The sequence below is a fragment of the Glycine max genome, chromosome 5 (assembly GCF_000004515.6).
Source record: "Glycine max cultivar Williams 82 chromosome 5, Glycine_max_v4.0, whole genome shotgun sequence".
Taxonomy (NCBI): domain Eukaryota; kingdom Viridiplantae; phylum Streptophyta; class Magnoliopsida; order Fabales; family Fabaceae; genus Glycine; species Glycine max.
In genome coordinates this window covers 30920238-31034940 of record NC_038241.2, presented here as the reverse complement: position 1 = coordinate 31034940, position 114703 = coordinate 30920238, and the positions used below count along the sequence as shown (strand labels likewise).

The following is a 114703-nucleotide window of genomic DNA, read 5'->3' as shown; positions in this document are numbered from 1 at the left end:
ATTAGAAGAGAACTCTATCAAAAACAGAAAATTCAACACACGACACATTCCGATCTTCAAAGCAAACTCACTCATTTGATATTGTGATTCTCTTGTTTTATTGTGCCCGCCAAAGATGCAACACACTTGTTGGAAACAACAACCGTGCCTATTTATTTACGAAAACAGAATTAAAATATCAAAATAACAAAAGCAGAAAATGGATGAAAGTTGGAGAAAAAAAAGATTAACGAAAAGAAAGAGTAATAAGGAAGAAAAGGACATAAATGGAAGAAGAGAAGATTCAGGATTTTGAAATTAAATGAAAAGTTAAAATCCATCAATTGGAGAATGACACACCAGGAACCTCAAAGAAAAATATCTCAATGTTCACTCCGGGCATTACAACATAAAAGAGCCTTCAGTTGGAATATACATAATAATAATAATAATAATAATAATAATAATAATAATAATAATAATAATAATAATAATAATAATAGTAATAGTAATAATAATAATAAATCATTTCAGGTATGGGCACAATAGGTACATCTCTTTTGTTAGATAGTTTGTTGCAAGAAGTTGGATTAGGATTCTATTTAATTTTATTGTTGTTGTTGTTATTATTATTATTATTATAATTATTATTATAATAATTTTTATTATAATGATAATGATAATAATAATAATTATTATTATTATTTTAATTTTCATTTTATATGATGTACATGTTGTGCATGAACATTTTTGTTTTTGGTAATTAGTATTATTATTATTATATAAAGGTTTTTTTTAACTGAGCTTGTTATCTTCTTGTCTTTTTCTCTCTCTAGAAATTGCCGCTACCTATTTTTCAAAATCAAAGAATTGAACAAATAATAAAAATAATTTTAACATTTATAACATAAATGTTTACAACTAACAGAAATTAGGCAATTGCAAATTAATGCACAGCGAGTGTAACAAAGCATGGAAATTTTATTTTAAAAAATTCAAGTTAAAAATGAGAGAAACACTAACATCTTCAAATCCCGTGGTTGTCGTGACTTAGTGATGATGGAGAGAAAAAATCACAAAAGCGAATGACGAACGAAAAAAATGAGAATAACATGACTGCAATTGTAAAGAAAAAAATGAAACACGAATTAATAAGAAACATGCATAAAACAAAGCACAAAGAAAGAAACTTGGCGACGGGATGTTTTTTCGTGGATCACCTTGCGAGTGGGAAAATCAGAAAGGAAAAAAAAACAGGAAATATCAGTAATAAAGGAAAAACATGAAACAAACTAAATAATAATAATAATAATAATAATAATAATAATAATAATACCTACAGTAAAATGTAACTTCATCTCCATGGCTAAAATCGTTGTCCGCGAGAAACTGATACGAAGGTTGAACCATATATTTGTCACCAATGCCAGTGTTTAGTGTAGTTAATCACATCTACTTAGAAAAAGAAGATAATAAATCTAAAATTGTCCCGCAAAAGCATACATCATATTTTATTCTATAATGATTAATATGCAAATTAGAAATTACCTACTAACACATCAGATGAAGCTTATCCACTCAATATTTCTTCAAATATAGTAAGTCATATACATGTTCAGGAATTTCAAGAAGCTCATGTTTTTTAGTTGTACATCCACTCAATAAAGCATTAATTTATTTTCTTTCCTAATTCTTTTTTTTATTTTTTTATTAGAAAACAAACTAAAAAATTATAGGAAAACAGAGCTTACATAATAATAATAATAATAATAATAAAACAAAGCACACAAAAAGAAACTTGATTGTTGAATGTAATCAAATGTAATAATGACAAAAATATGATACAATGATTCAACAATTAATTACGTGTATATTAATATTTAATGAATTGTTATATATAGTAATAAATTATTATATGTTAATAAATGTAATGAAAGCCATGATTTTTTTATGCTGAATCATCGTATGTTACGATGATTTGATTGGATAACAATTAAAGTAATTAAAAAAAATCAATTGGAATAATATGTTTATTATTACTATTAGTATCAACATTGAATAAATTAAATAAATATTAATTGATTACATGTTAATAATTTAATAAATAAATTAATAATAACAGTTAAAATATTATATATTAACCTTAATGATACGATAATTCAAATTTTAATTAGAAATTTTAAAATCTTGCATGATTTCAGTTTCAATTTTATAAACACAATAAGGAAAAACATGAAACAAATTATTATAACTAAATAATAATAATAGCCAATCCATCTAAAAAATTTGTCATTCTACGGGAATATTTTATAGTCACTACTAATGGCACATGTTGCCCTATCATATTGTTCCCATCTTTCTTTGTACTCTTTCTTAATTTTTGTTATTTTTTTTGTTTTGATTAATTATTGTTATCATTATTATTAATCTCCAATCCTTTCTCAGGGCCACACTCTTCCATTCCACCCTTCCCCTACAACGTAAACGCCACAAATATTGAGATTCCGTTAGTTTCTCTCAATTCCCTCCACTTTATCTTTTTGTCATTTGATTCAACAATTTCTCTTGATTTATATCAATTTTTGTCTCTTTTAATTATGGGTCTACATTATACAACTCACTCATTTCACCAATCAATAATATAATCTGCTATTACTATAAGTGAAGAATAGGTTGTTTATTTTACAAAAGTGAGAATAAAAAAATGCATAATCTCGAGCAACAAAAATTAAGTAAGAATCAATGACTTATTTGTCATATAAGAATAACAAAAAACAAATAGTTCCCAATCATTGGTTGATGGAAGAGCCACAATAACTTCAATTTTGTGAATATTGAAGCGAGAATCCTATCCTTGTCGGAATGTGAAAGCCTAAAAATTGATATACCCAAAGTGAGAATAAAAAAATGCAGAATCTTAGAAAAATAAACATTAAAACACAAAAAAAAAGAATGTTGTTTTAATTAATATAATTTTCTGTTTTCATCAAGCAAGAGCTATGAACAGATTGCTACTTGAGAAATTCTTCTTCCACCATCTTAGTAACTATGCATGCAGCTCATCAATAACACTTGATCAAGACACAGGATTTCACATCTCTGACTCTAAAATGCTAACAAAAACTTCAAAATTTTTTTTTTAACTTTTTTCTTAAATGTTTTAAAAATAATTGATGCAACATAATTTGAGAATTATTTTTCTAATTATGTAACTACTTTTTTTTAGTACGTGCAAAGGATCACACATGAAGTGTTGTAAGGTTTGCTATAGTGGTGTTTCGCGGGTTCGAGTTTGTGTTTTTGTTTCAGGTTTTCATTTTTCATTCCAAAAACAGAGATGTACAATTAAAACATTATTAAAGAAACTGAATACCTTTCTGCAGATGCTATTGTGAGTCCATTTGAATCACACCTCAGAGTCTGAAAAACTTTCTCAAGTGGCATGATTTCCTGCAAAGAGATTAAAAGGAAAAAAGAAAAAAAAAAACAAAATAAAAAATAAAACCATAATCCACACAAAAATTGAGGAAATTTGGTAAAAAAACAAAACAGAACTTAAAACTTCCAACACCAGGAACATAAAAACAAAACCCAAAAACACTCATCAATTCCATGCTTGCTACTCCTATTTTTCAACTGCAAAAAAAAGGTAGACATGAATGATATGGTGGCAAGAAACACATCACCGACCAATGAAGCAGAACGTAGTAATGTCTTGGAACATAATACCTGCTGCAGCAAAAAATAAAGTAAAAAATATTAGTTACCAAGCTGCAGTGAAAATGTTCATATCCTTTTTTTATTGTTATGCTAGAAATAAAACAGCAACTACAACGTTTTTTTCCTTATTGTTTTTTTTTACCTGCAACAACAGAAAGCAATAGAGTAGTAATGTCTTGGAACATAATACCTGTTGCAGCAAAAAATAAAATAAAAAACATTAGAAAAGCAAACATGCATGAGAACGAAAACCAAACATTCATGAGAACATAAAAAACACTAAACAAACAACCATGAATTACCAGGAAAACATCAATAACAGGAAGCAAAAGTCAAAACTTCTCCACTCAACAAAAAATGGACAACAACAAAGGGACCAAAAACACAGAAAAATTAAAAGTTAACATGCATGAGAACAAAAATAGCAAAGGGACCAAAAACACAGAAAAATGAAAAGTTAACATGCATGAGAACAAAAATAAAACATGCATGAGAATATCAGGGAAAGAAAAAAAACTCATATTGTCAACAAATCATTTCCTTACACCTTCAATGCAAAAGGAAAACCATCTTGGCCCTTTAACAAATGGGAATGGAGGCTCCTAAAATTACCCTTAGAACCTGATCAAGCAAAAAAAAAAACTCGTACTGTCAACAAATCTAAAAAAACCTGAAGAAGCAGAAAAATAAAAAAAATCCAAAGAAGGAGAATGCTAGAAATACCTTGGCAGCTCTGGTTGTAGCTCTAGACCAACGGGAAATGGCAATTGAGGGAAATAAAAAACAAAAAACAAATATGAAAGCGAGTTGTTTATTTCAAAGTATAGATTGGATCCAACCAAACTGCACTTTTTAGTTATAACTAATAATTTTAAAAGTGCCACAAATTTAAAATTAAAATAAGAAATAAGAAAACATACCCAAAAATATCATATTGACATTTGATCAAACACATAACCTGCAGCCAATAAATGTCCTAATGAACATGATCAGAAAATGCATAACTGTGAGCACTAAAAATACCACTGAGCCACATACACCATGATCCAAATAAAAATTGCAAAAATAAAAACCGCAAAAAGATACTGTGAGGTGTAAAGCTTGCATGCAAATCCAAATAATTAAGCACTGAGGAAAATACATAAAAATTATAGCTTACCTCGTAGATTATCCCGTAAAACTCTGAACAATATCAGAAATATGAGTTTAAGGAAAAAATAGCAACGAAGCATCCAATAAAACCACAAAAAATCATACAAAAAAAACATAAACACCGTTTTAATAAAATCAAAATAAAAGAACCTCTATCTTCCTCTTAATTTCTTCGACAACTTCTTTGTCAAAGCTGCTGTTGTTACTGTAGCCTGTTCCAAAAATAAAACCTGTTAATTTTTTGCTTTTTCTTTTTCTGGGGTGCATTTTCTAAGCAAAACGTGAAGAAGTGAAAAAAACACAAAAGGAATAGAAAGAAGAGTGAAAGGAAACAACACGAGTTGGTGAGAATGTTCCAAGTGGTTCTGTGAGATCCTCGTGCAGAGACCAAAGCGAGCAGCAAATGAAGAAGAAGAAGAACAAAGAATGCATTGCGAAAAGCGGGTGGCTTCAGCATTTCGGGGAAAGTTCAGTTTCCGAACAAAAAAGAGAAAGAGATAAACAGAGAAAAGAGAAAGATTTAAGATTTGAGGAATAGAGAGTAACGTGGAGAAGATTGAGGAAGAGAAAAGGAAGATTGAGGAAGGGAGAGTAATGTGGAGAAGATTCAGGAAGAGAGAGGAAAGTTTCGATTATTAAGTGAAATTAAATGGAGAGTTGAAATCCGCCAATCAGGGAGTGACATATGTTCGAAACTGCACATGCAACACGACACGTGGCAGGAACAATAGAAAAAAAAGTGCAAAAAAATAAAGGGGCAAAATGACAAAAAAATTAAGGAAATGGATAGGTGTCACAATCTTAGGAGGGACACAATAGGCTTTTCGAGGGACTTCTCTTTTATAGATAGTATATAGATATTACAAGATTTAGGGTTGAAAAGAACATAAATAACCTTGTCAATATTAGGTGTTAAATAAAAATAAATTTATTCTTACTTATTTTATATATTATAAGATTTTGTGTTGGATAAGAACACAACTAAATAAAGATAGTTCCATTATAATATGTTATGTATAGTATTTAAACCGAGTTAATTTGAACTTGTATTATATTGAATTGAATTAATTTTAAATTCACATAAATAATCTTATCAATATTTCATATTAGTTTTGGATTCAAATAAATAAACTTTTGAGGATTTTGTATCATAAAAGAATATAAATAATCTTATCAATCCTGTGTGCATGCCAAAAGTAAATTCGTTCTAACATGTTATATTATAAGATTGTCAAATATAAATTTATTCTAACATGTTATATATGATATATTACGAGATTTTGTATTTGTTAAGAATACAAATAACATTGTCAATATTACGTGTCAGTTTGAGACAAAATAAATTTATTTTAACCTATTAACATGTATGTAGTAAATTATATTACAAAATTTGGTGTTAGATAAAAACATAAATAATATTGTCAATATTGCGTGTTGGACAGGGATAAAGATAAATCCGTTATAATCCTTATATATATATATATATATATATATATATATATATATATATATATATATATATATATATATATATATATATATATATATATATTATTTGATGAATTTTGATAAAAAAAAACGGAAATATAGGTGGTGCTGTCCCGCCTATTCGGGTTATTCCCTTGGTCACGTCACTGTGTGAAAAGAAGCTGACTGGAAAGAGCGAAAAGCGAAGAAAGTAAGAACGAACGAAAGCAAAAAATTGTGTGCTGATTGAGATACTGATAACTCCTTCAACGTTTCCGCGTGGATCTCTCTCTCTGATTCTTCAGTCTTCGCCATGGCGGAGCGTTCGTGTTTCGGATTGGGACCTCGATTAGGTCACTTTTTTTTATTATTGATTCAGTCGCTGATTTTCTGCTTCTTATTGTCGGAATAAAGTTTAATATTTGATTAAGAGTTTTAGAATGTCTGATCATGTAGTTTGATTTTTGTTGGAACGACTTCGCGTAACCTAACTTCGTGAAATTTTTATTTTGAATGTTGGTTCTAGGATTATGAAAACGAGTTAATCGATTGGGGGTTTCATTTTTTTGTGTGAAAATTCGGTTTAGGTTTTTTTTTTTTTTTGCAAATGACTTGATTAGTTCAATTAGTTTTTTTTTTTTTTGGTGAAAATGAAGAAGCGTCTTTGATGGCATTTACGTGACTTTCTGTTAGGTGTGAATGGCTTGAACTTCGGATTGGTATTGGTTTGCATTGAATAGAATATTTGTTTCTCTGATGAAGAACTGTAGTTAGAAGCTATTATTGTAGTAAATATGTATGGTACCCTGTGCTAATTGGCTGAAAAACTAATATGTGTCTGCTGCAAAATGGGTTTGTAGCCCAGTAGCCGTTTGCATCCGTATTCCGAATGCTAAAACAAACTATAGTCTGCTCTGCTTTCTCTATAGTAACAAATTTACGTGGTTCAAAGAAATTTTTCTATGGCTATGTCCTCATTGGATTTTCACTTTGTGATGAGAGATATGCCCGGCAGGAGATTAGACACCTTTCCCTTTCAATTTACCTTTAACAATTTCAGAGAAGAATAAGATGCTTAATTGCTTTTTACCCATTTCCTCTAGGAAAAGTTTTACTGCTAGATAATCTCTCTGCTTGCCTTATCTTTACTGACAGCAACTTACTCTGCTTCTGTGATTGGAAGAGCCAGCAATATTTGTAGTTGAGATGCTCAACTTAAAGCCCTTCCAGCCAAGGTGTCAGCATAGCCAATAGTGTTTCTTCTGTTATCAAAATCTCCACATAAGTATACTTTTTGCTGAGTGTCACTGTTAAAACAACTTGACTATGTTGTATTAGCTGTTACCTCTCAATTGCCAAAGGATCCATTTAAGTCTCTTGATGTTGCTTCCCTAATTAACTATGAACCTGCTCATAACTCCACATGCCCATGCTATAGTGGCTCAGATAGAATCAGTTGCATGCTTTAGAGTCTTAGACTACCAACTGCTCAATCTTTGGGTAATTGAAATTATTCTTTTTTTCTATATTGGGTAATTGATCTGTAGCCTGAAGTGACATGCCACCGAAGTGCTAACAACTTTTGAATCTTACATTGTTAATTTTCTCAACACCTTTTCAATATTACCAGCTTGTAAAAGCTTCAAACTCAAACTACTTGTCACTTTCTTCCAAACAGTTATCATCCTTGAATTTTCTTTGTAGCTGCCAATTTTTTAATAGCAAAATCTTTTAGTAGTTGTTGTTTTAGCATGCTGATACTGTGGTTGCTACATCCTCCATTTACAATTGCATCATTGTAAATTAATAGGATAATATGGCAATCATCAATGTTTTAAACGACCAGCAGCAGCAGCCGTAATCTGTATCACATATCCTAAAGTGAATTAGTTATAGTTACACATGAATAAATCAAATTTCTTATGCATTTGAGATTGTAAGAATTAAAGTTATTATTGATATGATTACTTGATTAGTGTATTGATATGATTACTTGATTAGTGTGGCTGTAGTTTGATTCTTAAAGTTTGCTTCAATAATTGTATTGTGCATGTGATAATATAGCAGTCTAATATTTTAGTGAATGCCATCTTCTATTATTTATCAATCTGCAGATCTTCAGCAATTACAACTTGAAGCCCAGCATAGGTGGTTGCGCCCTGCAGAAATATGTGAAATTCTTCGCAATTATCAGATGTTTCAAATCACATCAGAACCACCTAACGGGCCACCAAGTATGGTTTCTGCATATGCTACTGATCGATTTATTAATGCCACCTATGTCAGTCTTGTCCACATATGGATATGGGTAGATTGAATTGCTCATAATGCTTAAAATTGCTAATCCTCCTTGAATTGTTTCTTGCAATTTTCATCTCTGTATTTCTAAGGTTGCCTGGCAACCTTATAGATGCCAATTATGGAGGTTGTACATATCTGTCTTTCTTTTGCAGCAAAAGACTTAAATATTTTTGTCTTTCTTAAGTTGTCTGACAACCTTATACATGCCAACCTTTTAGATCCCAAAAGATCTTTGTTTCACTGCAAAGGGCACCTGATACATTGTAATCATGTCTGTATTTTCTAGGGTACTATTAATAGTTTTGTTGTTCATGCTAAAATCTGGCTTCATTGTTAACTTTAATTCATCTTTTCATGCATTCAATGCTTGCAGGTGGTTCCCTTTTTCTATTTGATCGGAAGGTTTTAAGGTACTTTAGAAAAGATGGACATAATTGGAGAAAGAAAAAAGATGGAAAGACTGTGAAGGAAGCTCATGAAAAGTTGAAGGCAAGCATGGAATTTTCTTATGTTGAGTTTGTGATTGATGAAATCTTTATAAGAGCATACATATATATATATATTATAACTTATTATTTCAGTTTTATTTTTCTCTAATTGGAAAACAAGTCTTTATACCCTAAAAAATTACTTGCTGAGGTTGTAACATCCTTTGAGCAATTAGGTGGGAAGTGTTGACGTGTTACACTGCTACTATGCCCATGGAGAAGAAAATGAAAATTTTCAGAGGCGAAGCTATTGGATGCTTGAACCGTGAGTGTGATGAACTAGTTTACATTTCATTTTTGTTTAGTAATTGTCTTTAAACTTGAAATACTACTACTTTATTTTCCATGACAATTGCTGTCTATATTTCTTACTAAGTACTGGCATTACTACTTAGTATAGCATAAGTGTATTTATACTTGCATTTGGAGTCAGTTAATAGTTAATTATAACAAGTATATAACTATATATTACTGAACTGGACTGTTTTTGTGTTTCTCAGCAAATTTTTAAGTTCCCAATATTCTACTGAAATAATTTATTTTTATTAAAATTAATTAGAATAAGAATTTGTTTTGTTGCAGGGATATGATGCATATAGTATTTGTTCACTACTTGGATGTTAAGGTATTTTGCTTGTTTTCTTTATTTCACACTTTTTTATTAAGATATTTTGCTTCCTTACTAGAGCAAGAAATGTATCATTGCTTGGTTTTGTTGCCGGTGCAGTTTTGACCTGAGTGTGTATGACATCTAGTAGCTCAAACCTAGTTTGTTCTGAGTTTTTTTTGTCCTCAAGACTTCCCTCTAGAATTGAAGGAAGAAATAGAGTACTAGTGTACTACTGTACAAGTACTATTTTCATTCCCTTAAACATTGACTATATGTGAACAAATAATCTATCTTCCATCTGACTTCCTTCTAAGTTTCTTACCATCATGGATTGGAGAATGTGCTTTTTTAATTGTAAGCCTGGATAGCTATGTTTAAGCATTATAACATCCACCAAATGCTAACATACTAACATTCAAATTTGCTCTTCTGCTACTAAATTTATGTTTTTCACTTTTTACCATGAAAAGACATCCTTGGTTTTTAATCTTCAGAAATCCCATTTGATGATATTGAGTAAGTTGCATAATCCTTTTGAAAAGATCCTGAACTCTGTTTCTATAATATTCTAGAAATCAGGCAGAAAACTTTTGAATTCAATATTGACTCACTTGTTTGATCATTGATGACTTAGTATTAATAGGTGTTTTGTGGGTTCTTCACCTTTCAGGTTAACAAAACCAATGTTGGTGGAAAAACATATTCTGACGAGGTTACATCAGATTCCCAGAAGAGCAGTTCTTTGTCATCTGGCTTTCCCAGAAATTATGGTAGTGTGCCTTCTGGAAGTACAGATTCCATGAGCCCAACAAGCACTTTGACATCTTTATGTGAAGATGCTGATTCAGGTAATTCTGATATATATTTAATGGTTGTCACACTTAATTCTTTTGATCTGAATTAACATGCCAAGGCTTTAAATATCTTGGTTTACTGTTATGCCATGCTCACATGTTTGGTGCATTTGGTCTAACTGGTTTAATCAAACTTCTTCCTAGAGGATATTCATCAAGCAAGTTCAGGATTACACTCCTATCGTGAATCACAAAATCTGGGGAATGATCGTCCGATGGATAAGATTGATGCTCGTTCAAATAGTTCATATCCTATGCATCCGTTTTCAGGTTACCTCATCTTTTTATTCTTATTTGTCTTAGTCTCTAAGATGATTATTTTGTAACTTCTATTTTGTTTAAATTATATAGTTTTATGTATAGAGGGAGGATAAGGAGACTGGGAGACTGAATACATTGATACTGATATCAACTTTATTTGATATGATGTTTTACCTGTGTTCAGAAATGATACAAAACACAAAATACTAATCCCTATTTAAATAAGAAAGCAAATAACAAGAAAATAAGGAAATATGGAAACTAGTCTTAAGATGCTCTAAATTAATATACAATCAAGATATTGGATATTTTTTTGTATATTCTCACATATCTAATGTCTTAAATAACATCTGCATTAATAAGCCTTTTCTGGGATTTGACATTTGAATTTTTTTGTATGTTTTGAAACGTTTTCAGGTGATCATGGGCAGTTACCAGTTTCTGGAGCAGAATATATCCCACATGTTCTGGGGGATAAGTCTAGAGCTAGTGATACTACTTACATTGAGGGTCAGAGAGCACAGGGCATTGCATCTTGGGACAATACCATGGAACAGTCTGCAGGAGAGTATGCTGATCCTTCTCTTGTATCATCTACAACCATTCCATCAAGTGCAGTGGGAAACATCCTTGAAGAAAACCATACTGTTCCTGGCAAACTTTTAGGGCGTAAAAATGCCCTAACTGAAGAGGAAAGGGGCTCTCAGCCTGTCCAATCAAATTGGCAGGTACTTACTGTTAAATTTCTCGCTATATCTTCCCGTAGTGTACTCTTGCTTGCATGCATACATCTGATTTCTCAGCATAAAGATGAGTATTATTTGAGGTTCTATTAGGAACAGTTGTGCTATCTTGTTGTATGGGACAATATCTGGAATTTTCTGTCCCAGAAACCATAGTTTCTGCAATTGCGGTGGAGTGGCACCCTGCTCCTCCTCCAAGGGCAGTCACGTCGTGGTGTGGTGCATTCCATGGCAAATAGCGGGCGCTTTTCAGAGGCATCAAATCTTCATGCTTCTTAGCAATCTATTCATTTGTTCTAGAGCACCTGCGCCTTCTTCTTGCTTCTGTTTTGCACTTCTGCAACATCTTCCTGTCATCAACCTCTGTTCTGCAACTTCCAGCAATGCAAAAAATAGAGCAACGATCATGCTATCCATTATCCTGCTATAGCATTTTTTCCCTGGGGGGCTTTCATCTTTGAAAAAGAAATAATTGCTTGAGGATGGGGAAGATGAAAATTTGTGGGAGTTGTTGCTTGATATTAAAAGAAATTAAGAGATTCTAGAAGGTGGATTTATGGAAAAAGTGGCCTGGGAATACAGTTACTTTTTTTTTCCAGGAATTAGTCATTTAGCCATGTATTTTAATAAGTTGCAATACAATATAATGATGTATTGGGATGGAGCCTATTCATAACTTTGTGTTACTGGTGTACATGTGTAGCACTGAATGTTTTGAATTGTTTCTGAACTTGTAGAAATTCTAAAGAACATAGTAGCGTTTATCTTAAATTTTTATTACAGACTTTCTTTTTTACTTTATGTTTGTCCTAATGTATCCTTATTTAATCTGCTGAGATGAGAATTAAGTAGTTTGATGGGGGGAGTGGCCTTGCATTGGTTTGATGTCAATTTTATATTTGATCTGTAACCCTGATGTTTTAACTTGTAGTGGTATCTCATCAAAATCTTTTATCTGCACTAGTTTGTGAGATTTAGCATTGATATATAACTATTTTTATTTTGTTATTTTAATTGTTGATTCAGATTCCTTTTGAAGACAATACAGGAGAATTGCCTAATTGGGGCTTCACCCAATCATTGGGTTTGGAATTTGGATCTGATTATGGTGCTAGTTTACTGGGGGATGTAACTAATAATGCAGGCCCAGAAATTGTTCCTGAGCTGTTCACTTTTAATGGTGAGTTAAAAGAGCAGTCTGTGCACCAAAACTTCTCAAAGCTGTATACACATGGGCAATCTCAACCTACACTGAAATCCAATTCTGAATATGAAGTTCCTGGTGAAGCAAGTATCAATTATGCCTTGACCATGAGGCGTGGATTATTGGATGGAGAGGAGAGCCTCAAGAAGGTTGATAGTTTCTCTAGGTGGATGACTAAAGAATTTGCAGGTGTGGATGATCTGCATATGCAGTCTTCCCCTGGTATTTCATGGAGCACAGATGAGTGTGGGGATGTGATAGATGATACCTCATTGAATCTGTCCCTGTCTCAAGACCAGCTGTTTAGCATAAATGATTTTTCTCCTAAATGGGCTTATGCTGAATCAGAAATTGAGGTACTTTGTTTGAGATTCACACAATTATAATATATATTACTTATGGTTGTGCTGTTTGTTTTTCTTTTCTTGTATGTCGTGAGCGTATGTATGGCACTTGGAATCTACTTTAGATTAATATCTTTTGCCTCGGATATTGACGGCTTTTTTTTGAGGTCAGATGCATATAGTTTTGTTCTTTATTTATTTGGATATTCCCAATGTGTGTCTGTTCTCTTTGTTAATGAATATTTCTTGTATTTCATGATATATCCTGTTTATATTCTTTATTTGCTTTGGAGTTTTATACTTATGGTTTACTCATTTTTCTATGGTTTTCTACCACAACATGAAATGAAGAGAAGTCAGCTGTAATTTGACTGATATCTTATCCTATTCAAAATTATACAGGTGTTGATTGTTGGAACATTTTTGAAGAGTCAACCTGTGGTGGCAAAATGTAACTGGTCCTGTATGTTTGGGGAAGTGGAGGTTCCTGCTGAGGTTTTAGCTGATGGAATTCTGTGCTGTCAAGCTCCACCTCATAAGATTGGACGGGTTCCCTTCTATGTAACATGTTCCAATAGGTTTGCTTGTAGTGAAGTTCGGGAATTTGAGTACAGAGAGGGCTTTGATAGAAATATACAATTTGCAGATTGTTTTAACAATTCAACTGAAATGGTGCTTCATTTGCGACTGGTGGGGTTACTTTCTTTAAACTCAGTACGCACTTCAAATCAAGTGTTTGAGGGTGATATGGATAAAAGAAGCTTAATATTCAAGCTTATTTCACTGAAAGAGGAAGAGGAATATTCAAGTAAGGAAGAGACAACTGCAGAGATGGATATATCAAAACACAAGTTGAAGGAGCTTATGTTTCACAAGCAGGTTAAGGAGAAGTTGTACTCATGGCTTCTTCACAAAGTTACTGAAACTGGTAAAGGGCCTCTTGTATTAGATGAAGAAGGGCAAGGCGTGTTACACTTAATTGCTGCTCTTGGTTATGATTGGGCCATAAATCCAATCATAACTGCTGGAGTCAATATCAACTTCCGTGATGTGAATGGATGGACAGCTCTACACTGGGCTGCATTCTGTGGCCGGTAAAGACCTAATTTCTTTTATTTGTTTTGAGTTGATTTGGTGTATGTTGGAACTACTTATCTTGTTGAAACCTCTTTGGCTACCCTGATTATTTCATTTTTCCAGAGTTTTGGAATTTTGGATTTGATTAAATATGAAACCATTAGGTGGTATGAAAATTCTGGCCCCTTTCCTGTAGGAAATGTCTTTCTTTCTTTTTTCATTGTTAATATTTATTCTATTTTGATGCCAAGGTCGGTGGATTTTTTATACATGTGAATTTGTTGAAAATTAATTTTAAAGCAATTGCTTTGGTCAGTTAAAGACAAATTTAAAGCTATATTCTGTGATGCTTTCAGCATTAGAGTATTCCTTTTCAAAAATGTCCTCAGATATATTATTTTCGTTCAGCATAACATGAATTGGTTCCTTATATTATTATTTGTCCTCTGCTCAGAGAGCGAACAGTTGCTGTCCTTGTCTCCATGGGTGCAGCAGCTGGAGCATGGACAGATCCATGTCCAGAATTTCCTTCGGGTAGATCACCTGCAGATCTTGCTTCTAGCAAAGGCCATAAAGGAATCTCTGGTTTTCTTGCTGAGTCATTATTAACTGGCCACCTTGAATCACTCACAATGGATGAAAATAAAGATGGTAGGAAAGAAACTTCAGGAACGAAAGTAGTGCAAACAGCTTCAGAGCGAACTGCGACACCTGTGCTTTATGGTGATATACCAGATGCTATCTGCCTTAAGGATTCTCTTAATGCTGTCCGTAATGCTACACAAGCTGCTGATCGTATATATCAAGTATTCAGAATGCAGTCATTTCAGAGGAAGCAGTTTGCTCAGTATGAAGATGATGAATTTGGATTGTCAGATCAACAAGCTCTTTCTCTCCTAGCTTCTAAGACGTGCAAATCTGGTCAAGGAGAGGGTTTAGCCAATGCTGCTGCAATACAAATACAGAAAAAGTTTCGTGGTTGGACGAAGAGAAAAGAATTCTTGATCATTCGCCAAAGAATTGTTAAAATCCAGGTTCATTGTTCTGCTCTCTTTAGTTTCCTGTCTGTCTATATTTTAATTAGGTAAATTATAAATTTAGTCGCAAAGGACGAGCCCTGGTGCAGCGGTAAAGTTGTGCCTTGGTGACTTGTTGGTCATGGGTTCGAATCCGGAAACAGTCTCTTTGCATATGCAAGGTTAAGGCTGCGTACAACATCCCTCCCCCATAAATGGGGTACGAAGTTTTTTATAAATTTAGTCGCAATATTTTTGTTTGGTCCCTACATGAAAAATTGCTTACAAATTAGTCCTTACTGTTTAAGTCTTAATGGTGTTAGTTTTTAGTTTTTTTCATATAAAACTAAAAATGATCTGTCGGGTGTAGGGAAGTGTAAAATTTTCGCTTTATAACTAAAATGAAAAACGATGTTATTTTGTAAAATAGAGAGGGGCCGAATCTAATACCGTTGTAATGTTTCCAAACAGCAGGGATCAAATCATAAATGTTTGTTCATGTAGGAACTAAAATGCAGAATTTATGTAAGGTGTAGAAACTAATTTTTTAATTTTACCTTCTTAATATTATGGTGGTTCATTTTACTTTGACGTTGATTTCTCATTGAACATCCTATCAACTATTCTGCTATTTAGTTTCACCTGATAACATTGCATTGGAGGGTTCAATTGATGAAAACTTAGGGTTCAAATACTTCGCCATTTCTGTTTGCCCTTTATATAACTTGCATGCACGTAGAGATCACGTTGGGTGTCAATATTGGTAAAGAAATCAGAGGTTAATAGAAATCATGTTTCGCTATGGTGTTCAAGGCCCATGTAAGAGGTCACCAGGTCAGAAAGCAGTATAAACCAATCATTTGGTCCGTGGGAATCCTGGAAAAGGTCATATTACGCTGGAGACGCAAAGGCAGTGGCTTACGTGGATTTCGACCGGCTGCCCTGAACAAGGTCCCTGAACAACCAAGCGAATCTCCGAAAGAGGATGACTATGATTATCTCAAGGAAGGAAGGAAGCAGAGTGAAGTAAAGTTCAAAAAGGCCCTTTCACGGGTGAAGTCCATGGTTCAGTATCCAGAGGCACGGGCTCAATACCGGCGGGTGCTAAATGTAGTTGAGGACTTCCGTCAAACCAAGGTATTTTGATTTGATTGTCTAACTTATGTCTTGTCCTACTTATAAACTCATGATGGATACTTGGTTTAATGATATGTTCTTTTGATGTCCTACCAGGGAGGTAATTTGAATTTGATAAATTCGGAAGAGACAGTTGATGGTGTGGAGGATTTGATTGATATTGACATGCTTTTAGATGATGAAAATTTCTTACCTATAGCATTCGATTGATTCTCTGCTGTTGCTCCACCCACCCCCGGTAAATAGATGGCCAGTTGGTTTTATTTGGCATTGGAGAGATCCTAACATGGTGTGCTGCTGTATATATATTTATATTTATATATAATATACAATCAGAACTACTTGGATCATAGGTCTTCCTGTTTTCAAGCAAAAAACTAATTAGATCCAAGGGTGGGTTTATAAATAGATTATGAAACCTAGAATGCGTTAAGGTTTGATAGTTCAAATACATGATAGACATGGTTTAATTTTATATATGATGATTTGTATATGACATGATTATTTTTATTTAGATCGAAATATGCTTTTAATTCTTAAATTTGTATCATTTTTTAAAATTTAGTCTTGTTATAATTTCTGTTTTGCTTTTGGTGTATTTATTCCATTTTAAATAGTGTTTTAAATTCATTTAATTTACGTATCATTAGAAGGTTGTTAAATATACAGTGGGGGCTATTTTTCAGGTGATGGTTTGGGTTTCATTCTAGAAAATGTGTTTGGTATGAAAATTATTTTCTTAAACTATTCTAAAGTGAAATTTCTCTTTTCTCAAATTATTATTGGGCAAAAATTGATACTTTTTTTAAAAAAAAATATTATCATCCATGTCAAATAATATTGCTGCATTTAGAAGAAAATAGAGGAAATAAAGATTAACTAAACAAGATGATAACGCCATAACAAATAATAGCATACTATGTATAGACAAGAGTGTTATACTGTTATACATTCACTTTCTTTTTTTCTTTTCTTTCTTTATACTGTATCACTTATCACTGTTACTTATTAAATTTTGAATAATTATCAAAATATTAACTTTCAGAATTTAAAATCCAAACTCAAACTGAAATTTAAATTCAAAATATACTTAGTTTTACATAATTTGATAAAAAAATTAATCCAAGCTAAAACCACCTAATAATTTCTATCATAACATAGATAGATTCTTTATTATTAACATTGATTCTCACTTTTTTATTAAATGTGAGTTAGTCTAGAGTGATAAAAAAAAGTGAGTTAGTCGTAATTTTGCAAATTTTAATTTTAACTAATAGTAGAAAATATTATGTTCAAAAGAGGGCCATTTTTTCTTAATAAATTAAGTGTCGTTAGAAGAGGTGCAAAATTTGTTTTTTTAATACTACTTTTCACTTTTAAAAAAATAAAAAAATAATCATTGTCGAAAAAAGGAAGAGAAAGTTTATGTATTTTAGAGAATAAACGGCACTAATTGAATAAATGAAATTATGGATATACAGAACAGTTATGCACCAACTCAGACTGATGAAGAAGATCTATTGAAAAGGAAAAAAAAAGGAACAGAATGTTGGCTTCTGAGAGGATTTAAAATGCACAACTCATCTAATGGGGTGGTACTGATCAGAAACTCGTCTCGGGGGCAGCTTTCGCAATATGAAGAGCACCAACGTTGATGGAACAATCTCTACCAACTGCACCCTCAAGAAAGAAAGAATCATTCAGGAAGGCTTAGAATAGAAGGTACTTATAAGGAAGAAATATGATAAATATTGATCTTTATATTAAGCATGTGAAGTCTAGCATATTGAGAGTGCCAAAAAGTATATTCCTAGGTGAAGTCACCTAATGCTAGCGGTGTTCAGATTTGAATTTAAGGGTATTTTTGAAATAATAACATTAAATAGGATTGAACTAGTTGAAATTTGATTATATTCAAATCCACCAAACTTGAACTTTTTTTTCTTATATTTGAATAAGAAGGTAATATGATTTAATTTCATTAAGTATAAAAAAAATCAAGACAGATTAATTTGCATACTTATACTTTTTCTTATTTTTATTTGAAAAAATTCAGTAATATCTCCCGATTTGTTCTCTAAAAAAAACTAAAATAATCGGAAGAAAGATTGCCTATTAATTTTTTTTTACTAGAGGTTAGTGAAAAGAAAGATTTTCTTTTTTCTATTTGATTTTAGAATATTTTTTTTGTAAAATATTTAAAATTATATGATAAATTATATAGTTATGGTAAAAATTAGTAAACTTACTAGATATAATAATTGTAATTGAATAACAGTATAACTTGTCTTGTCTTTGAACACTAGTAATATTTGCTTCTTTATTTTTTAGTAAATCAAATGATATTTTAATACACCAAATAAGGCAGTCATTATTTTAGGAGAGCAATTTAATTTAATGTGCAGTCACATGATATAACTAAACACGATTTCCTATTCCTCCCTGGCTGACTAAAAAATACAAGATGCTGACTTACCAAATAGTACACTAGGTTAAGAATGGGATGGTCCAAGACATCAAGATCTGCATTCTCATCAAATGCAGAAAATGCAAGCTACATTAAAGATGAAAAGAATGATCTTGTCAGAAACCAGTAATTTCAAATACTTGCAGTAGTTTTAAATGGGAAGGAACTCACCAAAGCACATCTTATCAGGAAACAAGTGCAACAAATACTTGTAACAGACCCAACCTGCCAAGGTGGAAAGTTAGGCACCAACTGCTTTTGCCAGAGTTTTTAAGTCATTAAACAATTTTTCCCTCACTTGGAACATGGTCTCAATTTGATATTTAAGGATATACTTCCTCTGTAAGGTTGAAAAACATAAAGCAACTCATACTTTAGATTCAAACCTCGTAAAGTTTCTTTTGACGGCCTCTGGATTCAATGGGAAAGCGTCTCAACAAGAAAAACAACCTACAACATTCTGAACAGGTTAGTGTTCATTTGTTCAATGACCTAACAAGGGTTGTACCATCTGAAAGACAACAGCTTACCTTCCACCATACAATAAAAATCCAAGAGCAGCAAAGAATGATATAACTGCAAAAGAACATTAAAGCAAAGGTCACAATACCAAACAACTATACACGAGAAGTTTCTTGGTAATAATTCATTATATATACTCACTCTAGTTTTAATTGTAAGATCATTGTATGAGGGCAAGATGAAAAATAAATTTTGACACAAAAAAGTCATCAAGTAAATGATGTTGATAGAAATAACCTGCAAGGAAGAGTTTTGCAGCTCCCAAACCAGCTGCAGTTCTGCTTACACTCATGTAAATCCAGAGGCAGACCTATTATATCAGGGTGATAAGATTAAAATAAAATCATTGAATAAACTAGTAAGAATTCTTATTTGAACGACTAGAATGGTGGACAAGGAAAACAAGATTGTGCACTTGCCTGTATCAAGTAAATAAAACCATTGATGATAAAATAAGATGGCCTAAGTTTCTGTGCCGGTTCACTTCTGGCCTGAAACACATTTGAGGCACATAAATGGAATATAATTTACCACAAATCAATTAAAAAAAATGAGTGTTAATGTAGTTCTCTCAAAAGAAAGTAAACATACCTGGTGATATATCTCAGCCCAGAACAAGACAAGTAATGCATAAGTAGAAAAAAACAGAAGACCGGGAACCTCCATTAGCACCTGCTCTAGTGCCTATAACATGATATGATAATAGGTCAGAACATGAATAGAAACAAATAAGGTAGATATAAGTTGAATTGTCAACGGGAAAAAAGAAAAGGTTGAAAAAAAAGACAGAAAAATGAAGGTTAAGCAAATGGGCAGAAATTACATATTTCCTTATGCAACTGCTTGTTTTTTATTCTTTTTGGGAGGGAGAAATTATTGCATGGTCTTGGATCATCAAGTTTTTAAGGTCATAGCCAATCTCTAGGTAACTAGTAGATGAGTTTTTCAATTTATGAGAAAGAGTTAACAAAAACTCGGCCATGTATCTTGTCAAAATTGCTCGAGACCCTAGACATGTAGGGACATTGGACTGCAATACACTTGATTTTATAAATCATAGTGGAAAACTGTAAATGTGTAATGGACCTCATAAACTCTGGTAATAAAATACAATGGACTGAAAACTCTAAAGTCATGCTCTTTGTTCTTTACCAACCCAAAAAATAAAAATGTTGATGAAACTACAGTATTTTCATAATCCATATTCGATTCCAAATTTAGACACCCAATATCCAACCCTAGCCTAAGACATGATATGCTCTATTTTTATCCTACTTCCCTAACCTACCAAGTACCAACGCAATAAATGAAGTGGGATTAATGCATAAATTCCAGTAGGTGAGATTTAAGAATAGAAAAAATACCTTTGGTCTAATTGCAAAAACATTTCTGTATAAACCGAAAAGGACAGCCCTCACTGCAAATGTAATATGGATTCGTCAAGCATAAAATCAAAACAAATAAGCTAACAGAGCTGTTTAAGGACTATTCACTACTCTTACATCCATTGACAACAAAATTCATCAAGTGGAAAACCTTCTGCGTCGTCCACCCATATTCAGGTACCCTCATTTGAATTCGCACCAGTTGCACCTGATAATAAACAAATTATGATTATTGATTCATTTGAGAAAATCTGGCTTGGAAACAAACACCCATAAGCACATATTTCTACCAAATTCCTCACAAAATTCATATCTCTAGCTGCAAAAGACAACACTTCACATTTTGCAAGAAAAGCCCATGTTTTCCAAGCTACACTGATTCATAGGGGCTGCTAAGGAATAACCCTGATAGAGAAACATCAGTGTTGGATCATCAAAATCTGGTCAGTGGTTAAAGTTCAAACCTTATTGGGATTTGATGTGATGGGGTGGTGTCAATTGTGTAGTATATATAAGTTCAGAACAAAACCAAAACAGATAAAGTGATTCAAAAACAAACAATGCATATCTAAGGCCATAATGGAAAAACTTCTTCATTTTTCTCAAGACTCATGATTTTCCATGAAAATGAAAGAAAAAACACCAACCAGGGCAACGAAGGAGACCAACGTATAAGCGGCACAAAGGGCATAGTAAGTGCCTCTCTGCCATTGATCTGAGTCATCAATCTGGTTCCACCATTGAAGTGCACCCACAAACTCACCCTCTCCTTCTATGAACCCAAAGCTCTTAGTCCTGAGTCCAAATGCCATAATTGGATTTGGAATAATCACAAAGGAATTATTATTTAATTTAATTAATAACAATGAAGAATGTCTAGGAAGAAAAAGAAGAAAGAAGCAAAAGGCGAAGTTCTTTTCGGCATGGGAAGAAGTTAATGGAATGTCTCGTGGCTATGTACCAAATCGTACACGTAGGTGTCTAGTCTTACACGTGTGACGTCGTGGCATATTCGTTTATTATGCAGAGAGGACATGCCATGCTTTGCTTTGTTTGAAGGGATTACTTGGATGATGATTGATGCCAAGTTACCAACAACAACTTTTGGTTTGTGTCATCAAAAGGGTTTTATGTTTTGACTTGACTATATCATATTCCTCCGATCAAACAGTGCACAGATACATGCCTCGGGGTTGACCCTTTCGTCCACCAAAGCTTTAATTTTAATATTATTCCTAATGCGGGTTGATTATTATAATACTTAGGCCTTGGTGGCTTTTTTGTTCTATAAAAACTCATCTTTGATATACTTTTCGTGAAAATTAAATGTTTAAATAAGTATCTATTAATATGTAATTACATAGTTAAAAAAATGTTTTCTTTGCTGAATTAAGAAAAGGTTACTTCTACGGTAAATTATCTTGTGAGTAGTTTGCCGTATATCATTAGATATAAACATATTTTAATAAAGGTCCAAATATTTCAGTTGCAACCTCTTGAAAAAGTTTACATGAAATTGCAATTTGGTCCTTCTTTTACCCTAGTCTCCCTACTCGTACCCTCTTCTCGCCTCCTTCCTCCTCCCAAAGATTCGATTTTCCGCTTGAATAACCGCAACTTGAGGTCCTGCGTTGGAACCAAGCTGTTCGTGCTCCTTCTTCAGGAGTGTTAATATCGTCAAAGGCACGTTTCTTATGAGTGTTGAATGATGAAAATTTAAATCTTAAACTGTCACGCTGGTTGGAGAAGATCGCGCGTATTGAGATTGGGGATATTCTCGTGGAGGAACTTCAATTATGAAAAATTTGATGAAAATTTTCTGTTTTTCTAATAGTAGATCTAAATTGTAATTTGTTTGATACTTAATTATTTATTAATCAATCACTACTAATGGAAGAACACAAACGTGGATCTGAGTTTGATTTTGTGATAATGAGTGAGAGTTTTTGAATATGTTAGAGACCAAATAATAATATCAAAAAGAAAATTTAAAGAATCAGGGATAAAATAATAAATACAAAAAATTTGAATAACAGGTCAAAATTATCTACTATTACAGGTATTTTAAGTTGTTCGACATATATCTCCCACAGGTTAATTTATCCTAGCCAGAATCTTAAAAAAATGTGTATGATTATAGAATTTAAATTAGATTTACTTATCTCTACGCTATCTTCTAATTATAAATGCTAAAGCTTATAAAACATATAGGAAATATATATTCGGATTCCAAGCTTATAAAACATGTAGGAAATATATATTCTTATTCGCAACAAACTAACAAAAAAATCTTAATTAAGGACTATCTTCTAATTATAAATGCTGAACTTATAAAACATATAGGAAATATATATTTGTATTCGCGACAAACTCACGCAAAAATCTTAAGGTTTATAACTTAATGTTTAACGTTGGTAATAGGAGTTGTTTTTGTAATTAAGTCGAGTCTAGGAAAATCACTTAGTTCAAGAACATTTAAGTGTCAAGTGAGATCCGCCCTCTTGGTCAAACGCTAAGGCTTTTATAAGGATCTATTCTAATTGACCTATCCGATATTTTACGCTAAGGTTCATCATATATGATCTCATTTGTTGCCCCAAATTCCCAAGCGCGTATTTCAGGTAGTTACAACCACTTAGTGAATGAGGATTAAGTAGTGTATACAATGGGATGCCTTATAAAAGTAACATTGGTGGATGTCCGAGGTCAATAGTCATCAAAAGATCGATTAGAGACACCACCCAATGCCGATCGAGAGTATTGGGGGTACACAACTTTGTTGTCTCGAGTGCGTAGACACAAAGAGACTTAAGACAATAAAAAACCTATCAGTGTGCACCTTAGATTCGGGTTAACGAAACACATTGATCTAATAACTTTGACCAAGAGTGTCTCAAGGGATATACAATCCTGCAATCTAGAGTATGTAAGTAAAAAAAGACTTAGAATGGTAAGAAACCTATCGGTGTGCGATTGATTCTGTCGAGGAAGCACATAGATCTCTATATGCCGACTAATAATGCCTGGAGGCATACACAATCTAACAATCTTAAATACATAAACACAAGAGATTAACCACAGAAAATAGGCGTTCGCCAAACGAATGAGCAGACCGAAATGGACATTGTACCGCAACTGACCCAAAGCCTACGAAAAGACATTTAAAAGAACAACGCTGACGACCTCTAGGCTTATGATGACGTCATTTGATGTGCCTGCCACGTGGCAAAATACGAATGGTGAGGATTTTAATAAAATTGAAACAGCAGAGTGAAACGCTGCATATGGGAGAATGATAGCAACAAGAGCCCACCACAACATAAACCACAAACCACAGCATACACCAGACTAACCCGCACCCATACCAAACCAACATACCTGAATGATTACGTGTGAAGGGACCCAACAGTAATGCCTAATTCCGTTAGCATTGTTGCTTGTTAGGGGACAACTCCAAATCACAATCCAATTCTGTTACAACAAAATTGATATCATTATCAATATTAGACATTGAAAACACTATAAAAAAGAATGCAATGAATGAAATAAATAAGGAAGAATTATGAATTACCTTTTATTGTAGTTAGCATAACATAGTGCAGTCCTCTGTTCCTAACAAATTGGTTCGACCTGCCATCCATGGTTGCCTCCTATGGCTGCCTCTACCTGCCGGAACCCCTACCTTCAATCATACCCACTCACTACAGCCACCAAGCCACCCTAGACCGCCTTGAAGAGGCTGTATACCACCTCACCTTGAACCTATCCTCCATGACCACCCAAACTTTGGAGATGACCACCAAGACTCTAGAGATGATTGTCAAGCTTGACGTCATCCTTGACCGGCTATCCGCTCTCATACTCACTCCCTTTCCTCCCAACTCATCCCCAACAGATGCACCACCACCTGTGGAGACCTTAACAACACCCACCACATCTCCATCTTTTCCCAAACCACAACCAACAACAACACCCACGTTAGCTCCGCCTCCCTTGGCTGTTTCCCACCATCCCGAACTCAAAACAGTCGCACCAATGGCTCTGCTGTCGCTTTTGCGCTTTCATTCGACCAACCACCACATCCAGCTTAGTCGTCCGTTGCCTCCATCACTCCGCACCGCCCACTGTCATTACCGCCATGGCCATTGCCACGAAATCCCTTACGACAATGACACCATCCTACTCGGCGACGCTGTCGTCAAGCATCAGATTCATCCGCGCTTGATTTGGATTCTTTTTTCCGCCAAGACTTGGTTTTGCTCTATCTGTCATCAACGACGACGTTCGCCGCCACACCTGCCACCACATCCACCACCACCACCGAAGCCACCGCCTCCACCATCATCTCCGCCACCCGTCTTTAACGCCTTCCTTGATTGCTCCACGGTGTGGGTCACAAACCCAATCCTCTCCTTGGAAGTTCAGTTCTGTGGCACGAGTCACACACACTACTTATTCATTCAGACATTATTATTGTTAGGCCCAAACTAGCCCACAAACAGTAATTTCACTAACGTATCTTTTGTTTTCTAAACTCACCCTTGTTTCAGCTTGTTTTTATTGTCCAACCTTAAGGAGAAGGTTGGTTTTCCAGCGGCGGGTATTGATAGCAACAACAGCCCACCACAGCATACACCAGACCAACCCGCACCCATACCAAACCAACATACCTAAATGATTACGTGTGAAAGGACCCAGCAGTAGTGCCTAATTCTGTTAACATTGTTGCTTGTTAGGGGACAACTCCAAATCACAATCTAATTATGTTACAACAAAAATGATATCATTATTAGTATTAGACATTGTAAACACTATAAAAAAGAATGCAATGAATGAAATAAACAAGGATGAATTATGAATTACCTTTTATTGTAGTTAGCATAACATAGTGCAATCCTCTGTTCCTAACAGAGAACGTGTAGCCTCCCCACGCGCTCTCAGATGTGTCTATAAATACTCCAAAATTTAGGAAGTTCTTCACTCCTTCCAAACATTCAACAAATCTTGTGCCCTTCTTGAGATATCTTCTTCCTGTTGCGATGTGCAAGGCAATTTTCAGCTAGAGATTGCGGTGGTTACAACAGTGGTGGTGGAAAGCTTCTTTGTTACTACGGTGGTGTATTTAAATACTGAAATGATACTGGAAATTCTCCACTCTCTATATGTTATTTATGTGCAAGTATTAGAGTCTCATACAGTAGTCATACTTCTAAGTAGCAAACTAACAATTAAAACTTAATATTACGTATTATAAGATTTTATATCAAAGTATAAATATGTAGGGTATATCTGTAAAAAAAATGTAGGGTATGCGGAAATCAAATCTATACTAAGAGTTTAGTAATCAATGATTGTCAAGTGAAGAGAAAAATAGTAAAAAAAAACACAATCTAATTGAGTTGTCATTTTTTACGTAGTCTGAACTATAATTTGAAATTCATCCATGAATATTTATGGAGAAAATTTGTTACAAATTAAAGTTGATTAGTTTTTTTTAATTTTTTATTATCAAAAGGAGCTTACAGCCCCCAGAACATAAAAGTTAATAGTTTAATGAATATTTGTTACGTAAAATAAATATTGTTTTTCTCTATTTGCCTATTATTGGGAACAGGACATATAATAATTTAAATTCTCTTAATTATATATTTATAAAATAAGTTATTTTGATTTATTTTTAGCATATAAATATATTTTAAAATCAATTATTTTTAATTTAATTTACTTTTTTTAACAAATTTGATATATATTGATAAATAAAACATTTTCATAAAACTTGTATAAATACCATTTATCTAATTTACGAGCAAATAGCAAGTAACTACAAAGAAAAAGGATTATAAGTTTGACTTGATGGCGAAAGGAGATGAGAGAGAGGAGATGTCTTGGTTTTGAATCCAAGTTTTAAAAATTAGATCAGTTATTGATTGGGTTGGATATTAGGCTGAAGTGTCACTGATTGAACTGGTGAGTGAGTAGGTAAAAAGCAATAACTAATGTAATTAAATAACATAAAACATATATATATATATATATATATATATATATATATATATATATATATATATATATTAATTGTGTCATAAGTTTAATAATTAGTTATGATAATTTGGTAGTAAGTTAATTTATTAAATAATTTTTAGATTCTTGGTTTAATTATTGGGTGTACCGTATATTTTTGTGTTTATAAGAAAAAATAATTAACACCAGTTCAATCAAACCATTTCAGTGGTTAAATTGAATTGATTTAAGAATTGATCACGTCAAACTGTGTCAATGACATGACTGATCTAATAAGAGACTCAAACTGACTAGATCACCAATTTCTAATTTGACTAGTCAGACTAATTAGTTGAGTCAGATTTTTAAAACTATGGTTTCAATCTCCCACTAATAAAAAAATTAACAAAGTATAACATTTGTCAATAAAAATATTAAAAAATAAATTTCAACTAAAGTAACCAAAGTTATTACACTTGTCGCGTTGGAGGCGCTAAGGGGCCAAATGTGTGTTCTTCATCAAATAGTTCTAATACAATGTAATTTTGATCATTTTGTGTTTCTACGATGGTGATTTTGTAGGGTATCTACTATAAAATGGATAAATAGTCATTTAAATTTCTAAAAGTGTAAATCACTATAATTTTAGTTTCTAAAAGTATCAAAATTTTATAAAAGGTCTTTAAAAGTCTAATTAAGAAAATCAACAAAATACTACAATAATTTTTGTTGAGTTTCTTAAACCAATTAAACTATCTTTACACATGAATGACATGTTATATTCCAATTAATGTCATTTTAGTCTTTGATTGGATTGTCAGGTGACAAATCACTTTTTAAGTGATATTTTGTGAGTTTTTATGTCATTTATATGCATTTTCTTGGCAAAACTCACATTTGAACATTAGTTTTGTATTGCAAAAGTATAGTCACTTAATTGAGTGAAAGAGTTAGAAATTGCATGATTTTATAAAAATCTGAAGACTCTACACTTGATAATGATCGTGATACATTTATCACAGTTGTGGTAAATAACACAACCTTGGCAAAAGGATAACTACCCTCTAGAGCAGTGCCAACCATTTGACCACGACCGTGGTAAATTTTACTACGGTCAAGGTCAACCCATGAAGGCCATAGTCAATTCATGTCACTCTAGAGTTTTAGCATTTCAACTTTTCAACCACAGTCATGGTGGATTTCACCACAATCATGATGTGCCTTTTCAATCTGATATCTTTTATGAGGTTATAAATAAGTGTTGTATCTTGTATCTTAAGTACTTTTGATCATATTTACAAATTTTGAGAGAACCTTGAGGATTTTTGAAAGTTATGAAGCGTGGATAACACCGTGAGGACGGATCGTGATCATCATTCCTACCTTATTGGTATGTCTAAGCTAATTTCTTATAGACTTTCTAGTTTTGCTTTGATCATGAGTTGCTAGTCACCCTAGTTCGGGGGTTATGATGTAACTGCCCAATTGTATCCTTTTTCTTATTCTTAATGAAATTTCTCAGTGTTTTATGTTAATTAATTATCTTTTTTTTTATTTTTATTGTTTAATTCAGAACTGATCAATCCTATGCTTAATCGAATGTACTGTGGTGATCATCTGCGTATGTTGGATAGACCTAAGTAATTACACCAAATTACATGATCAAATTGTTTGCATAATCTTCGATAAATTAATTAATCTTTAATTGATCACCACTTGTTTTGATTATAATCCTTGATTTGGAACAATATCTCTATGATCATTGGAGTATTAGTTCAAGACAAGAGCATCATTAGACCTTGATATCATATGCTTTTGATTGATTTTGAGAATCAGTAATTAACCGTGGTAGGAATTTCATAGGAACTTTGATTGGGGGAAAATCAGTACTAGTGAATCATAATCTTCGATCGATTTTAATATCATTCAAATATCTCTTTTGCGTATTTTACTTGTTTTCTTTTAAAACCAAAACTATAAAAATACTTCAATTCCTTTTTTGATTAATTCAACTGTTTAGTTTAATAATTTTGACTAATTGGAAACACAATTGGTCCTTAGGGTTCGATATTTAGACTTTTGATTCACTATTATGACTGCGTAGGATACATTTATCCTTGTGTGAATATTATTTTTACGCATTATACCACGTATACACTTTCTCTTGTTAAGTATGCATTGAATTGCACATGTGTATCATTAACTATCACATAAATATCATGTCGGGTAGGCACAAACTTAAAATTAAATACAATGAAAGTATTTTAATGATAAGACTAAAATGAAGGATCTTTTTGAAATTTTTATACTTTGAAGTACTTAGGTAGTGTTTGGTTCAAAAGGTTGGATATTTGCCGCATATGAAATGCAGCTGCAAGATTTGCAAGATTTGAAAAAAAAACATAGGAACCACATAGATGCTTTAACTTTCATCTCAAATTGTGAAGAAAGGAAGTGAAGGTGAGAAGTTGAAGACATCACACTACATTGTTTGCTGTATTGCCAAAATTGTCCCTCTCACTCGTGTGGTCTTGTGGCCCCCATTATTTACATTTTTATAATTTTATCATTTGTATCTTTTAGTTCCTATAGTTTTAAAATGATTTTTTAGTCTTTATAGTTTATATTTTAATTTTTTTTTAGTTTTTATAATTTAAAAATTATTTTTTTAATCCTTATAATTTACATTTTAATTCTCTTTTAGTCTTTATATTTAAAATTGATTCCCTATACTTTTCATTCTTTTCTATCAAATACACTTAAATAAGAAGAAATTACACTTTCCGAATTTGAAAAAAAAAATTGTAAAGGAGAGGTTAAACCGAAGTTTCTCTCAGAAACTGATAGCATTGCCTATTATTTATAGGAATGAATCTACCATGTCACCACCTTTTAACCGCATCTAAAATTAACCCTCTCGGGGGTTTAAAAACCCAAACCCACGAGACTTGACATTTATTTGTCGTCAATTGCAGATTTGTACATTGAGTATTTAGACTTCAGAGGTGGCAGGGATGGCAGGAGAATTAATGACCTGTTCGAAAAATCTAACTTGCAACTTTGACCAGATCTAATCTTTTCTAAATATCATATGGAAAGATACACTATCATACAAGAGCCAAAAAAAATTCATTTTTAAGTGTATTTTATTTTAAGAATCATGTTCTCATAAATATTATACTTGGAAATGCTATTTTTATAAACATGTTTGACTGATAGTATTTAGTAAGTTAAAAAATAAAATAAATTTAATTAAAAATTAAAATATAAAGGTGAAAGTAGAAACATAAAATAAAGAAGAGAAAATATGTAGTTACCAATTAGGTTTTTTTTTCCAAACTATATCTTCTCTCTCTTATCTTTTCTCAAAATATACTATTTTTTCAAAAAATTCTCAAACTACATCACTTTGATGCAAATATAAGGAATCAATTTTTTTCAAAATTATTAAAATAATATAAATATTATTATATAAATATATTTTTAATTGGTTTTAAAAATAATTTTTTATTAAAATAATTTTTATAATTTTTTCTTTCTTATACAATAGACATAAAATTTAAAAGTGTGGTAACTGAGATGATAGTCAGTATAAATATTATATTATATAAATACATTTTTAGTTGGTTTTAAAAATAATTTTTATAAATTTTTTAAGAGATATATACAGATAAAGAAAAATATAAAAATTAGAGAAAATTATAGTATAGTTTGTTAGTTACGATGTATGTATTTTTTTTTTTTGTTAAATTTATGTGTGGTTGATGTTTTTGTTTTGTTATGTTCGTTAATTAAAAAAAATGAGAAAATTAGTTAGTAGTATTAAAATAAATTAAAAAATATAATGAAAAAATAATTGATATATCTTTTTTAAGACATAAAATTTAAGAGCGTGGTAACTAAGATGATAGTAGATATTATACAAAAATTAAAAATTATTTTAATAATATAATTAAAAATTATAAAAAAGTATTTTAATAAAAGTATTTTTAAAACCAATTAAAAAATATTTATATAATATAATATTTATATTATTTTAATAATTTTTAAAAAATAATGTACGATTCATTAGATTTGTATCAAAGTAATGCAATTTGAGAATTTTTTGAAAAAATAGTATATTTTGTAAAAAGATAGGAGAGAGAAGGTGTAGTTTGAAAAAAAAAAACTTACCAATTACCATGAAAATAGGAAGACAAATATGAATAACTTAGTCGATACTGGTTGTTTGAAGGTTTATTTTTTTCTTATTTTTTTTATTTTTTTTCTGAAATTATTTTTTTTAAATTTCTAAGATTTAAAAAATATATTATTAGGAAGAAAGTATTTTAAGATGATATCGTATTTTTAGTTTTCTTAAAAAATAAAACTAAAAATCTTAATTTGTTATTTTCAGTTTTGAGCTTGTTTTTGAAATTATTTTAAAAAAAAAATATTTTTTAAATTTTAAACAGATATATATATATATATATATATATATATATATATATATATATATTATTTTCTATTTGTTAAAAAAAATTAAAAACACTCAAATCAAAGCTCCTATATTCCTGAAAATTAAACAAAGGAGTATTTGTCTGCATTATTGTAATTTGCTTTGTATTTCTTTTTAACCCTTTTGGGGACAAGACAAGATGGAGGGCAGTGAGAAAATTGTGTATTTGTGTGTGCGGCAAGAAAGAGAATATATGAAGGTTGAAAATTTGGCCGACCTTGGAGTGGACCCCACACCCTCTCCCCACGGCCAGGGGTAAGAAACTCAATAACCATTAACCAATGCCAATACAAAACAATACTAGAATACAATTAGGATCGTTCGTTGTTGGGTTTATAGGAAGGAAGGAACTAACTATGTTATGTTATGAAGTGAATCCTCGAAACAAAAACAGCTGTAATAATCAAACAAACAAACAAACAGTGTCAGCAATAAAACAAAGGAGACTCAGAAACGGCAAAAGTCAATAAGGGCAACCTATGCCTTTTGGCCCCCATTCATTCATTCATTCCAAGTTTCCAACACAACACAAAGACTTTCTCAAACAAAACCAGACGGTTATCTAGTCTTCCAATCTTCCCCCTATTCCCTGTTCCTATTCCTATTTTATCAATCAATAACATAAATAACACTTCTTCTTGCCTTTTAATATATTTTTCTCTCTTCCCCTCTTGTTTCACCTTTCAACACTTAATTAGAGACGACCCACTTTCCTTGCAGATCTTTTTCCAGGGAAAAGTTTGGATGGTAAGAGAATTTTTGGATTACCATATTGGGAATCCCCCCCCCTGTCTTTTTTTTTTTTCAGGGGTGATTGAATTGCTTGTTTTTTCTTTTTTTTTGATCGGCCTTTTTTGGAATTTATTTTTTTTGGGAAGTTTTGGACTTTCTCTCACGCTGATTTTTATTTTTATTTTTTTGCAGTTTTGTGGTAAGAGTTAGATGTTGAGTGATAGACGGAAAGGTTGAGGTGGAGCTGGATTATATGGATAGTCTTTGTTGCTTCAGCTCTGTCAGTCAGGTGAGGAATTCTTTCCCTTTGTAATATTTTTTCTTCTTCCTTTTTGCTCCTCTTTTTGTATTGGAAATAATCAATCTCCATGTAATGATGTCATGTGCTGAATGGCTGTTTGAGATTTGAAAATTAAGTTCTGGTGCTGTGCTAGTGAATTGACTTGGTTTGGGACTTTTCCAAATTTTATTTTCCTAATCTTACTTGATGAAAAATGTTATGTATATTGATTATTTCTATGTATTAACAGTTGTCAACTACCAACTCTCCTATAAGCTTAAGCTTTTGAGTAGAGGCATAACAATGGTTTTGTGCACGTGCCTTCTTTTTCTCATACTGCCATTTAATTATAAAGAACAGTGGGGTCATGAAGGATTTTCCTACAATACGAGGATCTTCTTACCTTGTTTTTGGATGTACTTAACAAGTATATCTAGGAGCTGGTGACTCAATGATTGCTTTCTGAATATGATATAGTCCTAGTGAGAGAGTCAAGAGAGAAAATAAAAATTGTGGAGAGAAGCTCTCAAATCACATGATTTTCGATTGAGCAAAAGAATGATTGTATGGAATGCAAATTCAGCAGGACGTGTGCGAGCATTGGCTTGGATGTGGAAATTGGCAATCATACTTTACTAAAAGGTTATGTGGTTTTGGTATCTATTATTTAACATGCAACTTAACTGAGAAATTGGAGATGTAAATCATGGAATTTAGATAGAGTGGATGAAATGGATAAATGCCTTTCTTATTTGTGATCAAAAGGTGCTCATCAGGTTTAAAGGGAGATTTTGCTAAATAGCTATAAGACCAACTATGTTTTATGTTATGGAATGTTGGGTGGTGAAGTGCCAACCAGAACATAAGTATTGCAGAAATGAGAATTGGAGGATGGATGTACTTGCTAGATAAGATAGGAATAATATGGATATTATAGAAGAAAGCAGGAATACCACTTATTGAGGAAAATACGACACAATCTTGCCTGACATGATTTGCCCATGTGTGGAGGAAAACAATTGAAGCCCCTGTAAGAGGTATTGATTAGATGGAGGATAAACGAATAATGAGGGTAGTGAAAGACCAAGGAAAACTCCAAGAGAAAACATTGAAAAAATCTATATCTAACTATAGGTCTTTCTCATAATTTGGTTTTAAACAGAATACATTGGTATTGATTGCTTCAGGTAATCGACTTCTTCCAGTGGAAAAAAGACCTTTTGTTGTTGTTGGATATATAATAGAGGTTGCACAGATTATACTCTTGACCACTACTTATTCTGAGGGAGATCATCTTCTGTTTCTCTCAAAAGATTGAACCAGTGGATGGTTGATCCTTCCATATAATTTAGCCAATATGATCTTCACTTCTTTTGAAGTATTTTTCCCTTCAGAGTATGTTTCTGGCTTTCTGCCTTGGTGATCCATTCCTCAGGATCTTCCCCATTAAAGGTGTGCAGTTCCACTTTCTTAACTGCCATACAATACTTATCCAAACCTTGGAAATTTGAATCCGACCCCTGGTTAGAAGAATTCCTTCTTTTATGATTGGAATTCTCATTTTACTCCATTGTTCTCTTCCCAAACAGCCTTGCAGAGGTACTGCAAAATGATGGCTGGAATAATGTTTTGTCAGAAGAGCAGTAGATGGTTGGCATGATGATAGAATCATCTGGAAGAGGACATGATTAATGACGTAAGAATAGAGCTAGTAAATTGAGACAAACTGCTAAAGAAGTACCAACCAATTTAGGAATAAGAACCAAGTAGCTATAATATAGCCTAATGGACAGAAATAAGCCAAAGAAGGCAAAAGCGGATAAACCTAAATGCAGGAAAAAGAGAGAGAAATAAAGCTAAACACAGGAAAAAAAACAACACCAAATGCAGGAATAAGACCCAAACAAGTCCATTACAAGGGGGAGAAGTGCAACCCATTGGATAATACAAATGTTATCAAACAATAGGAGTGCCAGATACTTTAGACTCAGCAGCAGATATAGTGATGGAATCAGATTATCAGAGATGATGCCATGTCAATCTCCTAAAAGCTTAAGCTATTAAGTGAAGGCCTAAAAATGAATTTTTATTTTTATTTTTATTTTTTAACAATGGTTATCAGTTAACCTGAAAACAAGTTGGTTCAAGTCAACCTAGTGAGTATGAAATCATTGATTTTGTTTCTGACTTTGTCTTAGTGATATCTTCCAACTTATATTCTCTTTTGGTAGTCACAGATGTAAAGTTTTTCTTTTCTTTAATATATATTACTGAAATATGTTAAACTAGGCAAGACCAATATATTCTCTGTTATTGTATTTTAAATTCTCTATCTTTAGGTGGTCGGAGGGCGTTCTTCATGTAACTCTGGCAAAGGCAAGAGCAGTCAGTCCTCAGTCAAGTATGGCTATAGCCTAGTTAAAGGGAAAGCAAACCATCCGATGGAGGACTACCACGTAGCAAAATTTGTGCAGTTCAAAGGGCGAGAGCTTGGGCTTTTTGCTATATATGATGGACACCTGGGTGACAGTGTACCAGCCTATTTACAAAAGCATCTGTTTTCTAACATCTTGAAGGACGTGAGTTGTTGAATGAAACTAAAGATATGCATTTATTACCTTGATCTCATCTGATTTATCTGGAAAAGGGTTTTTCTTCCGTTCTATCTTATATTGCATATAGCATGACAATTTTGTTTCCATACTTTTTTGGCAATATCAACCATATAAAAGTACAAGTCATTTTAGTTTTAATATCTTGAAGAGGTTGGTAAGATCTCTGTCCTTGCAAAAGAACTTTGAAAGGATGTGTAATGGTAAATTTGGCTTATTATACTTGTTATGATGCCTTTCGCTGTAATTATGTTTATGATTGTGAAGTTGTCATTCATTACATAGGAGGACTTCTGGAATGATCCATTCATGTCCATTTCTAATGCGTATGAGACAACAGATCAGGCAATTCTTTCTCACAGTCCTGATTTGGGGCGAGGAGGATCAACTGCAGTGACTGCAATTCTCATAAATAATCAGAAATTATGGGTAGCCAATGTTGGAGATTCACGAGCTGTTGTGTCGAGGGGAGGGGTGGCTGGACAGATGACAACTGATCATGAACCCAATACTGAGCGGGGAAGCATTGAGACCAGAGGTGGCTTTGTCTCAAACATGCCAGGTTCTTCAATTAATCCTGTTGCTTTAGATGTTACAATGCTGATTTATCTTTTCATACTATGGGATTTCATTCATATCGTGTGATGGGGAATAGTATGCATGGTTTTATGCGTCTCATAATCTAATTTGCATTTTTAAATTACAACATGTGACTTGATCCATCATGCTTTATATAGTACCACCATTCCAATTAAAAAGATGATTGGATCATATGTGATAGCTGAAAAATTGACTTCTCATCAGATGGTTATGGGTAATTGATGCTAAGTTGTTAACTTCACAACACTCAGAATAAATTCTAGATAGATTTCTGTTATTTATTCAGCATACTGATATTTATATAAGGACTAGTTTTTGAGATCGTAATTTTACCTTAAATTTCCATTATTTCCAAAGCTACAATAACTACTGTTATCATTTCCAGCACTTCCCCTCAAGCTAGGGCTTACAAATCATATTCACCAAGCTTGTTACAATTACAAACATGGTGAATTTGAGTGTCCCAAAGAGACTATTTGAATATATTTGCCAGTTGATCATTGGAGCCAACAAATGTGTTGGATCAAGTGGCCTCGGAATAATTAAGAAAGGGGGGTTGAATTAATTATTAATGTGTCTTGACTAATTAAAAATTATCCTTCTTAATATTACTAGATTCAATTAGACTTTACTACTAAGTTATAAGAAAGTAAAGAATAGAAACAATAACTTAGACAAAAGTAAAGTGTAAATAAAAAGTACACAGCGGAAAAGTAAAGAGTGTAGGGAAGAAGAAAATAAACACAAGTTTTTATACTGGTTCGGCAACAACCTGTGCCTACATCCAATCCCCAAGCAACCACCTGTTCTTGAGATTTTCAATAACCTTGTAAAATCCTTTACAAGCAAAGATCCACTAGGGATGTACCCTCCCTTGTTCTCTTTGAACAACCAAGTGGATGTACCCTCCACTTGAACTGATCCACAAGAAATGTACCCTCTCTTGTTCTCAGTATTACTACCCAAGTAGATGTACACTCTACTTGTACCACAAAGGATGTATCCTCCAATGTGTTAAGACAAAGAATTCTTAGGCGGTTAGTCCCTTGAATCTTTGTAAGGGAAAACAAAAGATATCTCAGGCGGTTAGTCCTTTGAAATCTTTTGTTTAAAGGGAATGAGAAGAATCAAAAGAATTCTCAGACGGTTAGTCCTTTGAATCTTTTGGCAAGAGGGAGAAGGAAAAAACAAAAGAATTCTCAAGCGGTTAGTTCTTTGAATTCTTCTGGCAAGAGAGAGAAAGAATGAAGAAGAAGAATAGCACAAGTTTTTGGCCAATGAACTTTTCTTGAATAAAGAAAGTATTGAACAAAAACTCTTAGAAGAATGCTTTGAATGAATGAAAGAAATCTGAAAGTTCTTTTTGTAAAATTTATGCCATGGTCACATATTTATAGCCATTTGATGGCTCTTGAAAAAACAAGTTAAAAGTTGTGACTCTTCGCAATTTCTTCAAAACTAGTCACTTTTTAAAAGTTGTGACTCTTTTGAAAATTAGTCACTTAAAGGTTTTGACTTTTGAAAAAATCTTCAAAAATAAGTCACTTTAAGAATTGTGGCTTTTGATAATTTCTTTTTCAAAATAAGTCACTTGTAATCGATTACACATCAACAGATGTGACTCTTCATGTTTAAATTTGAAAATCAAAATGTTTAGAAATACTAGTAATCGATTACACAAGTTTGAAATGATTTGAAAATGTTTTATCATAAGTTGTAACTCTTGAAATTTGAAATCTAACGTTTTAAAACATTGGTAATCGATTACATGATTATGGTAATCGATTACTGCTTTGTAAATCAGTTTGAAAAGAATGTTGACTATTGATAATTGATTACTGCCTTACCAGAGAGTAAAACTCTTTGGTAAAAGATTTTTCATTTTGAAAAATTCTCTTAATCAAAATTGTGCTATTCAATATTTTGAAAAAATCTTTTTATACTTATCTTAATGGTTCTTGCATATCTTGAGTCTTCTCTTAAAACTTCACTTGAATCTTGATTCTTGATTGAACGACTCTTTAATTCTTGAAACTTGTTTGACTCTTGATTCTTGACTTGAGTCTTTGACATCATCAAAATAAACTTGGAAAGCTTTGCTTCCACAAAATGCGGTGATAATTTTTTTGCGGAAGAAGTTTTTCTCACACTAAATGACAATTTATTTCCACATGCTCATGCTTAGTCTCTTCATGGAAAAATGGATTAGATGCTATGTGCGAAGCTGCTTGGTTATTACATTACAACACAACTTCATTTGTTGAATGTTCCCTGAATTTTAATTTTTGAAGTAATTGTGTTATCCAAAGAAGCTCACTGGTAGCTATGGCCATAGCTTACCTTAAACACTTGATCAAATAGTATTAATGTGTCAAATTACATTGATTAGTGTTAATGTGTCAAATTTTACACCAAGTACATAGCTTACCTTAAACACAAGAATCATTTGATCACATAAGAATTACATCCTATAAGATATTATTGATTAGTATTAATGTGCCAAATTTTACACCAAGGTCAATTGATCACACAATTCAATATATAAATGTGAAAAGTACTGTGATTCCTTTTTTCTTTTAATGCTTTCTATTATGTACTAATTTTTTCATTTGTGGGTTATATCAGGAGATGTTGCAAGAGTGAATGGGCAGCTTGCAGTTTCTCGTGCCTTCGGAGACAGAAACCTCAAAACACACTTACGATCTGATCCTGACATTCAGTATACTGACATTACCCCAGATGTTGAGCTTTTGATACTTGCTAGTGATGGTCTATGGAAGGTTTTGATTATTCTCTTTTTGTCTATTTTTTCTTGAAGGCAAAACTGCACTTTTCATTCCTTAACTTTACTGTAGATTTTTTTATGTCCTACAACTAATCTTATTTCATATTTATTCCAAAATTTTTCTCTGATCCAAAAGTTTGTCCCCAGTCTCAACTAACTTCATTCCAAAGTGCTAATAGTGGCATCCTATATACGGACAAGTGCACCATTGGCACTACATCATCTAGTATTTCATTTCATTATCATCCTAAATGTTTTCTCCAGGAGAAGGGCTAATGATATAATTTTCCAAATACACTATTATTGGTTAAAATTTATTAAAAGCCACTAAATTATGTGGGTCTGGCTCCTAGTTTAATGAGCCTTATACAGGATTTTGTAGTTTCTAATAATTTCTGTCAATAATTGAAAATGTGTGAAAAAGAGTGTTGGAGTTTGTGCTACTAACACGTCTGTTTTCCCCAAATACTAATCTAAAAGGGGTGCGCTGTGAATTGTGCACTTGTGCTCGTATTTGATGCCATACTTGCAAGTTCCATTAGCATTTCCAGCGGGGTTAATGATTGGAATGGGCGTCAAAAAGATTAAGGCCTTGTTTGGATAAACTTTTTCACAAACACTTGTTTGAGAAGAAAATAAGAGAAAAATGAAATAAACTTCTCTTGTAAGGTAAAATTAACTTATGCATAAGTTAAAATAAGCTTTTTTGAAAAAGCTAACTAAGAGAGCTTTTACAAATTAGCTTATGCAGAAGCTAATTTTAGCTTAAGGGAGAAACTTGCTTATTTCATCTTACCTTATTTTTTTTCTCATATAATTGTCAATGGAGAAGTTTATCCGATCACAACCTAAGACCAAGAATGAAAAAAAATGATAATGTCAATTTGAATCAGTTATTTTAGGTGCTGTATGTGTTCTCCAATCAGAATTACAGTTCAACTTCGGCGATCCACAAAAAGTTTGCATTAAATAGCACAAGCATGCGTTAAACAACACCTAAGGAACTGTATCTAAGTTTCGTCCATCAGGGAATTGGGCCAGTAAAACAGCATTCTTTATGTAAATAACTATTTCATGCGCTCACAAATTTTCATTTATTCCAGGTAATGGCAAACCAAGAAGCTGTTGATATTGCAAGAAAGATAAAGGATCCACAAAAGGCAGCGAAACAACTAGCCACTGAGGCATTGAACAGAGACAGTAAGGATGATATTTCCTGCATTGTAGTTCGTTTCAAGGGTTGAAAAAAGGGAACACACATACTCTCTAAATTCAGGGTATATATATTCTACATATCAAGATGCAATTCCATGCTCATGAAATCCATTATCAATTTGGAATTTCCTGCAAAAATAGGTTTTGCCCCATCCCTTCATATGTAAAAATATAAAATTTAAGTTCTCGAATTTAGGTCGTGCTGTTTAGCTGTTTAGTATTTCTTGATTCTTCGTTGTGTAGAATCACACCATAATTTTTCTTTGTAATATGCATTGTTATGTTGTGGAGCAGTGTGAAGAAGATGGCAGCAGTTTATACATTGAACATGGAATTTGTGCATTTGTTTTAAACTGAGTGTATGGTATAGTTGAAATGACCCTAGCTTGAGTTGCTTGATCTCTGGCTACAATTCAATCGAGTATAGCAATTGATTGAGACATGAAACTGTTTAATGTTTCCAGTTTCCATTTTTTTCCTCCTCTTTTTTGAGGGGTATATTTGAAAGCTCAATCAATTCAATTGTTCAAGTATTCAGCTACTTGAATTAAATCTAGATGATATGAACGTTACTTCTTGAGGTGTTTGCTGGGAAAAATCGTGGCTGGTACGTTTTATTTCTTATATTTACAAATGGAAGACGAACTATTGATTATTTTTTAAGTGAAAATAGCGCTTCTTGTATACTAATGATGCGTGAGTGTCGATTTCATTTTATAATTTAGAAATTGGTATATTTTTTTTAACTAATTAGAGATCTTCGTTGGTATGATTTTTTGAAGGAAGTGAAGTTAACAAACTTATGATCAGAATCGACAAGGGGAGATGAATGAAGAGATTTTGATTTTACATTGTTTGATTAAGAAAAGTGAGAGGAATGAAAATAACCCTTTACTTGTTTAGTTCATAAAAGGAAGAAGGGATTTTAAAATTAATTTATTTTTGTACTTAGAAATATTTTAATTAACATTTATAAGACTATTTATTACTTGATGTGTATTTTTTTGTTTTTGATGTTATTCTAACTTCCCTAGTTAGTAGTTAGTTATAATTAGTTGTTTATTTGGTTGGTGTTGACAACTTTGTGATAGGTAGTTATTGTTAGTTGCTTGATCTATTAGTATAGATAGCTTTGTGACAGCTATATCAACTAATTCTAGTTAATGGATAGTTATGATAGTTGGTTGCTATCCAGATATATAATCACCTTGGATTGAATAATAATATTTTCTCAATCTGGATTTTCCTTTTTTCTCTCTCATTCTAATATGGTATGCAGAGCTTAGGTTGAACCCTAGCTTTCTTTCATGGCTTTTGCATCTGTTCAAAATTCTCCTCCATTGTTGTCTTTGCCAGCAAGTGCTTTGAAATCATTTGTGCACTCAATTTCTCAAAAATGGCATGGGAAAAACTATCTTCTTTGGCTCCAACAAGTGGAACCTGTGATCAAGAGTCATCTTCTTCATCATTATCTTGTTAATCCGATCATTCCATAGAAATATGTGTCACTTGAAGATCACGATACTGACACTGTCATTGATGTGTTTCGTGCTTGGAAAGAACAAGATCACTTCCTTCTTGCGTGGCTTCAGTCTACTATTTTTAGTGACATATTGGTTACAAATCCTCATGGCAGCTATGGGACAGGATTCAATCACACTTTCAATTGCTTACTCGAGCTCGTGTTTGACAACTTAACAATGAGTTTTGATCTCTTTCTCTCTTGATAATTGGTCCATTACGAATTATCTCCTTTATGTTCAGAATCTTGTTAACGAGCTCACCTTTATTGGTGAATCGATGCCGACATTTGAACATCTAAATCCGATTCTTGATGGCTTTCCTAATGAGTATGATTCTTCTATTTTTGTTATCAATACTGGATTTGATCCCCTTTCGATTAATGAAGTTGGGACAATTCTGTTAGAGCATGAAGCACACATCAAATGATCAAGAAAAAGAGCCTTAGGTTCAATTAATCTCACTGAAGGTCTCTCTGGCAGTTCCTCTTAGTAGAATGCTTTTGATCCCAATTTTGCACCTGTTATGAACCCTAATTCTCAGGGTCAAGTCAATCTGACTACTCAATCCTCCTCTAGTGAAAATTCCTCTAATGATTATGGTGGAACCCATTTTTTTAATGGTTGTGGTGGTCGAAACTCCGGTCGTGGAGGGGTTGGTCGAGGTAGATTTGCCGATGTGCAATGTCAAATCTGTTATAAGTTTGGTCATGTTACATCATTCTGTTATCATAGATTAAAAGAGAATTATGTTCCTACTCTTCCTCCAACAACTTCACTTGCTCCTGCTTTTGCTCAAACTGCTTCCACACAATTTGTTCAGTGGACCTCTATTATACCTGCACAACAAGTTCAATATGCACAACCTGTTCAATACATCATTCCATCTTTACATGGAAATGCTCAACCATATATTGTTGTTGTTCAACATCAGTTAGCTGATATTCAACCACCTCTACAGACCAATCACCAAGTTTCTCAACAACAAGCTAATCCTCAAGTTTATCTCACGAGTTCTTCTGTTCCTTCTCAAAATTGGTATCCTGATTCTAGTGCTTCTCACCATGTGACTAATATGTCATAAATATTCATCAAGTGACTCCTTTTTAGGGGCCTGATCAGATTAGTATTGGAAGTTGTCAGTGCCTAAACATCAATTCCTCATGTTTTTCAACCTTTTCTTCACCTATTACTCCTAAACTTTCCTTTGTCCTAAATAACTTATTATTTGTTCCTTCCATTACTAAAAATCTTATACGTGTTAGTCAGTTATGCAAAGTTAATGATGTTTTTTTTTTAATTTCACTCATCTTTTTGTCTTGTTAAATCATAGGATTCTAAACAAGTTCTACTCAAGGGAGTTATGGGAAAAAATGGTCTCTATCAGTTCCCTCAATTGCTTGCTTTTGTGTCTCGATCCAAGAGTTTTTCAAATGTTTTTGATTTTGTTTCTTCCAATAAAAATGTTCTAAATAGCCCAATTGTTAATACAATCACTTGTAATTATGTTTCTTTTGCTACTTGGCATTCTAGGCTTGGTCACTTTAGTGCTAATGCTATGAAAATTGTTTTTTTGGCTTTGTAATATTCCAAATATCAATAAAAATCCTATAGGTTTTTTTAGTTGTCGTTTTATTGGCAAGTCTCCTCACCTTCCTTTCGTTTCTTCTAACACTGTCTATGCTAAACCTTTTTATCTTGTTTTTATTGATTTTGATTTGTGGGGCCCTGCACCATTTCCTTCACCATCTGGTTACAAGTATCATGTTACTTTTGTTAATACCAGATTTACTTGATTTTATTTGCTTAAGAACAAATCTGACACCTTGGAAACTTTTAAACTCTTTAAATCTATGGCTTTAAACAAGTTTAATTATTCTATTAAGGCTATTCAGTATGATTGGGGAAGGGAGTTTAGACCTTTTACCAAGTTCTTAAGTGATCATGGAATTCAACACAAACTTATTTATCCCCATACTACTGAGCGCAAGCACATGGATATTATTGTACTGGGTCTCACATTGCTTTCTCGAGCTAAGCTACCTCTCCACTATTGGGATCATGCCTTTGTTTCCAACATCTATTTAATCAATAGACTTCCTTCCTCAGCCATTAATCATGAAGTTCCATATCAAAAGCTGTCCCTCATTCTTAAGAGCATTTGGTTTTTCTTGTTTCCCTCTTCTCAGACCTTAAAATAAGCACAAACTTCAATTTAGGTCACAAGAATGTGTCTTTTTGGGCTATTCTCCTTCTCACAAAGGCTACAAGTGCCTTGTTATTGATGGAAGACTACACATATCCAAAAATGTCATTTTTAATGAGCTAAGTTTCCCTTACCCAACTTTATTTCCTAAACCGTCCTTAATCACCTTTGATGTTCCTGATAGTACACCTACCCTTACTATTTTGTCCAATAATCAACCTTCTCTTGCATCCAATCCTACAACACAACCTTCCATCCCAAATCACACCTCTGTTTCATCTAGTTCATCTCAACATTTGCTATCCTCCTTAATTGTTCCTTCTGAACAAAATGATTCTTTATCTATCCAACCTAATACCATCCTAAATACCGATAAGGATTCTCCTGTTATACCTTCTTCCATTGACCTTGCTTTAGAAAGACCTCTCAATACTTACCCAATATGCATTCTTGCTAAATTTGGGATTGTTAAACCTAGAATAAATCTTACCCTTCTCAGTGCTCATCTTGAGCCAAAACTATCAAAGCTGCCTTGACAGATCCTTCTTGGCAAACAACTATGTAAGCAGAATATGACGCTCTTATTAAAAATGGAACATGGACTTTAGTTGATCTTCCATCATCTAGAACTGCTATTGGTTGCAAGTGGGTTTTTAGGGTGAAAGAAAATCCATATGGCTCTATCAATAAGTACAAAGCTAGGCTGGTTGCAAAATGGTTTCATCAGCAGTTAGGATTTGATTACAAAGAGACCGTTTCTCCTATAATCAAACCTGTAACTATTAGACTCATTCTCTCTCTTGCCATTTCTCACAAATGGCCTCTTCAACAATTAGATGTCAACAATGCCTTTCTCAATGGTATCCTTGAAGAATAAGTGTATATGTCTCAACCTCTTGACTTTGTTTCCTCAAACAAACATCATGTGTGCAGATTACACAAAGCAATCTATGGCCTAAAGTAGGCACCCAAAGCCTGGTTTGATAAACTCAAGGCTACTCTTCTTAGCCTTAAATTTTCTTCATGCAAATGTGGTCCATCACTCTTTGTATATTCTGAAAAAGGGTTTGTTATCCTCATCTTGCTCTATGTAGATGACATTATTGTTACTGGTAACAACATCAAGTTAATTCACTCCCTTATATCTTAATTGAATTTTGTGTTTTCTCTCCAAGACCTGGGTGACTTAGATTATTTGTTTGGAATTGAAGTTCAAAAACAAAAAGATAGATCACTCATTCTCAATCAGTCTAAGTACATTAAAGATCTCTTGGCTAAGACTTTCTTCCAACCCCTCTTGAGCTTGCGGGGGAGTATAAGAGTATTCATTATTCGATGTGTATTTTTTTTGTTTGGCCATTATTCTAACTTCTCTAGTTAGTAGTTCGTTAGTTATAGTTAGTTGTTTAATCTGTTAGTGTTGACAATTTTGTGATAGTTAGTTAGTTATTGTTAGTTGTTTAGTCTGTTTGTGCCGATAGCTATAGCAACTAACTCTAGTTAGTTGATAGTTATGGTAGTTAGTTGTTATCCAACTATATAATTACCTTTGTAATATGTTGTTAGTTGGATTGAATAATATCATTCTCTCAATCTTAATTTTCCTCTCTCTTCTCTCATTCTAATAACATTGACATGCTTTAAATTCGTCTTGGCCTTCAAACCTATTCATTATTGGAGTGTAGCAAAAATTGAATGAGGAGGGATTTTGTTCTCCTCCAATTTTCTCCTTTCCCTTCTTAAAAATTGAATTAGACAACAAAATTTGATAAGATCTCCCTCTTTTCATTTTCCTCCAACAAAATCTTATGCGAGTCTACTTTTTTGAAATGAGTTTAGTTTTCATGTTCAATATTTTTTATACTATTAGTGAATTATACAATATCTTAAATATACTTTTTAAAGTTTGGGTAATAAGAAAATAAAAAAATGAATGATATTTATACTATATTTGTACGAGTAAAGTATATTCTTATTTCTTATATTTTGGTTGAATCTTGTTTTTAGTTTCTTAATTTTCATATAATGTAATTTAGTTCCTAAACTTTATAAAAAAAATATGTTTTTAATCCATGAACTTACTCTTTACTTTCTTCATTTGTTAACTTCACTTTGGAAAAAAGGACTAAAAACACATTTTTTATAAGATAAAATACGTTTTTCCCTCCTAAATATGAAAATGTTTGCAATTCGTTATTGTAAAATTTTTAGTATGCTTTTTATTCTCAAAAAAATTGAAATTGTCATTTTTTAGCCTGAAACAAGGTCCAGACATCCGAATCTACATGCATTGCTTTTTTATGTTGGTTATATGCACAATTGATGTAAAAAATATCATATTTTACATCGATTATATGCATAAACAATGCAAAAAATATTACATTTACGCTAATTATATACATTATCAATGTAAAAGTCATCATTGTCATGACAAAAAATGACACATTTTAATTTTGTAAGAAAAGAAAATATATTTTAACTTTTTTTTTTTATAAAATTCAAAGACTAAATTGTATGATATAAAAGTTTGGAGAACTAAAAATAAAATTTAACGAAAATATGAATACTAAAATTATATTTTTATATATATTTATAAATGATGATTCAAACAAATATAATTAAATCCATAAATTCATATAATAATATAAGATTTTGTTGGGTTCACTGATTTTTTTTAATGGAAAAACATGTTGGATTCTCTTCATGTTTAAAATTCTCATGAGATAGATTCCGCTTATTATGATCCATTGGATTGGAAACATCCCCAAAGAAAAATAAATATAACTAAAAAGGGCCCAGATAAATTGTACATTAGAACAATCTGGGGATCCCACTTCTTCTTGAGAGTTCTGTATTCTGTTCTTCTTTTCTCAGCTATGCACCCACCACCACCTATTCTAACAGTAAAACCCTCCCAAAACCCACACTGTTCTAAACCCCTTTTAGCACTCTGTTTCTCTGCTTAACCATGTCCCAATCACTGAAGCTAATCAAGGAACACGCCTCCAACCCCAAACTCTGGTTGGTCATTGGAATAGGAGTTGCCGGAATCGTGGTTCTGGTGGAGACACGGCGGAGAACACGGCGGGGAAAGACACACAAACAAGACTTTGGTGCTTTTGTTGAGCGTTTTGAGCTACTTCCCTTCCCTCAGCCTCCTCCTCCTGCTGCCAAGCAATCGCTCTCTGCTCTAACCTTTGCCATAAACGACACGTTCGTTTCAACATCCCTCCAAAAATTTTAAGCTTTGCTTCAGTTTGAGTATTAAAGTTGACCTTTTTATTAATTGTTTGTGCTTTTCTTTCATGGGGGTGGGAGAAAATTTGCTGATATTATGTTATGTCTTTGAATATTATGACATTTGATTTGCAAAATAAAGGATCACCATCATCATTATTATTAAGCTCTGGTTCTGTTTTCGTATTCTTTTGAGCAGAACTATTTACCTTTTATTTCCTGGGGCTAAAGAGAAAATTTGCTGAGGTTTGGTTTATGATATTTGGTAAACATACTCTCTAAAATTTATTGAAAATTGCAGAATTATGAGTTTGACTCATTAAATAAGAAGTGAGACCTACAAAATTTTGTGATTTCCGATAAATTTCAACCAATACTAGGGAACGTGTTTGAAAGAATGTGTCAGAGAGTGTGATGCTTGCATTTCTCATGATATTGTTGAGGTTTCTGATTTAAATGATTTTTTGGGTTGTGTTGTTGGGGTTTGCAGATTTGATGTGAAAGACTACGTGACAGGGTTTGGAAATTCTACCTGGAAGAGTACACACAAGGCAGCGGAGAAGACTGCAGTTGTGGTGACTGCTCTGCTCATGAGTGGGGCTACTTGTGTTGGCAAGACTGTTGTGGATGAATTCTCTTTTGGGTGATGAGTCCTTTTGAAGTTCTTTAACTTTGTGTAGTCAACTGAAACAATTTGATATACTTAAGGCATTGTTATTTCAGGATTTCTGGTGAGAACAAGTATTATGGAACTCCAACTCATCCTCAGATGCCATCATGTAAACTGGGAGGGTCTTCTTGTGGTTCAGCAGTGGCAGTTGCTGCGGGGCTTGTTGACTTTGCCGTTGGTAAGTTTATGTGGTTACCCCTACTTGCTTGAAATGCTATTATTACCTTTTTAATATTTTGGTCATTTGTGGATCCATCATTTTCAATCTAGCAATCTTCCCTTTATCTTGCTTGTGGATTCTGATGCAATTATTTTATGACCGTTGGAGGAAATTGTCAAGTGAGATCTCAGGCTAAATAATATCCCTGAAACTTTGGTTTTTAACCATGCCTAATGATGTCATGTGATCCATGTAGCCAAGCTCTCTTGGTGGGATAAGACTTTGTTGTTGTTGTTGTATTCTATTAACAACAACAACAACAACAACGCCTTATCCCACTAGGTGGGGTCGACTACATGGATCAACTTCCGCCATAATGTTCTATCAAGTACCATACTTCTATCCAAATCATTAAGTTCGAGATCCTTTTTGATAACCTCTCTTATAGTCTTTTTGGGTCTTCCTCTGCCTCGAATTGTTTGTCTTCTCTCCATTTGGTCTACTCTCCTCACTACAGAGTCTACCGGTCTTCTCTCTACATGCCCAAACCACCTAAGTCTATTTTCCACCATCTTCTCTACAATAGGTGCTACTCCAACCCTCTCTCTAATAGCTTCGTTTCTAATTTTATCCTGTCGAGTCTTACCACACATCCACCGCAACATCCTCATCTCCGCTACACCTACTTTATTCTCATGTTGGCTCTTGACCGCCCAACATTCTGTTCCGTACAAAATCGCCGGTCTTACCGCAGTCCGATAAAACTTTCCCTTTAGCTTGATCGGTACCTTAGCATCACATAACACCCCCGATGTTTTTCTCCATTTCATCCATCCTGCTTGAATGCGATGATTCACATCCCCTTCAATTTCCCCATCATCCTGTATTACAGACCCAAGATATTTAAACCGTGTGACTTGAGGGATAATATGGTCTCCTATTTTCACCTCTGAGTTAGAAACCCTCCTTCTTTTGTTGAACTTACATTCCATATACTCCGATTTGCTTCTGCTTAGGTGAAAGCCATGTGTTTCTAGAGCTCGTCTCCAAATTTCCAACCTCTCATTCAACTCCTCCCTCGACTCTCCAAGGAGGACTATGTCATATGCAAAAAACATGCATCTCGGCGCTATCTCTTGGATTTGTTCCGTGAGGACATCCAGAATTAAGGTAAAAAGGTAGGGGCTAAGGGTTGACCCTTGATGTAAACCAATTGTGATGGGAAAATCGTCTGACTCTCCACCCTGTGTCCTAACACTAGTTGATACCCTATCATACATATCTTGGATAGCTCGAATATATGCAACCCTAACCCCTTTCTTCTCTAGAGCTTTCCACAAAATCTCTCTAGGCACTCTATCATACGCTTTCTCCAAGTCAATAAAAATCAAGTGCAAGTCTTGTTGGGCCATGCGATATTGCTCCATCACCCGCCGTAATAAATAAATCGCTTCCATGGTCGACCTTCCCGGCATGAAACCAAATTGATTCTCAGTAACTTGAGTCTGCTTTCTTAATCTCCGTTCGATCACTCTTTCCCATAATTTCATGGTATGACTCATGAGCTTGATTCCCCTATAATTTGCACAATTTTGTATATCCCCCTTGTTCTTATAGATTGGCACTAACGTGCTTCTCCTCCATTCCTCCGGCATGCGTTTTGACCTCATAATTTCGTTAAAGAGTTCGGTGAGCCACTCAAGACCTCTATCTCCAAGAGTTTTCCACACTTCAATAGGTATGTTGTCTGGCCCCACCGCCTTACCATTACTCATTCTTTTAAATTATAAGAAAAACAACCAAGCCTTTAGCCATTAGATGTATAAAGTATAAACAACACCACAATGTTCTATCATAAATCATGTCAATAGACAAACTATGACCTCTAAATTTTTCTTAATAGTTTTGCCTATAGCTTTACCTGAATTGTCTCTATCTCTAGCGATTAGGCTACCTGCAATCTGATTTACTTTCCTCAATGGGGCTTCTACAGCTTCTCCACATGTGTCCAAACTCCAAATCCCACCCAAGGTGAGCTTCTATCATCTTTTCAATGTTAGGTGCCACCCTGACATTTTTTCCTAATGCATTCATTCCTAATCTTATCTTGTCTGGTGGTATGTCCACTCATCCAAAGCAACATTCCCATCTTTGCTATGTTGAATTTATTCTCTTGACTCTTTACCTTCCAACATTTTATTCCTTACAACATCTCCAGTCTTGCAGCTGTGTGGTAAAATTTTCCTTTAAGATGTTTTTTCTATTCACGAATAACATACGGAGCACTTCTCCATTTTACCTATCCTGCTTGAATCCTATAATTCATCTTCCTCTACTTCTACGTTGTTCTATACAATGGACCTCAAATACTTAAACTAAAAGACCTGGAAAAATGTCTTTGGGGTGTATTTCTCTGAATTTTAAATTATTCTGTTAACTTGTTCTATCAAATAAAATTAGTTTATTCCCTCAATATTTCTATTGAACTATGCGTCAAGTTAGTAAAAGATAAAGTTATGTCTAACAATATTTCTAATGTCTAGAACTCTGGGGGATGATTCAAAGTATGTATTCACTCTTTCTTCATCAATCCTGGTTTATTCAATTATTATAGTAATATGTCTTTTTTGTATGTTTTAAATTCTCTTTTAAAAACAATGTTAATCATCTACATATTTTGAGGAGTTTCCTTGTAGTTTTGTTTCTTAAACAGTTAAACCTATTATAATTCTTATTGTAGTAGTAAGGTGAGTAGTGGCTTGCTGACGCTATTAAAATAAAGTTAAATATGTGTCAATGTGTGATCTACGTAACATAATAGCTGCATAAATTTCATAATTCCAAGTCTTAGTTTGTTTTTGTGATCTCTTCATTGTGTTATTGCTGCATGGCTTGCCAAGCATAATCTGTTTTTTTCTGATCCAGGATAGACTTAGTTTGCACATGCCATTATATCGCGGCCCTGAAAACTGGTTGCTTGACTTTGCATAACTATATTTGTAAACATGGTAGATTTTTGTGTCTTGGTAGGTACTGATACTACAGGATGTGTGAGAATTCCAGCATCATTCTGTGGTATTTTTGGTTTTCGTCCATCCCATGGGGCTGTATCTACCATTGGAGTTCTTCCAAATGCACAAAGCTTAGACACTATTGGTAAGATTCATTATTTTGTGCTGTTGCTATGATTTTAATTGATCATAAGTTATATGTATCAACTCTTGAGATTCTGCATCATTTTTACTTGTGGCTAGCTTTGTGGAAAGAACATAAATCAATTATATGCTTGGGTTAAAGAATTGACATGAGTCCTATCTCATGATATTCTAATATTTTATTAAAAGATTCTATTCTATTTTCTTTAGATTTTGATTACTTTATTTTTTAATTGCTTTTCAGGATGGTTTGCTCGCGATCCATCTATCCTGCATCGTGTTGGACATGTTTTACTTCAATTGAATTCAGTGGAGACCAAAAGGTCCAGACATTTCATATTTGCAGACGATCTCTTTCAGTTATCTAAAATTCCTACACAGAATACAATATATGTTATTGGTAAAGCTATTGAGAATATGTCCGGGTGTAAGTTTCTGGATCTTTGAAGACCGATTGGTCCTCCTTTCAGATTTAGTAGATACTAGTTTTCCATAAGAAAAAGTTGATCTCTCGACTGAATCACCAAAAGAGGAGAAAATTTGGGTAAATTATGAAGTGTTTTAGTCATTTTGGTTTTGCAGATCAGGCTCCAAAGCATTTGAATCTTTGTCAGTATATTGATTCTAGGGTGCCCAGTCTAAGGCTTCATCAGCAATCAACCCACCAACAAAATGAAACATCTATATTGAAAACTCTTTCTTCAGTTATGCTTTCATTACAAGGGTATTCTTTTAAAACTTTTATCATTTCATTTATTATAATATATTACCTTGCTCTGCATGCTTTTCTATTAAAAATTTATTATGAAAGAGAATGAAGTCGTATGAGTAAGGATTGGCAGTTCTCTAAATGGATTAAAAATAAAAAAAGAAAACATAATAATACCAATCTGGGTATCAATAACTGGAGTACTCCAAAAAAAGTTATAAACTAAACACATGGAAATTTATGTTGGATAAGCATAAACCAAATGTGTGTTTAATAACCGTGGCTACTAGCTGTGAAAAATCTGCAACTGATGGTAACTACAAAGCAAAAGCTAATTTTCAATTCTATAAAATGCTCAAGAGTTTCATGCATTTGTATTGGATGGCTGAGGTTCATAAATATCCTTAGATTTCGTCATCCAATAATGAGAAAGCAATTGTTCAGGTGCCATAAGGTGGTGTTACATTTATATTGTAATAACGTGTGTCCTTTGCTTAAAATAGACTCCCCTACATAATGAGCAATATACTTGTTTTGAATTTATCTTTTTTGCATGGTCCGTAACTGTATAATTTCAAAATTTCCTTTTTTTTAGTTTATTACAATTGAAAATATATCTAAAATGCTCATTCTTATCCAACTTGTTCTGTGCTATCCATTAAAAAGAGGTTATGTAAATTGTGTATAATTCTTCATTCATTGTCAATGGTGCTTTTGTTAGCAACTTAAAAGAAATTTCAATTACTCTGTTGTTTTCAAGAGTCCTGAATTTCCATTCTTTCGCTAATTTGAGTATCAATAAGCATATTCGGCGCTATCTCTTGGATTTGTTCCGTGAGGACATCCAGAATTAAGGTAAAAAGGTAGGGGCTAAGGGTTGACCCTTGATGTAAACCAATTGTGATGGGAAAATCGTCTGACTCTCCACCCTGTGTCCTAACACTAGTTGATACCCTATCATACATATCTTGGATAGCTCGAATATATGCAACCCTAACCCCTTTCTTCTCTAGAGCTTTCCACAAAATCTCTCTAGGCACTCTATCATACGCTTTCTCCAAGTCAATAAAAATCAAGTGCAAGTCTTGTTGGGCCATGCGATATTGCTCCATCACCCGCCGTAATAAATAAATCGCTTCCATGGTCGACCTTCCCGGCATGAAACCAAATTGATTCTCAGTAACTTGAGTCTGCTTTCTTAATCTCCGTTCGATCACTCTTTCCCATAATTTCATGGTATGATCATACTATGCCCCTATAATTTGCCATTTGTATATCCCCCTTGTTCTTATAGATTGGCACTAACGTGCTTCTCCTCCATTCCTCCGGCATGCGTTTTGACCTCATAATTTCGTTAAAGAGTTCGGTGAGCCACTCAAGACCTCTATCTCCAAGAGTTTTCCACACTTCAATAGGTATGTTGTCTGGCCCCACCGCCTTACCATTACTCATTCTTTTAAATTATAAGAAAAACAACCAAGCCTTTAGCCATTAGATGTATAAAGTATAAACAACACCACAATGTTCTATCATAAATCATGTCAATAGACAAACTATGACCTCTAAATTTTTCTTAATAGTTTTGCCTATAGCTTTACCTGAATTGTCTCTATCTCTAGCGATTAGGCTACCTGCAATCTGATTTACTTTCCTCAATGGGGCTTCTACAGCTTCTCCACATGTGTCCAAACTCCAAATCCCACCCAAGGTGAGCTTCTATCATCTTTTCAATGTTAGGTGCCACCCTGACATTTTTTCCTAATGCATTCATTCCTAATCTTATCTTGTCTGGTGGTATGTCCACTCATCCAAAGCAACATTCCCATCTTTGCTATGTTGAATTTATTCTCTTGACTCTTTACCTTCCAACATTTTATTCCTTACAACATCTCCAGTCTTGCAGCTGTGTGGTAAAATTTTCCTTTAAGATGTTTTTTCTATTCACGAATAACATACGGAGCACTTCTCCATTTTACCTATCCTGCTTGAATCCTATAATTCATCTTCCTCTACTTCTACGTTGTTCTATACAATGGACCTCAAATACTTAAACTAAAAGACCTGGAAAAATGTCTTTGGGGTGTATTTCTCTGAATTTTAAATTATTCTGTTAACTTGTTCTATCAAATAAAATTAGTTTATTCCCTCAATATTTCTATTGAACTATGCGTCAAGTTAGTAAAAGATAAAGTTATGTCTAACAATATTTCTAATGTCTAGAACTCTGGGGGATGATTCAAAGTATGTATTCACTCTTTCTTCATCAATCCTGGTTTATTCAATTATTATAGTAATATGTCTTTTTTGTATGTTTTAAATTCTCTTTTAAAAACAATGTTAATCATCTACATATTTTGAGGAGTTTCCTTGTAGTTTTGTTTCTTAAACAGTTAAACCTATTATAATTCTTATTGTAGTAGTAAGGTGAGTAGTGGCTTGCTGACGCTATTAAAATAAAGTTAAATATGTGTCAATGTGTGATCTACGTAACATAATAGCTGCATAAATTTCATAATTCCAAGTCTTAGTTTGTTTTTGTGATCTCTTCATTGTGTTATTGCTGCATGGCTTGCCAAGCATAATCTGTTTTTTTCTGATCCAGGATAGACTTAGTTTGCACATGCCATTATATCGCGGCCCTGAAAACTGGTTGCTTGACTTTGCATAACTATATTTGTAAACATGGTAGATTTTTGTGTCTTGGTAGGTACTGATACTACAGGATGTGTGAGAATTCCAGCATCATTCTGTGGTATTTTTGGTTTTCGTCCATCCCATGGGGCTGTATCTACCATTGGAGTTCTTCCAAATGCACAAAGCTTAGACACTATTGGTAAGATTCATTATTTTGTGCTGTTGCTATGATTTTAATTGATCATAAGTTATATGTATCAACTCTTGAGATTCTGCATCATTTTTACTTGTGGCTAGCTTTGTGGAAAGAACATAAATCAATTATATGCTTGGGTTAAAGAATTGACATGAGTCCTATCTCATGATATTCTAATATTTTATTAAAAGATTCTATTCTATTTTCTTTAGATTTTGATTACTTTATTTTTTAATTGCTTTTCAGGATGGTTTGCTCGCGATCCATCTATCCTGCATCGTGTTGGACATGTTTTACTTCAATTGAATTCAGTGGAGACCAAAAGGTCCAGACATTTCATATTTGCAGACGATCTCTTTCAGTTATCTAAAATTCCTACACAGAATACAATATATGTTATTGGTAAAGCTATTGAGAATATGTCCGGGTGTAAGTTTCTGGATCTTTGAAGACCGATTGGTCCTCCTTTCAGATTTAGTAGATACTAGTTTTCCATAAGAAAAAGTTGATCTCTCGACTGAATCACCAAAAGAGGAGAAAATTTGGGTAAATTATGAAGTGTTTTAGTCATTTTGGTTTTGCAGATCAGGCTCCAAAGCATTTGAATCTTTGTCAGTATATTGATTCTAGGGTGCCCAGTCTAAGGCTTCATCAGCAATCAACCCACCAACAAAATGAAACATCTATATTGAAAACTCTTTCTTCAGTTATGCTTTCATTACAAGGGTATTCTTTTAAAACTTTTATCATTTCATTTATTATAATATATTACCTTGCTCTGCATGCTTTTCTATTAAAAATTTATTATGAAAGAGAATGAAGTCGTATGAGTAAGGATTGGCAGTTCTCTAAATGGATTAAAAATAAAAAAAGAAAACATAATAATACCAATCTGGGTATCAATAACTGGAGTACTCCAAAAAAAGTTATAAACTAAACACATGGAAATTTATGTTGGATAAGCATAAACCAAATGTGTGTTTAATAACCGTGGCTACTAGCTGTGAAAAATCTGCAACTGATGGTAACTACAAAGCAAAAGCTAATTTTCAATTCTATAAAATGCTCAAGAGTTTCATGCATTTGTATTGGATGGCTGAGGTTCATAAATATCCTTAGATTTCGTCATCCAATAATGAGAAAGCAATTGTTCAGGTGCCATAAGGTGGTGTTACATTTATATTGTAATAACGTGTGTCCTTTGCTTAAAATAGACTCCCCTACATAATGAGCAATATACTTGTTTTGAATTTATCTTTTTTGCATGGTCCGTAACTGTATAATTTCAAAATTTCCTTTTTTTTAGTTTATTACAATTGAAAATATATCTAAAATGCTCATTCTTATCCAACTTGTTCTGTGCTATCCATTAAAAAGAGGTTATGTAAATTGTGTATAATTCTTCATTCATTGTCAATGGTGCTTTTGTTAGCAACTTAAAAGAAATTTCAATTACTCTGTTGTTTTCAAGAGTCCTGAATTTCCATTCTTTCGCTAATTTGAGTATCAATAAGCATATCTGAGTACTGGACATTTGATATTTGTTTCTTAGTACTTACTACATTTAACAACGTATTATGGATATGCCTTGCCTAGAATATTTTTTTAAACAATTTATAAGGTTTCCTACTAAAGGAAATGTCCGTCACAATTGACATTTAATTCTTTCTACACTACATGATGACATGTGTGTAATCATGCCTTCTTTTTTATTTACTTTTGATAGAATATTTTGCATCATGCTTTTTTGTCAATGGCCTTATATTTATTTGACAGACATGTTTTTATCTGCTTTTCAGGTATGAATTTAAAACCAATCATGAAGAATGGGTTAAATCACTCAAATATAAGTTAGGTTGTGGTGTGTCTGATCATGTTATTGCAGCCATTAATACTACATATGATAATATAAAAGCTTTGTATAAAGTCAGGACTGAGATGCGAGGTGCTTTTCAAAGTCTATTAAAGGTATTAGTCTGTTCTTACTCTTGTTTCATATATAGGTTATTTTAAGTCAATGAACTTTGTTAGAAATTAGATTAGATTATTGGAAGACTGGAAAATAGATAAGCAATTAGTCTGGTGTAACAATGTACACTGATTCTTATAATGAAAGTGGCTAAAATAATTTATTTTGGCAAGTCCACTGTATGCTTCAATACCACCCTATTATCTCCTGGTTTTAATTGTCCCACAGGATGATGGAATACTTGTTATTCCTACTGTAGCAGGCAGTCAACTAAAGCTTAATACAAAGAAAGGTTTTTCCTCTGAGTTCCATGACAGAACATTTGCATTATCGAGCATTGCTAGTGTATCTGGATGTTGTCAGGTAATTTGATATCTTTTAGGTTCAGAGGTAAATATTTTTCTTCTCTAAATATTTATTAATTGTTCTGATACTTTGACTTACATATATAGGCTTTTAAATTATTTGCAGGTTACAATTCCATTAGGATATCATGATGATTGTTCTCTTTCTGTCTCATTCATCTCATTTCATGGAGCTGATAAATTTCTTCTAGACACGATCTTGGATATTTATTCAACTCTTCAAGAGCAAGTTAGTGTTGGTTCCTATTCTTTGCCATTACCTAATATCAATGGCAACAGGGAAACTTCTGAACTTTTAAAAGAGAAGGTTAGATTTCTCTGAGCATTTCTTCAGTAAGACATCATTTCTTAAAAGTTTTTCAGTTTAGTTATCTGGTAAATTCTGTGATGTGACACTGGATGTCGCCAAATTATGGTGTGAGTTTCTGATTTAAATGTTTTAGAGTCTTTTATAAGATGTGAACTGAAATTATTGTTTTTTTTTTCTATTTGTAGTAGTTAGCAAATATGTGTCTGCAGTATCAACTTATATTTTATTATCTGAAGTAGCAAGCAAGAAGGGTTGGGAAACAATACCATTGACAATATGGGTTTGCTTGCCTTAGTGAAAACTCACTAACTTAGCTTGGCTTAATTCAAAGATCAATTCTATTGAATTTGAACTTGAATGTTTGGCTGGCAAAGTTGAATTTGAGCATACTCATACTCTGATCATGGACTCTTGAACTGGCTCAACTAAATTATTTAACTTTTTTCTTTTATGTTTCTTCAAAGTTAATTAAAATTAATTTTGTATCATTTGGTGTAATGTAAAATGATACCTAACTCTTTGTTTAGGACTTTAGGTTAATAAGAAGCATCAATGTACTTTTAAGGAGCATTTGGGAACAAAGTTGTTACTTATGGTATATATGTTGTCATATGCCTGGTAGAAAGACCAAATAACATGGTGTAAGATGAAGTGTTATTAATAGATATCTAACTGAAAAGAAAAACATTCCAGAAGTTTAGATTCACCTAAACACAGAAAAATGCCCAAAGCTTTTGGCTCCACAGCCGAATTTTACAGCCAAAATTCTAGCAAAAAGCATACCCACTGACTCTAGCAAAAAACATAACAAAATCATGCTTGAATTCATGTGCTTCATTAGCAGATTGTGGTATAAAATCTAGGATGGATAATTTGATATAAGCTACTAAAAGCCATACTTTTCAGGGAAATGCAGCATTCAAAGAAAGGCAGTGGAGTAAGGCACTCAGTTACTACTCCGAGGCTATCAAATTGAATGGAACGAATACAACTTATTACTGCAACCGAGCAGCTGCTCACTTAAAGTTAGGATGGTATGATGTTTCTCATGTTTGTCAACTGGTACTGTGATATTTGCACCATTGTCTGATTTGTATTTACCCTGTGAAATTATGTAGCTTTCAGCAAGCTGCAGAAGACTGCGGTAAGGCAATATTGCTTGATAAGAAGGTAAGAAAATGGGCACGCAATAGTGGCTATGGGAAATTTATTTTCTGTTATCTTATTTCTAGTTATTATAATTTTTAAACTCCAATAATCTTCAATCCTAGGAATGGGATCTTCCTAATGTTGTACAAATATGTGTTATATCCTATAATTTTTTTTGTTTGAAGTTCTGGTCACACCATCTTACCTTACAGATATCTGTCTTTTGCAAAGAAGCTCATTATAGGAGCTGATTATTGTTTGTGTACCTTGATAATGATTGATTTGATAATGTTTAATTATTTGATTCCCACATTTGATAATTTTGATAATTATTTGATTGATAATTTTGTCTTTTCTAGGATTCCTTTACATTATGAATCTATACAAATATTTGCAACGTGAATCTGTTTTGTTAAGAATAGTGCATAATTATTTCCATGCAGAATGTGAAGGCATATCTGAGACGTGGAACTGCTAGAGAATCACTACTATGTTATGAAGAGGCACTTGAAGGCAAGTCTTGATTGTTTTATAAATGTATTTGGGTTCTACCTATTTTATTTCTATTATATCTTGCATTCATTTCTGTGACGCTGCACATGTCTAGCATTGATGCATGGTTCATTGTTGTGTACAGTGGTTGCTATATTTGCATCACTTACTCATTCATGGTTCATTGTCTTGCCGTTATTTTTGGACTTTGTACTATATATATATATATATATATATATATATATATATATATATATATATATATATATATAAGTATTTAACGTTGTTCCTTATGCCATCTAATTTTTTTGCTATGCAGATTTCAAGCATGCTCTTGTTCTAGAGCCACAGAACAAGGATGCTAGTCTAGCTGAGAAAAGACTCAGAAAATTGATGAGTTAACACTTGGTGTGCCTTTTCTCCCTTGTCGTCCCTCCTTCAAGATAATGTCAATAGCTGTGGAAATATATATGTGATTCTGGTTCCGTTCTTGCACTGACCACCTTCGGGTTAAAGGAAAATTGAAAGATGAGCCTATGTTGATGAGGTGCTTCATTGTTCTCATTTTGTGCATATCTTGTCAGAAATCTTATTCAACCCTGTTTGATGATGCCTACAATTATTTGATCCGCATTCACGAGAATGGCCTAGTATCTCTTGTACATTTTTAGTGAATGGTGCAGCTTATTTACTTTGATTTAGGTGTTGCATTTTTTTATGAAAGAAAAGAAAGAGTAGTGCTACACATTCTCAGTAATTTTTAGAACAAGGAGTGATAAGAAGAGAAAAGTACGAGATAATATGAGTAATGTGATAGACATAAAGAGAAAAATGTAGCATCAACCAAATGTGAGAAGGTGAAGTGGAAATAAAATAAGATTATTCAAAGAAAAATAAGTATAAGGATGCAGATCTTCTAAAAAGTAAAATGGTTGAAACAAAAGAATGCCTACTTGGGGTGCCGGGTGTTATTTTTCTTGGAGTAAATAAATTACTCCTGTTTGTCATCCATTTTGTTGTAACATGACTTTTTTCTTAATTTTTAAATTTTACTCTAAACTTCTCATATTTAATAAATGTTACACTTAAGTTTAACTTCTCATCCATTTTTTTGTTGTAACATGGTGAATAACCAAGTGAAATCTTTTGGATAAATCATTGTAACTAGGAGGATTCAATGAAAAGACATGAATTCAATTCTTGGATTTTTGAATTGAGAGAAATAAAAAATTCTCACTATTTTTTTAGATTTATGAATCCAATTCAATTTAGTGGGATATATATATATATATATATATATATATATATATATATATATATATATATATATATATATATATATATATATATATATATGAAATTGATGAAATATCTTGTTGCATGTTTTGGATTGTATAGGATACTCCATCTATTTTTAAAATTTACAAAAACCCTCTTTTATAAATGCATTATGGTTAAAATACTTTATAGTAGTATATAAAATTGTTATACCTATATCAAATCCATTACGTGGTGAATGTGTTTTATGTTTTGTTCACACTTGTATGGTTAGGAGTTCAAGCTTGAGAATTAACTTTTTTATTTTTATTTTTTATCAATGCCTAAATAGTTGATACTTAAAAAATAGGGGATTAAAATTGCATGATATGAAATATATTGGTATTAAAATGACAATTTGAAAAATATGGAAATTAAAATCGAGCAAGTAAAAATTGGTCAACATTAATACTTTGTTTGGATTAAGAGTGAAATAGAAAAGAAAAAAAAGAGAGAATAGAAATAGGAATGATAGAAATAAAAAAAAGAGTAAAAGACATGTTTGAATGGATAGAAATAAAAATGAAAAAGGGATAATTTCTCTTCACTTATTTAGATGAGTGAAAAAGAAAATGGAGAGAAATTTCTGTACACTTGTTTCAAATTATATTCTTTTATATTAATTAAAAAATTTGATTCCTACTTTATTAACCTTTTAATATTATTTATTATTTTTTACCCATTATTTAATTTATTATATGAAACATTATTCAACTTTTGCAATATTGGATGTCAGACTTGTGATAAAATCAAGTACAAAGAATTATAATTAATTAGATTACTTTTCCTTTATGGTATTATTAGAGATGTTTTCGATGATGATCAAATTTATGGTCCAACTTAATTAAAACTTTATTAGTTAAATTGGGTTGAATTTGTGATTTTTTAAAAATCTAACCTAAACCAACTTGATCACATACATGTTAGTTTGGTTTTTCTCCAATAAGATAAATTTTATTTAGGTGGGACATAATTTTGACATTTTTTCCTTCTAATTCACCAAAATAAAAAGATAAATTTGTTTAAATCTCTTCTAGTTCACCCCTTTCAAAATGTTTCCCTCACAAATCAATGAAAACTGTTGTTTTTTTTTGGGGTTTATGGGGAAGTCAAGTAATATACAAATAAGTATCTATTATTTTATTGAAGCAACTTTATATAAAGAGCACAAAGCATAACTGATACACAAACTCTTAATGACGACATAATTTGTAGGCATAGCGACATAATTTTAGATTTCAAAACAGAATCACAAACTCCTAATATTTGAAATGTAAATTTAAAATTAAACTCCTAAAAACTAGGAAAGAGGTTGTAGTTGTTATGGGCACATTTGCAACAAATCCCCTTCTTGACTTAAGAGCTGTATACTCCTTAAATTCTCAAAAAATTTAAAATTTGACTTTTGCTTTTCTTCTTTTATTTGCTTGTAATTTTTGTCATCATATTTCTTAGGTGGAACCACCATCACATTCTTAGTAGCTTATTTTCTTGAGACTTTGGTCTTCAAGGTTTTTCTCATACTACTTCTTCTCTGTTTCTTGTTAGTATTGTCATCTTCATTGTCTTCTTGCTCCTCCTTCATCAGATCTAAGGAAAAACTCTTTTCTTTTATATAAACTTTGAACACTTCTAAGTTGTTTGTATCTTTAATCGCACAAGTTTTATGTTCAAAAGATAAATTATAGCCTTTCTCTAGCAACTAAGCTACACTTAACACATTTTGATTAATCTTAGGAACACATCAGAGATATATTTCAAACTTGTCAAGCTTTCAATAGTAATGGTCCCTTTTCCCTTGAGAGATGAAATCACTATTTCCAATTTTTACTTTGGAAACAATAGTTTGTCAAGCTCCTTGAAGAGTTTCTGATCATTGGTCATATTGTTTGTGCAACCGTTATCTATTAACCATGAATCACTGGATTTATTGCTTATAACAAAGTATGTTGAAACAAAGATTTGTTCATCTTCTTGTTCCTTCGGGGTCACCTTTGCTTCCTCTGGTTTAGACTTGCAAATGCAACCTACATGTCCCAACTAACCACACTTGACATTTTGCGTTTGGCCTTCATCAACATTTGTTGTGTGGATGATTTTTTTTTTTTTACAATAGGGGATAGGGTGGAGAAACACATGTATTGTTGTTTTTGTTGTATTTGTTATCTTTGTAGTTTTTGACTTGGAAAACTCCCACTACGTATACTTCTTGCCTCATAAGCCTTCTTTAGTTATGCTTGATAAATCCCTTGAGTTCTCTAGAGATACAATTGTGGCTTCAAATTTTTCAAGTATGTGACTAGAAATTTTTGAACAATTCTATCATCTGAAAAATCAGTACCAAGGAACCTTACATTGTTGACTATGTAAAGAATCCTGATACAATATTCCTTAATTGTTTATGATTCCTTCATTCTTTGCATCTCAATTTCTTGGACCAAGTTCAAAGCTTGCATCACTTTTACCTTTTCATTTCCATCGTACTCTTGCTTCAAAAACTGCCCAATCTTGTTGGTGTTTTTAGTGTCATTATTCTAATCAACATAGTGGATGATATTGCTCCAAACAAGATTGCTCTTGCCTTTGACTTTCTCTATCTCCTCTCGTGATTTTTTTTATTTGAGCAACCGTTGATTATCCGGTAGGGGTGGAACTTCGTATATGTCTTTAATATCTTCCCATAGATCACAAGCATCAAGATAGGTTTCCGTTCTAATAGCCTAGAGGTGGTAATGTTTTCCATTGAATAGTGAAAGCCTATGAAGCACGGACACCCTAGTCCCTTACCGTGTTCGGTGTCCGACACGCGTCCGTGTCAGTGTTCGATACCGACACGACACCCGTACTACGTTTTATATTTTGGACATTACAGGTGTGCACGTGTCCGTGTCCGTATCGTGTCCGGTGTCCGTGTCGGTGTTTCATAGGTGGAAGCAAAACTGGAATGGATGAACTCATTCTAGTATGTGTTTGTGTGTAGGAGTGTTGGGTAGGTTCAGTCAATCTCACATATCCATCATATGATAGCTCTTGATACAAATTTGTTATTTTTTGGGATATATGAGAGGAAGAAAAATAATGCGGAGAGAAGTATCTATCTTTTTTTTTTTGAATCAAGGGACTTTTATTAATTAAAAAAACCAATATTACAAGGCGATCAAATGATCCTGCCATCAACAAGGACAAAAGGACCAAAAGAGGAAAAAACTCAAAACATCATGAAATGAGCTATGTGAGATTTTAGTTTATTGTTATACCACCCTCTATAAACTATATTATCTATAATATAATCAACTATGTTCGTATTATCTACAATTTCTTCAAAAATCTTAGCATTGCGGTATTTCCAGATGCCATAGACAGTTTCAGTCACTGCCAGCTTCAGAATAGAGGCCTTATGTCCCTTTCCTTTACCGTGCCTAATAATCCATTTTAGCTCTTCATTCCATTCCTGAGGATGATGCTTTACCTGAATCCACTTAAGGACTTGTTTCCACACATCACCAAGGACACTACATCCAAAGAAAAGGTGATCATGGGATTCTGGTCCCTCACAGAAGCAACAAATCTTATCACCTAGCATTCCAAATCTTAGCAAACGATCTTTTGTGGGTAGCCTACCGTGGCAGGCTTGCCATAGAGTCATTAAAGCGCGAGGTCTAGCAGGGTTACCACAAAAAAGTCAATTCCACACAACCTCATTGGAGCCTTCACATCGCATCTTCAAATACAGTGTCTTCATACTGAATTTTCCCCTATCCTTCTGGCCCAAATCACTCTGCATATTATTAATATGAACTCTTTGATTGAGAATGGATTTCATAATCCAAGATTGAGTTGTCTTCTGCGGAATCTCCATTATACTTTGATTTTTTAAATAGTAGGTATGTACCCACTTTACCCACAAATTATCTGCCTTCTCACTAAGACTCCAAAGTAGTTTCATCATAGTGACATGATTCCACGTTTGGAGGTGAATAACATTCAAACCCCCGTATTTCCTAGGCCTGCAGACATTAGTCCAGGCTACAGGACTTTTACGACTTTTGTCAACACCACCTGTGCAAAGGAAGGTCCTACAAACAATATTAATTTTATGGATAACAAACTTAGGCAACGGAAAACATTGCATCCAGTAGTTTGCTATGGAAAAGGTAACACTCTTAATGAGTTGTAGCCGACCTGCATAACTCAACAACTTATTACTCCAGTGATTAAACTTTCCAGTTATTCTATCAATTAGACTGAGATAATGAGAAATAGACAACTTCTTACTAGTCAAGGGTACACCTAAGTATTTAAAAGGGAGGGGCCCCTCTTTAAAACCTGTCAGCTTCATAATATCAGTCTTCGTAGGAGCATCAACCCCCCCAAAGTAAATATTGCATTTACTCGGGTTTACCACTAAACCAGTTGTTTCAGAGAAGGTATTCAAGGTCTGCATCAACATCTCTACTGATCTGCAATCTCCTCTAGCAAAAAGCAAGACATCATCAGCAAAGGCCAAATTAGTAATATTTAGCTTTTCGCATTTGGAATGATGATTGAAATCAGGATTCCTTTGCATTTTGTGGAGGAGTCTATTGAGATATTCCATGATAATAATGAACAACATCGGGGATAAGGGCTCCCCTTGCCGTATGCCCCTATTAGCTTTCATACATTTGGTGTAATTACCATTGATATTAAACCTATAGGTGACGGAAGTGATAGTAAGCATAATCCACTTAACAAATTGTTTAGGAATACCTATTTCCAGCAGAATAGTTTCCAGAGCAAACCAGTCCACCATGTCATACGCTTTCTGAAGGTTTAATTGAATCATGCATCGGGGGGTTCCATTCTTCCTAGCATACCCTCTTATAAGCTCATAGGCCAGCAGAATGTGATTATGGATCTGCTGTCCAGGAACAAAGGCCGCTTGACACGGACTTACAATTCTATTCAAAACTTTTCCAAGCCTAGTTGTAAGTATTTTTGAGATAATCTTATATAAGATAGTGCATCCTGCAATCGGTCTATAGTCTTTCACAGAGACAACCTTCTCATGCTTGGGAATAAGAGTTGCAATAGTGCAGTTAAATGCCTTAAGCAATATATCATTATTGAAAAGTCATATACTGCATTATTGATATCATCTTTGATAGTATCCCAACTGGATTTAAAGAATTTTGCCCCGTATCCATCGATACCGGGAGACTTCAAATCGCCTATACCATTCAGCGCTTTTAGGATTTCCTGATCACTGACTGGGGCAACAAGAAACTGCCGTTGCTCCATTGAAAATTGCCCACCTCTTCGTATAGCAGCTGCATCTATATGCTTCAGATTGATAGATTTTTTCCCCATCAGCTCACCATAAAACTCCAGGACCAGATTCTCAATATCTTCCTGAGTTGCACAAACTGTACCATCAATCTTCCTTAGCATGTTCATCCCTTTAGCAGTAGCCCTCGATTTAATGGTTGCGTAGAAAAATGAATTGTTGCCATCACCTAATTTTAGCCAATCAATCTTCGCCTTCTGCCTAAGAACATTTTCCTCAAGTTCCTGAAAGTAAATAAGTTCATCAGTGTACTTTTTTACCTTAGCAATATTGGTACTGTTCATCAGGTCGATGGATAGATCAAGTTGAGCCTGCTGCAGGTTCCCCCTGGCTTGGAGAATATTCTGTTTGAGATGCATCAGTGGTTTACTTAAATTTCTCAGAACTGGCTGTAGACGCTTTAATTTTTCCCAGACCACGAACGTAGGTCTGCCTGTGATTGGCTCTCTCCAGCTGGCCGAGACCGCATCATTGTAACCATCCAGATCGACACTTCCATTAATGAATTTGAAGTGGTATTTTTTCAGAATTACCCTATCGCGGTGTTGCAGCTATAGAAGAGCGTGGTCCGAGACATTTGGGGGCATGATGTGAAGGTTCACATCCGGATTGTTCTAAAACCACAAAACATTTGCCAGAACTCTATCAATTCTCGAGTAAATGGTGCCTTCTACATGCTTATTTGACCAAGTAAAATAGTCTCCTTGACTATGCATTTCGGCCAGACCAGTCTGCTCAAGCATATCAGAAAAATCAGTATATTCAGCTTCCGTCACCATTTTACCTCCTATGCGATCTTGAGCTTTTGCAACATTATTATAGTCACCTATCAGGCACCATGGACCTTGCTGGTGGCTATGCAGAGTCACAATATCCTTCCATAGAATTCTACGATTCTCAAGCTTATTTAACGCATAAATCAGAGTGAGCCAATATCTAAAAATCCCATCCAGACTATACACACCGCAGTGCACCAACTGGCTAGAACTATGGACAAATTTTAGGTCTATTCTATTGTTATCCCAGCACAGCCAAATACGCCCATTATCATGATCAACATAATTATCAAGATACATACCTTTGAACCTCAGTTTTTTCCTAATATTTATAGCTTTTGATTTCTTCACTCTAGTTTCAATTAGTACAATAATCATTGGATCAAGCTGTAGGAGATGGGAGCTAATATCCTTTAGCTTGCCCATTTTGTTCAGCCCCCGAACGTTCCAAGCGACGATCATGTACCACAGTCTCGAATCACTAAAGGGCCATTCGAACCTCTTAGTGTCTCAAAACCATTCTTGCAATTGATAGGTGGTGGAATTCCTTCATTCTGCTTTGTTTTTCCTCTATCCTTCCTTGTACTGGGAACCACGCTCCAGTCCTCAAGAGTATCATCTGGGTGCTTTTCTTTTGGCTCAGTTGGCGTCACTTTGTCTGGCACAATAGTTACAACTGGTATCCTTTGCTCTGGTGGTTTTTGTTTGGGTATCCATTGCTTCCTTGGCTTTACTTCACCACATTTATGGCCAAACTTTTGGCACTTATCACAAAACATTGGTTTCCACTCATATTCGACTTTTTGAGTGATCCTCCGCCCCTCATTGTCCTTTATAGTAATTTCGTTTCTCAGTTCTGGCGTGACATCTGCCTCTACTAGAATCCGTGCATACGAGACCCGAAGTTTATTTGCAGTACTTTCGTCAATAACCAATTGTGTTCCAAGAGCACTTCCAATTTTGCCTAGGCTTTTTCCACCCCATAAATGCAATGGCAGTTGAGGGAGTTGTACCCAAATAGGAAGAGTCCGTAGCATGTCTTGCTTCAGGTTAAAATCAGGTTTCCATTCTCTAATAAGCATTGGCATGTTCCTGATGGTATATGGCCCCCTCATCAACACCAATTCCATATCTTGGTTCGATTGAAATTTAAGAAGGAAATAACCATCATCATGATAGTACATATTCGGTAATTGAACAAAATGCCAAGTTTTCATCATGAATTGTTTAACCATATGCATACTAACCTCGCCTCCAAGGACATACATAATCAAAGTTGTCTCCCAGAATTTCATCTCTGAAGCTATATCTTCCTCTTCTATGTCAATCTCGATGTCGCCATTGACAATTTTTGGTGCAACATATTCGATGACCATACCATTTGCAGGGTTTCTGTTATTACTCAGTACATCCACCCACAGCCTTCGTGGTTCCTCCGATTCAGGTTTCGATTCCTCTCCATCCTTTTCACATAGGTTTTCAAATTGGGGACGTTCTTCAATCGATTCCAGGTTCTTTAGGCCTTTGGAAGATCCATTCGACGATCCAACAATATGATTCACTTCTTCACAATGATTATGCTTCTTTGGTGTGGTGTTTTGGTTTGGGGTTTCCGGCGACGGTGACACCGATTTTTTCGGCCGTCCTCGTCCCATCCTCGCCCCTAATTCCCTTTTCAAATTACACAAAACTGTATCTATCTTTTTTACTCTGTATAAAGAACACAAAGCATAATGAATACATTCCTTATTTGTATCATAGTTTTAAACTTAAAAACAGACTAATATTTTCTAATATTTGAACTGTAAATTTAAAATTAAACTCCTAAAAACTAGGAAAGAGGTTGCAGTTGTGGACACAGTTGCAACAAAAACTTACCTAGTGTAAAAGACAAGCATACATGATTTTTGTTGTTGTAAGAATCATGTGATCATTTACTAACTTTTTTATGTTGACTCTATTCATGCATAACTGTATGACTCTTATTTATTAGTTCTAATTTATATATTGTTTGTATAAAATAATTTTATACTTTTATTCAATCACAAATCACCAGCATGTATGGCGTCGAAATCAATACCCTATCAAGGAGTTCCAATATTCGTTGAAGCTATTTGCAATTGCGACCTCTCATCTCTTCATTACCCAGATGGCAATGACATCGAAATCGCATAACGCTTTGCGATCGATTTTCCTTCTGAAGATGAATTTGGAAACCAATACCCTTTGGTTTTCAAGGTGACTAAATTCCTCTGTGGGGGTTTCACATTAGTAGTGGGCTTGTCCCACGCTGTTTGTGATGGAACTGGGGCATCTCAGTTCTTACCCGCAGTGGCTGAACTTGCAAGTGGAAAAACTAAGCCCTCTGTGAAGCCCGTGTGGGAAAGAGAGAGACTAGTGGGCACAATTACAACTCAGCCCTTACAATATCCCATGGGCAGTGCCTGTGTTGCAGTTTCACCATTTCTGCCAACCACGGATTTTTCGCATGAATGCTCTAAGGTGGACAGTGAGAGCACAGCAAGACTCAAAATGAGTTTAATGGAAGAGAGTGGCAATGAAGAATGCATGACTAAGAAGAAAGGGTTCACAACTTTTGAAACCCTAGCTGCGTACATTTGGAGGTCAAGAGCGAGAGCCTTGAAACTGAGCTACGATGGGGAAACTAATCATCAAACTATGTTGAACATCGTTGTAGGGGTGAGACCACACTTGCTGGATCCTTTGCCCCGTGGATATTACGGAAACACCATTGTGGAGGCATATGTTATGTTAACAGTGAGGGAGCCGAACGTAAGAGCTCTTTTGGAGGTTGTGAAACTCATCAGAAAGAGCAAAAAAGTTGCTATTAACAGTAATTATATAAGACACCCAATCGACAGTATGGAAACGCCCAAATCAGTGAAGTATAATTATGAGAGTGGTGCAATAACGATTTTGATGGATTGGAGACATTTGGGTTTGTTGGAAAATGTTGATTTTGGGTGGAAGGAGCTAGTCAATACGATGCCATCCCCACGCGACATTTATGGATCAATGGGTTTGTGCACGATCTTGCCTCCCAGTAATTTGGATCCTTCAACGAGTGGAGGAGCTAGGGTTTACGTATCTCTACCTAGTTCTGCCATGCCCAAGTTCAAGGAAGAGATGAAAGCTCTTACCAGTATCAAAAAAAGCTCTTAGGACAAGTTAATCTATAAGAGCAACAAAATAATTCATGTGTAACGTAACAAATGCTTGCGTGATGGCATTCCCGTAATATCCACCGGGCAAAGAATCCTGCAGCAAGCGTGGTCTCACCCCTACTATGATAACTAGCATAGTTTCTCCATCGTAGCTCAGTTTTAAGGCTCTGGTTCTTGACCTCCAGATGTACGCAGCTAGGGTTTCAAAATTTGTTAACCCTTTTTTCTCAGTACTTTCTTCATTGCCACTTTCTTTCGTCAAACTCATCTTGAGTCTTGCTATGCTCTCTCTGTCCACCTTATAGTATTCATCCAAAAAATCTGTGCTTAGCAGAAATGGTGAAACTGCAAGAGAGGCATTGTCCATGGGATTTTTCATGGGTTGAATAGTGATCGTGCCAACTAGTCTCTCTCTTTCCCTCACAAGTTTCAAAGAGGGCTCGGTTTTTCCTCTTGCAATTTCTGCCACGGCTCGTAAGAACTGAGATACACCAGTTCCATCACAAACAGCGTGAGACCAGCCCACTACAAATATGAAACCTCCACACAGGAATTTAGTCACCTTGAAAACCAAAGGATATTGGTTTCCAAATTCATCTTCAGAAGGAAAATGGATCGAAACACTTTTCGATTTCAACGTCATTACCATCTAGGTAATGAAGAGAAGAGAGGTTGCAATTACAAATAGCCTCAATGAATGGAATTCCTTGATGGGAGGTGCAGTTGATTCTTAGTTTTCCATCAGCATGTCTTACTAGCTTTCCTGCAAGAGGATGATAGTAAAAGAGAGCCTTTGAGAGGACCTCTTTGATCACTTTTGCAGGGTCAAGTTTGGTAGTGTTAAGGGAATTGTGGCTTGCCGATCGGTATACATGAAGGCTTTGCAATAAGAAATTGTGCTCGGGAACATTGTCATTTTGAAAAGGAGAAGGTTATAAGAAATATTTGAGAGAAATAAAAGATGAGAGAATATTTGAAAGAATAGTTTTTATTACTTGACAAATATTTTTGTTTTAATTTTTTTTTTCCACTTAAAAATGATAACTTCTCATTTTTTTATAGGTTTTAAGGAAGAGTTTTAGATATATTAAGAAAATTTTCACATATTTTAATTTAAGGGAGAGTTTTACAAAAAAAATTCAACTACTTAATTCAACACACTTTTTTAATTAAATATTATTTTTCCTTATTTTTATATTTTTCTAAAAGTTTCTTTAAATTAGTAACATAATCTTAATGGACCTAATACTTGATTAATGGACTAAATAAATTTATATTATCCAACATGTCAATGGTAGACAGTGAAAGAACGGTAGTAGGAGTGGGCTTTGAAGGCGTCATGAATATAATAGCTTTGTTTTCAACAGTGAGAGTTACATTCTCGTATATCGAATTTAGATAACAGTGCACAAAAATGTGAGTTTGTCTTCTTATCAGTCATTTCTAAGATCTAACTCCTTTCTCTCTCACTTTCCCACTCAGACGCGTGAGGAAGAGTTGTTTCTCTTAGCAATTCTATTTTTATAGGTAAATATATATATCTTCTCTAAAACTAGAAAACTTTTATAAATTAACTTCTGCTTTGAATTTATCAAAAAATTCATTTATTTTTTTTCTTTTAAAAATACTATAAATAAGTTTACTCAAACATGCCCAGGTAAATAATAATATATAAATGAGCAAAATTTCAACAATGAAGTTGCAAATTAAAAAAAGTAATTTCCCAAAATAATCATTATATGCCATAAGGTTATAAACTAAACAAAGTATGAAAATAGATAAATGTATATAGTAAGAGTAATTTTTACGTGAGAGCAAAGAATAAATATTAGTCAATAATTATTATTATTAGTTATTAAGATTAAAACATGTGTCACTTTTTTTTAAAATTCAAATGAATTTTTAAGTAATCATATAATTTTAAATCTTAATTTTTTTGTATAATTATATGACTTATTTTTACCCTTCCCACTCATAAAACATAGCCCTTTCCCCCTTTTTATCTAACTTACAATGTAAAAACTTTTTTTACATTCATATTGAATTACAAACTTTCATGTATAATAAGTTAGCTTAAATATGTTTTTGATCCTTCATATATTTTCAAATTTTGTATTTTATCTTTAATAAATTTTTCATTTGAGATGAATCTCTAATATTTAAAAAGTTTTGTGCAAGGTATCACACACCGACCTAATCTTGAATCGTGTGCTACGAAACATGATAACAACGTGGTGCCGCAAGTAGAGAATCTCCTTCACTGTAGTTGAGGAAGCAACCATGGTAGTAGTTGTCGTGAACCCTTCATTCTCCCCACACCATCGAGCCCCATTGCCCACCATCGCAGAATCCTCAACTGAGTCACTAGCGTCGTCGTTGCACTCTTCCTCGCCCTCAGCAATGCCCCCAACCTCTTAATCCTAGTGTACAACACTGTCATTGCCACTAACCCACCCCTCTTCACCACTGCCCCCAAAATCTTCACACCCTCCTCTGACATTGTTGCCATCCCTATCACACCCTCCTCCACCAACCTCACCACTGTCTCCCTATCCGCCACTGATAATTGCAAAATTTGAGTTTAATTGATAGTGAATTTTGACTAAGAATGATTAGAATTCCTTTATTTTACTGTTGTTTTAAATGAAATAACGAAGAATTTAATATCATGTTAATTTTTTACCAGCAGGATTCAAAAAAAGAAAATTACAAGTGCTTTGGAGGAAAATTAATACAAAAACTTGAAGAAAAAGCCTTGAAGAAAAAGTTAAAGATTGAGACAGTTCGCTTAGCGCACAAAACAGGCTTAGCACGTCACCTCGCTCAGCGGTCAGCTCAAGCTTAGCGGGAAGAAGGCCCATGAAGAAGCCCCAAGGCACGCTTAGTGCTGTGCTAATTGCGTAATTACTGTCATACTCGCTAAGCCCAAAAGGCCCGCCTAGCGTGAGGTAGCGTGAATTTTAAGCTACCTTAGGCCTATAAAAGGAGTAGGAAGCAAAGGAGAAATACACACCGAGACTCAAAATTCTCTAATGAATACATCCAAAATTTGAGCATCTCTAATAGGGGAAACCATCCTTCTATAACCATTCCCCCCTTTTCTTCTTCTTCTTCTATCCACATCAACCCCTAAAGTGTAAAGCCTCTCATGACTATGAGAGACTAAACCTCCATTGTTGGGAGCTTGGCAGACCAACCTCTTGTAATGTTACTCTTCCTTACTATCTATTTAATGCAATTGCAGTTTTTATTGTTCTTTTCCGTGCTTTATTGTTGCTGATTATGGTCTGATCACCCATACTCATGCATTGTTTAGGAAGTAATGCATTGGAAAATAGTTATTTTCTAAAGAACTGGAAAAGGACATCTAAATGAAATCATTGCTAGGAATAAAGTGATGTTTGTTTAGCCTATTTCATGCATCTTTAATCTTAATGCAATTTATTATTTTATCTTTGTAAATGAATTTGGGAGAGAAAATAGATTAATTAAGCTCTTCATGCGGGAAACTAAAGATAAAATATCATAATAGATGTGGGCAAAAATTGGGATAACATTACATAGAAAAAATTATTAACATTACATCACAAGTAGTTTTGGCATGATAGGCCCCAACACATTTGCATTTTGATGTCATCTTTTGCATTCAAATTATTATTTATTTTTCTTATCTTCTTGCTTTTTACTTTTCCCTTTAATTTCATACTTACAATTCATTATCTCCTTTACTTTGTAAATTGCTTAAAAATTGGGTTTGCTCCAATTTAAGTACAAATAAAGTTCCTGTGGACTTGACACTTGAACTTCCGTTTTACTTTACTGCTTGTGACAAATTGGTACACTTTCCAACGAGTTAACAACCACCAAATTTAACATCGCCGCTAGCGCGTCCCTCCTTGACCACTTTGGCCCACTCTTCGCCAACCCTACCAACCCGCTCAAGACACACGTCTTCCTCCCCAGCCTCCTCCTACGTGTTGGCACACCCGACAAGTTAAACACCTTCGTTGTCATCATTGTCACGACGTTAACCTGTAGGCTTGAATTCTCCCCCACATTAAGGAACTGAACCAATAGTAGAATCGCTCTCGCTTCGGCTATACAAGCTCGACTATATCTAAATCTGTCTTCGCCAACACCTGAAGCTCGTAAACGACGCCGTTTGTGTCTTCAACACTCAAAGGAAAATTAATGTTATCATTGTTTTCCTTTCCATTTCCATTTCCCTCGAGCTTGTTGACCAAAAATGACACCGTTATTCGCGTGGCTTCTAATGCGGCTTTGTTGGTAACTTTGCCGTTGTGTTTCCCTGTAACCGTTTCTGCTTTGAAGGGGATTCTCTGCTTGTGACACCACTCTGCTTTCATGTTCCGCAGCACACGATTGGTGATTAGGTCGGTGTGTGATAGTGTTTGACACCTAACTTGCTGATGTAACAAGTTAACGACCACATCAACAATTAACAGATCCCTTCTAATGACAAGGACCTCTTAGGGTATACCTTGAGTTTATGATAATGCCTCTTAGGGTATTACAGTTGTCCTAACAACTTGGCATAAGTGGAGTGTTAGAGCATATCTCAAAGTTGAAAAGATCGAACGACATAGGCCCCAATGTAAAAAATTGTAAAACAAAATTATTTACAACTTTATTGAAGATTTCGGAAGCCATTTTTGCTCGCAAACTGCCTAAAAGATGAAAGAAGTCTCCCAACACCAATAAGACTTGTGCCAACACATCCTAATTTTCGAACTAGGCGCAGAAAAGTGGTTCCTAGCGGCCTTCTGTAGTCCATAAGCCGCAAAGCTTGTTTTGTTAAAAAAAATATAATTGTATCATTCATTGACATCTTATGTGACTGGAAGTGAGAGAGAACTTGAGGATTCATCATCAGACGTTAAAAACTGAGGAGTCCCGGAACTATTTTTGAAGATTCATGGATACTTATTCCCTTCTTCCTTTTATTTCTTTATTGACTATGCATTTCTAAATAAGTTTCTTAGAATTAGGTTAGGATTAACCTTAATTCAAACCTTTTGTAATTGATTTGTTATCTGAATCCTAAAATCTTTTTATGTGATTTGAGTTATTGAATTTTCCCAAGTTTTCCCTTGACACTCTTCTGGAATGTATTTTAATTTAAATTTGTAATTGAAAAATTAGGGTTTAAACTGTGTTGATTCAATAATAACATAAATCTTGCACCAAGGAATAAGGTCAGATTATTTGCATTCCTTTGTGATTTCTTGACCTTGGAACTTATTATTGATTGTGCTCGCCTAAGGAGAATTAGGATCCATAATATTGGGAATAACGAGTGTACCTGCCAATGAATTTAGGGTAAATTATATTTGAGAAATTGAATGTCAATCACTAAATAAAAAGAGGTTTAAAGAGAAAGAGATTATATTAAAGGAGAGTTAAGAGAAACTGAATGTCAATCACAAAATAAAAAGAGGTTTAAAGAAGAAATAAAATCTTAAATCTTTGGCACACCAAGTTCTAGAGGCAGGAGAATATAACACGTGAGTTGATAGATGATAAAAAATAATTTAATTAGATGACCTTTTTCTTTAGTAATATTCATAACTTGTTGTCCAAACAATTTCTTTTTCTCCTGATGCGTATAACTTCTCTTTTATACTAAATCATATATACTGAAACGTATTTGAAAAAGGAAAATTATACTATACCAATTTGAGCAACTTAAGAAATAAAAGTTGAGAGCATCTGGTTCTTGCTACCATCATTGTAAGAATAAGGATCAGAATCATATCTTTTCTCATGAGACACAAATGAGATACGACATTCACAACACATTTTATGATTTCCCACTCTTTTTTCAGTTTCTCCTCTTTTACTAAAGTTCTTAACTCAGTGTGGGGTTCTCCTACGTTGGAGAATTGAATAACCTTAGACTTGTTAAAAGTAAGCAAGCATCTTGCAACTTTCACTACTACAAAAGCAGAATTCAACGTCGGTTAAAAGCGGTATACTACGTCGGTTGAAGATCGTCGTCGTCTACGACGACGTAATAAATGCAATGGATTTCAACGACAGGTAAGGAAAACCGTCGTAGAGTTTCTAGAATTCTAAGATGGGCTGCTGGACAGCCCCGTCTTAGAACTTACGACAGACTACGACGACCATGGGGACAACACCGTCGTAGACCTAATCATGTTCTACGATGGTTGTCTCCTACAGACTGTCATAGAATGGCCAACCATTCAAAGACGGCTACCCGACAGCCCCGTCGTAGAACTAAGGAAGGACTATGACGGCCATGGGGACAACACCGTCGTAGACATAATCGGGTTCTACGACGATTGTCTCTATAGGACCGTCGTAGACTTGTCCCAATACTACTACGGTCTTCTCTTACCGACGACCGTCGTAAGAGAGGGTCTTAAGACTACTACGGTCTTGATGAAGCACCGTCATTGACATTATAGTGTTCTACGACGGTTGTCCATTAAGGACCGTCGTAGAATGATCCTAATACTACTACGGTCTTATTTTGCCGACGACCGTCTTAAGAGAGGGTCTTATACTACTACGGTCTGCTCACGATGACCGTTGTAGAAATCTGTAGGTTCTACGACGGTCCTATCCGTAGAACCGTCGTTGAATGTGTTTTTTTTAAGCAGCAAATTGTGCAGTAAAAACGACTATATATATTTTTTATCCAAGCCACAAGCTGTTGAGGTTATCGTACGTGCACAATGGTCGTATAATTTGAACCTGATCCTAATAATGGAGACAAATATACATTTAATTAGTCAGAACTTTCGGTCCGGCCAGTGGCTTGTAAGATGGACAAGTGCATATACAGTAAATGTGAATACTTAGCTCAGAAATTGACAAGAGCAACATATAAATATGTAAAGACCAAACTACAAAGAGAATAAGAATTTGTAAATCTTACACAACATAGACATGTCCTCCCCAGCCACTCAAACAATCACGATCTACAGATGATAGCAGTGCTTGGGAGATGGTCTCAAACAATTCCTCTGGTTCTTGTGTCAAGATCAGAAACCAAGTCAAAAAAATATAAGTTGCATGCATATCTTTAATGAACATTGTAAAACTATAATTAAAAATCTTCGAAGTTAAATCACAAGTATGAAGGCGGACAACTTCGATGGTGAAACCAAACTGCAAAATCAAGGCACTATTAAAGCTTTAACGACCTTTTCTCTTTGAATCCAAGATGCTAACACACCATAGGATATCTGTTTCCATCCAAATTCAGTCCCCATTTATTAGACATTGCACTAATGCTGCACTTTTGTAAGTCAATAACTATTAGAATTAAGTTCATACATGTCTACATATGCAATAGCATTTTATTATGTATTCATACAAAACTCCCCCCCATCCCAAACAAAAATCATCCTGAATTCACTTGCACAATGATTAGTTAAACTTATTAGGCATTAACGTATGATGATTTGATTATTTGTCTATACTTTCACAATGAAACTTACTCTACAAGTACGGTGCAATATAATATATTAATGTCTATAATTGTACCAAAAACAAATTGTGTTTTGGGTCAATTACAAGAAACTATCCATATTAAAAGTATGATACAAACACGACTATGTTGATTCACAAAACCAAATATAAGACAAAACAAGTTAGTCTTTGGGACCTACCATGTCAGGCTTAAACATTGCCTCAGAAGCACTATACAGAGACTCAGATGCAGTCCCAGAAACAACAAAATCTTTTGCAAGCTCCCTGCATACAAGAAAAGGTAAGATAAAGAATTACTTACATCCAGCTCATATGACAATATACAACTTACATGTTATTTACTATAAGGGAAGAATAATCTTGCATAAAAGGCACCATCAAAGCAACATACAATCTAGAACATTTTCAGATTAGAGGATACAAAAGATGTAGGCATATGAGAAAGAGACTAATGGAGGATAAGGAATCCTGTTGAGAAAATTACTAAAACAGATAACAAAGAAAATAAAAAAAAATGGAGCAAAGCTGCTACTTTAACAGCTGGTAGTGAAACCTAATACAGAAGGCAATTTTCTTTTCACAAAGCATGAGTCAACACTTAATTTCTGTTCAAACAAAAATGCAGCAACATATATTACACATTAATGAGTATACAAACTTTTAGCCTCTAGTTTTACAAATTCGGTACATCTTCATCACTTCTTTTTTAAACCATGTTTTTTTGTCAACTACAACTTGCTTTTATCTTTTATTAACTACTCAATTTAATTTTTTTTACTTTTGTATCATAGGAGGATAGAAAACCACCAATTTTTAGGCTATTGAAACTTGGAAGAACAAAACATTTATAAGGACTTTGGAAATCCTAAGCAGATGAAAATGCTTCTTAAATTAAGACACACAGCTTAATTAAGGATCCCTAGTGACTCAGCCATATCTCCATTGAACTGATTACCTTGTAATAAGATCTGCTGAAGGTCACAGCTTGGTTGATGTGTCCCCCTGTAGCAACAACAAGAAACAAATCCATGAGACTTAACATGGTAGCAACAGGAACAACAAAGATGACCACCACCCTGATGATTTCAGCTCACCTGCAGGTTCAAACAAAGGAGGTGGGGGTACCTCCTTGTAGTCCTTGTCACCACCACCCTAATTTGAAGTTACCTAGCTGGGTTTAAACTCAGCAATTCTAACTTTTAATGTTAATGACACGACAACATTATCATAGACAATTAAGTGCAAGCAAAAAAGTTAGTTATCAAATATTAAGTGAAAGAAAAAGCAAAGACAAAATTAATTTGAATATACAACTCAGCTGTGGACTGAAACAATGTACTGTTCAAGGCACACGCCCACAATGAAGGGCTGGATAGGAAATTGTTCAAGCAGACATAAAATTAATTTCAATATACAACTAAAGTATTAACTGAAACAATTCATCTGTTCAAAGCAGAGAAAAAAAATTCTGGCTTCAACGAAAACTGTTCCTAAGTTATCTAATTTGTTCTTGGTTCACATTTCTTCATTTGGATAAAATATGCCGCCCATTTATGCCGAAGTGTGGTGATGGTCTCTTCTGTTACCGCTGATCGATCAGAAAACCACTGCACATGTATATATGAATTTAGTAAATCACATAGCATGAGGTCAAAACTACTGACTTCTAATTACATTAACATGTAAATCAAAAATCATAAACATACGTGAATCCAGTCATCCTTCAATCTACCAGTTACGATGCACCATATCCAATGCATAACATAGTATCCACACTCGTAATTTCCTGTTTGAACATGACTCTACACGACATACGCACACACATAACATTGTGAATTCAGTCAACGCAAACAGAAATGGCATCCATATGGCATTTGGAATTTAAATAAACATGTACCTTAGCTTCAATCCACTTAGGCCCGTGCTAAGGTGGCTTTCCCTCTGCAGTTTTGGTGACTGATTTCATTGCACTATTTTTAAAATAGAAACAAAGCATTACGATCATTGGTGGTTTGCTGTAGGAGTGCAAAATGTCATTGAGGCACGGTAGAGGCAACACTAACCTGTTTACTGCACCCTTGATGGCAGCATCCGGCCTCTTTCGCAAAGAACAAAACCAAACCACTACATTGTCACCTGGGCACAATACAAGGAGCTGCCAATGGGCCCTGAACAGATAAAGAAACTTCATTAAGTTAATATGTTCAACATTACCGTACTTGACCAACATTATTTGCTCAACTTTCTGATTTAAATAAGGTGCTATGTAAATTTGTTTTCCTGCTTCCTTCAACCACATTCCAATGTAATTTTCACACTCTTGACGTCTACTGTTTGCATTGTGGATACACTGAGGTTCAAGGAACCCATACAATGCTCCATAACCAATGCTCGCACTCCAATCATGAATAAACCTATGTAAAACATTTTTTCATAAAAGTTGTTAATAGGTTATTTAAACTAGCTAAGTGAATTGTACAGTGTACAAATGTTTGAGCTAATATGGGTATACACTTACATAAGCCATAGCTGTAGAATGGAGATGTTTAAACACTTGTCTCCTAATATTATCTCGCTCACATCAGCGTGTGTGATGAAGAAGCCATCTTGGACATTATTGATCCCAAATTTAGCACCATCCCATAACACCTCAACAGGCCTTTGGTAAATGTCGAACAAGTTCTTCACCAACTCTTCCAATGGATCAATAACCTCAGGTGGCTTTTCCTCCTCAACAGTCTTCAATGGTGAGCTGACATCCTTCTCTGCTTCCTACAGGGAGTACAAAACATTTAAAAAAGACTTACGTAAGTAACCATTTTAAATTATAGGAATTAATGTTACTATCCATTAAACATGTTATTACCTCAGGTAACATGGGTTTGACCAAATGTCTTGGCCATGGAACAAAACTCCCTAAAGCTTCTTTGACAAACTTTATTTCTGATGTAGGGATTGGAACCTCCGCATCACCGAAAATAACTTCCACCACACTCACGCGTACAACATCATCAACATAGGGCACGTTGTGGATGGTGCCAAAACTGTCGCACTGTTTGCCCACTGCCACTAATTTGTTGGAGTTCTCGGCAGTTACATGCAACCCAACGCTGTCACCATTCAACTCAGAGGGTTTTTTAGCTAATGCATTTGTCTCTGCTGCTGCACAACTTCCCTTCGTGCTTACCCTTGCTGCTAATACTTGTATATCATTTGGCTGAAGTGGGGCTGAATGTTGTGATACCATTTGGGACAACTCCAACTTGATAGCTTGTTGTATTTGTCCTTTAAATGTGTCCATAGTGCGCTGTTTTTCCTCTTCTACCCTTCTCGTCCACGCCTCGTCTCTTTTAATGTTTTCTTCTTCAGCATGTCTTCGCCATTCTTCTTTTAGGTTACCAATTATATCAGCCAACTGTTCTACAGTGATGTTTGATGAAGTCGTAGACCGACGCGATGTTGGACCAAAATACTGCGTAAATGTAACCCCTGTCCCAGCCCCACGTACTCGACTAGGATGCTCCGATCTTCTAATAGCCATGTTCAAAATATCGTCACGTCCCGAAGGCACAATGTTGCCCTGCCTGCTTTGCTCTTCCAAAGAGTCCTGTTCATATAACACAAAACAAGATCAAGGCATAAAGGAAGTTGTCATTGAAGTATTTGATTTGTTTGTGAGTAACAATTATTATTTTAGTTGCTTACAATTTTGTCAGCTATTTCTTTGGCGGCTTGAGATGTCATCTGGCCATATTGTTTTGTGCGTGCATTCTTCCATTTCTTGTGTCTAGAAATTGGTGATGGTGGGAGGTACAATGAAGGGTCCTCAGTAAATGCTGCTTGTTCTTCTCGTATCTTCCTTTTTTCAGCCATTAATTTTTTTTCTAGCAGCTCATAGCCTCCCCTAGACAACAAGTGCGGAGAGTCATTGTACTTTTGAATCTCTTGTGCCTTTTTCCGTATCCCCTTGAAATTAAAAAACAAGCATTTGTCAACGATGATGCAAAACATGTATTTGAAGGAAAATCATGAACAGTTTGTAAGATACTCAAAACATTAAAACTGGAAATAACCTGCTAGGTAGGGGTTTGCCTCATTTTTGCAAACTCGGCCCAATCTTTTGCATCAATGCCATATTTAACCAAAGGATCATCTTTTGGTTGCCCGTCAGTGTTACCATACACATATTTTGTTGTCAACGCCGACTTAAATTGCCTCCAACGCGTTGCCACCGTTGACATCACCTTCTTTTTGGCATTATCACCCTCGGGGATGTCGAATTTTGCCTACAAAACATGTGTGTCAAAATAAAAAAGCATAAACATGAATGTATGTAACAAATATTAAATGACCAGCATGAGGGACTTACCAATATGTCATCCCATATCATGTTCTTCAGTGTTTCAGGTACATCATTCCAGCTAGGGTGAACAATTGGAATCTTGTCTCGTGCCACAACTCCAAGGTAACTATGAAACTGATCCTTGTGAGGTCCGAGTCCTCTACCAGTCGTTGGATTCACACTGACTGTTGCCCTTGCTTGATCCAATGTTCTTGCTGTCAACCTTCTTAGCCGAGTGGCTTGTCTAGTTTTCCAAGACGTCCCATCAGAAGGAATCTCAGGCTGTGTGGGAGATGGCGGGGGTGTCGTCATTCGAATGACCCTGCTGAAACAGAATACAGTCTTAAGAAGTCAGCAAGTAACCATTATTGCACACAAATTATTAAAGGCACTCAATTTCTGCTTCAACAAGTCTTATGCATATGACAATCAATTTCTGCTTGAATCAATATGGAGGTTCTAATATCAACTTTTATTAATTAAGAACAAGATTAGGTCAACAATCTGTCATTCAAATTCTGAGTATATATATGCAAATCATCATTGAATAGTGTAGGTACATGGAACTCTCCTCCCTTTTCTTTAGTTGTGAACATCATAGTTTGCCATGTTCGTTTATATGCATGTACAAGACAAAGTTGTCACAGAAAATGAATTGTTTGAGAAGATGAAAGTGGAAGCTGAGAAGTGCTTAACCCAGACTGAAAGAATTGCCAATGAGAGGCTGGAATTTGAATCTGAAATCTATGCAAAGGTAACTTGTTAAGCTTTACTTTGTGGTTGTTGGGTTCTGGCATAGCATGGCTCAGCCTGTGTCAAGAAGGCACAATGGTCCTTGCACTTGACACAATGGTCCTTGCAGACTTCTGAGGCTATTAATTGATTAAACTAATTAACATCTTGTCTCTATTTTAGTCATTCTTAACTGTATGTTGAAATTAACTGGTTTATATGGGTCTGCATGGGATCATTTTCTGTTTTCTTGTAAAACTAATTGTTATAAATATTTCAAATAACTTGTTCTCTTTACTACTTTTAACAGTTATAAATTCTTAAAAGGTAAGATAATTGGATTAGCAATTGAGTGTAGGGTGTTCCCTTTAATTTATTCTGGCCCAAGTTTTTCCCATTAATTTCTGTGCTTTTGAATACTTAAAGCACATCTTTAGCTTTCAAAATTACTTGAATAACTTGTATTTATTGGAGTGTTATACTATGTTAGTTTTAATAGACAAAAAATCTCCGTAGCTGTTCTTATCATATGATAGTATCCAAACCAAGAGATTAACAACAAAGAGCAGAATTGATTTATTATTGATGATAAACAAATAACAGAAACAACATAACCCAGGTAATTTGAGGAACATGGAGTCTCCTAACAATTTCCGAATATTTTCCCCTTCTCAAGGGCTGAATCTGAAAACCTATTTGAGAGTTTTAATGGACCAAAAACTCTGTAGCCATTCTTATTATACAATGATGATATGAAGCAAAAACTTATTTAAGATTACTACTTCTCCCACTGTCTCTCTCCCCTCTTTTCTTATTTTTCTGTGGCAATGCCTAACTCACAGGCTGAGGGCCCTTTCTTTTTCTAAGATACTAAAAACGTTTAGTGCTAAAGCCTGCACCAAGCCCTTTCTTTTTCTATGTTCAATTCTCAACGGCAATGAGATTTCATAGTCATTTGTAGCATTTAGAACTCTAATTAAGATTCGCAGCTAATTTACACCTTACACGAAAGCTTGGCAGAATTTTGAGAAGCAAAGGGAATTTTAAATATTGGTTTGACAAAACACACTAGGCAACTACTTTTGGATATTTGATAAATCATAACAGAGAAGAACTTAACATTTTATCATGATTAATTGATTATACACACATATGAAAGCATGACGAATTGAATGTTTGAATTAGGTTTTAACTCTATCAAAATCAATTCTAAAATTAGTTAAAAGTAAGGCGGATGTCTTTCGTTGTCGGGTTTGTTCTGATGGTTGGATCCATGATATGAGATAAAGTTTATGACAGAAAGGGTCCGGTGTTTTTGTTTGGTTTTGTGTGATTTGGATTCAAATGTCACTGTCCCTGCTAGCATGTGTATATCAGCGAATTTCCCAGTCTGAAATATTGTGTATGCCATTTTGGGTCAATGATTATGTATTAGCCATCTTTCATTCCTCTATTTTTGTTTAATTTAATTATTTTTTTTTAGTTTTTGAAAATCATACTTTTGCACTTTTTGACAGCACATGCACATGTCTCTCTATGAGGAGTGATAAAGCTTCGATTTTATTCTGGGTAGATTGAGGTAGAAATAAGAGATAGATAGAAAGAATTAGGATAAAAATAGGATTGAGATTAAAAGAAAAGACAAAATAAATAATAATTGTGACAAGTAACGTAATGCAAAAAAAAAAGAAGAAAATAGTAAAGTTAAAGAGAAAGATGACAGGTGTTTATCATTAAGGATACCTGTGAAAAAAAATAATCCTTAGGACATTGGAACTTCTTTTCTGGGGCATACTTTTGCAAGCTAAACAAACCTCCTCTAGCTCACTGTTTTATTGTACTAATTGCGGAAAACTAAACTCAAACTTGGCAACAGAGCTTATGCACTTCTGGAGGTGCTAGACTATTTGCCAATAAATGAAACAATGAATGATTCTGTTATGGTTGCATATACTTAAATTTACAATTGATGCCACTTAGAAATTTCAGTAGGATGGTCTGATGGTCAATGCATATAAGTCCAATCTTGCTTACTTTACCATTAATCTCTAGTTAGTTATCATCAAGGTTTTAATTATCAGTCCCGATCGCGTTACGGTTTTAATTTTTTTAAGTTGAGTTACTCTTTTATTTTTTTTCATTTCTCTCTCTTTTTTTTTTTTCTCACGAAATCTAGTACATCTCTAACTTTTTTACTTTTTTCTTTTCTTTTTTTATCTCTATTTATTCCACTCATTTCACAACCTACAAGCTACAAGGAGTGTGTAAAAAATTATCATAATATTTTGAAGACTTGAAATCTTTATCTTCTTATAATGTAATCTCCAATTTGTTTCTTATATGTTTCATTTTTAACTTTTATGCTGTGTTTGATATGCAGAAATAGAGAAGGGAGAATGGAGGAGGGATAGAAAAGGTATTGTGTTCTCATCCTTCCACTGTTTGACTTGTCTCATAAAAGGGAAGTAAAAGACTTTGACGTGGGCACACCAGAATGAGAGAGAGAATCTTTTTTTTATAAAAAAGACAAAATTACCTTTTAAAAAATTAGAAAGTATTTGAAACTTTTATTTGACATAAAACTAATATTTTTCTACTAAATTGGCCCATTTTTTTTTAATAAAGCGGTACTTTTAATTATAGTTTTATTCAAAGATCAACCCCAAAGATTAAAAGATTTAACGGTTGAATTATATGTGTTAACAACTTTTAATACAAAATTATCTTTATTTGCTCACATTTCTCTCTTTTGGAAATGTTTATATCATTTTGTATATGTGCTTTTTTTTCTCCCATTTGACTTTTCATAAAATCAAATAAAAGAAAAGAAAAAGATTTAACTTTATTTTCTTTCATTTTTTTCTATCAAATAACCTAAATTATCATCTTATTTTCCTTTTTCTTTCTTTCAGTTTCTTTCATTTATTTTTTTCGAAACCAAACATATCGAATCCTATGCCAAAATACTTAATGAAAAACAGTATTACACTGCAAAAGCTAGAGTTGATTGAAATGTTATCATCAAATTAATAGTTTGTTAACAAACATACTTTTCTTTTGTTGAATACATTAAAAATTGTTGTTATGTCTCTAGTCTAGTCAACCATAACCATTAAAAATCTGTTCGAAGAGCATCGTAAATATCTGCATGACATTCCCGAAAGCCCTCTTGCCCAAGATCACGTATCATGTCTTCCATGAGATCTCCGGTTTGTAGCTCAACCGGATGAGGTGGACATGTTGTTGTATGACCAACCAGCTCACCATGCCATATCCACTTTGTGTATGTCGGGCTAAAGCCATCACATATCAGATGCGATCTAATGTCATCCAACGAATGACGCCTGCCGTTGACACATTTTACACAAGGGCAGAAAAATTTGGCATCTGTGGTTGCTGAATGTATTTGGGCAAATGACAAAAACTCTTCAACCCCGTGTTGATACGCTTCGCTTATGCGAGGTGCTGTAATCCAAGTTCGGTCCATGCTCAGTGTTGTGTAATACAAAGCACGATCAAGGGAGGCAGAACAACAACAACTTATTATGAGATAAGAAGCTGCAATTCCTTCTTTGCAATCACAACTTTCCTAAGCCAAATGAACAAACAAACAAGGAAATTTAACAAATGGAGAAAAGGTTTAAGAATAAGAATGTGCAAGCAGATGTTTGGACTTAAAGGAAAAGAACATGGTAGGGAAGAATGAACATATTATACGGGAATGTGGTCCATAGCATCAACTTGATATCAAATGAAAAGAAGAGAGGGACGGGGGAAATTTAAGCCAAAAAGGAGAAAGAGAGGAAATGGATCTACCATATTTAGATTTCATAATGGATTGGAATCAGAATATTTTTTTTAATTATCATAACAACAACAACAAAAGCCTTATCGCACTAGGTAAAGTCAGCTACATGAACTACAAAACATCTTTAATCTTAATTAAAGACCAAATCTTTAGAGATATTATTTACTATCAGATCTCTCCTAAAACCTTCTGTCAATGTCCTTGTTGGTATCCCTCCCCCTTATTTTTGACAGGACTAAAAACCATGCCATCCGCTGTCCTTACCTGTACCTATAGTCACCTTCTTTGCAAGTGTTCAAAATCATCTTAACCAATTTTCTGTCTTCTTTCCTCAATCGGTACTACACCAATTTCTCTTCGTATGTAATCACTTCTAATCCTGTTTTTTCACTCGGGATAACAATAAGTCAAGAGAGGGTGGTATTGGAATTGGAATCATAAACAATTTTGGTGTAGGACCAATTGGAAGCACAGGATAGCAACAGGTCCAAGAGAGTTACCGGGAGATCAGCCCAATATGGGGATTATGTCTGAAGGGCACAATGAACTCTTGCTGACTAGACAACTATGTTATTTTCCATTTTGAGTTTGTTACGGACAGCTGGCTAATTAGTTCAATTTCAGCACATGTTATAATTTTCCTTGTTATAAATATGATTCAGGAAATAAAAATCAGCAAGAAGGCAATTACCAGTAGCTTGTAATGCTTAGTAGTGGTTGCTTCCAGCAAGAGAAGGGTGCATTGCTGGATTACTACTAGGCTACTTATGCCAATGACTCATGGCTGCATGTGAATGAGCCAAAGAGCAATTGTTGTGACTGGCAACGGGTCTTGATCTTGAGGATCTATATTTATATAGTGAGAATTTACTAGTCTTGTTTTATCTCTAATTGTTTTGATGGCTTCATTAAGAGTGAATGTACAATCTGAACTACTTTCATGTAGTATTTGTTTATTTTTCCTTTCCACGCATCTAAGTTTGTTTGTTGGTTTAAATACATTAGGTTTTTATGTTTTTTATACTTGTAAAGAGAGCTAAAATACTATTTCCAACATGGGAAGATTCTGTCAGGGCCAATGGAGTTGGGATCTAAAATGGATAAGGAATTTATTTGACCACGAACAGGATATAGCAGTGGACTTCATGGAAACAATTAATAATATTCAGATTCAGCCTCATCTGTAGGACACTATGCTGTGGAAAGTTGATTCTTCGAGTGTATACTCCACTAAATCAGCTTATAGATTGCTACTAACTACTAATAGTCAGCTTCCAGAGGCCAACATTTACAAGACAATATGGAATCTGAACATCCCCCCTAGGGCTGTGATTTTCTCTTGGAGACTTCTCAAAGACAGATTACCCACTAGATACAACCTACTTAGAAGAAATGTATCCATTTCGGATCAGGTGTGTCCACTGTGTGGTTATTACCAAGAGGAAGCTGGCCACTTGTTCTTCAACAGTAAATTGACCAGCGGATTGTGGTGGGAATCTCTAAGGTGGAGTAGGATAATTGGTCCACTTGCAGCTAAGCCAACAGCTCATTTTGCCCAATTCTGTGATGATTTTGGAGATGGGAAGAATCATAAAAGATGGTGTCGATGGTGGATTGCATTATGAGGCTCAATATGGCAGCATAGGAATCTCTTGGTATTCCAAGGCCACCGGTTTGATCCAGCCAAAGTGATGGAAGATGCTTTACTCCTAACAGGTCATGGGTAAAGACCAGAGATAAAAAGTTTTGTACTTCGTTCAACCACTGGTCTTCAAATCTCGGGGACTATTTTGGTTAAGTTGGGTTACTCAGGTCTAGATTTGTGGTGGGGTCTTAGCTTGGTTTTTATTTATGCTGGTAGATGTTATCAAGTGCCTTGCACTTATGTCACCAGCAGTACCTCTGGTGCTGCTGTTTCTATGATTAATAAAATATACTATATTTGTTGCCTTCCAAAAAAAAAAAGAGAGCTAAAATAATCTTTATAAAACAATATTTTGTTTTTAACTTTGGGACATGATTTTAAACCTTTTTTTACTGATATTTGAGACATGAAACTTATCACATCAGATTCACATAAATGAAAATCAAATGATGTTTTTTTTTTTAATAGCAAAGAAAAAAGTTATTAAAATCACAGCATGTGCCTAAACTGAAACAGAATACAAAAAATTCACAAAGCTACAATCAGACTTATACCTGCATAATACAGAAAAGCAAAAGCTTCACACCTAAAAATTGAATTACAACTCCAGCCTAACCATGGTGAAGCAATTCCTACCATTAATAACCGTACTTGCATAAAACAAAAATCACCAACGAATTGACAGTAGACAAAGGCTCATCAGACCAACTCATAAGTGAATTCTTATCTTAAATACTACATATATATAACTTTCTTTTAAACTCTGAATCTAGGTATATTGGGCTGATCTCCCGGTCAATCGGTACTACACCAAACGAGGGTGGTATTGGAATTGGAATCATAAACAATTTTTCACTCGTAAAACCTGTCAACTAAAGTAATTAGCCCCATAATCAGCAAGCAAAGAAGTTCCCGGTGCTTAACCTCGGATTTTAAAGAAATACTAACTCAGTCAATTTTGTTTAGATTTCTTGTCATTTCTTATATTGGAGTAAAATTATGTAAGAGTTTCTTATGACTGATATGACAGTAAGAGATCACAAAAAAATATTAAGAAATTCATATAAAAAACTTGCACTAGATATGCTGTTAAATGCTTCTTTTATTGCATTCTTTGTTAGGCTCTTAAATGCTTCTTTTATTGCATTCTTGGTTAGGTTTCAATCAATCAAATTGACTGGTCTGCTTGCTAAGTTTTGGCCCCATTTATACCCGCTGCTGTACCCTTCTGTTTCTGTTGCTAACTTCAACAAAATGATGCTTTAGAATTAAACTCAACTTCTTAAATAATTAATAGGAATGAAGACCATTTTAGTAACACTGTATTTATGTGGAACTTTTTCTTCAACATTATCCATATGATTGGTTCAAATTTATTATTATTAAAAATCTTGAATTTTGATGGATCACACAGGCCATTTAATAACTCTTTTTCTATATATATTTAGAAGTAGTACTCATCACCTAATAAATTTTAAACCTTTTCAATCAATCATAAAAAATACTGTCAAAAAAACAGTGCCACTAGTATTGTTCATTGAGTGAAAAGCCGACCAAGAAAGTCACACATGAATAAAAAAACACATGTTATGATAAATAAATAAAAATAGGTCCTGTGATGTATTGAGATAAGCAAAATAAATTAAGACAGATTCTTACTTTTAAGAGTAGGAACATAAAAATTGAATATACTAGTATAGACAACTTCTTAGTTGTTGTTTTATTAAGTTTTCATAGTTTAATTAGAGATCATAAAAGAGAATATATAAATTTTAATTAATTTATACAACCTTATAATTGATTAGAGATGTTCCTAAATTAGATTCTTTTTAAAATAGATATATAAATTCATTATATATATAATTAATATCATCAATATGCATGAAACATGAATCTAACATAATTCATAATAATAAATTAATATAAGTTGAAACAAAATTCATCAAAATATGTATTCAAGTTTAAACAAAATTATTTTTATTTAGATCGACAATTCAACCCTACCAAGTCAGTCTTATAATTTCATAAGTTCCATATAAAATAAATCGGAACCATAGATCATAGACAGATATTGATCTAGAGCTGCCTAATCATTTTTTAGCATGATGTGATAAGATACTAACTAACATTTACTATAATGAATAATGGATTGCCTATAAGGGCTACCAGCTGAAATCAAGTCTAAGGTTTTTTTAGCAAAGTGTTTTGTTCCATTTCAGTTCAGTAATATCAGGCGGGGAATGTTGTATTCTCAATTAAGGAAAGAGTGTACTAAACAATTGTAAACAAGAACAAAAATGTACTTCTAAATTATTTTGCAAACAAACAAAATGTAAGAAAGAAAAACTAGTTGCTAAAGTGGCTTCCCTTTTATAGACATTATTAATAATGATCGAAGAGAACACGAATTAGACTTTTCCAGTGTTAGTCACTTAAGATTCGTTCAGGAAAGTTGAAGTGCAATGAATCATGCATGCGTATGTATGCCACTACTGCATGCATTTAACCCCTTTAGCAACTATTTGATTATTTACATTTAATGAAAAGTATATATATATATATATATATATTTCTTCGGAAGTTTTACAGTTTTAAAAAACAAAAGCTTCTGTTTTATCCTGGATTCAAATTATTTTTCACCTTAATTTCACCCTGATCTCTTGTGATGTCTTGACTAGCGTTAATTAAAAAAATAAGTCAATTGATATATTTCCGGATAAATTTGAAATAACACATACACTTGTCATTCAAAGTTGTCTCCAGTACTACTTCCATATGATTTAATTAATGGTATATTTGGTTCAGGAAATGAAGTGAAAATGAAAGAAAAGAGAAGGAAGAAAATAAAGTGGAAAGTGAAATGATTTTTAAGCGTGTTTGGTATGAGAAAAATAAAAGGAAAGAAAGTAAATTATTTTTCTTTGGAAAAAATATATTTATCCCACTCAAATTAGTACACCGATGACCACCTAAAAATTAGCATAATCATCTATTTTATATATACTGAAATTCACAAAAATATATCTATAGCTTTAAATCAAACAGAGATTATTTTGCTGGCCTGTTGTTTCTCAATTACTTATACACATTCAAAATATTGTTAAAATAGTAAGTTAATTGGTGGCGGAAAACAGTAAAAGAAAACTAGGTATTCTAATAAACTAAGGTGTGTTATGGAGAACCACAAGTGTTTACAACCATGTAGTCATTAATTAGTTCATAGCATAACTGAAAACATGGTGACTCAATGGAGGGTGATGTTTGTTTTTTGGATTACCATATATGTATACGGGTTTGAATATCCCTTGTACTCTTCTATAATACTCCCTAAATTATGTTTTATTTGCTGATAAAAAAAGGGCTATGTAATTTATCCCTTTTTTATTTCTTAATTTGCATCACTTTATCTTACTACGATTTTTGCTTTTTTATTTGCTTTACTCTCTTTAATCTTGCAAATGATATCTCAAAATATAAATCATTACTATGCTATGCAGACTGCTTGTAGTTTTCTTTTGACAACTGTCATTGTTCTGGAAAATACACAAGAGGAATTCTTGGTGTACATGAGATAAGTTTGTGATTTAATGGTACACGATAAGCTGAGTCGCAAGAGTGTATTCTATGCATAGTTGTGCTTGTTTTCACTTTATTTCATCTCTTACTATCACATGACCCAAGGCCTCTGATGGGTAGTTTTATGCTACGTACTTTGGCATGGATGTAGAATAATTTTACTCTCGATGTTGACCTTTGGTCAATATTTGTTCCTTTAGACTTCCCATGTAGTGTTTTATACTTAGGGAATTAAGGCTATGTTAGTAGTACTATTAAGTAACTAGGAGATAATCGAGTAATTAATGTTAATATATACCTTGATCTTCTCAACTTTTGTTGTGTTTTAATTTTTTTTTACAGTACATTCTTTTTTCCAACATCAAGAATGATGTATTCGAACTTGGTCTGAATACATAGTTCGGTTGATATATATAGTGAGACCCTTAAGAGGATAATCAAAGTGGTGATCAAATGGTTTTATAATCTTTAGATTCTCCTTTCCTTTTGGCTTTAGTTCCTAGTTTTACCTAATTGTTGTGAATTCATGATGAGGTGACTAACAAAAGACCTCAAAACACCATATGATGATAGTAGGTAGTAATTAATTTGGAGTGTGATGGAGGGATCTTAGTGTTGAGGTACGATGAGTTAATGGTGGTTGAGAATCTACAATGGCCTCTATGGAGCAAACATGAATGCAAACAGGTCAAATGGAGATTAGGATTAGGCTGGGTTCTTTGCAATATTTTTTTTATTCTTAAATGTTAATCATTAATACAATTAATTTTTGTCAAAAAAAAAATTTGAGCCCGCAATCTTTTCTATCTTTTTTTTTCTCTAATTCTCTCCATACTGGGATAATAATGACCTTTAGATTGGCTTGTGTGTTGATGAAAACAGGAGATGAGATAGTGTTGGATGTGTATCGTCCACAATAGAGGAATCTTGCAGTAGTTGTCATGGCCGGCCACTTAAAGGAAGAATGAGAGTTAAAAGCGTTAAGGACTAAATAATTAATAACAAGATTATATATATATATATATTAACGCGTTAATCTCTCCTTTGTGCCAAACAACTATCATCATCATCAAAAGCCTCCAATGAATTACAAGACTCATCATGGATCATATGGTACCAGTGTAAGAGTCAATCTTCTCCTCAATGTTCCTCCTGCAAAGCTATTTGGTTTGGCTTCAATCTTCTTCAACAATAGAGACAACAGCAAGAAGTAGTTTTAGTTTACTTGCAAACCAGTGGGGTCTATCTCCTTTTTTCCATGTACTTGTTAGGCTTACCAATTACCATGTGCAGTAGCAAAAATTGAGGTATAGGTAAAATTTTGAAAGGTAAATGGTTTGCATCATGAAGACTATCGGATGAAAGTAACCAAAAGAACAAACAAGAAGTGAATCAAGTATGAAGGAGTGTTCATGGTTGGATATGTTGGGTAAACGATTACTCAGCTCCAGAAGTTATAGAAGATCAAGTTGAGGGGCTTGGGATGCACATTGATATGAGTTGTATTACTATCTTATATCAACATGAGATAGGAGGGCTTCAAGTCAGATCAAATAAGGGAGAGTGGATAGATATAAACCCATCTGAAGGAACCCTAGTGGTGAACATAGGTGATATGTTGCAAGCTTGGAACATTGACCACCCAAGAGCAAGGCCTCTCTCAAGGATTTCAGCACTCTTCAAACACATTACAAGAGGAAGCATGGCATAAAGCCCTACATGAACAATTTTCAGCAACCTAGCTAGGCCTCATAGTGGTTGCGAAAAAGGAATCCCGATGAAACCTTGTTTGCAGCAAACACTATTATTCGCCTTGGTGACAAGGTGAACCTTTAGAGGGTACAATATTAATATGTAACCCCCATAGTTAGTTGAATAATTAGAGAGTTAGTTAGGGGCTGAGTTGAAAAGGAGTTCAGAGGGAGATTTAACTCTTTCATCTTAACGCCATCAGTACTCATAACATTTCATACAAGCTACTGAAACTACCAAAATCTTTCATCTTAACGCCAATTATAAAATAAATCAATTTACTCATGTAATTCAAATAATACTTTTACAAACAACATACTTATATATAATTTATTCTCCAGTTTATTCAATTACAGACACAACTAAACATGAAGACAGTAAATCTGAAGCTCAAATTAAACATCAGGGGTTTCATCAAGTTCAGTGTACTAACTTAGACAAAACGATGCTCAAGGAAACTGATAATGTGGCACAGGATGACACCACTGATGAAGGATAGCAACAGGCTGTTCCCGAAGGTCGTTCACTCACTGGCCGCAACTCAGCTTCATCAACGAGCCCCACATAAACCCCACTGAAACGCAAAAAAAAAAAAAAAATTAAACCCATAGCTGCAGATTACATAAGAAGCTAAACAAAAATCGTACTTTCTCTCAAAAAACACACAATGTATGTTACCTTATGGAACCACCTTATCTTCCTTAAACACTACAATGTAGAGCACGATGAAGACAACCAACAACAACCAAGGGACTGAGACGACAACGAAGCAGAATCGTCAAATCAATGAAGGAATATAACACATGCAAATGAAGGGATACACAAAGAAGAGCTAAATGCAGCCTTACCTTTGTCGGCGGTGGCTGCAAACGGAAGAAGACGCAACAGACACGAGAAGGTGGTTGTCGGAGAAGATGCTCTGTGTAGCTAGGGCGCCAAAGTGAGAGTAAGTAGTAGAAAAAATGGAGAAAAGAGGTGATACGACACGCCAAAGTAAGATAAAGTAACAAGCATGTGCAGTAAACGTGATACAATTATGGATACAACGACGGGTCCTACCAAAGACCGTATTTGAATGATGCTGCCACGTGTTTATACTAAACATACAACGACGGGTCTTAGAATAAACCCGTCTTTGTATGTTAACGCATTAAATCACATGCCATCCACGTGTAACCACAAACAATACGAAGACGGGTTTTGGGGCAACACCGTCTTTGTATGTAAATGACGAAGTTGATGACGTGTTTATATTGTAACCATACAAAGACGGGTGTTAGCCAAAGACCGTCTTTGTATTTTAACGCCTCCAATCACGTGGGCTACACGTGAAACCACCAACAATCCAAAGATGAGTATTTGGATAAGACCGTCTTTGGATTTTAAATCCTTAAATCACGTGGCTGCCACGTGAAAGTACTTAAAAAACAAAGACGGTCTCACCAGAGAACCGTCTTTGTATACTCGTCGGCCCACTCAGGTGCTTGCCACGTGCTACCATTAACGATACAAAGACGGTCCTTTCCAAAAAAATCGTCTTTGTAACTTACCCACCTAAATACGAATCGCCACAACAGTTGCTTGTCTACGACGGGTAGCGGCAAACGTCGTTGTTCTGAAGCCCTTAATTACGAACATGCCACCGGTTCACCTTCTACGACGGTTCCGAAGAACCGTCGTAGAATTGCTGACGTAGAAAACTGCTTTTGTAGTAGTGTTTACCAACAATAGAATTGGATTCTGTATTTGTCTCTCTTTTTTAAAAAGAAAAAAAATACACTCTTTTTGGGGCCCCTCACTCATTGTCAATGATGTAGAACACAATTTTCATTGAAAAGTTTACTTAACGTAAAGGTAAGTGCTTGAGCATAATCACGCAAAATACATAAATATCTTATTATTTTAGACATTTCATTAATATTTATTATTTTTTCTATCTCTTTCTTCTTATCACATAAATTATAAATCCTATTATATCTATATTTTTTCTTTTTTCTGTTTTGACAAATTGAAAAACAAAAATGAGTGTCCATCAAACATTTTTGAATCACATATATATGGTGAGAGGTAGGAGCCTAGTCTAAACTACCTATGTTGTTCATTTCAACGTGTCTATGCCTACGAGTCTACATCATAAATTTTGATGCTGCTCACATGCTTGGCCTACAGGGAAAACTTCACTGTCAACGATGGAAGCTACTTCTAAATGCAGAAGGTACAAAAAAGGTGTTTTATATCCCACAAGCACTTCTACACATGGTTGCTATGCGTTCAAAAATATCTATACTCAGCCAAATGGGGAAGCAAAATTTATTTGCATTGGTTGCAAAGAAGAGTGTCACTGTTTAATGCCCTCAAGAGCAAACTTACACCTTTGTTCTGCGTGCCTCAATGTTAGTAATTCAACTTTGGGACCACATGGTTTAAAGAAAGAATGTGCAATATGCCGTCCAGTGAAGAAAATTGGAGCCAAATTGTTGAAACTCGGAGATCTTGGAAGTTCAAAGAAAAATGGAAATTTGATGAGTGAGTCATTATCTCCTTCAATGCCCTATTCCTCAGTCTTGCCTAGCACTAGAAGATATAATAAACATGCGGTTCTCTGTGGAGTTTCTTACAGAAAAAGGAAATTCAGGTATCTCTTTCTTTTCATCTACGTTTCCAGCACACCTCTTAAATTTCTTTTCCTTCTTTGTGGTTTAGTTCAGCTGAAGAAGCGTTCTCTTCTCTATAGTTGTCTAAAAAGACCTATTTATTATATCCTTTCTAAAATCTTATAAATCAAAAGTAATCATTGCCTCTGAAACCAAATCAAATCAGATTTATATCATTTGTGTTAGAACAAAGGAGAATGTGGATGAAAGTTTGAAAAAAAAAGGAAAAAAAGGCTTCAAGTCCCACATCGCTTAGGATAAACACTTGAATAGTGTTTCACTCCCTATATATAGAGAGCTCCTTTCTTCATTTTTCTTGGCCCCAGTTGAGAAGCATTTCCTCAACTTTTCTTTCTCTCTCCCATATTTCAACCGATGCATTTCCGGCAAACTTCTCCCTCTTTCTTTCTATCGCTCTAATATTTTTGGTTGGCTATAAGAGTGATTTTTTATGTCATATTTTTGGTTGGCTATAAGAGTGACTTTTAAGTCATATTTTTGGTTGGCTATAAGAGGGACTTTTAAGTCATAATTTCGGTTGACTATAAGAGTGACTTTTTAAGTCATATTTTCGGTTGGCTGTTAGAGTGATTTTTCAAGTCATATTTTCGGTTGGCTTTAGAGTGACTTTTCAAGTCATACAAGAGGGTGTAATTCTAGAAAAGGTTCCCTCAGTGCAGTGAGAATCTTATACAGTGATCTGGGCTGTTTTATCCTGGGGACTTCGTGGTTGATAGTCTACTTGCACAATTTTTGGCAGTGCCACGAAACGTCTTAAAGAAAGCGACATTGTCCGCGACTCAGCCAGTAATTTTTTCAGCTTGCCATAAACTATTGTTCCAACAATTTTAAGACGATTTCGGTTCTGCTATGGCTACCGTAGATATTACTGGCTCGAATAACAATGACTTGAACAAACCTTTTAGGTTTGAAGGGTATCATTTCAAACGTTGACAACAAAAGATGATGCTTCTTTAACTATGAGAAAAGTTGCCTATGTTTTGAACACTGATATTCCAGTGGTACCTGAGGATGCTGAGATGGAAGTGAAGGATAAAATGACTATGGAACTAGCTATTAGGAATGAAAATGATTACCTATGCAAGAATTTCATTCTGAATGGGTTAGCTAATGATCTCTATGATTACTATAGTCCATATAAGTCTGCCAAATTAGTTTGGCTAGCTCTGGAAAAGAAGTATGATACTGAGGAAGCTGAGACTAAAAAATATGTTGTTAGCCGCTACCTCAAGTATCAAATGAGTGATGATAAATCAGTAAAGTCTCAATCCCATGAGATACAGAAAATTGCTCAAGAGTCATACATAGCTGTGACAACTGAGATCAATATGATTGGAGAATCAGATGGATGGTGGGTAGACACTGGCGCTTCCTGCCATGTCTGCTATGATCGTGCTACGTTTAAAACATACACGAATGTTGAAAAAAAAGAGAAAGTGTTGCTGGGTGATTCCCACACCACTACTATTGTTGGAACTGGAGATGTTGAACTGAAGTTTACCTCTAGAAAGAATTTGATTCTCAAAGATGTGATGCATACTCCAGAGATGAGAAAGAATCTGGTTTCTGATTTTCTTTTAAATTAAGGAATAGTGGGGGTACTTCATCTAGTCATCTTCCTGCTATTGGTAGTGAAAATCTTGCACAACCAGAACCAGATATAGAGCCTCGAAGAGGTAAGAGAACAAGAATTGCTAAAGAGTATGGGCCCGATTATATGACCTATACATCAGAGGAGGATCCATCAGACCTTCAAGAAGCTTTGTCTTCTTTGGATGCTGACTTGTGGCAAGAAGCCATTAATAATGAGATGGATTCTTTAGAATCTAACAAGACCTGACATTTAGTAGACTTGCCTCCTAACTACAAACCAATTAGATGTGAAATCATTGTTGTGTAACAACTTTGATATGAAAGAGCTCAGAGAAGCAAGTGTAATCCTTGGTATTAAGATTACTAGGTTAAAAGAGGGAATTTGTCTGGATCAATCTCACTACATTGAGAAGATCTTAAAGAAATATGACTACTTTGACTGTAAACCAGCTAGTACACCATATGATCCAAGTGTAAAACTGTTTAAGAACACTGTGAAGGTATACGACAAACTGAGTACGCAAGTATCATTGGTAGCCTTAGGTATGCCACTGATTGTACTAGACCCGACATAGCCTATGTTGTAGGATTATTATGCAGGTTTACCAGTAGACCTAGTATGGAGCACTAACATGCTATTGAAAAGGTAGTGAGGTACCTTAAAAGAACCATAAACCTTGAATTACATTATAAAAGGTTTTTCGCTGTACTTGAAGGATACAGCGATGCAGATTGGAACACTCTTTCAGATGATTCCAAAGCAACCAACGGCTATATATTTAGCATAGCTGATGGGGCTGTTTCTTGGAAGTTAAAGAAACAGACTATCTTAGCTCAGTCCACTATGGAATCTGAGATGATCGCACTAGCAACTGCTAGTGAGGAAGCAAGTTGGCTGAGAAGCTTACTTGCAGAGATTACGTTATGAAAAAGACCGATACCAGCTGTGTTGATCCATTGCGATAGTACCGCAGCCATTGCAAAAATTGAGAACCATTATTACAATGGTAAGAAACGATAGATACGTCGTAAGCACAACACTGTTAGAGAATTACTCTCAACAGGAGCTGTTAGAGTGAATCACGTACGCATGAATGATAATTTAGCAGATCCTTTGACGAAAGGATTGGCTTGAGAGAAAGTCCATTACACTTATAAAAGAATGGGACTATTGCCCTTACTGCGATGATCATTCATGATGGTAACTCGACCTAAATGACTAGAGATCCCAAGAACTAGGTTCAATGGGTAATAACAAGTTATGAAGTGATATGAGATGAACATGCTGCTATAAGTGAAAGCAGCATGATTCCTGAAGTAACAAGAGGATGAGTTATGAAAAAAAAATTCGTAATTCTTAATGAGATCTATACTCTATGTTGAGTGGAGTACCTAGGCTACAGGAGTACTCTTGATAGACTCACTTATGTGAATGTTGAAGTGGGGGCCGCTTCATATGGAATTTTGGGCAAAAATTTCTAGAGCGTTCACTATACCGGGATAGACGTGTATGGCCTTTAACGCACAGACTTTATAGAATACACCTATGAAAAGGTTGTGTGTGGTTTGATGTCGGAGATAGAGTTCAAGACTTCGAGTCACTCTAGTAAAATCTGAATCTTACTCATTATGCAAAGGTTCAAGTTGTATAACACCTTTGTTTATGCACAATTTTATGAAATCCTCGAATATCTTCTTTTCAAATTTCAAGTAGGGGATTGTTAGAACAAAGGAGAATGTGGATGAAAGTTTGAAAAAAAAGAAAGGAAAAAAAAAAGAAGAAAAAAAGGTTTCAAGTCCCACATCGCTCAGGATAAACACTTGAATAGTGTTTCACTCCCTATATATAGAGAGGTCATTTCTTCATTTTTCTTGGCCCCAGTCGAGAAGCATTTCCTCAACTTTTCTTTCTCTCTCCCATATTTCAGCCGATGCATTTCCGGCAAACTTCTCCCTCTTTCTTTCTGTCGCTCTAATATTTTTGGTTGGCTATAAGGGTGACTTTTTAAGTCATATTTTTGGTTGGCTATAAGAGTGACTTTTAAGTCATAATTTCGGTTGACTATAAGAGTGACTTTTTAAGTCATATTTTCGGTTGGCTGTTAGAGTGACTTTTCAAGTCATATTTTCAGTTGGCTTTAGAGTGACTTTTCAAGTCATACAAGAGGGTGTAATTCTAGAAAAGGTTCTCTCAGTGCAGTGGAAATCTTAGACAGTGATCTGGACTGTTTTATCATAGGGACTTCGTGGTTGATAGTCTGCTTGCACAATTTTTGACAGTGCCACAAAACGTTTTAAATAAGGCGACATTGTCCGCGACTCAGCCAGTAATTTTTTCGGCTTGCCATAAACTATTGTTCCAACAATTTGTATATAATATTTTTGTTATAATTAGTTATAAATTACTTGTTATGAAGATGCTGTTATTGTGATTTATTGTAGAGTTTGATTGTGTCCGATTTTTTGGTGAAGATAATAAACTGAAGCTGTATTTGTATTGGAGGTCTTGTTCCTTCGAGGTCTCTAAATCACTCTCCACCTCAAAGTACTCGCTGACTCAAACTTGAGGAAGAGGAATATTGTAGGGAATGATGAGGATGATAATTGTATTTTTTTGTGGGCAAGCGGAAGAGTCAGCTTGTCATTTGATGTTTGCATGCAATTTTTCATACATCATATGGAGAAAGTGTTTATTCATGGTTTGGGGTTCAAATGCCATTACCTAAAGATTGCATAGGACATTTTTTGGCAACACTGGATTTATTGCTGGAAAGAAACAAAAGAAAGCTTGGAGGACTGTATGTTTCGCAGCTACATGGTCTCTATCTGGCTTGTTAGAAATGATGTGCAATTCAATAGGGAGGATGCAGATGTAAATAAAGTGGTGGACCTAATAATGTACAGATCTTGGTCTTGGCTTAAATCTAATAAGTTGGATGATTTCAGTTACTCTTTTTATGTATGGTCAAAGGAACCGAGTTATTGCCTAGAAAATATGCAGAATAAGAGTTCAATCGGTACAGTATACATTGATGCAGGGGAGACATGCAATTTTTATAAACTTGAGATCAAGAAGCATAAGAAAGGTATGAATTAGAGGTCACTATTCTGGAACTGGGGAGCAAGAACCACTATTCTGAAGAATTAGAGGCCAAACGTCTTGAATTGCATCTCCATCTTGCAAAATGTGAATCATCCTTAAATATTTGTTTCTGTTCAATATGTTTTATGAACATTTAGCTTTTAATTTTTAATTGAGAGTTGTCACATATCAAATTAATGTTCTAAGCATGTCAAAGGAGTGATCAAACCATGATATTAACAAAAAAGATAAGTCATTGCGTAATGTAAGTTCATCTCATTCTATTCCATTTCCATAGTTATGCAGTCAAATTTCTAGTTCTTATGTAACTTTTTGGAATATTTATTCAAGGTGAATCATGACTCCTCTAAAAACAAAGCACTTAGTAGTATTTGAATTTAGGACTTTAACTTTCATTATTGCACTAAGAGTTTCCTTATAACACTAAGAGTTTCCTCATAACTTTCCTTACAATTAATATACTAAAAAAAGTAGAAAGAGAAATGTCATGAACTAGCAAGGATGGTGAATACGATTAATTTTGCTCTAGGACAGTTGGGTTCCTCTATCTTCCTGTGTTTGCGTCCAAAGCTAAGATGGTGCTAAGGTTCATTGGGTTCATGTAGGCTTTAGAACCTGACATAATTTCCTCCACAATAAGTCTGTTGGCCTTTTCAGATGGATGGAATGCATCCCAAAATGCATACGTCTCTCTGTTGGAGCAAAGGTTAGAGAGTGCTGTGCATAGCCCAAGACCATTGTAAGGTCCTTGCCCACAACAAGCTACCTGTGATGTAACAAACCCTGCACAAAGCAACAACACAAATGTTAGTGCTTAATGGTTTCAAAGAATTTGTGATTGGGCCTATCCCCACTTATTTACTTTAATTTGGTTATATTACAAATCGATGTGGGATTTTTAACGAACTTAAATTATGGATCATTTGGTCACAAATTTTTTGGTTCTAAAGAACATAGCAAACCACATTGTGATTGAAACTGCATCAACCACAATTAGCCCGCATCAAATGGCAATGGTTGTAACACAGATGCAACCACAGTCTAAAACCTTGACTAAGAGGATAGAATTAGATGTCATGAAGATTAGTTAGTGTGTAGTACCAAATTGTCGGGGGTTAGTAACAAAGTCGTTGTGCGCTTTTCCTGTGTTTGCAGCAATAAAAACGTCACTTCCAATTTTCCTGTTGAGTTGTAGCAACATTTGTTCGAGTTGTGGGTTAAACAATGCTGCAGCTTGTTGCAGTTCAGGAGCACATTGTCCATTTCTACCACGTTGGGCCAATTCTGATGGAACACAACCCAAGGGTCCTGTGCCTGTCACAAGAACTCTTCGAGCTCCAAGATCATATAGCCTCTGCAACATATATATAATGACTATGATAGAAATAGAGATCACAGGACATTAAATGTTATTAATCCTTTTCATTAATCAATAGGGTGTTTACCTGCAAAATTTTTTGGTACTCAGAGATAAGATACTTAACGTATTGAGGTAGTGGGTACTGGCGGGACCTTGCTGAATTGGGCACCAAGAAGTAGTTGTTTACAAAATCATTGCCCCCTACAGTGATGAGCACTAGTGCTTGTTTCACCAAATTCGTAGCCTCTGAAGCTCCAATTAGAGCACTCACTCGGTTTTGATACTCCTTAAAATATTCTAGCTGTCTATACATTCTGATTACATTTACCTGCAAAAGTTGCACACAATCATTTTTTACTGCACAAGAATCCTTTTAAGTCACTAGGTTCAAATTATAAAATTGCTTTTATGATTTTAGCTAGAATTCATTTATGTTTATATATTGTGATGCTTAAAGTTTTAAACTTAACATGATAAGTAACTAGCAAGTAAATAATGAACTTACAAACTGAATTCCAGTGTCATTAAGGATTCCAATTCCAGCTGAAGCAAAATTGGCACCAACTAAGAGCTTATCTCCTCTTAATTCTGGACTCAAGTATGGCAATGTAGACTCAGCACCAAGTCTCTGACCTGAAAACAACCCAGCTAGTTAGACATACACTTTACGTGTCTACGTTAAGTTTATTATTATATGCAAAGCTACATGACCAAAAAGGGTTCAAAACTTCAAATGTGCATGATGAAAGAGAAGCTTAAAAGATGAATATTGAAGCCAAAAATGGTTCAAAATGTGACTAGAGATATCTAAACTTAACTGATAAGATCAGGAATGTTGTAGCCATTGGAAAAACGACCGGTTGGTCTATGACTTGGAGGGTAATCAATCCCATAAGGAGGGGCATCGGCACGTGCCGTGGTAGCCAAGTAATTGTTATTTCCACTATCAACAAGTGAATCTCCAAACACAAAGAATGCTCTTGGCCTAGCTTTCGCCCCAGTGACAATGACTCCGACTACTAACAAGACTATACTAAGAATGGTCAACGGTGCAAAACTTGACAAGATTGCCATATTGAAATGAACCTTTGGATGTGGGGTTGTGTGCTAACTAAACCGACACTAGCAAGATAGTTTTAAGATGAGGATGGAGAATTTCCAAGGGATTTAAGTCTTTATATAATGAACCTTTTAGCATGATTTGATACAGGCCTTACCAGTTTCGGAGGGCGCTTTAGTGCTCTATAATTGAAGGTTTTGTGTTCCTCAAAAACCGGTGGCATTTGTCAAAAACATAAATGCAATTGGTTGCATTCATTGAGATACAACTAGAAATGAAGATATTACTGTTATTTTGATAATAGTAGTACTTAAAAGCAAATTGACCTGAAATTTATAGTTTCTTAATTGTTCGTTAACATTTTCCTTCTTAATTATTTTTTTTAAAAATCGATGTGAATAACATTGTGTTCACAATTCCTCAAGAAACAAAACATTATGTTCACAACACCGCTTCAATTAACCAATAAAAATTAATCTTTAGTACATGGTTAAGTTAATGTAAAATAACTTTACACTATCAATTACTGGTTTATCTAATTGATGTCAAGTAAAAATGGAGTTTAAAAAATCATCTTCTCTATCTTTTAAAATAAATATTATAAAAATTAATAATCATATCATTCACTATAATCTAAAATTAAACGGCAGTATAAAAAATTAAATTGATTTTAATTAACTTCTGAATATTTTTTGGCAATTAAGTTCCGTTGATATTTCTAAGCAATATTAGTTTTTGACGCGTAGGAATAAACAGTTTGTTTATGTAATTACAGGTGATTTTGTATTAATTAATATAATTGTGTAACTTAAAACAAATCAAGTTTTTCTTATTGAATTATTTTTTTACATATAATAAGTAAAACAATAAAAAAATAATTGAAATTAATAAAAGTAATATAATATGTATTGTTGTTAACAAAACAATAATTATAGTTATGAAGTGTTGTAAATATATTTAAATTGTTAAAATAGATTCATAATTCTTCAATTATTCATATCACATGTTCCAATCACTTGATCAAAGAAAATAAACATAAAATTAACTCAGTAAGATATTATTTTATATGAGGAATAGTAGATTAAGTATATTTGAAATTTTAACAAAATCAAAACTTTCATTTTAGTATTTTTTTTATAACAGAGATGACTAAGTTTCAATCTCATGTTGCATTTTCCTATCAATTTATAACATAAATTAATGTTGAAGGTTACACAAATTAAGAAAGAAAATTGTAATAAATATTAAAATCTTCTATTAGATTAGATTAGATAAGAAATATATGGGTATTCCCACTAAAAAAGAAATATATAATAAGAAATAATATGTGGTAATAATAACTGATTTAGATATTGAAATATTTATCTACAAATAATATTTGAAGTGATGTTTGAGTTATCTTTCTCATCATTAAATATAAGAATCTTAAAATCTGCAAATGTTGTAACTCATATTATCACATGCAATTGTCTAAGTGAAGAAATTGGCCTTAGAAGATAAATTTCAATATTTTTTATTGGCCATCCTTTACTTTTGTTTATTATCATTATTGAAAAAGAAATAACTAATGGAAATTACTTACACTAAAACTGAAATAGAACCGCATCTTCTACATTTGTCGTTGCATTGTTTATCACACCTTGTGTTGATTTTTCTGCATTCCATGCGTATAAAAAATTTAGTTTATACACTACGTTGGCAAAAGAATTAATTTAGTATGAGTAATGTTACATTTTAATTTGGTGGCTAAGTTAAAAATCATAGTTACATTTTAGGGTCCAAATTTTGAATTTTTTCATCTTTATAATATTATGCAATTATATAAACCTGGTTCATTAATTAAGATGACATTGTCTTCTAACACAGGTTGTGATATTTCTTCAGAATTACATTAAACTTAAAAATTTACTATCTAAAGAATAAATTAATTTATAAAAAGGTTAAAAAAAATTACTTAAAGTTCTTAGTTAAAATTTACCTTTCAAATTTGTGATATTTACCATGCATGGAAATTTTGTCCACGGTATTAAGTAGTGTCATTCTTTCCCATTTAAATCAAAATTATTATTTCACAATTTACGGCCTTTTAACAGAAATAAAATTTTCCTTGTTAAATATATTTGTCAAAGATTGCGTATTTTGATCAGGAATAGTACCATTAACATCAAAATCCTTTGTCTTTCCTTTGCAAGCACTTGAATTTTCTTTGGCCACTATTTGAAATAAATAACGATTATATTAAGATAAATATCATTTATAAAAAACATACGCTATTTAAAATAAAAAAGAAAAAAAATTGTGTATATCTTTTGATATAATTGTATCTTGATTCTAGTCTGAGCATTCTGAGACAAAAAAAAATGTCTGGTGATAAACATATTAATAATTTAAGTAATTTGTTGGTGTTTTTTTTTCTTAGATGAGGATTTTATAATTTGTCATTTTTTATGAAAAAATACATAAAAATAAAATATAAATAATAAATAATTAATTATAATATTATAAATATGGTTTTACAAATTTTAAATTAGCAATTTTAATGTTATATTTTATCCTGTAAAATATATTTATTGCTTAAAAAATAAATATAGCAATGAATTTTTTGTGTATTGAATTAGATATAAATGCTATAGTTTTTAGTTTTCTTTGGAACCTATTTTATTTTATATTTTTGTTTTTAGTTTTTTTAATACCCAATATAAGTTTTTTCAAACTTACTGATTACGAAAAATATGATTTTTATAATATAAAAGTTATATGGAAAATTTGAAACCAATTAAAAAATCAAGTGTAAATTATAAAAAAAATAAAATCATACGAAATGTGTGCACACTATAAATACAAAATAAATTTAATTATGAAAAAATTTTTTAGCAGTTTGACGATGATATTTTTTCATTCATTTACATTAATAATTTTATGTCTTTTATCTTATTTTTATTTTTTTAGTTTTTTTAAATACTAAAATTTATTCCACAAATTCTAATTTTCAAATTAACAAAAAAAAATATTTCTCTTTGGTGTGAACATTCTAAGAGTGGTAATCAACTTCTCAAAAGAGAGAGAGAGAGTAATAGTTAACACCCTTGACAGTGCCAATAAAATTCTTCAAAGGAAATATGTCAAATTATTTTTATTTAGTAAAATTTATATAATTAGAAATATCAAAATGGAAAAAAGAAACTACAAAGAGAAATATAATAATTTACATATAGACATGTTTGCATGATATACAAAAGAAAGTTCAGCAACATATAAATAGAGCACACCATTCATATAAATATTGCAGAGTAAAGCTTTAATGCATGAACATAACTCTTTTTCATTTTAGGGTTGAATAACTGATCTTTTAACAAGCACCGTTGAATGCATACTTCAAATTGATTTTGATGCTCTGTGGGAGATTATTGTTATCTTATAGTAAGTAAATATTCTAGGAGGAAAAGCAATCTAATCCAATATTCTATTGATATGATATATGGGATTGAAAGGGTTTGTTGTGTTTAATTTGCTTCCATAGTCAGATAATTTTAACTCTCCGTCTCCATTTAATTTTTTCAGAAATAATTGTATCAATGAAGGGAATGTTCATAGTTATTATGCTGAAAGACAATAATAAAATGAAATATTATAAAGACTTCAAAAGCAATATGATCTTTATAACTGAATATATTCTTAACATAATTGTCTACCTTAGTAACCTGAAATTTTTATCCTCAAATAAACATGTTTGAAATGTATAGTAGGCAGGAGAAACAAATAAATGTTGAATGAATTTGTAGCTATTTATACATGTTGAATGAATATGTATGCTCAAAATTTTTGAATTTTTTAATCATGTAAGTAACTATAAATTATTAATAATTAATAAATAAATAGTATTACATTATAAGTTTAACATTTTCTTTCAGCCTATCAGTTAAACGTTTTCTAACGTTATATAATAATAATAATAATAATAATAATAATAATAATAATAATAATAATAATAAGTAATGTTTTAATATTTAATTTATACTCAAGTATTTTCATAAAGTTTTGCGCAATATTAATTATATTATTGTATCACCTTAAAAAGGAAAATATATGATTTCACAATATTTTATATTTTATGTGTATCAAATGATTAAAATAAACCCAGTAAAAACATGGTTATAGAAAATTAATTACGCAATATTCATTTTTCTTTAATTCTTATTTTTTATTATTTAGTATTTCAAAGAGAATAAAAATTTATATCAGTATATTTGAATATTTTTTATACATTAAAATTAAATATTAAATATTAGTTTAACAATTTTTGAAATTTTTGTCATGATTAAATTTAAGTTTACCATTTAATACCTAAATATTTGTTTGATTATTCCAAGTAAATCCAACAATAAGAAAGGCATTTTTATCATTCGCATAAATAAACAATTAAATACATTTATATATCCATGTCTCATATTGAAAACTAAAAAACAATTCTTTCCATAAAAGAAAAATAGTATAAATATTCAAATGAACTAAATTTTTTACATGTATTTTGAATATTAATTTATATCCTTCTAATGATTCAAACATAAATTTTTTAACGATGGTTAATAAATCAAAATTGCAAATTGTTTCCCTTCCTCAATTTTTTTTCTTTTAGGAATTCATATCATTGTCCATCAAGATATCTCTGTTTATTCATTCAATTAGTAATGTTAATTTGACAGTCATATCTTCTTCCAATTCCATGATGGACATAAATTTGTTGATCATTAGGGATAATATTACCAACAAATCTTGAATGAATATTACCAACAAAGTGAATAACATTAGAAGACATGAAAATAAAAAACGTAAGAAGACATTTTTTTCCCGCACAAAAGACATTTCTAAACTCCATTAATTCACATTCATTCCTGATTCATAAATATCCAAACGTACAAAGATTTTGGATTGACTTTTTATTTACGTTACGTTAAATTTTTTTTGTTAAACATTGTTTTTTTTAAAATTTCAATCAATTAAAGCTTATTCATTTTTAAATCATTATTGCCACATTTTGGTTTCATCAATTTTTTTCTAATCAATTACAGCCTTTTTTTTTTAATATATTATTGCAAACTATTTTTCCAAACTACTCCCAACTACCCCATATATATATATATATATATAATATAAATAAAAAATCAGCGGAATAAGATCAAACGGACAGCTAGGAAGTAAGAATGCAATATGATAAATGAAAAATATAAACTTGTAAAGCAGATATCAAGGGCACACCGAAACGGCTTACAAACCCAGGTTTATGAAAACAAAGAAACCGAAGCGACGGCAGAGCCGCACAGGATCGGTGAGGGGAGAAGGGAGATATGAAAAATAAAGCTTGAAATTTATTGAAACCGAAAGAAAAGCTTACAAAGACTTTTTCCCTAGGCAGAGCTTCTCTCTCTAAAACCTGGTTTTGAGACTATCTGAAAGGGTGCCCCACAAAGGGAACGAGGACTCCTTTAAATAGACTCAATTTTTACTGTTTCTACAATGTCGGTAATGTTTATCGGAACTATTACAAAACTTTTACAAATTACATTAATAAGAGGTACAGACAAATTAGTTACAATAATTCATGATTACTACAACTAATTAATCGTCGTCTAACGATATACCAAAACAGTCATCTTCATTCTGGTAGAATGGATCATCTTCTTGGTCATCGTTAGTCTCCGGTGATTCGGCTTCCTTCTTGGGAGGTTCTTCTTTCGCTTCCTGTTGAAGTAGTTGGAGAACTTCTTTGAGATTCTGGGCAAGACTCTCTTTAGATTTTGAGCTTGCTAAGAATGCTGCAAGTTGCGACTTCTGATTCAAAAACAAAGATGTCTCCGGATCAGTAGGTTTGAGGAACTCAGGATTGCTCTGGAACTAGTTCTTGACTTGTTCTGGAGCAGCCTTTGAAGTATCGAATTGTGACCACCATTTTACAAAGGCGTGTCTTTGCAACGGTGGATACTATTTTCTGTTTTCGGTTTTTTCGTATCTGTATTGCCATGAAAAAATCCATGACAAGGCAAAACTGGAAAAGTACTTTAAATCTGCCGGAATACGTGATTCCTTGCTATTATAGAGCTTGTTGAATTGTTGGAATCCCTGTTGGACTTCTTCTGGGAATATCTGTGGAATTGGTCCGAAGTAGTTCCACCATTGGAGGAACCAATTTGGAAAATTATACACAGTGTTATTTTTGAAGTAAATTAGCCATGAATGCTTGAATTTATTATTTTGATGCCAGAACACATTGGTCCAGGCGTCAATGTAATCCCAATAATTATATTCTGCAGGGTCAAATGGTGCAGAAAATTTTTTGGGTTGGTTTAAGTTTGAGCCATAATATCGTGGCTGCATAACCTTTAAGATTTGGATTGTGGAATGGGTATTTAGATTTGGATCTCTGGGGTCTTTCAAGTGTTTAATAGATACTGAGTTTGTATCTATTAGAATGAATTCGTAGAATTTGCGGGTTTTGTTTGTGGTTGTTGGCCTGTAATGGAATCCCGGGGGGAATACTTTGGCGGTTGCTTTGAAAGGATTCTTGTCCCAGTATTCTGGTTCCATTTGTAAAACATTGAAAAATTTGTTTTTTGAAATATAACTGTTGCTGGGTTGTGGTGTTGATTCTTGTTGAGTCAACGATTGACTTGGTTTTTGGTTACAGACAGTTTTGGTCTGTTTGGCCTTTTGGATTTGTTTTTGCAGATCTGTTTCAGAATCATCGTCTGATTCTGAGGCCATTTCTGCCCAGGTCTTTTTGGCCAATTTTGGTATTTTGGTGAGGCCTATATCTTCTAAGGCCAAGAGAGTTTGTATTGACCAGGCATAGTCAGCCACGGTCTGTTTGGTTGTTGTTGGTTTTGGGGATTCCTGAGTTGATGACTCAGGTTTGACGGTAGTTATCTGGGTCAATGACCCTTCAAGCTTTCCTTTCTGGGTTGATGACCCAGTCTGGGTAGGTGACCCAGAAGATGATGTAGTTGCCTTTTTGGTTATTGGCTCTGGTAGAGCCAATAGAACCTTTTTTCCTTTTGTACTGGATCTCCCTCCTCTGCCGGAGGAACTAGACACCTTAGGAGGCATCGGGAATTTTCTGTAAAAATTCACGGGTGAGGTAGTCAGGTAGAGAGTTGGAAGAGCCCTTGATATATTCTATATTAAAATCAAAGATGCTTAAAATAGCTTGCCATCTTGCAAAAATCTGTTTTGAGGCAAGGTTTTTTACATCCTTCTGTAAAATGTCTTTGGCTGATTTGCAGTCAACCCTTACTAAAATTTTTTGATTTAATAGATCAGATTGAAATTTGGAAATGCACAAAACAATTGCTAAAACTTCTTTTTTAACAGTTGAATATTTTAATTGTGCAGGATTCCAATGTTTTGAAGTATATGCGATGACATGTTCTTGACCATTTACTTGTTGTTTGAGGATGCCACCGTAACCGATGTCTGATGCATCAGTTTCGACAATTTTGAATGCCTGTGGAATGGGAAGATACAGACATTTTATGGATTGGACTTTGTTTTTGATTTCTTTAACTGTTTGGGTATGGAGGTCAGATCAAGGAGGCAGATTTTTCTTTAGTCTATCATGCAATGGCTTGACAACATTGTTTAAGTAGGGGACAAATTCTCCTACGTAATTTAGACAACCTAGAAATCTTTGTAACTGGGTTTTGTCTAAGATTTGGTTGGGAAATTTGCTAGTAAACTCTATTGACCTTTCTATTGGAATGATTGTGCCTTGATAAATATTGTGACCAAGGAATCGAATTCGAGTTTGGAAAAGATTGATTTTTGATTTGGAGACTGCCAAACCATTTTGTTTGATGATATGGATGAAGGTTTGGAGATGTTTGAAATGTTGGTCAATATTTTAGGAAAAGATTAAAACATCATCTATGTAGACAATGACAAATTTTGAATAAGGATTAAAAATATCATTCATAATTTTTTGAAATTCTGAAGGGGCATTCTTCAATCCGAATGGCATCACATTCCATTCATATTGCCCGAAAGGTACAGTAAAAGTTGTTTTGTACCTATCTGACTCTTGGATTTGGATTTGCCAAAATCCAGATTTCATATCAAATTTTGAAAATATCTTTGCAGAATTTAATCTGTTAAGCAAATCTTTTTTGTTTGGAACAGGATATCTAATCCATTGTAATGCTTGATTTAGACGTTTGTAATTTATGACTAAACGGGGTGTTCCACGCTCAATCTTAGATTGTTTGTTGACATAAAAAGCCGCACAAGACCATGGGCTTTTGCTTTTCCGGATTAGGCCTTTGTCAAGCAAATCCTTGATTTCTTTTTGACAGTATTGAAGAAGTTCTTCATTCATTTGGATTGGTCTGGCTTTTGTGGGAATTTGTTTTTCTCTAAAGTCTTTCTCATAAGGGAGATCAACAATATGTTTCTTTCTGTCCCAAAATGCATGTGGCAATTCAGAACAGACGGTCGATTCAATATGATTTAATAAAGATTGAATTTTTTCTTTTACCTGGGGTTTTTCCAGTTGTATTTGAATATTATTAAAAGATACTTCTTCTTTTAAGAAGTTAATTTGATTAATCTTATTTTCTATAAGATTTATATTTCTGGAAATTGGTTTAGTAGAAAAATTAAATATAATTTTTCTTCCTAAATAATTTGTGGTTATTCCTTCATTAGATATTTGGATGGGAAACAGGGCTCTAATGAAGGGCGTTCCTAAGATTACTTCATTCTTAAGGTTTTTTACCAGAAGAAAGTTTGTGTTAATCTTAAGACCTTGGTTTTCAATGATTGCATTTGATAACTTAAAATTAATTTTTAATTTTGAGCCGTTTGCCGTACTTAATTTTTCTGAGGTTTTCTCAAAGAATTTTGTAGGAATTAATCCTTCTAAAATGCAGTTTGAATCAGCCCCTGTGTCGAATAGGACCATTGTTTCTAAAACGAAATCATTAATAATTATTTTTATGTTTATGTAAAATTTTTGGATTTTAATCTTGTTGATTAATCCCATAAACATATCATCTTCTAAATTTTCTGGTTGGTTTTCCTCACTGTTGTTGGCACTTTCAGAATCACTTTCTTCCTCAAGCTGAGAAAGAATGATCTGATGAATTTCTTGTTGTTGACGAAGTTCTTTTACTTCTCTTTTTAGATTGTTTATCTCTGTTTGGAGATCTTGGATTGTCGTTGGTTTGGTTGAAGAATTTTCTAATCTCCTGAGTATGTTACTTACATCAAATTTGTTGTTTGTGATACGATCCTTTTGTCTAGGTTTTACTTCTAATGTTTTCTTGAGTTTTTCCAGGAAAACCTTCTTTTCCTGGGGGTCAGGTATGGAATTGATTGCTTCAAACAAGAGATCTTGTTCTCTCGTTAGAGTATTGATTTGCCTATCATCATCATCTGTTGATGATAGTTGATCATCTTGTTAGATTAGGTTTAGGTTTTCATCGGAAGGCACGGAGGATGAAGTTTCTGTTTCTTCCTCTGAGGTTTCTATAAGCAAATTGTTTATTTGTTCTTCAATTGCAGGTTCTAGGTTAAGGTTTCTTAACTTCTTTTTTAGTCTACAATATTTGCTGATGTGGCCTTGTTTTCCACAATTGTAGCACGTTATTTTTGACTTTTTTTTTGTTTAGGATTTTCCATCTCTCTACTGGTTGATGGTTTGTGTGAGTATCTCCTCCTTGGAAATCTCTTTGCATTGACCGGTTTATTCTCATGGATTTCTTTTTTAGAAGATTGTTTTTTCTTTTGCTTTGGACAGGCCGGTAGACCAAATTGTTCGCAGAAAGAACCTAAATCTTTCTTTGTTTGAGCCTTTTCTTTGGCTAATTGCCTCTGAATTTTGTCATCCTGACAAATTTTTAAGGCTACCTTTTGGACATAAGAAATTAATTGACCATAGCTTAAACTTTCATATGGAATATCTCCATTGGCAGATTGACTATGGATTTTATCTCTAACTTTGTCTCCTAATGATCTGGGAAGACCGGCTAGAAATTTTTCTTTCCAAAAAGGTTGTTGACTATCTTCTCTTGTGTAAACCCTAGTTAGGAAGGTATCTCTATACCACCTAAAATCTGTTAAGGTTCTACACTTAAGATTTGATAATAATTCTGCAGACCTATCTTTCCACAAGGATGGGTCTCCAATGAAATGTTGGGCTATTGTAAAAATTAATGTGTTAACAGCGTCAGGAATCTCTTTATCATCGTCATTAGTAATGGCTTTTTCATTGAGATATGTTTTAATTGCGCTGTAAATTTTTTATTTCTCTTTGTTAGTGAGATAATTATCCCACCATCCTTTTAGTTGTCCAGAAAATCCTGCCACTAAGATATCTATAATGGTTTCTTCTGAGCACTCGTGGGAGGTTTGGTAAGTCATAGCTACCATCGTCATATGTTGGAGTGTATTCATGATATTATACTCCGTTTGTGCATCTATGTTCCATTCATAGATGTTGTTTGCACTAAAACTCTTAAAATTGTTTTCACCTCTTTCTTCTAATAGAAGGTCAGGGGCAGTCGGACGTTGATAATATAATTTGGAGGGTGTTTTCCAGTGTTTGGAATTAATTGGATTTATATTCTTTTCTGACACTGATCCTATCTCAGTTGTGTTATCTGAGTTTTGGTCACTATCTTCATTAATAACATTAATTAATTTGGAGGTACTTCTTGTTACCATTTTGGAAGTATTTTCTGAGGCTTGGGGAGTATCTGGAATGACCTTAAGTAAACTACCAATCTTGTTTAGTAATTCACTATGGTTGTCACCTACGCCTTCAATTAAGGATTTAGTTTTTCTAAGTTCCCTAATTTTTCGTTTAGCCTTCTCACTAACTTTGAAAGGTTTGAATAAAGGTTTTTCAATGGGGATACTTGGCGAAGCTTCCTCAATTGATTTTTGTTTAGGAACTACCATATATATATATATATATATATAAAGAGATAAAGATAAAGTTATTGAAGGAAAATGCTAATTGGTACAAAATTTCTTTCAATAAATTAAACAAAACCAAACTGTGATTTTCTGTCAAATTTTATTGGCTAAATTAATATTTTAGTGCTCCAATTTATTATTTAGGTTTATTTATTTATTTAATTGTTTTTTAAATTTGGTCCTCTAATTTTTAAAATTGATTCAATTTGATCCCTAATTTTTTTATTCAATTTAATTTTCTAATTTTTAAAATTGATTTACTTTTTTTGAAAATATTCATTTTATAGCGGTTTAAAATCAAGTGACGATTTTGAACCACCACAAAGTATAATTTCTTATAATTTAGATTGAATGATCAAATTGAATCGGTTTAAAAAATTAGATGATCAAATTGAAAAAAAAATAAAAGACCAAATTGAATTAAAAAATAACTTAGAGGACTAAAACACTAATTTAACCAATTTTATTCTACATTTTTTTATTTTTCAATTAAGAATATTTATGAAAAAAATATTCGTGTCATCCACGTTGATAATTCGTGCATTTTTTTATAATAATTCTTAAAGGAAAAATAAAAAATGTAAAATAAAATTTGACGGCAAACAATAGTTTAGTAGTATAGTTTTACGGAAGAAAAAATTTTCTACCGATTAGCATTTTTCTTTGAAATCCTTTGGAAAAAAAAAACCATTTTTCTTTGAAAAAATATTTTTATATGTAGTTGAAAATTTATAGTCGTTCGTTTCAATAAAGTTATGGATATATCGGATCCTAAGAACTAAAATTAGTATAGGTATTCTAGTTCATAATTACAAAATTTGAGTTTCATCTATTTATCTTTTATAAGTTAGAATGTGTTTAACATGACATTTTACTGGTTATTATTTTTTTATTAGTTAAAAAGTTTGTTTAATTAATTAGTAATAATTTTTTTTTAGTAATTTTTATAAGTTATTTGAAGTAGTATTTTTTTTAAAATACTAGTTTTTAACTTTTTATATTTAGTTTCTTTTTGTCCTTCAATATTTATTATATTTCCTTTTTAATCTTTTCTATGTTAAGTAAAATTTTATTATCTTTACCCTTTTTTTATACATAAGATATGATTTTGTCAATTTTATCTTTTTATTATATGATATTGATAGTGATATATAATGAGTTTATGTAGTTTTTTTTTTTTATATTTTATAAATAAAAAGCTACAACGGTTTAAAATTAATTTAATATAAAAATGAAAAATACTATAAAATATATCTTTATCAAGAAAATAAAATTAAAATTTGGATAAAAATATTAGATAAATATGTCCATTTATATAATTTTATATTTTTAAGTTCCTTCAACAAATAATTTTATCACATTGATGATTCAACAAGAGTTTTTAAGCTTTCATTTAGTTTTCAACTATGAGTCAGCTTTGCCAAATCTAGCCTTAACTTTTAAGGTTTGGTCTGATTTTGTGTGAAGTCCTGATTTGGCCTATAAAAACTAATCTACGCGGCCTAACATGTGTAAACGCTCTATGATTAAAACACCATGATTCTTTGTTTCTAAGTTAAATGTCATTTTTTATACATTATGTTTTAGTGTATTTTCACTTTGATATATTAATTTTTAAAAATTTTATTTTGATCTTTTATGTTTTAGAAAGTTTCATTTTGGTATATTAAGTTTTAAAAGTTTCATTTTAGTCTTTATGTTAACTAAAGTTTTATTTTGGTCTTTTCTTTCTTTTTTTGTTAAAAATGTTAGTGCTTTGTCAATGTTCTAAATTTTGAAACA

General features: G+C 33.5%; 6 protein-coding genes, 1 long non-coding RNA gene and 2 pseudogenes across 9 annotated transcripts; 4 read left to right on the top strand and 5 right to left on the bottom strand.

Moving 5' to 3' along the window:
* The first annotated feature begins 6408 nt into the window (after positions 1-6408).
* Positions 6409-16894, top strand: LOC100795682 (calmodulin-binding transcription activator 2). The gene is made up of 13 exons (XM_006579922.4): positions 6409-6671; positions 8433-8552; positions 8993-9108; positions 9284-9372; positions 9690-9732; positions 10388-10565; positions 10716-10841; positions 11250-11560; positions 12602-13135; positions 13526-14217; positions 14655-15234; positions 16030-16353; positions 16450-16894. The coding sequence occupies exons 1-13, from the start codon at positions 6632-6634 to the stop codon at positions 16561-16563; spliced, it is 3267 nt and encodes a 1088-aa protein (XP_006579985.1). The 5' UTR covers positions 6409-6631; the 3' UTR covers positions 16564-16894.
* Positions 16895-17783: 889 nt separating this feature from the next.
* Positions 17784-21670, bottom strand: LOC100802255 (tobamovirus multiplication protein 1). 3 transcript variants are annotated; one of them, XM_006579921.4, is made up of 11 exons: positions 21375-21670; positions 20845-20935; positions 20707-20759; positions 19934-20026; positions 19762-19833; positions 19580-19652; positions 19351-19396; positions 19207-19270; positions 18992-19045; positions 18830-18907; positions 17784-18033 (listed from the first exon to the last, which is right to left on the bottom strand). In XM_006579921.4, the coding sequence occupies exons 1-11, from the start codon at positions 21537-21539 to the stop codon at positions 17956-17958; spliced, it is 867 nt and encodes a 288-aa protein (XP_006579984.1). In that variant the 5' UTR covers positions 21540-21670; the 3' UTR covers positions 17784-17955. The 3 variants fall into 3 exon arrangements, with proteins under 3 accessions (XP_006579984.1, XP_003524734.1, XP_040871358.1); XM_003524686.5 differs by having other exon boundaries at positions 17784-18026; positions 21375-21664; XM_041015424.1 differs by lacking the exon at positions 21375-21670 and adding an exon at positions 21030-21133 and having other exon boundaries at positions 17784-18026.
* Positions 21671-31516: 9846 nt separating this feature from the next.
* Positions 31517-39776, top strand: LOC100801722 (probable protein phosphatase 2C 9). The gene is made up of 6 exons (XM_003524685.5): positions 31517-31972; positions 32150-32246; positions 34577-34816; positions 35135-35411; positions 38075-38229; positions 39338-39776. The coding sequence occupies exons 2-6, from the start codon at positions 32211-32213 to the stop codon at positions 39476-39478; spliced, it is 849 nt and encodes a 282-aa protein (XP_003524733.1). The 5' UTR covers positions 31517-31972; positions 32150-32210; the 3' UTR covers positions 39479-39776.
* Positions 39777-45974: 6198 nt separating this feature from the next.
* On the top strand, positions 45975-58964 carry LOC100801177 (outer envelope protein 64, mitochondrial). Its single transcript, XM_003524684.5, has 13 exons — positions 45975-46388; positions 46903-47055; positions 47136-47260; positions 50273-50398; positions 50642-50824; positions 50980-51121; positions 55736-55904; positions 56134-56268; positions 56377-56577; positions 57487-57614; positions 57699-57750; positions 58173-58242; positions 58541-58964. The coding sequence occupies exons 1-13, from the start codon at positions 46144-46146 to the stop codon at positions 58621-58623; spliced, it is 1812 nt and encodes a 603-aa protein (XP_003524732.1). The 5' UTR covers positions 45975-46143; the 3' UTR covers positions 58624-58964.
* A 3782-nt stretch (positions 58965-62746) lies between these two features.
* LOC102663778 (uncharacterized) lies at positions 62747-63184 on the bottom strand. Its single transcript, XM_006580763.1, has one exon. It carries the CDS (start codon positions 63182-63184, stop codon positions 62747-62749), a length of 438 nt encoding a protein of 145 aa, XP_006580826.1.
* A 4517-nt stretch (positions 63185-67701) lies between these two features.
* On the top strand, positions 67702-68823 carry LOC100794626 (spermidine coumaroyl-CoA acyltransferase-like; annotated as a pseudogene).
* Positions 68824-68829: 6 nt separating this feature from the next.
* LOC100794089 (spermidine coumaroyl-CoA acyltransferase-like) lies at positions 68830-73192 on the bottom strand (annotated as a pseudogene).
* A 4360-nt stretch (positions 73193-77552) lies between these two features.
* LOC121174893 (uncharacterized) lies at positions 77553-78475 on the bottom strand. Its single transcript, XR_005891495.1, has 4 exons — positions 78371-78475; positions 78205-78277; positions 78014-78109; positions 77553-77914 (listed from the first exon to the last, which is right to left on the bottom strand). It is a non-coding gene; the product is annotated as an uncharacterized lncRNA (long non-coding RNA).
* A 21439-nt stretch (positions 78476-99914) lies between these two features.
* Positions 99915-102042, bottom strand: LOC100800634 (GDSL esterase/lipase At5g33370). Its single transcript, XM_003524683.5, has 5 exons — positions 101712-102042; positions 101399-101526; positions 100979-101221; positions 100635-100887; positions 99915-100316 (listed from the first exon to the last, which is right to left on the bottom strand). The coding sequence occupies exons 1-5, from the start codon at positions 101965-101967 to the stop codon at positions 100078-100080; spliced, it is 1119 nt and encodes a 372-aa protein (XP_003524731.1). The 5' UTR covers positions 101968-102042; the 3' UTR covers positions 99915-100077.
* Between the last annotated feature and the right edge of the window lie 12661 nt (positions 102043-114703).

What these genes read in the sequence shown, in the direction of transcription:
- LOC100802255 (XM_003524686.5), bottom strand. Translation starts at nt 21,539, where the DNA reads ATGGCATTTGGACTCAGGACTAAGAGCTTTGGGTTCATAGAAGGAGAG. An exon ending in GTTTTATTTACTTGATACAG is followed by an intron (nt 19,653 to 19,761) that starts GCAAGTGCACAA and finishes CTGATATAATAG; the next exon opens with GTCTGCCTCTGGATTTACAT. An exon ending in GTCAAAAGAAACTTTACGAG is followed by an intron (nt 19,046 to 19,206) that starts GTTTGAATCTAA and finishes CCACCTTGGCAG; the next exon opens with GTTGGGTCTGTTACAAGTAT.
- LOC100800634 (XM_003524683.5), bottom strand. Translation starts at nt 101,967, where the DNA reads ATGGCAATCTTGTCAAGTTTTGCACCGTTGACCATTCTTAGTATAGTC. An exon ending in CAACATTCCTGATCTTATCA is followed by an intron (nt 101,527 to 101,711) that starts GTTAAGTTTAGA and finishes GGTTGTTTTCAG; the next exon opens with GTCAGAGACTTGGTGCTGAG. An exon ending in TACTAACCCCCGACAATTTG is followed by an intron (nt 100,317 to 100,634) that starts GTACTACACACT and finishes TGCTTTGTGCAG; the next exon opens with GGTTTGTTACATCACAGGTA.
- LOC100801722 (XM_003524685.5), top strand. Translation starts at nt 32,211, where the DNA reads ATGGATAGTCTTTGTTGCTTCAGCTCTGTCAGTCAG. An exon ending in CTTTGTCTCAAACATGCCAG is followed by an intron (nt 35,412 to 38,074) that starts GTTCTTCAATTA and finishes GGGTTATATCAG; the next exon opens with GAGATGTTGCAAGAGTGAAT. An exon ending in CTAGTGATGGTCTATGGAAG is followed by an intron (nt 38,230 to 39,337) that starts GTTTTGATTATT and finishes CATTTATTCCAG; the next exon opens with GTAATGGCAAACCAAGAAGC.
- LOC100801177 (XM_003524684.5), top strand. Translation starts at nt 46,144, where the DNA reads ATGTCCCAATCACTGAAGCTAATCAAGGAACACGCCTCCAACCCCAAA. An exon ending in ACCTTTGCCATAAACGACAC is followed by an intron (nt 46,389 to 46,902) that starts GTTCGTTTCAAC and finishes TGGGGTTTGCAG; the next exon opens with ATTTGATGTGAAAGACTACG. An exon ending in TTATGAAGAGGCACTTGAAG is followed by an intron (nt 58,243 to 58,540) that starts GCAAGTCTTGAT and finishes TTTGCTATGCAG; the next exon opens with ATTTCAAGCATGCTCTTGTT.
- LOC102663778 (XM_006580763.1), bottom strand. Translation starts at nt 63,184, where the DNA reads ATGACTCTATGGCAAGCCTGCCACGGTAGGCTACCCACAAAAGATCGT.
- LOC100795682 (XM_006579922.4), top strand. Translation starts at nt 6,632, where the DNA reads ATGGCGGAGCGTTCGTGTTTCGGATTGGGACCTCGATTAG. An exon ending in CTGTCCAATCAAATTGGCAG is followed by an intron (nt 11,561 to 12,601) that starts GTACTTACTGTT and finishes TTGTTGATTCAG; the next exon opens with ATTCCTTTTGAAGACAATAC. An exon ending in ATGCTGAATCAGAAATTGAG is followed by an intron (nt 13,136 to 13,525) that starts GTACTTTGTTTG and finishes AAAATTATACAG; the next exon opens with GTGTTGATTGTTGGAACATT.